Source organism: Haemorhous mexicanus, chromosome 2, assembly GCF_027477595.1.
Source record: "Haemorhous mexicanus isolate bHaeMex1 chromosome 2, bHaeMex1.pri, whole genome shotgun sequence".
NCBI classification, from domain to species: domain Eukaryota; kingdom Metazoa; phylum Chordata; class Aves; order Passeriformes; family Fringillidae; genus Haemorhous; species Haemorhous mexicanus.
In genome coordinates this window covers 51189465-51333118 of record NC_082342.1, presented here as the reverse complement: position 1 = coordinate 51333118, position 143654 = coordinate 51189465, and the positions used below count along the sequence as shown (strand labels likewise).

The 143654-nt window shown below is 43.3% G+C and overlaps 3 protein-coding genes across 5 annotated transcripts; 1 reads left to right on the top strand and 2 right to left on the bottom strand.

Annotated features, from left to right (window-relative positions):
• Nucleotides 1–3438: 3438 nt before the first annotated feature.
• On the bottom strand, nt 3439–4632 carry GSX1 (GS homeobox 1). The gene is made up of 2 exons (XM_059840370.1): nt 4245–4632; nt 3439–3794 (listed from the first exon to the last, which is right to left on the bottom strand). Exons 1-2 carry the CDS (start codon nt 4630–4632, stop codon nt 3439–3441), a joined length of 744 nt encoding a protein of 247 aa, XP_059696353.1.
• Nucleotides 4633–42300: 37668 nt separating this feature from the next.
• On the bottom strand, nt 42301–59796 carry POLR1D (RNA polymerase I and III subunit D). Of its 2 annotated transcripts, none has more exons than XM_059838798.1 (3): nt 59639–59796; nt 51631–51705; nt 42301–43659 (listed from the first exon to the last, which is right to left on the bottom strand). In XM_059838798.1, exons 1-3 carry the CDS (start codon nt 59662–59664, stop codon nt 43374–43376), a joined length of 387 nt encoding a protein of 128 aa, XP_059694781.1. In that variant the 5' UTR covers nt 59665–59796; the 3' UTR covers nt 42301–43373. The 2 variants fall into 2 exon arrangements, with proteins under 2 accessions (XP_059694781.1, XP_059694782.1); XM_059838799.1 differs by having other exon boundaries at nt 51631–51701; nt 59639–59776.
• A 458-nt stretch (nt 59797–60254) lies between these two features.
• On the top strand, nt 60255–119800 carry LNX2 (ligand of numb-protein X 2). 2 transcript variants are annotated; one of them, XM_059838797.1, is made up of 10 exons: nt 60255–60445; nt 92950–93474; nt 101266–101504; nt 102539–102738; nt 106291–106662; nt 108174–108320; nt 110521–110698; nt 112416–112647; nt 114394–114552; nt 117400–119800. In XM_059838797.1, the coding sequence occupies exons 2-10, from the start codon at nt 93074–93076 to the stop codon at nt 117533–117535; spliced, it is 2064 nt and encodes a 687-aa protein (XP_059694780.1). In that variant the 5' UTR covers nt 60255–60445; nt 92950–93073; the 3' UTR covers nt 117536–119800. The 2 variants fall into 2 exon arrangements, with proteins under 2 accessions (XP_059694780.1, XP_059694779.1); XM_059838796.1 differs by having other exon boundaries at nt 92941–93474.
• The last annotated feature ends 23854 nt before the right edge of the window (nt 119801–143654 follow it).

Sequence of the window (143654 nt, the reverse complement as noted above, 5' to 3'; positions counted from 1 at the left end):
TCTCTGCATGTGGATGTGGCATAATGACTGTCAAGTGCACTGAGAGCCCCACTGGGCTTTGCAAGGTACACAGGGTCTGCAGCAGAGGCCAGCGTGCATCGGAGAATATTAATACTGTCTTGTTGGGGCCATCCATTGTGATACTCCACTGCTGTTCAGACAAAATTATACCATATGAGGGAATTCTCTTTGCTACTTTACATATATGAGGTACATTTTAGAGCTAAGGATTGTTCCAAATTGTCTGGCTGACAAACTCAGTCCATAAAGGATGCAGTCACGTGTGTGCCCACACTCTCTGTAATGCGTGCACCAGCATCACTACAAGATTCTTTCTTGCAGCCCACAGCTGCTGTGCCTGCAGTGAAGATGTGATAGTGAACTTGATTCTGCACACCCATAAAGTTTTGCAGCTGCTCCCTCGGATCCCACTAGCTCTGGTTCCTCAGGACAAAATGTGTTTGTCCACAAGGTACTGTTTGTCTGCCAGGCATGCTGCTGCCCAGGTTTCGCAGTGAGCAAGGAGCAAGCTCTGTGTGGGCAGTGTCACTGCCTCATCATCCCTACCACAGCAGTAAGAAACTCTCCCTATCTGCCTCTGCTCAGCCTCAAAACAGGGGTATGAGAAGGCACATTTTGTACATCAGAGCTTGTGGCGTGAAGAAACAAAGACATGGTGGGAATGTGCTGGCAGACAAGGATGTTAAGAGCTTCAGCGCCACCAAAATACCACTCCAGCAGCAGCACTCAAACACTCAGTGCTGGAGTTCCTTGCATGTCACTGCCAGCCAACTGGCTCAAACCCTTGCTGCTGAACAGGCACGAGGGGCACACACATGTGCCTCTATGGGTGCCCCTGACTTCCGTGCCAGTGCACTGTAAGAGGATGCCAGACTCCTTGCTAAACCTACATTAGGCTTTTTCTGCTTCTATTTTGCAATGACTTTTCAAAAGAAGCCTGGTAAACATGAGCAGGATGGCAGGTGAGTGTTGGAAAATCTACAGGGCCCTGCTGTGCAGATTAAGGTCCTCTGAGGGGTCTTTTCTGTTGAAACTGGTCCACTGGGGAAGAACGGGCATGCAGGGAGCATTATGGGGCCAAGCACCAGGCAAGACTGACTGACTGTTGTAACAAGGCCAGATTTTAGTCTCAAACCTGCCAAGTTCACCCCCAACAGTCAAGGGAAAAGGAGCCAGGAAGATGCTGCCCATGGGGTGTTGTAACTACAAGCTTGCCCTGCTACCCCATCTCAGCTGGGTAATGTGGCAAACCAGCAGAGGAGGAAGCCAAGACAAAGAGGTAAGAGGTCTAAGGGTCCCAGGAGTCAGTGGGTGAAGGAAGGCTACTAAGGAGCCTGAACATTTGTCCATGTGCCTCAATCTTGATAATGCAGCTACCTAGTGTCACCAAATCCTTGCAGCTTCCCGACGAGGGAACACAAATCAGGCCAGTCACAGCAGGGTGAGAGTACTGCCTTGTGCCTGTCCTGCACTATCATGTCTAATGCTTCCCCACCACTTCACATCATCCTGAGTTTCCTGAGAGGTCCACAGTGTGCTGTGGGCTGCAGGGTCACACTTTCCACTCATCCAGGGGGTGGAGCTGCCAGATCCATAGATCTCCCAGACCCACAGCTCTACAAGGTGTCTTGGGAAGGCTGGAGGGTGACATGTTTGTTTTATTGACAAGACTTGATGTTTTCCCAGCAGTGGGACTTTTACCTGCTCTGCCTTTACCCTGGTGCCCGGGGATCTCAAACCCACAGCTTCCCACACCAACTTCAGCCTGTGTGTGCAGCAGCATTGACCTTCTCCACAGGGATTTCTCATGAGGGACATCTCCCTGCCTCTTCCCGGTGCATGTTTTGGACATGGTCTGGGGTGAAATCTGGGTCCCATCCCGGTACAGGCAGGAACTTACGGTAGCCGAGGGACACAAGCACATTCCCTGGATCGCGGGGCATGAATCCCGCCGTGCCAGGCGGTGCAGCTCTACGGCCTCGCGGGGAGAATCGAGGCATCGGCTGCGGGTGCAGGAACGGCCCCTGCACCCACTGAAGATGGTCCCCGCGAGCCCGAACGGAGAGGGAGTCCCGGCACAAGGGGTTTTTCTCTGCACGAACGGCAGCCGGAGCTCCGGGCTCTGGGGGTCAGGCACCCGAGGAGATTGATGCCAGTCCAGCCCCGCGCCACCGCTTGTGGCACGCCCGGGGCTGCGGGACCTCTCGGCTGCTTCCGACGGGTTCCCCGCTAGCCACCGGGACGAGTTACCGCGCAAAGGGAAACAACGGCAAAGCGCTGCCGGGAGCAGGGCTGGCGGGACACGGTAACCCCCAGCAGGGTCGGTCCCGGCCCCGGCCCCAGCCCCGGAGGGTTAGCGGGAGGCTGGGATAGTCCTTCCTATCTGGCGGCTGAGGACACCGGGACGGAGGAGCCGAGTCGCGGCGGCAGCCAGGTGTTCATATTGCCCTACAGCCGTGGGCAGGCTTGGGGCTGGGATGGCAATGAAAGGTGCTCAACCTAGCCTCTCCCCGGCCAGATCTTGAGCTTCGCGGGGGAGGACCGAGAGAGCCCCAGGGGTTCTCTCAGAAGGCGGGGGTCCCATGCACTCCGTACCTTCAGCTCGACACGGAGAAAGGAGGACTTCCCGTCATCTGCGCTCGCCGGAGCGGGCGGGTCTCGGTGCCGAGCTGCAGCGGAGAGGGTTGGAGAGCGATGGTGCTCCCAGCGCACGCCCGCGGACGCCGAGTGGCTGCTTTCTACGCGAAGAGAATGAAATAAACCACCAACGAGCTTTTATTGTTATCATAATCATTATTATCATCGCCATCATCGTTTGTCTGCACATAAATAAATAAATAAATATCTCCCGCGGGGAGGGAGTGGGACGGAACGGTACAACCACAGTTGTGCGCCCGGCATGACGAAGTCAAAACAAACATTTAGCAAAGGAAAAAAAAAATAGGAAAGAAAACCAAAACGGGGGAAGATAGTAACCCAAACAGCCTTCAACCCTCCCCGTCTGTCCGCCCGCCTTTGGGCACCGCCGAGTTACGGGAGGGAGCCCGGGACAGCATCCCTCCAGGCGGGCTCACCGCCCGTGCCGCTCAGCATCCGCGCACTCTGCGCCCCTCTCGGTGCGCGGGGAGGTCTGCGAGGAGCTTCCCGGGCCCGGGGATGCGCCTGCGGGGAGACAAGTGAGAGAGCACTATGGGAGGACACCTGGAGTCCTAGGGAGGAGTTTATTTACACCAGGGTGCCGGGACATCAGTCCCCGTGGGCCGGGGGTCTAGAAAGGCGAGAAAGTCCTTCGTAAATTACACAAATTATACAAAACAGTATAAAATCCTTCGGCTGCATGTCAGCACCGGGGCAGGCAAGACTCCCTTCCCTGCTTTCGCCACAGTTCCTGCGGAGCCGAGGTGGGTGTGCGGGTGGTTAGGGGGTGACTGCGAGACCTCTGTCGTCCTTCCCCGAGGAGGACGGAGACATGCGCAAGTCCTCGTCGTCCTCCGAGCACTTAGTGGTGGAAAGGGACGAGCATTTGCAGCTGTGGCCGCCCCCCCCGCCCCGGTGGGAGCTACTTTTGCCTTCTTTCTTGTGCTTGACCCGTCGGTTCTGGAACCAGATCTTCACCTGCTTCTCGGAGAGGTTCAGGTAGGTGGCGATCTCGATTCGCCGCAGTCGGGAGAGGTACATGTTAGAGGCGAACTCCCTCTCCAGCTCCAGGAGCTGCGTGCTGGTGAATGCGGTGCGCATCCGCTTGCTGCTGGGCAGCTGGCTGGACGTGCTGTCTGGGAAAGGAGAGGGGCGCACCGTCAGGACCGGCCGGACCCTCCGCCGCCCACCCCGCAAGGTCGGGCACTCGCCATTCCCTGCTGAGCCCTCCTTGCAGCCCACCCTGCGGGGCCGCAGCTCTTCCTCGTCCCCGGGGGGCCTGAGACCCAGCAAGCTGCTGCCAGACTGGAGTCCGAGCCCACAAGCGTACCGCGGCCGCCTCTCCCTCCCCGTCCGCGCAGCCGGGTCGGAGGCTTGGCGGGCAGCAGGGGGCTTCCCCAGCGCGTCGTCCGGGGCACCGGCAGAGAGAGGTGCCGGGACTCCCCGTCAAGCCTCCATGCGCTGGGCAGGCACCCCCCTCCCCAGGGCCTTCGGCAGGGTCCCCGGGGATCCCCATCACCTCCCCGCAGCGCCCACCGCTGTCATGCAGGCATGCACCCCCCGCTCGCCGCCCCTGCCCGCCTTACCCACGGAGATGCAGTGGAACTGCCGGGGGTCGGGCAGTGGGTAGGCGCCCTGGTAGAGCGCCGGTGCGTGCCCGACGCTGACGGCGGAGACGGAGTGCTGCTGGCGGGCCAGGGGCGAGTGGCAGTACTGGGAGCCGAAGGGAGGGAAGGAAGCCTTGATGAGGGGGATAGCGGGCGGCGGCGGGTGCAGCTGGGAGGCGGTGACACAGAGCGGGCAGACGCAGAGCAGCCCGGCCTTGCGAGCGTGGCAGGCTCCTGCCGGCAGCCCAGGCAGCGGGTGTGAGGGGTGCACGGCGTAGGGGAAGAGCGGCGGCGGAGGACTGCCCTCCCCCTTCTTCTCGCCAGCCTCCCGCAGCACCAGCGAGTCCACCAGGAAGGAGCGCGGCATTGCCCCGCGCAGCCCCCGCGCAGCGCCCCGCGCAGCGCCCGCCCGGCGCCGCTGGCCAGCCCGAGTGGTGCTGAACGGCGCCCGCCGCCCGCTTTAAATAGCGCCCGCGCCATGTGATGGCGGCGCCGGGCGCTCAATGGGCTTTCTGTGGCTCTTCTCTTGGCATTCACGCCGCACGCTCCCTCATTATTTCCCTTGTTAACTAAATGAACTGCATAATGTACTCTATTCTTGTCGACCCCACCCACGCCGTAGCAGGCGGCCTCTCCCCTCCTCTCCCTTTGGCGGGGTTATTTTCTCATTCTCTCGCGATTTAATATTCTTTTCTTTCTCTTTATCACTCTCCTTCGCTTTCAGCCCAGCTTTCAGCCCGCTCCCACTTGTTTATTTTGCCGGCTGCAGCCGCGGTCTCCGCCGGCGCAGCTTCCCTGCCAGCCCCCCGGTGCCTTTCCCACCTGTGGCACTAGGTCGGCCCCCCGGTGCCGACGGCGTCTCTCTCTCCCCTCTCCTCCGGGATGTCTCGTCCCCACTGCCTGGCCCGCCGCCTTCCCCAGCCCCGCGTCTTTGTTCCCAGCCTGGGTCCGGGACCCTCCGCTTATCGCTCTCGCCGCCGTCGGGCGAAGCCCCCGGCCGCAGAGATGTGCCAGCCGGTGCTCCACGGGCAAGGACATCCACCGAGCCTCTGCGTGGGCGTGTGCGCCCGGGCACAGCTAACGGGTGCGGAGAGCCACAAGCATCCCTGCTGCGCTGGTGCGGGTACAGAAAACCCGACACGCAGATACCGCTCCGTGCCGGCGGCTCCCGCAGAGGGAGAAGAAGCGCTCGGCACATTCCGCGTGTCTTTACACCTGTCCCAGCGGTAACACCTGCCATCGCACCATGGCATCGTGGCACCCACGTGCGGCGGCCCCGACCCCGGCCACTACCAAACCGTGCCCGCCCGGCCTCGCATCTCCGCGCACAAGCGCGCCGGGGAGTACCCGGGTCTGTGGGGGCGACAGGGAAACGGCTAATTTTTCCCGAAGGATGAGATTTAACTTAAACACCGCGGCGGTGTCTGGATGTCGCAACACAGGGACCTGCTAAGTTCACAGCGGTCCCCAAAGCGAGCGCGCGTTCCCCGGAGCTAAGGTGCATCGGCGCTGCCCCGTGCAGCCGCTCCCAGCGGCGCTCTCCTCGGAGCTCGTTGATTTACTAGGTGAATAAGGAATGCTAACAAATAAGAAAAAGAAATAATTCGTGGGGATATATATTCTACCCCGGTTTTCCCGTTTAAGACGGGCAATAAAAAGACAAACGCACCCTCCCACCACGGTCAAAACGAGGGGAGATTGGTCCCTACAGCAACCTGCCCGCCTCGAAACCAAACGGGCTTTTTGAAAAGGAGGGGAAAAAAGGGGGAAAGGAAGAAAAAGCATTGAAAGTGGTGTACTCTGTGTCCCAGGGCTGTGCAGAAGTTGTTTTGCCTGTGGTCACAATTCTTATAGCAATCCACGGGAGTTTTGCCGAGAGACTATTGATGCCCGAGCCTAAAAATGCACTGATGTGCACAAATGAACGGCGAAAATTACAGAGCGAACAAAAACGAATGTTAATAACACCTCGTTCCCGCGATTATACAGAAAGGATTCCCAAGTGTCCTTTTCCCGAAAGTGTTAATAGGGTTTGGATTTTTCTTTTTGATTTTTGAGGAAAAGGTATTATAAAACATTTTCCGCCGGAGCCGGGTCCCGGGAAGGGGCATTTTTCCCCGCTGAGAAGTGGCTCGCCACCAGGGGTGGTGGATTCAGCCTTATTCCGAGGGATTCCCGCTGCCCAGGGGCTGAACCCCGGGGCTCCGAGCCGCAGGGAGGCAAAGGGTTAACAGCTTCTGAATGCACACCAAGCCCAAAGCTACTGGGAAAGAATATCCAAAAAAATAACCAGTTTTTTTTTCCAGCCGCTGGACCTTATTGAATGTCATTGAAGAAAGTTTTGAATGCCAGATAAAGAGAGGCGAATTAAAGTGTGTGACAGCAGAGGATAAGCAAACACAAAGAGAACTCTGTCACACTTTGGGCAAAATCCGTGGGCTTTTTACCAAGCCTCTTCGCTATGATTGAATTAAGTAATAGGAAAACATTTTCTTTCAGTTTAGAGCCATTAGACAAAAACTTCAAAGCGAATAACACTTTTTAATGTGCAGCTCAACAATGGAATCTGTTTTGTGCTGAAATGTTTAAATGGTTTGTTGTGCAACTGTGGGCTGAAATAACCTAGACTGCAGCAAAATAGCATCCTTCAATCCGTTTTATGAGCGCTTGAAACTAGCACAGACCTTTAATCCCAGCACTTTAAACTAGCTCCCCTCTCCGTCTTTTTGCGCCTCCCTCTTTTTTGGGGTTTTGTTTTGTTTTTAATAGAGGAAATTCTCCTCGTATATTTGCTATCGCGAAATGATCGCCGCTGAACGAAAAGGGCTCCGAGAGAGGGGGAAAGAGATCCGCCGGCTGGCTACGCGCTGCAGGCAGCTCGGGGGGCGCGGGGGGAGCCCCTCCCGGAGCTGCCGCTGCTGCCTGGGGCGGGCGGCCCCGGCCCGGGGGGGTCCTGCCGGGACAGGGTCCCCGGCGGCAGCGGGAAGTGCCGGCGCTTGGGCTCCGCACGGAGAGAATCGCCGGGGGTAGCTGCTCCCCCCGCGCAGTCAGACCCCCTGGGGAAGGGCATGGGGACAGGGAAGCATCAGGGTGAGCATCAGCTGGGGGACCCTTAGAGAGGGGAACGTCAGGGATCACTGTGGGGAATGCAGGAGGGAGAGGGCAACAGCGCGGGCACTGACTGAGCCGTGCCTGCCCCCCTGGGGCTGGGTGACCTGCGGCGCGGCTGCCGGCGAGGGGACAAGGTGTCACACTGCCGCTGCCTGGGGGCGGCTGTGCCGACAGCGGCTGAAAGGAGCTCCCTCTTCGTTTTGAGGGACCAGCCATCATCGCCTTTTGTGATGAGGCCCTCGCCGTCCGCGGTGCTCGCCGCTTCTCTCCGAGGGTAGGAGGTGCCACGCACCATCAATCCCTAAGTACGGCATGGAGAGGTGCGTTAGTTTGGGAGCTGTGGGGACGTGAGGATGAAATCCCGCTCTAATGGGAAGGAATCGCTATTTCCACGTCCTTGATAGCTGAGCAGGGCTGACGATTTGTGAGTGACTGTAATATTCCCCAGCCTATCCCAAGTAATATTTTCCAATGTAATTATTTTCCAATTTTCCAATATTTACCAAAATGTAAATCAAAGCCAATACTGAGCCACAAGGCACACGCCATGTGAAGGATTGTCCAAGGAATGTTTTTATACACTGGACAAACACACCCAGGAGCAAACCTGTGAGATACCTGTGAATCCCTTCAATTAACCTGATCACTGAATGATTCTGAGTTTGAGTAACCTGTAACAGTTTTTGGTTTACTTTGTTTACTTCTGGCCTCCAGTGATCCACAATAACAGGGATTCCAGAAACATAAGCTATGTTTGTGTTTAATTTCAGTTTTTCCAAAATAAAGGCTAAACCACAAGGGGTTTTGTCATGTGAGTTTTTCTTTATCACTTGTCTGTTCATTCAACTCCTCTCAAATGTATAATTATATAATTTTTGTAGCCTATCAGCAATGGTTTTAAAGGGGGTTTTTAAAAAGGAGAGACTATTTACAAGGACAAATATTGCTAGCACAAAGGAGAATGGGTTTAAACTGGAAGTGGAGAGATTTAGAATAGTTTTAGGAAAAAATTCAGAGGGTAGTGAGACACTGGAACAGGTTGTCCAGGGAAGTTGTGGATGTCCCATCCCTGAAAGTGCTCAAGGCCAGGCTGTAATGGGACCCTGAGAACCTGGGTGTTGTTCCATGTTGCTATGACCCAGCCCTGCTACATTTCCATGTGTTTCATGCAGTTTCATCTGTTTTCCATCACAATTTATCAGGACAATAGCTTATCTTGCCAGTAAAATCTGTGCCACAGGACCAAATCAAAGCTGCTGGTTTCTGCAACCTTTATTTTCTCTTTCCACAGCAGATACCTAGGGTAGAGATTTGCCATTTAGATCTTCTTCAGTCCCACTGGTTCCTAACAGGGCTGGTTTATAAGGGAATCTTGTACTCATCTCCTAAGAAGACAATTTGTTGATTTGACCTCTCACTGAGGAGGCCATTCCAAAGATGTAGCTGGACATAAATAACAACAAAATAACAAGAAAAGTGGGAATATGCAAACCCAAACAATTTAAACCTTTTGCTTTTATAGTGAGACCACATTTTAAATTGCTGGTGACCTTGTGGGACAAAAGTACTCAAAGGATGGAGAAGTGCTTGAGGGTAATGAAGACAAGGAATTGCAAAAGAGTTGGATATTAGGTCTGCAGATGTTGTTAAAATATAAAATTGTTAGAAATACCATCCTTCAACCTCAGAATCCACCTTATTTCCCAGCCCTTTTTTATTGCCATCTTCTCCTTTCTCCAAACTTCTCACCTTTATGTATTTCAAGTCCTCTACAAACTGAAAGCTTCAGAGGTTGTCAGACTGCTCTTTGAGAACATCCAAGGGGAAATTCTGTCATCTTGTACAGTAAGAAGCTGTATCACATCTGCTGTTTATATGAAGCATTTGAACAGTTTCCTGTAGCTGATGTACTCCTTTTTAATCGCATTAATGTGGACGGCATCATCAAACCATATTGATCTGCAGCGTGGGTGCTTGAGGTTGTGGGTACACTGGTATCAGTGCTGGCTTCTTGTTCCCTTGCTGGCAGATTTGGAGGGTCTTGCAGTGGAGGTAGTTACTGCTAAATGAGACATCTGGTTAGTACATTCTGTAACGGAAGAGAGAGAACTAAATGTCTGTTAGATTCACTGATAAAGAACTTTCTTCGGTTTCCAAGTAAAGTTCTACAGGAAGCCAACAGAAAAAAAAAAAAACAGGTTTTCCCTTTTCTATAGTTTAAAAGAGAATATCAGAGAGCTGAAGATACTAGAGCCAATAAAGCCACTGCAGAACAAGCTCCCAGGTGGAGGTCCCCAACACACAGAAGGCATTTCCTGGATGCTTTTGCAGTGCTGCTACACAGGCACGCGCAGAAATGCATCACCAGTGCTGCCAAAGGAGGAGTCTGGAAAATGGGGCAGGGTGTCTGCTCTGGATCAGGTGCTGGTAGGCTGCAGCTGGTGAGTGGCAAGGGTTGTGAGCAAAGAGCGAGGCTTGCTTACCTGCCCCGGGGTTTTCTGGCCACTGCTAAGGACATGGTGACAGAGCCTGAAAGTTGCAGAACTGTGTAGCTTGGTTCCTTCTCTGATGCTGACAAATACATGTTCCTCAAGTGTTTATCATGCATGAACATGAAAGGATTATTCTAAATGTTTGTTCAGGTTGTGTAAAGCAGACCTCACCAAGGTATGTTAATTCCTTTAACTTGCCAGTCCTGGCAGTAGACTGAGAAAATGAGCACTCTGAACTGACAAAGTAATTTTCTTATTTTTGTTACATTTTTGAGGACTTTAACACCTCTTTTGAACACAGTAGAGTATCCAGAACATATTAGGTTACTTGTGCTTGTGTCTGCATATCTGGACATGAACTTGAATTATCTATGTTTATGTTTATGTTTATGTACATTTATAGATAGACATATCGAGTGTGTATGATGGATGTTTATAGCCCTACAACCATACTGTGGCAATTATATGAGAAATCATTTCCTGGAAACAGAGCCATTTGTTGACCTCCTCATATTTGCATGCTAATCTTCTAGTTTACAGCAGGTTGTTTTTTAGAGACGCAAAACAACCACTGGTTAACAAAAATAGCATCAGGGATATTTAAGCCAGTACATGACAAACATATGTGATGGCACTGCCTTTTTTTTGGTATTTCAAATGCAAGTAAAGCCTGTGATTTTCTTTCTTCTGCTTATTTGTTTTGGTTAGCATTGACACTATGCTAACACTTAACAAAGTTTGGATTTGTAGTTGTTACAGGCTGTCCTGGATTAGTAACAGACTTGGGAAGTTTCCTAATTGAAATGTGAATGTCACAAATCTGACTTCAGGCCCTTTTGCTGCTAAATCTTCATCTTCCACATTTGTAGAGTGGTGTCAAAGACTCTCCCGTCCTGTGTCCCTGTGTACCTGGTGTGCAGAATCACAGCTGAGCTACTGCTGGGGATGTGCATGAGCAAACAGGCTCAAGGTTTCTCTTGAAAGAGCTCAATTTTTATCTTTAGTCCCTCCCACCACGGGCTAAGGTGGTTCCTTCCACTGTGGTCCAGCAATACTGTCCACCACATCATCCCAAGCAGAGCAGTCTTATATTTTGGGAAAATAGCCCAAAGCTGCATGCTTTGATAAGAAAAAGATGATCCCAAAATATGGGCCTTATACCACTGAAGTTCAATAGGAAGGCAGCATACGCCAAAATACAAGCTGGATTTCCTGGACTTCTGGAATCCCTCAGGCTTGTCAGACCCTTCAACTTCAACACTTGAAGTCTGTGAGAAATACTTAATCATGAAAGGATAAGTTCATGGCTATATAAATGCTGATTACCAGCCATTGAAATTATTCTTTCTCCACTGTAAGAAACAAAAGAATCTTAGCCAAATTTTATTCTTTATGTAGTTGTGCAGCGGCTACATAAACTCTCCTCAGTGTGTTACCTGCCACTGCACCTGTTACAGACATACAGGAAGTGCACAGTTTTGAGAAGAGGGAGACCACAGAAGAGCTGGTCATTGTTGGCTCCCTTTGTATTCAGTGGGAAGAAACGTGTACCTGCACAGAGGGATTCATTTGACTTATTGCAGAAACCCCCAAAGTTAAAAAAATACAAATATCCCACCAGAAATGCTCACCCAGTGCTATAAAGGATCCCTGAATGCCTACCCCAAATGCATTTGTGAGGTGAGGGCTATGGGTGCTGTGTGTCTGTCCTGCTCTGCCTCAGCTGTTGCCTTCTCTCATGGATGCAGGCTGTGACTCTTTGGAGCACTGAACCCTCCAGAAGGCATGGAGCTGCACAGTGTGAGCTGTGTGGAGCCCCTCTACTCCCACTTCTGAATCACTGAATCTGACAATGAATCATTGTTTTTCTGACACCTCTTGCAGCTTGTATAGATGAGGTCAGAGCCGTTTAACTCCACTTCTGTCCCAGAGTATGGAAACTAATTAGAACCCTGTGTGGGTTTGGTGTTCCTGTCCCGGGAGACCAGATTGATCCATTAGATTTTAGGCAGCCATTCCCCATTACTCTGTATCTTCTAACTTTTCACTCCAGTTTTTCAACTTCACCCCTTTCTTGGATGCTGTCCTTACTTTTCCTTCTCTTCTTTAGAGTGTCTGTAATTTTTTCTATCACCATCTTGCCTCGTTGTCTCTCTTTTCTTCTCTTCAGCCAGATCAGTCTCTCAGTAAATGGAACAAGTCTTCTAATAGCTTTTCATCCAAAAGTGTGAGAGAAAGATTTTGAGTCTGAAGTCTTCCAATTATCTCCTCCAAAAGATAAAACCAGAAGGGTTGATAGAGTCTTCTCCAAATTTTTCACATTGCCCAGATACAGGGCAAGGAAAAGAAAAAAAAAAACAAAAAAATCCAAACCAACAAAACCCCTAACAGATGAAGAGACTCTGCTGTCTTAGTCACAGGCACATAAAAAAAGGCAGTAGGTTAAGCTTGCCAGAAAGAACAGGCTGGGGGAAAGGGAATGTGGCAATCAGGAAAGATAAACTCAGAAATTTCAGTAGATGTCAGGAGAATAATTGTTTTCAGAGGTGAGTAAATATTTAGATCCAATCTTCAGCACCAACTGGAAAAGCTCAGCAATTGCACAAATTGTCTGTTCTTCTCAAGAGATTTTAACCAAACTTCCACTCGTTCTCTTTTGACAGATAAGATGTTCTACACCAAGAAAAAACAGACTGAGGTGTGCCTGCCATGATTTTCCATCTCACTTGTCCTATGGACACTCTCTGTCTTTTATTTCATCAAATCCCTTCCAGCAGTATAACCAGCCTCACATCAGGGAAACTCCTTCACCCTTCAGAAAGGAATGTTCTTTTTTATCACTGGTGGTCTCAAAACTACACCTTCCTTTCTGGAGCTGAGGCAGAGAAGGAAGGCTCCTGCTTCTGTGTAGCTGCATGCATCAGCAAGGCTTCTCTGCTTCTTTATAGAGCAACATGATTTAGATCAATGGTAAAAGTCTCCCTTTTGAGGGAGGAGACCTTCAGAGGGAATTACTGTAGTGGTTGCATGGGATAGGCAAAAAGAGCACCAGAGTACATGTGTGTGTTGTGCCTGCCTATTCAGGAGCTGTCTGTAGCTGAGATGCCCCTTTGAGACATGTGTTTGCAGTCTAAGTTAGATGCCAAAAATACTTTGCAGATATGACAAAAAATCTCATGTAAAACCTGCCCAGAATTATACTACAGAGTCAAAATCATGACAAGTGTTTTCCACTCTCTGAAAACCAAAGAAATAACAATGATGCCAGTAAAACCTTTAAAAAATGATTATCCAAACCACAAATACACACACATAGTTCCAGTCCCAAGTCTGAAAATCACCACTGTGGCCTCCATGAAGCCTACCAGCACGCAGAATTTGATTCAGCTGTTTGTAAGCTCAGGTTATTTGTCAGGGATCAAAACAACACTGTAATGCTCTTCTGAGACCAGCTCATCCTGCAGACCCTGGGTCACTCCGGTGTGTATCATCATAGGTCCTGTCACATCTCTGTCACAGCTTGGAAACGCTGTGTGAGGGTTAAAGAATACTTTCTTGTATGTTAGGTTCATATTTCACCTGGTTATAGGGGCTTGTTCAACCCAGGCAGTGTGGGCAAAGCAGTACAAGTCCAACATTCCTTGTACATGTCCCTTTGGTGGCCCCTTCCATTATGCTTGGAAGTGAGAAATGGGGAAAGTCATCTCTGCTGCAGCTCCCATGAGATGGGGGGAAGGCAGCCAAGATGTGGAAGTGCACAAGGGGTAGAGCTCTACCACCTCCAGCTCCAACAAATATAATTTTTACTGTTTGTAGTTTTATGCTAAACATGAGGAAAAAATCAATAATTAAATGATAATGGATAAAATGTTATGATAAAAATGAGGGAATAATCAAGAAAAATTTTCCCCTAGTTGTGGAAAAATGTCCCCAGCAGAGTCTCACAGAATAGCTCAGGAGAGAGAGGCACATATTCCATTAGAATTAAAAACTAAAAAAGGACAACAACAAAAAAACCAGCCCCTTCATTTAACATCTTTTTTAAATGTTTCCATTTAGGATGCATATCCCATTTGCTTTTTATTTATTGGATCAGCATATCATACCTGCTCTGTCACTCTTCCCCTCTGTTGTTTCACATCCTCTCCTGTGCAGCTGGGCATGGTTCATGGCTCCTGACCTTTAGCCACCTCTCAGCATCCTAACAGGACCAGTGCTGAGAGACTGCGGGCCCTTACAAGTGAAAAACTACTACATCTATCCTTTCTTGCCGCAAATTAAACTTTATTTCTTAAGTATTATTATATCTTCAGGTCCCTGGTCAGGTATGTTTTGAAGTCAGTGGAAGAGCTGCCATTGCTTCCAATGAATACCTATCACCTTGCAGTACTTTCCAGGGGTTTGTTGTTGTCCTCTCTTCTAGGAACTTGTTTTGTGCTATTCTTCACACCAGCTGAGTAAAAATGCTCAGCAGTCTCTGATCCTCCTTGCAATTCATGGTGCATCTTCACAAACCTCTATTTCCCATTCTGACACCAGGGAGCACAGTCCAGCCACCCTCTTCACATCTCACAAGTGCCAAGAGCAGCAGCAAAAGTTACTGAGCTGTGCTCAAACTTCAGGGGGGCCTTCAAGAGTAGATACATCCTGTGTGATTAAATCCGAGGTAGGAGCTAATGTCAGGCAATACATCTTGCTTATTTTTGTGTTTATGTAAGTGTTTTTATAGGGAGCAATATTTCAATTATCTTGGAGCAACCCCCTGGCCATCTCCTCATATCATACTCAGGCTTGGTTGACTGAATGGTTTAAGTACATGTGAGTCGGGTGCCTTCTGGAAAAGAACAAAAAGGGAAGCTTTGCCCAAGAGGGACATGAAGTGGGTACAACCCATAAATGTGGCCATGAGGACCTGAACCAGCTATTGGGCTCTCAAGAGCAGCAAAGCAGAGGCACAGTGGATGCATTGGCTCCAAATCATGCTCAGAAGATAGCCCCTTATCTGAAAACTAACGTAGAAGAAGGTGTTGCAGAGACTTCAGGCTACACACCTGCCCCTACTATGCTGCATTGCTGCTGGGGTGGGTGCAGCCCCAGAAGACAAATGTCACCCATCCATGGGGACAAGCACATTCTCTCCGTAGCCACACCTTCCAAATTCACCATGCTGAGCCTGTGACTGTTTCTAAATTACTGAGTGGATAGAAAGCTCAGCTGCAATGGAAAAGCAATACATCTAAAACCTAAATACTGTTTATTCTACTCCAAATAACTGTCTCTGTTTTGACCACTTTGCTGTAAAGATAACAAGGATCTGGGTCTCTAAACCCATCTTTGTCTGCTAGAACATCACTGGCAGCCATGGATGAGACTTGCACAGTGCTTATTTCAGTCCTGGAACAGAGGAAGCCACAATCAGTGTATGGCCTGTCCCCATCTACCTGCACAGTTGTGTTTATCTCCTGGCAGCTCACTTGTATGAAGATTGATGTCCAAAAAAGAGTGTAAAGCAGAGTACACCCAGCTCACTACACATGCTTTGGATTCTCTGGGAGGACAATTGCCCTGCACAATGCAGCATTTCTGCCAGCACAGGAGGCTAAGCCCCAAGGAGGGAATAATAAGGTGCCTGAGTCATGTTTGTTAACTCCTCATGCATTAGAGAACTGTGTACTCAGAAGTAGGAAAGCCCTAAAGAACAAAGGTGTTAGAGCCCAGAAACCAGCACAATCTCATTTTCACCTTATGCAGTACAATACAGCTACCCTAAACCACAGACCTGATGATGAAAACAGTGGGATTTTATTTAGTGCTTTGGTAGCACCAGGAGCAGGACAAGGCTCTGAATTTACAGGTTTTACATTGGCTGATATTTTACAGGCTTTTTAATTAGTATCATTAGAACAGAATAAACTTGTGGCAGATAAGGGCATAAGTGCAATACAAAGGATTAATATAACTAATAAAAGGACTGTTGTCTTTCTATGGCAGAAGATGAAAACTAGACGCAAACATATTCTCGAACTTCTTTTCTGTATATGTATCAAAGGTCCCTTTGTCCACTTTCTAGATTGCTCACAGAAATGCCTTTCTCAAGCAGTGACTATTCATGGTTTCACAAAGGACATGAAGGTCACTATTGGAATCAAAAAATTAAAACCTCCAAATTTTTCTTTTGCCATTAACTTCTAATATGGGACAAAAAAAGGCTTTATTTCCTTCAATAATAGATAAGGGTCAAAGGCTACACATTAAAATCCCCTCCATTAGGCACAGTCAATTGAATTTTGAAGTTGGGTTCTTTATTCTGGAGTCTTGGTTGGGAGCTAAATATAAGAAGAAGTCACATTTCCTGGAAAAAAAAAAAAAAGCCTGAGGACAAAGGGACCTGCTGATGAGTGTTCACACAATTCCAGGCTATGGCAGCACTGCAGACCAGGTTCTGGCTCTCAGCTCTCAGGAGGCAGTGATGGATGATGGCCCAGTGTGAAGGCTGAGCAGTGATAAATGAGGCAGCCACGCTGAGCACACTCAGGGTAGCAGGGTAGTTTTACAACACATCATAAAACAACACTGGCTGCTGCTTTGATGGACAAAACTCATGGAGACTGGAGAGGAAATATCAGCTGTCTGTGACAAGCTGGGAAGGTCTGGCTGGCAAGCGAATGCAAACAAGAGCACCTTTGATGGTGCTTCTGCTGGGAGAGCCAGAGCAGCCATTCTGCAGGAACAGACAGATCATTTTCTCTGTGGATTGCCATCCAGAGGGGCTGTAGGTCAAGATTGCTGAGCAGCACAGGAGACAAAACCTCTGAGGTATTTTGAGCCTTGCTTTCAGGTACATAGGTACGGTGGGACATTTGGGACCTTGCTCCTGGATTTTGGAAAGAGACAGATGCCAAAACTTGGTGGTAAAATTTCAAAGAGGTTAACTGAGTAAGTTCACGGTTTTATCAGTCCTTTGAGTGGACTTTCCTCATTGAAGATAGATGCCCTCAACCCTGGGAGAGAAGAGGATGGCCAGCTGGTGCATCTACAGTCAGAGGGGACCTGTCTCTGTGACCTGCAGCTCTGCAAGAACTCCAGCCAAACTCATTTCCCTGAGGCCCCATCCCAAAACTCTGTCAGCCACCGGTCAGTCACACTCTGCCCCTGAGCAGTGACTGATACCACACTGCAGTTTCATTACCCCAAGGCTGAAAACTGTCCTGCACATGCCTGAGTCTCCACCCGTGAGCACCTGCTGTTAAGAACACTTGTGACTCAGTCATGTCTGGGGACTCACTCTGATGCATTTGAGGAGGAGAAGCAGCTGGAGAATGGACTGGGCTAGGGTCAGGCAGGAAGGGATGGCTGGGAGGAGTGCACTGAGCCAGCAGTGTTGCCAGGGCAGGACTGCTCATGTGATGGAGATGTGAGGACTGTGGTCTGGCACAGGAGATAGCCCGGGCACCTCAAGAATCTGGTCAGGGAATGGGACTGTGAAGAAACCTGTGACAGAAATATCATCACTGGCCTGTGAGAATAGCTGAAAAGAGGTACAAAAAGAGAAAAAAATGGGGGAAAATGGCTGAAGTAGAAATTGTGGTGCTAAGGAGATAATGGGATGAGGATGGTCAGAAGGATTCAGATGGGGGCAGGAGACTATTAACATCACACCACAGAATGGAATTTCTGCCCCTTCATTGTGCTTAGGAGCAGAGAGATGGCCAAAGATGCCACAAGCTTTGACCTTGGCTTAATACCCTGGGCTCTCATGCACATCCTGCAGAGCATTCTCTGGGCAAAGCAAGGGAGAAAGAAGCACTTCAGACCCATGAACTGCTAAATTGCAATTCAGTGCAAATGTTGCCCTGCGGCTGCCAAAGCTGAATGCAGAGGAATAAGAAACTTGGATTCAATCCCAGGCAAGGCACGTTTGGTCTGATGCAAACAAACATGTTTGTATTGATGTGGACCTCAAAACAAAACCAGTCCCCAAGCAGGAGCGGACTGTCATCCCACAGGATTCAGACCAAGATGTAAGAAGTGTCAATGGGGCATTTACAGTGGCAGCTCTGCAAGGCAATGGGATCCCTGCACCCTGCTCTGCACCCATCCTGCTGCAGTCCTCTTGACCTGCTCCTCTGCTCAACTCTGCAGTGTCCCACATCAGGCTGGATATTTTCCCCTGGAATCTTTACAGAGGATTTGGCTTTGAGGTTTTCCTTTCTTTTTAACTTGTGTTTGGAGAGGCATTACAGTCTTCTGTTGTACGATGCCTTTTGATCTGTGCTGCTGCAGTGAAGTTTGTACCTGCAAACTCCTTTCTTTGTGTTCTGGGGAATTAGTTCAAATTTCCTGACAAGACAGTGTCTTTGCAGGTTCAGGATCCTGTTCAGGTTCAGAATAAGGATGGACATCACTTCTGGATCTCATCTCAAAGATAAGCAATATGGACAGCTCCATATCTCAGAGAAGAATGTGGTTGTAAAAATAAATCTCAATTTGCCTTCTTTGTTTCTGGTGTTTCCTACCCAATAGCAGCCACCTTTTCAAACTCTCTTCTGCATTTTGGACAACATGCAATATGGTGCTATGGCTGCTTCTTAGCCCAAGCTGAAAACTTCATGTAACCCAGAACTGTACAGTCAGGACTGAGAAAAAATGGAAATCAAGAGATCTATGGCACTGTATCTGCCAAACATGGTAGGTGATAAAGCTCACTGGTTTTTTGCTGCTGTCCCATTTGCTGTGCTGATCTGGCACAAAGTAACCCAGGTGAGCACTTTCTGTCACACTGCAGATTCCCTACACGGAACTATTTTCCTGCCTCTGTGTCCCCAAGTCTTTTCCCTGCCTGTTCCTTTCCATGTGGTCCCTCCTTTCCGTTACTTCGGACACAAGGTGTGTATTTGTAGCTGCTCTGTTTTTCAGCTGCAGGAAAAGTCCAATCTCCAACTATCATTCAGCCTCTGAATTAAGCTTACTTTTTTCCCCACTTCCCTGTCTTTACCCTTTACTTTCTCTTCCCTAATCTAGTCTAAAACATAGAAAAAGTTATATTTGGCTTTTGTTACATAAACAAATACATGACACATTAAAGAAAAAAGTACAACTATCACGACTTTCACCTTCTCAAGTGAAGCAGCTCCCAAGTCCAATATTCTACTGAATGGTTATTGAGTCTGGATGGAAACTCCTGAAGATAATTTTCTGTCATATAGACATCTTTGTCAAAACCAAAATGAGTCCAAGGAAGATAGCAAGCAAGAAAAAATTTCATTTAGAACTTGCAGTGTGTCATCCTGTTTTTATTGTTCCTCAGTAAGGAATAATGGGTGTTGTAAAATATTCCATTTTGACAAGGTCAGAACATAATGACTTGACACTTCTATTCATTATGGTGTTACTATAGCACATGTTTTATCATTACCTAACTTTTTATTACAATGCTTTCTCTTTATTAAAGTAAAATGAATGGTTAGATGAAAAGATACTGAACTACCAAAGCAAAATATTTTTGCTGAAACTTTCCTGATAAAACACCAAAGTGTTTGAACTCATCTACTTTCACCAAGGCCTTGTGCAGTGATGACACTCTCACTACAGCTTAAGGTTTTGGTTTAGATTTAATGATAATAATTCCTCATTAAATTTTGTTGAAATTCGACGTACATTTAAAGCAAAAAAGGGCGCTCATGACTAAATGTATTTAAGCTCCTGATTTCAGGCAAGCCTTAGCTGTGTTCTGCCACAGATGAGGCTGAACTGATACGTAGAAAGGAGATGTTTCCAGGATCTTGCAAAGCTGAGACACAAGTGGCTGAAACACATCATTCTCCCTCTGCTCTTCCACATGTTCCTGTTCCTGGCTTTCAAGTAAAAGCCTGTAGAGTAAAATCCTTGTTTACATGCCCCTGAGCAAAGAGCCTGCTTGTACAATACATCTGAGGGAGAATGCATTTGAGTGTTTTTCATTTCTCCTGCAAACAGTTACCTGGACTGACAGGAAAGCCAAGCATGGAGGTGCTTGCTGGGTTGGTGTCTACCACCTCACATGGAGTGGTGGAATAGTGGTAACAATTCACTAAGCCAGGCTATCAAAGAATAGAATCAAAACTCTATGGAAAACAATAGAACATTTCTGATTTCAGTAGGATTGTGAGAAAATATCCAAAATTTTATTTTGATGATCATAACAGTTTGGAGCTCAGTGGGAAGACATCAATGTACTCTCAGCTTTAAAAAACTAATTTCCCTGCCCGTTGTGAAGCATTGTGTATTGCTTCTCAGATCAAGACAACATTTGTACAAGTCTGACTGTGAAGCATTGTGTATTGCTTCTCAGATCAAGACAACATTTGTACAAGTCTGACTGTGTCAAGCAAAGTGAACTCATTAGCTGATGGGATGGAAAATCTAGGGAGGAGCCAGAGGTAAATTACTCTTGAATTTCTTTTTCGTGGGATAATCAAACAGAGATCACTTTTCAATATTCTCTGCTCCATGTGGCTTTTGAATGGAGTAGAGATGATGTAAGATTTTCCCTTTTTTTTCCTCACAGCCAGTGATGCTTTATTCACTGACTTCACCTTTTAGCCCTGCACAGGTATAAATTATTTGATGAGATGCTCACAGATCTGTAACCTCTTCTTCTGACTTCATGCAGAGTGTTGATCTCTGTCTCTCCTACATTTGCTTACCTGTATCTGCCTCAGCACAGAGGAAGCCAAAAAAGCTGGTTACAATACCAAAAAAAAAAAAAAAAAAACAAACCCCACATCTTCTTATTTCCACAGCAATCATAAAGTATCTCATGAGAGACTTGGCAGTTGTCTTGTGAAAATTCCACTGTTCACTTTTTCAGATACCACAAGCAGAAATTATTAAAACTGAAACCCTCACTCTAGAGGTGCATTGGTGTCAGGGCTGGACCCTCCCCAGCTCCTGTTCATACTCTGGGAGCCTGTAAAAGAGCTTTTAGTCTTTACTGTGCATTCCCTGTAGACTCAAACTGTAGGGAGAGCATGAGCATTTGGCTATTCCTTTCCAAAAACCTGTAGTAGCTTCTACTCCCTTCCATACCTCCTAGAAACAGTCTATCCACCTTAGTTACAGCCTGGCCCTCAAACTTTACTGCAGAGAAGATGCACTGCCCACCAGAGCTGTCCACCCAGGAGCTTTAGCAGCAGTGCCTGTGCTCTGTGACTGCTGTCCTTCAGCAGGGATGCTAGTTGTGGCACTGAAGGGAAAGGTGAAAGGATCATAACCATCACTATTCTCATTTCCACCAGACTTTGGTTTCACTTTCTTTAGTATAGGGTTGTGGCACGACGTGAAACACTGGACAGATGGAAGGTGTATTTCTCTCCGTTGTCCAGCTGTGACTCTCAGAGCACTATAAATTGCTGAAGATGTTGCCTTCATGAATCTTACGTTCTTCCCCTTGCTGATGGATGTGAGGATATGTATAATACCCCATTGTCTGCCATCCTACATGGTACAGGCACTTGCTCTCTACTGTACTTTGGCTGGTTTGTCTCCTCATGTGTGAGTGTATTATACACACTGTCACCACCAGGATGAGACTTGTCTATACTCTCTACATTTTTAACTACAAAATTGTTAAAATGTTTGGGGCTCATTTTTTTGGTGTTTTTTATTGGAACTTAAACTTGTGAATCTAGCATTTTTGGAGAAAGCTCAGATTGTTAAGGAATCAGCAGGACACATCACCAAGCTACAATAGGTTCACTTTCATGTGGATGCTGTAGCAGGCAAGCCTTCATGGAAAAACTCTGAATGTGAATTTAGCTAGTTTTGGATAAAGACGCCTTTCAGCGTCAATAAACACCATGAATGCAGCCACGGTAGAGTTACAACTTAATGAGATGAGGGGAAGTGCACAGGGTCAGGCCTCATCTCCCGGCCTCTGTCATGCTAATCAGCTGGGCAGCCTGCAGCTGAAAAACTGCTGGAATTTTTATTTGCATTTCATTTAGTTGGAAGGAAATTGACCCAGATGGTCCACAAAGGCAATAGAAGGCTGGCAAGCAGTCTAGTGCTGCACACTTTTCCGAGGGGCTGCACTTGTCCGCCCGTCCCTCTTGGAGCCCAAAACATAAAAGATTAAAACAGCGTAAGGGAATTGATTTCATGATTTTTAGATAATTTCCCTAAGATTTCAGAAAAGACCTAAAAAACCTAATTTAATCAGCCAGGAGCTCAATAGTAATTAAAGGGAAGAAAAGCTGAGATAATGAAAGAGGTGGTGGGGATTTTTGCTGTTGCTGGTGGGAACCTTTCTTAATTAGAAAAAGTCTAAAATCTAAATGATGTTAATGACGACAAGCATGAACATTTATTGCAAAGACACCGTATTCTTGGTCAGTTCAGATGATTGATTGCCAAATCTGATAAACTTCCTTAGAAAAAGCTAAAATAATTTGCTACGCATTTGCGCAAGCCGAGCATTTCCATGTGTTTGCTCAAATGAAGGGTGTTGGTTATTCCTTTGGCCAAAGCTTAGATATTTGCACAAGTGTTGTTTGATTCTACACCATCTGCTCTTGGTTTCACCTATTTTGCCTTGAAAGCTTAGGTAAAGCTCTGACAAAAATAGGGACTCTTCAGATTCCACTTACTTTTTCCCTGAATTTGTAGAGATTGCAACATTTCAGAGCAAGTGCAGCAACCTCATGGACCTGATGGCATATCCACTTCATTGGAAGATATGAAGCACAACTGTAATGGTATTATATAAAGCACTTCATAAAGGCACACCTTCAGAGAGGAATTGTCATGACCCCCCAGGAGTGCATGAAGCTGGAAGAAATGGCTGGGGATCCTTTATCTTCTAGTGAAGATAGCAGTGTACCAGTGAAGGTTCTGTCCTTCACCTCCACCCTTCCCTGGAAGGGGGGAACTGACCAATCTCCCATTTCTACCAGCATTACTCCAGTCCAGGTGAAGCTTCTGTCTTTGTGGATAGTTTGGTAGCCTCAGTCTGCAGCGTGGCAGCCCCTCTTGTCTGGATAGTTATTGAAGATGAGTAAACAAGTCTTCCCAGTGCAAGTCCTGGGGTACACCACCAAGGTGACCCAAACATACCACCTGCTTCCTGCTGCAGGGAGACAGAGACCTGGCTTTTGTCTTCCAAGGAATCAGTGACTCAGCCAGGAGTTGTCTCGAGGACTGCTGCTTCCCATGGTTAAAAGAGTCACACTTCAGCTTTGATTTTATAAAGCTTACACAAAGAACTTGTCCTGGGTCCTCTATGCAAAGCAGATTGGGATAATTTAATTTCCAGCACAATCAGCAGTCCCAAACTGCTACTAATGTCCCCGTTAACATTCCAGTAGCTAAGAAACAATGGAAAAATGATAGGACGTCATTAGCTCCCTTCCCTGATCTGGTAGTGGTCCCTCTAGTAACCTAGGGCAATTTATAGGGCAAATATTTATAAGGGAGATAAGATTTATGTGGTTCTGAGAATCAAATAACCAAGATGGAATACCCTGAAATCATACCTAAGAGCCATAAGGCAGCATGCGCAGCCACTGTCCACACTGAAAGAGTTTCAGGCACTGCAAGACCTTAAATTATCTCTGAGGAGATCAGTACTTTCCATGTGGCTTTCAACACCCCAGCTTGCCCTCCACTGTAGAAGGGAAGGATTCTGACTTTTGGGAGTGTCTCAGGGATTGAGCATACTGCACAGGAGTGGTATTGACTTGCTTGGAAGAATAAGCCTGTTAACACTTTTATTTGCACACATCCTCCTATCCACTTAGGAGCTGGGAGGTAATAGGACTTGATAGAAAATGTGGAGGCCTGAAGTATTCAGATGATGCACACTAAACCTTGAAGCACAAGAGAAGCTTCTTAAAAATACTCAGAACAGCTCTTCCCAATGAGGGTGGCAGTGGCTTCACCGCAGGATGCTCCCCTGGAAGTAGCAGTGGGCACAGCAATGCTGCAAAGTGAAAGACTTGGGAAGGTCAGGACAGACATTCAACATCACTTGGACAAACTTACTGATATTGCTGCTTCTGCCTGCTCAGGAGCCTTCTCAGTGCAGAAATCCAACTTTGCAAACGTGTAGGGAGTCAGTGCTAGAACTGAGTGGGGCAAGCCCTGGTGCACAAGCTACATTTTGACTGGTGCCTGAAACCTAGATGTAAAACCAAAATTGCCTTCTTTTCATACCAGCAAGGCAGGAGAAAAAAAGTCTGAGGTAAAGGCAGAGCTTATAAATTGTAACTATGCCACTGCTGACCCAGAGCTGTCCCATCTGCAGCATGTGTGACATGCTCACCACTGCGCTGCCGTTCCAGGTTTCAGCGGTGCAGGAAACCATCACTCACATGGACTGAGCTCACTGCACCACACGTGAGGCCAGTGGCAGGCTGGGCTTCAGGAGCCACACTCAGAGCCCTGAAGGATGCCCACAGGCCAGACGGTTGAGCTTGTTCTCTGCCCCATCTTGCTCATGAAGCTCGTGCTGAAGGAGTTTGGATGAGCACAGTAGAAATGAAAGTTAAACTAAAAAAAGGAAAAAAACCAACCAAACAAAAAACCATCCGTGAAAAACTGCAATTTTTAAAGAAATCATTCATTATGGTTAAAGAGCCTTCCTATCCCCTCGGCACATGTTTCAGCAGCTATCACTAAAAAGGGTTACCAGAACAGAAGCCATTGCTGCTGGAGAAAATGGAAAGATTCATTTCAATTAAGCTAAAAAAGAACTAAAAGCTATCACATAAACTGAACACAGTTCTGGGGTCGATGAATCTAGTTGTCTCTCACTGCAAGACTCTGAACCCTGCTGTTTCTAAGTAAGTTTCAAGGCATTTCAGTATCCTTACCACACTTTCCTTACAGATTGCAAAAGCAAATTTGTTGTTTCTGCTGGAGTCCTGAGAAGGTCTCTGGCAAAACAGGGAAATGTTTCCTCAAATATCTAGCAAGGAGAGCTACAGACTGAGCTGGGCTGTGACTAACACTCCCTCCCTGCTCAGCAGTGATTCACACTGCACCAGGGCTCAGCCTGGGGCCTGCACACCTCTGAAGGTACAGGTGAAATAGAGAGCCCAGAGAGGACAATAATAATGACAGCAAGTCCAGAAAGGTGATAGACAAGGAAAGAACTGGAGTTGCTCTATTGTATGTCTGGGATTTTCTGATAATATTTTTCAAGTATATAGTATGTAAGTATATAGTATATAAGTATACCTGCAGCAAAGGAGCAGAATGCTCTTGCTGCCTATACAGGACAAGAAATAACATACTCAGGTGCAGTGTAGGGGTTCCCATGAGACACTTGGGACACTTGCTAACAGCGTGAACAGTGAGGGACTGGAGCTGCCCTGGAGAGGTGTGTGCTGCCCAACAGCTTGTGGAATACCCCATCTTAGTTAAGGGTGATCGTGTCTTATGGTGACGGTTTGTACTAGAAGAGTCCTTGAAAACCCCTCCAGCCTTATTTTTGTAACCTTTCAGAGTGAATCTGCTTTGATGACTTCAGCTCTCTGGCTATCTTTGGCTTTATTCTGTAGAGTCACCTCACACCCCATGTAAGGGTGTCTGCAAGGATTCATCCCACTACAACCAAAATTGTGTCAAGTACAGGTCTCTGGTATGTGGGAACAACTCAGCTAAATGCATTAGGTTTGCAAATTCTTGTCCTAAGTCTGAATTTTATTTTTATGAACCCAATAGAAAAAGGTGTTATAGAATTGATAAAGGGAAATAATTTCAAAAAAGTGAAATTATTTTCATGGAAGAAAAATCACACTAAACAGCTCTGCAGTTACACTTAAAATTCAACAGAAAGTTGAATTTTTAAGTTAATTCATTAGTAAAGCCACTCAAGATTGATTAATAACAGTCTGAGCCAGGAAAACTAGTGATTTAAAGCAAAACCCTTAGCTGTGTGCATAACTTGATGCATATGATGCCAGCTGCAGAAATTGCCATTTCAAACCTCGCTCTGGGTTGGCACAATGGGAACAAATAGCTCTCAGCTGCAGGTGAAGCCTACCAGACCTTTCTCCTCAATCTTTGTATAGTGTCAGTTCTTCTTAAAAAACAGCCATTAAATTATCGCCATTGTCTTGGGGGAATGGTGATTGATGCCTCTTCCTTTATGCTAACTCAGCTTGTCTCTCTGCTCTAAATGGCCTTGTCTTTGCCATGGGTGTTGGTAGCACATCATTAGGTTTTGGTACTGGCTGGCAGCTCGGCAAACAAAGCTGTCAGATGAGGAGGATCTGCAGGATTAACACAGCTCTCCTCAGCTCTTCAGTGCAGAAGGCCACAGGCTCCCACCTGATGGGGCTCAGGCAGGCACTTTGCAGGGAATGTCCTTCCCCCTGTGAATGTTTAAGTGACAAGGTAAAACACCAAGGCTTGTGGTATCAATTGGGCGTCATCCCAGATGCCGCAGGTGGCCCGGGAGGATGCACACGGCAGAGTGGGAGCTGCGGGAACTCCCATGATGGCAGCGGAGACAAACCCAACCATTTGGGGTGTTTATGGTGGCATTCAAGTGCTGCTGCTCTGCAGCTGTGCTGGAAGTGTGAGCTGTTCCCAGGTGTGCTGGTGCCCTGCAGAGGATGGCTGTGCTGGTGCACAGCTGATGCTGCTTGTGAAAGTACAGCTGTACACCTGCAGAGAAGAGCTGGAAAGAGAAGTGAGAACAAGGAGAAAGAGAAAGCTCTCGAGGTCTGTTAGGACAAAAAGCCTGAAGTGCAAACACTGGTACAGGCCCCTTCAAACACAGAGGTACTGGTGGCTGTCCCTGTGACCAAGCACAGAGGTAGTGGTGGCTGTCCCTGTGACCCTGGGTGCTTTGTGCCATGCTGAATTCCCCAGGAAGCACGGCATGGTTCCAGAGGTGACCCTGACATTCCTGTGGGCAGAGCAGAGGTTGGCTGCCATGGTCAAGAGCAACGTCCCTGCCACACTCCTGTGCTGGGACTGGGACTGAGACTGAGCTGGGAGTCAGAGCTGCCAGCACTGCACATCTGCATGAAGAGAGTTTTCAGTCTGAGCTATGATTTCAGCTCAAGTAAGTTGTTTTGCTGTGTCTTCCTACAAAGCAAGAGTAACTGTGGTGTACTCACCCGTTGACTTCTGAGAAGAAATTTCTGTGGAGCTGTCTTGACAAGGAGATTAGGGGGGCAGGGAGGACAAAGGTAGGAGTGTTTGAGGATACTTTTATATTTCTTCTAAGACTATAAATCTTGCAATAAAAGAACCAGGCTTTACATCTCTCTGGTCCCACATGTAGCATCACCCTTCACTCACTGGTCCTGTTCCCCCTTTTCATCCCTTACCCATTTTGGTTGCAAGTTCTTCAAGCAGGGAAAGTTTCTTGCTACATATCTGAATCAGCATAATATGCCTCTAGTGCTGACTGCAGTTAATCAGAATAAAATGAGCCTTAAATGCTTTATGTTTTCCTTTCTGTTCCTCAAACAGCCATAGTTTGAATTAGCTGTAGTCTTCACAGTTCATAGGCTTCAAACTTCCAAGTAAAGACAGCAAGTAATAAAATAAAGAGGACACATCAAAATTGTTACTTAAACTGATAAAAAACCATAGCCTATCAGTTACACATCCTGCCTGGGACATGTGTGAGGCTTGCCCATGTTTCTGTTCTTCAGAGATGTGCAGCCTGAGCTCAGGGGTTGTTACCCGGACTCATACTTTTAAGCAGCCTGGCTCAGGAGGCAGCCTGTGTGTGCTGCAGCCACCAGAGCATCCAGTAGGTGTCACATGGACAAAATCTCTCCCACTGTGAACCTTGTTTGAGCCAAAGCTACCCACAGGACTAGTGAGACTAGGACTGCTACTAGTGAGATTACTATGGTGTTCAAGATATAAAACAACCCTCTACGCTGTGCATAACATAGTTTCCATTGATCTCATTTTGTATCCTTTTTGGTTTTCTTTTTAGGATGAAGAGAGATGGAAAGCCTTATTTCTCTCGTGCATTGGCTGTTGGGCACAGCTCAGGTCTCAGCATCACAAGAAGGATGTAGTAAAGTCAGAAGAGCAAAAAAGATGATGAAAATGACTCTGGGGTGAAGCAGCCAATTTAGGTGGAGACACTAAAGAGGCTCCTTGGTTTAGAGGGGAGAAGGCTGAGGGGTTATGTACAAAGTTCACCGAACCACAAATGTGATTGGTAAGGCGAACTTGGAACTGCTGTTCAGTAAATCCCTTAATCCCAGAGAGTGCTCAGGGAAATTTGAGGAGATCAGTTTAAAACAGAGATCAGTGCATGGCTGGTGGCAAATGTCTGGAAATCGTGTCCATGGGAGGCTGCAAAGCTGAGTAGTACCAGTAGGTTCCCAACTGGATTAGACACATCTGCAAACAGCAGGCTCTTCAGCTGGGATTCAGGATCTGTGCAGGTACCTCCCGCTAACATCCCATCACCTCTGGGGCTGGGGGCTAAACAAGTGATAAACATCCTGTGCTCTCCCTCACAGGAGCTCCTACTGCCCACAACAAAGGAGGAGGGGATGGGTCCTCTGCCCTGACCCACTAGGGTGTGTCTCAAGTTCACCTTCTGCAGTTTTCTTCCCCAAAGGACTCTTGCTTCCCCCAGAGCCCAAGGAAAGCTCTCACTGCAAAGGGGACCACCTTGGACTGGCAGGAAAGGGGAGCATGCCATGGACTAGAAGGTTCTCACATCTCTCAATGTGGTCCTGGAGCTACTTTTATTCTCCTCTGGTGGTCAGAAACTGTATTCCTTTAATAGAAACATTGTTTTAGAGTGACCCTGTTTACAGTCAACTCCAAAAAGCTTTTTGCAAATGTTTTCCCGAATCTAAAATAATCAGACTTCTTTGGTGGCATTCAATTCCTTCTTCATCTCATTCCTTTCCAGAAATGTGAGGGCAATATGGTTTCTTAGGATATTCATGGACACAGAGCCTGGCAAACATGTTCCTCCATGAAGAGTCACAGTAGGAGGGATCATCTGGTAAATCTTCAAAGCTCCAGGAATTGCCCAACTGGACATGAGAAAATAGTGTCTCTAAGTTACCAGCTATGACCCAGTCACAAAACATTTTAAAAAAATCTTGGAAATGTGCAAAGCAATAGACAAGGAATCTGCAGACAATCCAGAGGCTGCCCAGTGCTGAGCAGAACACCACTATGGGGGAATAATTAAGGCAAACAAAATGCTTCTACAGATAATTTTGCAACAAGAAAATGTCAAATAAACCAGCTCTGTTCAGGACTCCTGTTCTAGATTTTGGAAACTGATTTTGTACAAAATCAGAATAATAGAAAATAATGGCTCAAAAGGCTGCTTTAGATTTGGTTTGGTGGGTTTTTTCCTTAAGTTTGCAATTGCTTCTTTTGAATGAACACCATGCCCTTGGAAGATTTCTGGGAACTACAGAATTCAATCAAAAGCTATAGAAACCTTCCTTCATACCTCCATTTTTCCAGCTAGCCTTTCTGTAAGATGATGTTCTGCCATTAGCCAACACCAAAAGCTTTCTGTGTGCTGTTTCTGCTTCTTCCTTTCATCTTTGAGGTGATGAGATAGGTAAAATCATAATTCTGTGAATTTAGGTATAGAAGCAGAGCCTACACTTTTACAGACCTACAGCTACATGAAGAGGATTTAGCCTGCTCCTGGACTTTCTGTTGAACACTTAAACTCATCAGCGATCCCATATAAGTTGCTGTGTTTACTGAGCTCATTCATTTCATGGACTAGAGCACTGGTTTTGCATCAGCTCGGGGCTGGATGCATTCTGCTGGAATCTCCTGAGAAGGCATTTTAACTTCTTCAAAGCTCCTGCGAGCTTTGCTTCTCCAAGGGGCCATGAAGAGCTAGCTGTGTTCAGAGGAAAAGAGGAAAAAGAGTGGGTGGCCAAACTTTGGCTGAGCAGGAATCCAAACACAGCACAGGCTAATGTCTCTCTGCGCTTTCCTTTTGCTGTCTTCCCCCTCTTCTCATACTCAGTCCCTCATCTCCAAAGGCACCAACCCCCTCAGCTTTTAAGGTGAGTGGGGACCCTCTCAGCTAGGAGCTGTTTTCCCCAGCCCATGGGCCTGGTGCCTTGTCTGTGAGAGCCCTGGGAAAGTCAGAACCTCCACCAGGTTATCTTGGTTTACTCCGATTGGATTATGGGGACTGCTGCCCTGTCATCACTGCTCCTCTGTTCTACTTTGTGTTCACAGGGCTGAGCCTTCAGTCACATAACCTAATACCTCTAGGCAGCTGAATCTCCCTCCTAATGCCAGTCACGAAAACAATTTGTTTCTGGAAGGTTGTGCCACCAACTACTTGGATCTTGCATGATAACTTTTATTGACATTATAAAACTGCAGATCTTCTCTAGGGCAAGTTGTTTTTGAAGATCTGTGTGGCCTGTAATTTGACTCAAGTTCACTCTCATGTTTGCAATTTATTTTTATTTCACTCCAGTCTTCCTGTTGTAAATAAACCATGAACCTCTGCCAGGCAAGCAAGGTGACCAGGTCGATCCAGACTCACACAATGGCATCCCAAGGGAAAGACTGGGACCTTGGCTTCTGCTCTCGACCCCATCCCCTGCCTCTGGACTGCCCCTGCCAGTTCACAGTCAGTCTCCCCTTCTCAAACCCACAACACCAACAGGGTCAGCCACATGCAGAAACATCTCTGGGTCCTTCTTACTAGGGCTGAGTGAGCCCCCAGGTTTCCAGCTCTTTGACGTCTGAGTCCATGTTGAAGCCTAAACTGAGACTTAGACCTATGCTTATTCTCTAAAGGCCTTAAGTTTTATGCTGTGTTTCCAGGCAGACCAAACACGAGCTGCAAAACCTGATCTCCAAATGCAGAAGGTTTATTTCCTGATACAGTGAAAGCTGATCACTTCTTTCTCCCCAGTAGTGCGGCTGACCCTGAGCATGTCAAGAGTCTAATGTGAAGCAACAAATCTCATCCCCGCCTGTCTGTGTGCTAAAGAGATTTAAATATTATTTATCTGCCCCTGAACTTTGCTATGCCCTGTTGAACAGATGACTCGGGGCAAGAAAAAATGGCCAGTGGGACTGTCTGCAAGCTTCAACTTTTTTTGTCCTTATTTAAGAGAGGGAAAGCTCTGATGAATTCCATCAAAGCTCTTGAAAAAACTGGACAAAACTGCCACTCCAGCTATAGCCCACACTTCAAATGGCCGTGAGATGGCCTTTTCTGTATGTTACATAGTTCAAGGAGGCACTGAAGTGCTCAGTGGAAGATTTTGTATGGGAACTTTAACTTCCCATTCCATTTGACTTTTGGTCTTTAAAATACAGGTCAAATCAATGAATTTAATGAAGGCCGTGGAACACAAAGGCTTTGCCTTGCATTTTGACCTAGATAAAGGAGAGTCAGTCCAGGTCAAAAGGCTTTAGCAGCACTTTAAGTGGTTAGTACACAAATGTGACAGAGTGTTTAGACTCTCGGAGACTTGCAAGACCCAGTGACAAGCCGTTAAAAGTATTTGAAATAGCTGCTTGAATGAACTTTGATAAGGTACTGCTATTGTCTTCCATTGTCTCTTTCTTTTCATACCAAAACACCCCCAAAAGAACAAGAGTCAATGAATGTATAATGCAGGCCCACTTTTACTGGATTTGGGGCTTCTTTTGGCCCTTTGGACTTTTTTTGTGAACGGTTTATGCCATTTTCATTCATTTCCTCACATTAAGCCTTTCTCAGAAGCCAGTGATTAATGTGACTTGTCAGTAAGAGCTTTTAAAGTGCAATGATACTTTCAGAAGCTATAACATGTCAATCCAATCTAAGATTAAGAACAAATTAAGAATAAATTTACTCTCAGTGAACCTTCTTGAGGGATGGAGCTACCCTGCGGGAAGATGGTGGTGGCACTTTCCAGCTCTTACCTCTCGGATCCAGACATCTGAGGCACAGCTAGCTCAGAGAAGCAGAGATGTATGTTAAATTCTGGATTCATACCATCCCCCTTTTTGTTGGGACTAAACAACTTGGTGAGACCATCAGGCACATAACACACGTTCACACACTCTGTGCCAGCATCTAAGTTAGGTGTTTGAAATCAGCTTGTTGGTAAAGTTAAGTTTCCATCATCAAAAATAAGTATATTTCAATGGTGGAAAGTGGACTGACAGAAAGCACGGGATCTGCCAGATCTGCCAGAAAGCAAATCTCCATTTAAATATGTAATTATTCTTCATTACCAGAAAGCATTTGTCCAAAGAAAACTGGTAAAATGTGTAACAGTTCATTATGCAGGACCAAATTTGTCTGGAAAGACCAAAATCCTAGTTAATTTGTGCAAGGCAGAAAGGTTCAGTTTTGTTTTGCTTTTCAATTTTGTTGTAAAAAGTCTGCTTCTTGAAAGCTTTCCAGGCCAGAGATCAGGTTCCCCCTTTATAATAGGAGCTATTAATGCCTGAAATGGGCCACTCTAAAGAACCACATGTCCGTTTCACATGGTTTGATAGCTCCAAGATTTTGCTCACTGTGCTTTTGGGACTTTTCTCAGTATTCTCTATAGTGAGATTTTTATTGTATTTTACTCTTTTGTCTGGTTTTTGTGTTTGAAATTTTTCCCTTATTCATTGACCAGCAACTTTCTGTCACCCATCTTTGACTTTTCTTCTTACATCTGCATTAAAGCTGTCATTTACTTATGCTTTTTCCCCTCTCTCCATATTTGGCAGCAAAAGCCTTCATCAGCTTTTATCCCTTTTTGTTCACATTATGACATAACCTGCACAAAGTGGCACAGCTCCCCAATTCTTGTATATAAAATTTGCAACATTTTTTGAGACGGGTCAATGCCCATTTTTGGGATCCTTTTCTTTATCTGAGTACCGTGTTAAAACTTTTTGCAGATGTGAGCTATTCAGGAGCAGCCTGCGGCTGCATGCAGAGATGGGGAAAAGAAGAAAAGGCCTTCCTATTTTGTGATTGCCATAGTAACTCAAACATTGCCAGGGTGTTTGTCCGTTTGGTAGGGCACAGCCAGGGAATTTTATTTCCTGTGCAATCAAGCCCTCTACTGGAGATCATGGCTTGTATGACACAGGGTTACAGAGAGGACAGTGGGCTTGTTAGGCCTGGGATTAAGCATTTCACTTTAAAATAATACCCATTTGTATCCATTTTGTTCAACATAACAACAGCTGCTGGCCTCGGGATGACAGGCTTGCCTTTTTAACCAAAGTCTCATATGACATTTATGAATGAGACAGACTCCATTCATTTTCACTTTGGATTCACACTGGTTATTTTTGGTATTTTTGATTCTTCCTTTCTTTAGCCATGTGGTCATAGTCAACATTGTTCCTGCAATTACATTTGTGGTTTATGAGAGGGCAAAATCTAGCCTTATTCAGGGTGTCAAACTGTCACTTTCATCTGGGGAAAAACAGGTTAAAAAAGAAAGGAGAAAGTAGTGAAAAAAGCATTTTGTGTCAGTATACTGGAAGCTTTTTATTAAACCAATGATACAGATGAAGAAAGAAACCTTCAGGTGTAGGAGATTTGCTTCAGATCTGTCCAGGAACCGCAGACTGCAGGCAGAAAAGGTTTCTGTCTCTTTTCTGGCTCAGCAGAAGGACTTGTTGCTCCAAGAACTTCCCAAGCCCTTTCCAGACTGTGACAGTCACCACTACTCCCTGCATGCTGCACTTTGCATGCACCTGCCCATGCCACTCTTTACACCATATCAGATAATCAAAAAATCTCTTGCCCTCCTCCCTTCCTTCCCTCCCTCCCCTCCCTCTTACTCCCTCCCTTCCCTTCCTCCCCTTTTCCCTCTCTCCCCTTCTCCCTCCCTCCCCCATAGTGAGGTTCAAATTTTTTATTCCTGAATCATAAGAGAGGTTCTAAACTAGGTAAGACCACAAAGCTTCCTTCAGTGCTGGTGACTGAGGGAACAAAGAGGAAAAACCACTTTGATGACACCAGAGGGGCTACAGTCTGACTTAGATTAAGTACTTGCTTGAGCTGATGTAGAATGAATAACAAAGAAAAGAGTGTACATTAGGATGATGGAGTGGCTGATCTCCTTTAGCCTCTATTTTCCATGAACTACCTGCTTTCAGATTGAAAAGTTGAAGATTATTATTCAGCTTTTCCCCTGAAGCAAACAGGATTGTAGACCATTGCTACTTCTTTAAATACACTTAAAAACCTGGATCCAGATCACTCAGTGCGCAGTACCTTAGAAGCCTGAACATGCACATTACCCATTAACCCACAGAAAACCTTCCTCAAGGCCAGCTTCCCTCTGCATCAGCCCTCTCCACTTTCTGCTCTGAGGTGGCAAAGCTAACATGGGGACTCCTGAAGGGGCTGCCCAACATGTGCACCCCTTCTGACGTGCTGCCCACCTGGTGGGTGGGCTGGATGGGGCTGCAGTCCATGACCTGCCCTCTGAGTGCCCACGGCTGCACAGACCAATCCTGTAACCACCTGTAACTAATCACACACAATAAGGCAGAACATCTGGAAATGCCACCTCTTCTGAGAGCAAGATCCATCTATACTACAACTCCAATTCTGCCCTGACATCAATCCAGTGATCTCAAAAAGGCTCATATGCATATCTTCCTTCCCAGAGAAAGACTTTCTTCATTAGCATAAAGCTGTCTGCATTCTGTGCTCTTGTGGCCTCTCTATTTTGCCAATAAATCAAATTTCCCATTTCATCTCTTTCTTCCTCCAAGCCAAAGAAACAATCCCACTGGGAGAGCCACCATCAGTAAAACAAACACCTTTATGCTAGCATAATTGCTGATCGTAGTATTCTTGAAGTATTTTCCCATTTCCACTACCAGGAATTCTTCCTGTCCCATTACAGCAGGTACAAAATATTAGGGAGTTGGCATGCTTTTATGTTGTCCATTATCTGCAATAGTGAAATCAGTCACACTGTTGCCAGTAAGCAGCTGAACCAATAACAAATCATCACAGTGTGATGCTTGATACTCATAACTCCTTGGAGATATTCAGAAGTCTTCTAGACATGGTCCTGGTCAATGAGCTTTAGGTGGCCCTGCTTGAGCAGGTGGTTTGGACCAAGTGATCTCCAGGGATACCTTCCAATTTCACCTCCTCTGTGATGCTAGGTTGAATGCTGAGTGTCATAATAATGCTAAAAACTCTTTATGATATTGATAAACTAATGTAAACAGCCTTCAGAAAGGAAAAGTAGCAAAAATCAGCAACGGATATTGAACTTTAAGGATAAAATAGACTACAAAACAGCTTCACTTCAAACTTGCACCAGCATAAATTCATAGTAACGCTTTGGTTTATGGATTTGCACAGACATAAAAAAGGAATCCAGACCAAGTCCTGTAGTTCTGAAATAGGGTGTCTTAAAGATAAGTTAAGTACAACAATGCATAGAAAACCATTGCTGTGGAAAACTTCACTTGGAAGCCATTTCACACCTTGCCTACTTACATTATTTGCAGAAGAATTTAACTGCTTTCTTTTTCCCCAAAAGACACTTAATTTATAAGCTTTTACAATCAACTCAGAATATTGTATCTTTATTCAGCTGTTGCCATCATGGTCAGACCTATAAACACAGCTCTGGTTTGGCTGGATCATGGTCTTTCTTGCAAGTGAGTTGTGACTCACTGGGAAGAAACTTTGCCCTTCTTACAGCATAGGATTTAGGATGGTAGAGGTATACATTTGCCTTTAGGTTAGAAATATTAAACTTCAGGGAGTGGTGACCTCTGAAATCGAGAGGTTGTATGCCTTTTATATGAATTCCTGAATTTACTCTCCCAGATTTACTCTCCCAAATTTACTTACATAAAATACCTACTCAATTCCAGAACTAAATGATAGGAAAAGCTTACTGAAATAGCAGAACACATGCTGTAATCTGGTTCTAGGGAGAGCACTGATGTGTCTCAGAGCTTATTTGCAAGGTGTGCACATCTTTCTCACTACAGTTGTCACATTAGATTGTTATGTAACAGCTAAAATGTACTTCTGAACTGGGAAAATTAGTAGACTGCCATTGTAGCTCAGATATTTTGAACTTGGCAGAGCTTAGAAGCTACTTCCATATTTTCATCCTTTGCAGAGAGAAGCTTGCTGTGGGATTTAACTAAACCTCAGTACAATTCTTCTCTGTGTTATTGCTTCGCCAGGTACTTTAACATGATATAAGCACAGTGAAAGCCAAATAAAACCTGCAGCCAACTCCTCCTCAGCAAGGTACACAGTGTACAACTCCGTTGCCGCTGCTGTTGGAAAAGGATGCACAGAACAGATGCCTAATGGCACAGGAGAGAGGAAAAGAGCCTGTGCTAGCCATGGCACGGCTGTAGTTGGGTCTGGCCCTGGAAGGGTTAAATGCTTTGTGGTGAGGTAGGACAAACTTCACTTAAACTCAATTCTGTGGCCAGTCTGATTGTTTTGACACCTGCACTATGTGAGGGATGGCATGGTCTCCTTTGTGGTGCATAATGACACATCTTCATTATTGTTCTAATACTCTGAAAAAAAAAATCCCTAATCTTTCTGTGGTGCCAGTGACTGTAACAATGCTGGGACGTTTTATTTTCCTCCTTGCTCTCTCTTTCCCTTAACCCACTATTGTTGCCATAGCCACGATGGTGCAGTACTGCTGGTTCGGGGAAGTTTCTGTACTGTACCGCCCTGAGCTTATTGTTTAAATCTGTATTATTCAACTGTTCTGAAGATTTACATTTTTAATGGCTCATTTATGTAATCCCATAAATAAAGTAGCAGAAAAGCATCCCACACAAATGAGTGAATTGGGGTTTGAAAAAAGCTGCTGAAGCAGGTCACTCAGGGTCTCAGCTGCGGGGCCTTGATTGGTATCAGCGATATAACCACTGTGGCAATGGACTTAAGACCACCCAGTCAGCCCCAAAATGGTGCATTACCAGGGAATAGTGGAATAGTGCTATAGTTCAATCTCCCCTATTTAACAGGGAGCAGAGTTCTGCTGCAAAAACCATTTCAGCCTCAGGCTCATTTACCTTATAGCTTTGACAGCTGCACCTCTCCCGCCTTAAAGTTTAGATGATTAGCTTTTCCCTCCTTGCAGCTGATGGCGATACGGTTTTTTTTCTTAGCCAGTATATTCCTGGAGGCTGATAAATTCCCTCTGAAGAGCCTGTGAATTCAAGCACCTGTCTGAAGAATTTGTTTTACAAACTGAGCACTGAGAGGGAGACACATTCTAACAATTCTAAGCTTCTGTCCAGCGCTTCCCTTGCTGGCTCCCTCCCCACACACAAATCCTTCATGAACTGTAAACCCTATGAGAAGGGCAAATCTATTTAATTAGTTGTGCTAATAAAAAGATGGGGAAGATATTTTGTTTCTGGTCTGTTCTCAGCCTTGAGAGCTGATTTTTGGTTGTTAACTCATAGAGCAGCCTTGGGGCTGCTGGACATTTGGGGTACTCTGCCTCGGTGCATCCACTGCAGTTCCAGAAGCATCCTGCTCTCCAGGACGGGTATCAGCAGCCGGCTGTGTGGCTGGCACCTCGCACCTTTATGCTACTCGGCTGAGTCTGCAGGAGAAACCCTCCTAATCCCAGGCTTGTGACCCTGGCACAGCTTTGGGTGCACCAGCAAGCCCCACTGCAGAGGGTGCCAGGCTCAGTGTGGGCAGCTTGCCTGGGGCTGCCCCATTTAGGGTGCTGCAGCCAGGCAGGTGTGAGGCAGCATTCCTAGAGCTGAAGGATGAACTGATGTCATTGTGCAGAGCTGGTCCTCAGCCATGTCCTCATCACCGGGACAGCCTGGGCTTCAGGGGAGCTCACATCACACCAAGATTGGGTAGCTGGGACAGGGGGACAAGCCCGACAAATGGACATAGGACTGGCACTCCTTATCACCCCAAGAGCTCTCCTGGGGGATCCCAGTTGGCACAAAACTTTTAGAGAACAGTTTGTTCTCCTGTCCCCTCCAGGTGGACACCCCTGCAGCTGCAGAGGGAAGCTTGGCAGAGGCACGAGCTGAGACCCTGCCACAGGAAGCACCTGCCCCTAGGGCCTGCCACTGCCCACCTCCCAAATGGTACCAACAGGTAACAGTGGGCACCATTTCCCCCGGCAGCCAGGCCCCGTCCTCACTGTGCTGCTCCCACACATTCCCTCCTCCAGGAGAGCTGTGGGAGCGCACGGCTGTGAACACAATGCCATCCATCCTCCTGGCTCTTCCCAGGGCATTCAGGACAAGCGCCAGCGAAGGCACCGGCTGGAGGACAGACAAGCACCACACAGAGCTGGAGTGACGTGACCTTGTGTCCAGCACCCCACCTGCAATACCTGGCCTGCTGAGACACACCAACGCTTCCCTCCAAAGCACAAGCATTTCACATGCAAAGAACAAGGTGTTTTCCCTAATTCCACAGCAAAGCAGCTCTTCACAGAGGTGTATGCCTGCAGGAAGCTCTGCTGGCAGATAAACTGCAGCTATCCACAGGCGAGGGGCAGACAGACAATAGCCCTTCCTCAGTTTACCTGCTGGATCTTGTTCTGCCTGGCTGCATGGAGCAGAGTCAAAGGAAGCTGCTCAGAGGCAGGGAGCAGGCAGCAACACAAAGGCAGGGAGAATACCAGCCGGCCCAAAGGAACAGTGGGGAAGCTGGTAATTGGGCCATGTGTGTTTGGCTTTCGCCAGGCTAGCAGGTTTGTTTTTCCCAGGCTGGAGCCTAGACTGAAAGAGACACGAAATTATTAAAGAACTCAACCTAGAAAGGATAAAAAAAAGGAGAAAATGTTAGCAGCAACGGCTGGAGGTGCATCTCAAGTAACGGGAGTGTGGTGGGGGCTCACCATTCCTTTCCTAGGGCATAGATACCTGGGAAAATATTTTCAATGGGCAAAGAAAAGTGTAGTTTAGATAAAATTTATTCCAGTTGAATTTTATTGCTAGTTTAACTCACTTCTTAGCTGGGAGCTTGGGCAGGATGCAATAGGTCTTGCTACAGAAAGGTAGAGCTGTGCCTTCCTGGTCCCTTTCTTGTCACAAGAAATTTCCTGCAGAGATCCAAGTCTAAATGACACCTGTTGATGAGGCAGATGCAGAGGCACTCTCAGGGATTCTCCCACAGCAGGGCTGATCTTCAGTCCTTTTGCCAGGCAGACATTGCAAGGAGCTGTACATCTACCTGCAGGTCTGCAGCACTTCTGGCAGGCAGGACATGTGCAGCAGAACTCCCCTGATTCACACCAGCTGCGGGTTTACTCATTGAGACAGTACCAGCCACTTCCCTAGGAGCCTGGGCTTTCGCACAGAGATTTATTTAACTAGACTGACTCAGGTACTTGCCATGAAGGAGGTCTTTCCAGTAGCCATGCCCCACACAGCATCTTGCTGGAGTCCTCAGGGAGGGAGGTGGAGAGCCAAAACATGGGAAACTTCACCTGCCTCTCCTTGGGGCATCCCCCAACTTCGTAAATGGACACTAGGAGAGACAGAAGGGGGCAACACTCAAACTTTTCTAGACAAAGCATATTCTGTTCTCCAGGGACTTAGCAAGTGCCTTCTCTGCATGGAGGGGTTCAGAGAGGTACTGACCATGAAGCAGCACTGCCTAAAGGAGCAATGGCAGGTAGAAAAAACTGCATTTGAATACACAGAATCAAGATAAGGTAACAGCTCATTTAGGGCCTTGGTTTTCCTTCATGTGTTATACTCCTTTCTTAATACTACTATTATTTAACTTAAACAACAGTTCATTACCAGCAACTGTCAGTTGTTGCTGGTCTTGAAGGATTAGTTGCTTGCTGACATTTTTCTTTGAGAAATTTTAAATGACAAGCATTAGGCAAACTTTCATTCCTCATGTGGTCCTTTAAAAGGCACAGGCAATTCTTTACCAGGAAAAGCTGGAGAATTCAGAAGACAGAGTCTCAAGCCGAGCAGAATGCCCACTCAAGTTTCCCAAAACCAGACTTTGGTGGTAGTTACACAGTTGATATTGAGATGAGCGGTCATATTGCTGCTGTAGCACCTTCTGCAGGCAAAATTTTTAAGGTTTTCATTTAATTGAAGCTATGTGCTCTTTAACATTTACTCTTGATTATTTCCTATTGACAGTCACTAAAACAAAGAGTATATTAATGCAGACAGGAGTTTCATTCATAGATATTGAGCTACAAACAGGATTATTTGCAAGTGCAAAGATCACTCACATGAATAAAGATTTGGTGGATCAGTGACTCCACTGGTAAAATGACTAAAATCCTTCTTCAAACACAATCCAGATATGTTTTCTTGCTACTTATCCAAACAAGTCTGCTTTTGTGTTGTTCCAGCTTAATTAACTGAAAGCACATAATTATTAGTGAGAGCTTCGACAGGACAGGAGAGGAAACATGCTTCTTGGTGATCAACTTGCAGCCACAACAAAAAAAACCCAAACCAGCTCTGTGCAGGAAAAGCAACCCCCTCCTGCTACATTATTCCATTGATCTACAAACATTTACATCTCCTTTGTTAACTAGTTTTCTGTAGAAATTTCATGATCACTAAGAAACACTCTTTCAACTGCACCTCAAGAAACTTCTGGTTTAGAGTGATCCAGTCTAAAAAAGAGGCTGTGTTTTTGCCCTTAAGTTGTGTTATACATGAAATCTGTCGGGCTTTTCTTGAACGTTCAAGATTCATTGTAAATAATTCAAACTGGATTTACAAAAGAGAGGAGGCTGTACAATGAATGCAAGAACTGCATGTTACTATCTCTCTGACAGTCAAAACTAACAAAAGCATTTCATGAAGGCTACATAAAATGTTTTCTCCTCTTTCACATTGTTTTGTGATCTACATTCAGTACCAGATTGACGAAAGTGAACATTTGGAAGATTTCTATCTAACATAATAAAAAAGTCTAAAGAACAAATTGTTCTGGCTATGGCAAGAGAATAGTCTCACCTGAATAAACTTTATCCACATGATGTGCACTGAAACTAAATAGACATCACTGGTAGCTCACAGATTAACAAGGAACATCTGTGAAGTACTGCTGCAGCAACACTAAGGTAAGGTGCATTCCCTTCCCATGGGAGTAATTAGGGGAGCTGAGACCAAGAACATACAATTTATTTACATATTTATTTAAGGACAAGGCACTTTTACAAGTAACAAGTGCACAGCAGTTAGGAAAAGTCATGTACAAGCCTTAATTTTCAGGGTTAAATCCTATCTTAGGTTCCCTTATAAACATGATGCTGGGGATACACAATATGAGCAACTGCAGACAAAATACAAAACTGGCTTTGTGCACCCAAGTTCTTATTAAAAAAATCACTGCGCTCCCTTCCAAGTTTACCCATTCAGTGATTCTATAAAGAGTTGCCTTAAGAACAGTTAATGAGCAGTGAAGGATTTTGTTTTTATTAAGTACATTTACAAAACCATTAAATGATGGACTTAACCAATGCAAGATAAATAATTTGTGCGTATTCTGTAAGTCAGAAAAATGTGGAATTGAATCTGAACCTACCACCACCACCACTGATGAAAAGCTTTCTCCAGTTATCAGTGCAGGTCATGTCAGATCCTTTAGCTGAGCATTTCCAGTATGCAAGCATTATCAGCAATCCAGACTAATTTTGAGAGCATGCTCTAATCAGTTTCCTTACCTGAAAGCCTGGCAAAAATTAATATAGCATCAACAGCCCTTATGCCAAAGTGGTGTTTGAAGGCCTGAGAGTTGAAATCTCTCAGGGTAGCATATATCAGCGCAAGCCAGACCAGCAAGAATTTTTTTCTGTGGAACAATCTCCAGGCCAAATTCTGACCAATTGTGAGACGAATTCTCTGCTTCAAAGTCACATCCATCCAGCACTGTCACTGCAGCAGAACTCAGCCCATGTTATAGCTGCTGTCCTTCCAAAATGGATTATTAAGGAGCGCACAACAGTGATTATCCTCAGCAAAATAAAGACTGAAAACACCATCTGTTTATTTACACTGAAGACAGTCCTTGTATTCTCCAAAGATACTATGTTTTCATCGATCCGACTTAAATGATTGTAAATTTTCTGAAAGGCTAAGAGCTCTATTTTAGTGCTGTGGGTCTTGCAGGGAAATAGAGGACCTGTACATAACTCCTCAGGGGAAATGTCGAAGTATCTCACTTCGTTGGATATGCCGACCCTGCCAGTCTCTAGTGGGCTCAGCGCCAGTATTTCTACCTTCCCGCTACTCAGAAGAGCAACTTCCAGTTCGTGCAGCAAAAGGCAGCCAGAGCAGCCCCCCGCTTTGTCCCTCCGGGGCGCAGCTCCAGGAGCTCTGGGGAGGCAGGTCCGTGCAGCGGCGAGGCGCTCACACGCCTATAGGTGGCACTCTTGCTCTGAGTCAAGGCGGACGGGCCCCGGTCCCCCCGTCCCGCACAGAGGCACATCTCAGGTAAGAAACCCATTAAAAGCATTAATTCCGCAGGGCACTTTCAATGAACGTTTTCGATTTTATTGTCAACACACTCAAAAACAAACCTACGTTGAAAACAATTATTTCTGAGAACAGTAAAATACAAAATATTTCACGTAGAAGTTTGTTAATGTAACACAAACAGAAGTGAGACATAGAAGATGCCAATGGGTATCATTTGTGCTCATGGTCACAAGTTTAAGAACTGTACCACTACAGAATTGTCACACAGGCTTGGAAAGTGAGCATTTGACAGTTTAAGCATCACCTCTGTATTTCTAGTATTACATATTTACTTGGAAACTTTCTAGCAGTAGACAGAAAAGATGAAAATTTTGTCTTCAGAGTTTGTTCTGAAAGCACCATGACAACAGACTGTTTCAACTACTTCCTTACAGAGGGAAGTCTAAAGAGAGACAATTATTGCAGTTGCAGCTTTTTAGGGGTAATGTTTATTGTTATCTATGATAGGTTTGTGAATATACATTAACAAGCAAAATCAGTATTTCCCGGCAGTCCTTCTTGGAAAGCAAAAGTAGCATTGCCCAATTGAAATTTGTTCTTTTTAATATTAAAGACAGAAATCTCTTATATTCTATACAAACTGCATATGCTTGGCCAGGCACTGACCAGCTTTCTCCTCTTCTAGATTCTAACCCAAATAAGCAAAACTACTTTATTGGTTAGCAGCAAAGAAGTTCTGCAAACTTCACACAATAAATAGAATTCTGCTTGATTTAAATTTATTTCCAAAAGAGTGACATGACTAAATGATTTGTATTAGACAGTGACACATGTATCACGCTCCATCACCAAGACCCTAGGCTTAGTCAGAAGGGGAGAGAGGAACAGAGTAAAGGAAATGTCTGTTCTAAAACAACTGAAAGTCTTATGCTGTAGTTTGCTTTTCTCTTAAAGGTCCCAAAGAAAAGTTTCTAAAGCTACCTCAAGGTTACTTCTCACACAGGCAACTTGGTTCAAAACTCAAGTTTGAACAACAACTCTTCTTGAAAAACTGAGACACGTCTGCTTTCCTATACTCAATGACATTCCTGACTCTTAACAACACGTACTTGTCACTCTCCTCTCCTCATCGCTTGCTTGATCGCTTTTCATGTTTATCCTTTGTGTGCTGGTTCCTGCTTTGGTGCCTTGGAGGAGAGTAGCTGACCCTCCTTCTGGATTGAAAGCTGGGTGTATATGGGTGAATTCTGCGTTTCTTTGGTTTTTCTTCTTTCCTGCTTTTGTTTGGCTCAGACTCCTTATCATCTTCCTTTTGCTCACGCTCTTGGTCTTGTTCTTTTTGAGATGGCAATGTGTTTTTGATGGTATTAATAAGGAATCTTTTATTTGTACCAGCAAGAGGACATTTCAACCTGTAAAGAAATGTAAAAGTCATCAAAAGAGAAGGTAAAAACATCCCAAAACAAGTCTGAGATTTTAACTTCAGTGACTTTAAGACAGGTTTGTGATTTTGGCTTTCCTTGCATGCCACCTAGTGTAAACTCTTAGTACAGAAAAATAAGTTCCAGATCATCACCATTCTTTTGCCTTACTCTTTATGGGAAGAAAATGATTTTACTTCAAAATCCACATAATTTTCTCCAGGTAGTGTGTGTAGGGGGAAGTAAAGGATGCCAATATATTTTAGGGTTGATGGTGCCTAACTTGGGTATTCAGAAATCAAACATTTAGTAACATACTCTAAGTCACATCAGAATGGCTTACAGAGATCATGATCTTCTAAAGTCAGCATTATCTAGTGAACTGCAATATTCAGAAAGTAAGATGCACATGCATGAAGAACCCAAATAGCTGTAGCATAAACATATTTGAGACATACCAATTTAAACTTATACTTAGCAACCACCAAAGTGTTTTATTTCTTAAACAGTAAAGAACTTATTCAACTATTTTCTGCTTTTACTTTCTCCTCTTGCGGCTTAACACTTTTGCACATAATTTATCAGCTTGTTTTAGGAAACAAGTATTGTAAATTTCATTTATCTTGTTGGTATCAGCTGAACTCTACTTTTTCCAAATTTATCATCTCTTAAAGAATGGAATAAGAAAAAAAAAGTTTAAATATGTTCCTACAGAAAGCAGAAATCACTCTGAAGACTTTGTTTATAGTTGGACTCACTGTGGTGTTTGTCTTCACAGTTTTGAGACAAGTTACAGGATTCCTTTTAAAAAATCAGAGCTGTTAGAGATCACAGCAACTTACTGAATCAGCCATAGTCATGGAATCCTAACACCACAATGTTAAAATCATCTATTCTACTTGAATATTTTGTGTAAATGTAGAAATGATACCCTAGCTACTCAAAAACCTTTGACATCTCTAAACCATCAGAACAAGCACACTACAACAAAGATCACATATGATTATTTAGCATATTTCATTACTTAACTGGACATGGAATTTACCATGGTGTTTTGCTTCAGGTCTACCTACTAAGCATTCCTGATAATTGTTCTTGTGCAAAATCCTTCAAGAACTTAGGAGAGCAATTTTAGAAGTATACAGCCACACTGTTTTATTTCCACGAGGTATTTTCTGATACGTTTCTACTGCATAGAATTTTACAATTTTCTAAACTTTCTTCATATAAATCTACACTATTTTTCTCAAATCCTGGTTTTAAATAAATAAGATTTTTTTATCTAGTATATCTCTTTTGTAAATTAGATAAATAAATTTTGTAAATTAGATAAATAAATGTCAGTAGAAGAGCGTTTCTATTTGAGGCTACACCACCAATGAACATGGTGCTGAACGAGTCATGGCACAGGTTACACTCAAGACATAACAGAAACCAGCCAACATTCAAGTCCTTTCTATGTCTTATGAGTGCATTAAACTATTGTACCTCAGCATTTCCTACCAAGGAAGGCAGCCTTCTTTAGGCTGCATCCAGGCAAAATCTATTTCACATTTGTTCTTCCTCTTGCTTTTTCTTAAGAGCTAATGCACTGATTTAAGTACTAATATATAGTGCTAGAATGAGACAGTCAATTTGCCCTAAATAAATCCATCTGGCTGAAGCTTTTATTTCTTTTTGACACTATGAGTGCTGCCTGAGATATACTAAGAGTGAAAATTGATGAGAAATGCTGGACTTGAGAGTCAGCTAAGAGATGCCATTAGTTTACCATCATACTGTGATTAAAGTGAGCCACCAGGCTTTCAAGGAGCAGCAGTAAGTCATGGCACTGAAGAAAAACATTAGTTCTTAGTTTTATTGACTTTAGACTTCAACAAAGTAAACACTACCTTTAAGTCTTAAAGCAAACAAGATGTACAGCAAGTGCTGTATTACAGGTCCACAGAGAGCACATGTTTACATATAGCCATGGTATACATGGAACTGTGAAGATTAAAAGTTAACTATATGAATCCACTAATGCCTTTGAGAGCATCTCTAATAGTGAGGAAATTGACAACTCCAAAGACCAGCCTTGGGTTTGCTGTAGGGTCTGATCCTGCAAACAGGTTTGCCCTCAGGTGAGTTCTGAAGGACTGGGAGGCAATCTCAGCCTGGGCATGGTGGAACACAATACTCCTGTGACCAGCAAACAGTGCCGCAGAACTGATGTGAGAAGCTTTGCCTTAAAACAAACCAACCAACCAAACAGCAAAAACCAAACAAGTTAAAAGAACATTGAAGTTCTGAATTGAAATGTGCCCCAAGCAGGGCTGCAGGTTTGTGTGAGGCAAGGACACAAACTGCAGTGCTAGAGCCTTCCTGTCTACCAGACTCCAGTTCTGTAGCAGAGCCTTCACCCACGGGAAGGTTCACTTTTTGCTCCGCATGCTCCAAAAGCTAGACCAAGCTATTCTCTCAGACAGAATCTTGTCTCCGCCTGTGAATAAATCTCACCCCTCACAATCTCTCCACTATGTAATAACCAAGACAATGCAACACACTGTGTTTTGACAATGATAAAAAATTTAAATCTGTCATTGTTAACGTAGGTCAAATATAAATCCAATTTTTGACCCTTTAAGTCAATTTCTGTGCAGTAACACAGAATTTCCAACCAGTGCTTGTCATCCAGTGCAGCAGTGCAGCTCAGAAATGTACTATACAAGTTCTTAACAGTATAAACATGCTGACACTATTTAAGACACAAGAGCACAATGCCATGTGCCAGTCTGGTCTCTGCTGAGTAACTGGGCACAGCAAACAGCATTGGCACAGTCAGCCTTATCATACAGAGTAAAATCCATCTTTCCAAGAAAAAAGTTCACTATGGATGAACTGACAAGTACATTTCTACCATTTCCAAACTGCCATAAAAAATATAATATTTCAATAGAAGAGTGACTGAAGGGGGAGGGGAAACAGCTAGAGGTTGTTTTGCCAAACCAAGTAATCTATGTTGTTACCCTGTTATGGGGAACCTTACTACAGAGGATGCCTAAGAGGACCCTGGAAGCTTTGAAATATGGTCTTGGCAGCCAGGTACAGCTGGTAGGACTTTGCAGGATCATAGAATCATCTGGTTTGGAAGGGACCTTAAGGATTATCAAGTTCCAACCCCACAGACAGTGACACCTTTCACTAGACCAGGTTACTGAGAGCTCCATCCAACCTGATCTTTAACACTTCCAGAGATGAGGCATCCAGAGCTACTCTGGGCAATCTGTTCCAGTGACAGCTTGACTTAGGATGTGCCCTTATTACAAGATTTTAACATATTTATTTTTCAATCTCTATCTGTACCCTGTTTCTCCTCCTCCTCCTCCTCATATTCAAATGAAAGCTGAGAGGAATCAATTGCAGTGTTCCTGTACACAACACCCATTCACAGACAAGATGCAATAGAGCACTTCACAGTTTCAGTATCATCATCATTTTGTATTCTGCTGTACTTTTAACAGATTTGGTATTGAACAGAAAGCTATCTACAGGAATGAAAGCTTTACAAAAAATAGAGTTAAAAATAATGTAATGCTTCCAAATTTTTTAATTGTAATTTCATCTGCTCTTACAATGCAGAGCTGAACAAACCATCCAAAAATACCAAGTTTTCCAGTTCTTACTTTACATAAGCTTTTCAAATAAGATGAGAAGCTACATTCGATTTAGCTTTAGCTGATGTTATCAGCATCTTTGAAGATCAGACCTACACATTAGGAAAAAAGGCTTCTAGAACATTTTTCACACAGTAACTTCTGTGGCATTTTAACTGCCTTTTTTAGTTAAAGCAGAACAACTGCTTAAACTGGGACCTAACTTCACTGCTATAAAGAAGCTCATGAATTATGTACATAGAACCAAGAGAAACACTTCAAAGAAGCTGAATGTTTGGCTTTATTTTAACTAAAACAATGGAAACCCCCAAATATCCTATTTCATCTATGTCCAACAGCCTCTGATGAAACAAATTTATCTAACCATTTCAAACGTTCTTAGACTATTTGTCCAAAACTTATCACCCTGGATACAATGGATCCTTCAAATGCTAGCTTCCAGACAACTGCTCTGCTGTCTTTTCTCACCTCAGAAGTTCCAGCATCACAGCATCATCACTAGGATTCAACCATAGATTCTGCTCTGTTCTGATTAACATTTCCAGGATTAAGACACCTTCAGAGGAAGGTTCCTCCTTAGCCTTATCTCCCACATTTCTTTATTTGTGATTAGCTGTACTTATGCTTGAGTCAGATACATTAGCAGCAGGATCTACATCACATGTTAACACATGGATTCAGGAGACCCCCCCCCCCCAACAAGAATCACCACGGCCACAGAGTACATGCAAAAGGAACACTGCAGGAACTAGAAATACTGCATTGCTGAATGAAATCTACAAATAGGAGTATCCAGCATTTATTGGATTCATTTACCATGGACCTACATACTGCCTATCTGAGCAGTCCTGAGAATATGGAGGCCAGTGAGCTGAGATTCTTAACCAGCTAAGAGATCATGCAGCCCTCCAGCAATACTGACAGTTGCTCCATGTCCAGAGAGTCTCAAATAATTTCCCTTCCCGAACAAACTCTTGGCCAATATCACTGCCAACCTCCCTGCTGGTTACTTGTGCCAAACAGGGACAAGCCTTTCTCCCACTAGCCTCTAAAGTTGCAGCACCTGCCCATGTCATCCACATTAAATTTGTAAGACAATGTAAAACCAGCAAAACATTCCCAAACTAGAAGAAATACTAACAATACTGCCCTGTATTTCAAGGCTCAGTCTTTGTATGAGAGACTGGGCTGCAGATTGATTGCTTTGTCCATTTTTTTTTTTTTTTTTTGTACCTGTCAGCTAAGCTGGTTTGGATACTTGCATTTTAGGCTCCAGCAACCATCATCTACCTCAAATGATGAGACAGCAAAAGGTTAGGCAGGGGTGCTTGGGGAACTTTTTCAAACGGTGTACCTGAGCTATGGAGAAGTAATCACTCTGGACAGTAACAGAGCAATGGCCTGAACCTGAGAGCAGTCCCAAAATAGTGTTGAAAGGCTTGGTGGCTAAGGTTTTGCTGCCATCAATATTCACCAGGAGACACCACTCCTTTGTAATGGTATGCACAACATAGTCACCCCACCCAGGAATGCCACTTCTCCATATACCTCCCTTTGACCAACTTCTGTCAAATGCCACTGACTCCAGAAATGTATTTCCCAGTATTCAACAGCTGCTGGAGAGCAGCATAAACTGGAATCAGTGAAGTATGAGCAGTAGTAGCCTCTGCTTCTTCTTACCCAAAGACAGATGGCAGAATAAATCTTTTCTTCATAGGCTGAGCTGCTTCAACTTTCCAGTGCCAATGCAGGACTGCTGGCCTTACACTAGATGTCTCCAGGGTGTGTGCACCTCTTCTCCAGGACTCCTCTGACAAAGGGCTGAGGAATCCCAGAAGTCCTCATGAAACACACCTGTAAGCATTTTGAGTTTGGCAAGAAAGGAAGGTTTTGTGTTTCACCTGTTAGCACTGTGCTTTTAGACAAGTTGGTGATGACCTTGTCTTTGCTTCTATCAGTTATGATTTCCTTGATCTGGTCTACTAATAATACATTTTCATGAACTAACTTTTCTGCTCATTTCATCTGCTATCCACAGAGCTCTAAGCAGAAGTTACTTTCTTCTCAGTAGTTTACACCTTGCAAGGTTACATGGCTGTAATCTCTGAAGCCCTTCAGGACCAGTAACACTTGACAGCATTTTGCTGGAGTGTGATACTCAAATGAGCATAGTTAAGTTTTCTTCCAAATATCTTACCCATTATATCTCCCATGTGTTTATGCAATACCTAGCTGCTGGGCCAGTTCAGAAGCACCAGAACAGCATAAGAGGGCATAAGAAATATTGAAGAGGTGACAGCAGTGGCAGCTTCTGTTTTGTCTATTGTGCCTGCAGGACTGGACAGCAAAGACTTATTGGGAGTTTGCCTTTGGGGGGTTTATACTTTCCTTACAGCCACACATGCCAGCCATACACTAGCTTATGCCAAACCCTACAGCAGTAGATTTGTCACAAAAGGGATTACTACCAGTCTCTCTGGATAAATTCAGTGGGGTAAAAATCCCTGGAGATGCACTACATACAAAGAAATCATCTCTAAGAGCATGATATCCTGAGCTGCAGAAGAAGTACCTTGAAAAAGGTACTACTGAGCATATTCAGAAAAAAAGATATTCGGCAAATCACTTCCTAGGCACTGGACATGGGGCCCTGATGGATACAGGGCACTGCAGGGATGGATCCTTTGTTTGACCCAGTACAGCTGCTCACATGTACCTCTGCAGTGGAAAGTACTTCAACAGCCTCAGTTCAGGATATCACCATGCCAATCCCTATATCATCTTCCTCTGCCTGAAGCTGTCTTGACAGTCCTTTCCTCCTAAAACTTTAACAGAACCCTGACCTAGACACACAACATTAATCTGCAGCCTTGCCTATCCCATTCCCAGGCAGGCCTTGGCCATCAGGTTTTAGCAAACTGCATTACGAGCTGATCATCACAGCCAGCTGAACAGGACCACTATCCTCTTACAAACAAGGAATAAGGAGGAGCCACATTCAGGAGCAGATGCCCATACACTCTCCTGGCAGGTATTCCAGACTGCACAAGTGACAGCAAAATTGTATAAGGGCACCTGATTATCTCCCTGCAGAAATCTTTAGTTTCCATATCTGGAATCAACTTGCAAATTCACAGTAACTGGATGCATACATCACTTCATTATGCTAATTATGCTAATTATGTGCACTGGGTTACCTGGCCACACGGCTAGGCTGACAGGGTCAAAGCATGGTGGATCAGTACAGCTACAGCCACTCTGAAGGACTAAACCAATTAAGCTATTTTAACTGAAAGGGTATGAACTGCATCCCTAGAAGAAATACTGAGCAAAACATACAGAAAATCCCAAACTTGTTTGAAAATATAAAGGAGTAACTTTTTTTTCAGCAGGACACTATTTTAATCTCTTCAGAGCTATTAAAACAAACAGACAACTGAGCTGAGACCTTAATGAACAGTGCAGGCTAATCTCTTACTACAGCTGATGGAGGAAGACAAACCTTATCTACAGGTGTGTTTAATGCAGGCAACTGGTGCACTACTTGTGTGAACATCCCTAGATCCAATGGTTTCTTATTAAAGTCATATACATTTTTTTATGATGAATGACCCTCCTCAGCTTGTTATTACTTCTCTAATTACAATTACATGCATTACATTCCATGTCAATCTAGCTAGTAAAATCTAGTAAAATCTGGAATACTATACTGAAGAATTAATGCTGTATTTCATTTAAGATTTAAATACTGTGGGGGTTTTTTTCCCCAGTTACTATACAAATTAGCCCCTGGGTTTTAGGTTTTTTTAGTGTTAAAAAGTAACCCTCTTCCAAAACTGGATTATATTTTTGAGTTCATTGAGTTAATTTTTGGCTACAATTTACATATGAATTGTCTAGTAAAGGATAGTTTGTTGTTTAATCAATATAAAGCTTTAGGTTTCTTTATCAGGTTATGAATTCTTTTCACTTAAAACAGAGTCTAACCCAGTAACATGTAGCCAGTATGTAAGTACATGCATGAAGACTCATGAGATTCCAACCCAAACTTTGCAATTCCATCTATTATAAGAACATATTCCTAATTTTCCAATTGCTTTGTCTTCAACACATTTGGACAAGCAATTTCACGCAGACAGAATTTACCTGAACTTCTTTCTTATTTAGACTGGAATTTTTGCCCAAATATGCGGATGAAGACAAATTATTTAAACATGAAACACATGAAAAGGTAGAGACTTCTGTCACACATTAAAGACAAGATTTATTTTGGCATCAGAATTCATTTCCTCCTGGCACAACTTACCAACCCATAGCTCCCATTGTTTCAGCTCTGGTTCTCCCACGTTTTGCCTCTTTAAGCAACTCTTCCACAGCCTTCCTAAGTAAGAGAAAAAGGAAAAGGTCACCACTTGTGGAACACAAGAACTTGCCACTTTATGTACTTAAGCAAATAAAACAGATAGCTTTATTCACTGTAGTGAATTAAGCAATAAAGAAGTTACCAAAATCACCTTGACTTTTAAGATAATTCAAATTCCTATGCACCAAGATTAAAAGAAACATTCTGAAATATTAAAACCAACTAAAGGTGCTGTAAATACAAAAACTGTAACACTGAATGAAGAGCAGGGCTTGGGGCACTTCAAATCATTTTTAAGCATACTTCCGCTTAAAACTTGAGTATCCCGTCATACATAGGCACTCATGGAAAAGGAGTATCTCCCAGTAAGCCATTATCTGTTGGAGATACCTTCTCCAAGATGCCAAGTTCAGCATCAGCAACCTCACCAGCTACTGCTGCCTTCCCAGAGAAGTGATGGGTGTGGGATGGCTACATGCAAGAAGACCAAAAAAAGGGTGCAAAACACAGGCTGTAGCACTGGAACATGAGAGATGTTGCATACACAGGTCTTCATGAAATTACAGCAAATTTTGTTTTTTCTCCAGACCCAGAATATGCTATCTGAGCATCCTGAGCTAGGTTATAGTGATCATGGTAGGAACACAAGGCTTTTATAGAAGCTTGCCCTGAGCCTTCAAACAGCAATGTCAGACAAAGGTGAGGAAAGAGGGGAAGAAAGTGTCTGACTTTTAATTACCAGTTACCAAACTTGGTGATTCTCTTTTTAAGAAACCTGACTGAAAGATTAAAAGCCTGTAATTATTATTGTACTATAAAATCTGTAACAATTTATAATTGAAATAAGAAACCAAATAATCTGAGCTAACAAAGCACTAATAAAGCCCACACATAGGTATTTTAAACAGCTATGATTCAGTTTTCGGGAAAACATCATATTAAATTAATATGGTGAGACCAATTCTATTAACTTGGGTAGGAATTACACACCTTTAAGTATCTGAGACTTTTTTTGTTATATCAAAGCTCAGACTGACTTGGCATCCACCTTAGCAGCCTTCTAGTTCCACACCTTCATTATCAACCATTGTTTCCTAATACTGTTCTTTCAACATCGCCCTTATTCACTGCAGCTTTACAAAGCCCTTTCAGCTTGCACAGACAAATGAAACGCAATGCCCATGTCCTCTCTGGAATAATGTTTCCACTCACTGAACCTATATCCTCCACACAAGTAAGCCAAAAGCTATGCAAACAGGTTTTTAAAATTTGCTTTTATAGGCCTCGTGGGACTCCACATTCCTCGCTCTCTTCATTTTTACAGCTTGGTTACAATACCAACAGTTCCATGGCTGCCAGCTTCAATTCTAAAGGCAGCAGCATGAGCAAAGGGAATGCAGCATGTAACTTTCACATGAGAACCATCCAAACACTGGGGGACTGATAGGAGGGAAAATTAGGGACAGGGCACATTTAAGAACTCTGTCATCATTCTGACATCTTTTATAGCAAGCACCACTTAAAACTTGCTGTGGCAATTATTTTTGGGCAATCAAGTTGCAGAATTACAGTAACATGAAGGTACAAGCAGTGATATTTTTATCTTCAAGAGTATGGTACAAGATCTATTTACGTTTCTGAGGGATTAGAGTTTTTCCTCTCTCTGTATTCCAAGGTTACCCGCAAAGCTCCCATTGAATATATCTTAATAACCAGTATCATAAATGCATGTGTCAAAATAATAGAAAAATTCCTAGTCAGGCAAAATGAGAAGTATTTTCTATTCCTCACTCAGGGAAAGAGCTTCATAATTTTTTTCCGAAAGGTCAAATGGATAGACAGAAAAAATGAATAATTGGTAATAAAGAGGTATGTCTGATAGTTACAGGCAATGAAAACACCATGTTATTACAGAGACCACCCATAGTTTGTGATTACAGATGACTGTCAGGAGAAGACAGATTATGCTGGATCTGACAGCTGAGAGGCCAGGCAGCCACAGCTCCATGTCCAGGTCCAACCAGTAGCAAGGCTGAAAACTAGCTCCCAGGAGGCAGATGTACACACCAGGCACTTACACCACTGGCCACATCCATCACAGACAGACACACAGTTTGCTCAGACCCACAGCCTTATCCTGCTCTTCTCTCCAGCTGGATGTGGGAGGCCCCAAAACTTCAGCCCAACTGCACTGCCAGTACAGACCATCACACAGGGCTGACTGGGACACCCTGGTCCCCAATATCCAACCCCACTTCAGTCTTGCCTGTAGAGACACACAGGCACACATTCACATCTCACAGTGACAGTCTAACAGTCTCTTCAGCAGCTGGCCAGGATGCCCTGGTGGCCCCAACAGCTAGCTCCTCCTGGCTCTTGGAGATACAAGCTCACGCTCCAGCTCTCTCCTTACCCACTAACCGGCTATTCCAGCTTGATCTTCACCAACAGCCACATGGTCCCTTATACACCCATACTTGCTCCAGTACTACAGCACAGATAAACACATGGGGCCCAATCCCATTTCAGGGGCTAACATTTGGTTTTACTCACTCCATGACATGTTCCCAGTTGCCAGTACCCAGGCCTCCAGCCCAAGCCCCAAGCCCAGCTGCTGCCATCCAAACCTTCACATGTTTCAGTAGCTGGCACCATGGACACATGGTCCCTCCGACCCACAGTCTGACTGTAGCTGCTAGCACTAGGATGTACATCCTCTCCCTGCAAACTGAGTCCTTCACCCAAGATAGAGTTAGAAAGGAATTTAACAGGAAGACAGGACAGACTGTGATGATTAGGCACAGGGCATGGCCAGACAAGAGTACCAACCAGCAGACTATACACACATGACCTGACCTTTTTATTCCCTTATTCCTTTATTTTCCCACTCTCACGTCTCCCCACATCACTAGAACTTCCTGTTTTCCCTCTCTTTGGTTTCTCCCCTACACATCCCATAATAAGCCACCTCTGAATCAACACAGACCAGTAACCAGGGTGACCACCAAGCCACAGCTGAAATGCAGAGTGTGGATTGCTTTCCTTACCTTGCTAACAAGGCCATGAAGCAGGGACACACAGGGACACAGGCTCCCTTAGGCTCAGCTCATCTGAGTGGCCAGGGGAGCCCACGGCTTGCCCCAGTTTATCAAAGGGCCTCGCACACCCACGGTTCATCACCTTGCTGTACTTTGTATCATCTCTGGGCTTTTGATGGCTCTCTCTCAGCAGGAGGCTCAAGCCTGTCTGTGAAAATGCCCTGTAAGTCTCTGATAACTTTATGTTATCGCTACTGCTCTGTCAAACCAGACAGAGTATAATCAGCAGTAGGCATAATATATGAAGTCTTCCCACACTGATAGTCTTAGTATTCCCAGCTGCAACACCACTTGAGCAAAACTACTGCCCCCTTGCCAAATCTTCCATTTTTGACCCTTTTCTCCCAACAAGCCATATGTGATCACAAAATGCTTTTCTTCTGCATCCCATAACCCCTCCCACAACTCTATGCAGCAATGCCTTTAAGTCCCAAAGATGCTCCAGGACTGACTCATCTTAATGGGTATCATGCCCGGAAGCCCAGGCTGTCTCTTGGGATGAGCCCTGGAGTGGGAGGGAGGCCCAAAGAAGACATGCATTTCTCTCTGACCTTACTGTTCCCACCTATAGTATGTGTCCCCATGCTCCTTTGGGCTCATGGAGATGGAGCTCTGATGGGCTGGTAATTCTTGGCATGAGGATGGCAGAAGCCAGGACTGGGTGATGTTCGGGTTCCCCCCATCCATCATGATCTCCCTCTAGTCCTCACTGGAAGCTTTTGGCACGTAACCTAAAAAAATTTGCCATCTCCGCCCACACTATCATCTCATTAAAAGTCCTGATGAGAGCTCTAATGAAAATATATGTACTGGAATTGCTTCACAGCACACAGTCAGCTACAGAAGGGCACAGACCTGGAGTAGGAGGGCAGTGTTCATATCCAACATCTCCCCGTCAGAGAAGGGACATCTTTAACAAACACATCCTCATGAAAGCACTAATAACTGTTGGCAGTCTATTGCACTACTATTAAAGCTCAAAGACCAAGCTTCTCCTCTACTACAACTGGCAAAAATCACACTTAAGCCTACTTCCTGAGGCACTCCAGGTCCTGACAGCAAGATGCAAGCTCAGGAAAAACAATTAGCAATTTTTAAAATCAATTTTCTCAAGGCAGTTTTATGCTAACTATACAACTTATTTTTAACTGTGCATGGGACTAGAAATAGAAGTGAATGTTGGTATTCCAATTACAGCTGAATAATGGACATCAAGACCTTCAGTCAAACAAGTAACTGAAGACACTGACAGTGTTATTTAAAATTAAATCTCATGAGCTGGTCCTATCTGCTAACCCTTACTAAGAAAACTGATGAAAATGAAAGTCAGGAATAAAACCTACGCCGCAACTACAAGAGGAAGAATAAAAAGAAGCACAATACGCCACAAGCTTCCTGACATTTGCTCAAAGACATCCCACACTGGGGATGTGAATGCTCTCAATCTTTGCTGATCAGGTTTTGTACCTATTTAAGTATTCTACTTGCCAAGTCTTGCGAGTGCTATTTGCAGCACATTACTGTGCTGATATTCTCACCAGCCTGAGCAGTAAACGTAGCACTCCATTTCAAACATCAATCTTAGCTTGCAGACCACTTTTTTTCTTTTTTTTTTTTTTTCACCAGGGGTAAGGAATACTGAATCCTGACACTTGACTTGAACTGTTAAAATCAATAGTAAGAACCATTAATTTTCTCCAAGGCACAAAGCTTGCTTGTTAAAAAGTGCAGCTGGGCTGCCCATGCAGCAAAAAAATTAGATTATTGATTCTCAACTCACCTACAGGCCTCTTGTTACAGAATTATAGCATTCTTTGTGATTCAGAGCAGCATCTCCTTAGGAAACAATCCCTAATAAATGATGCTCTAAATAAGCTTGGCAGGTACTTCTAATAAAGTATGATATCCAAGGTTGTGAAAAATTTGTAGGTATTGAAAGACACAATGGATTACGGAAGGATATGGACACACAGTATAACAAAGCCACTTCCTCTGTATTTGAACAGAAATGATGCATCTTCTGTGCTTCAAACACACAGAACCACAGTGACAATACTCTGGGAAGCAGAGGGGGAAGAAATATTTAATTTTTTAGATAGGAATGAAAATGGTGACCTCCATAATATCTCAATGTATATTTAGTTGAAACACACTAGGAAAATCACTTACAGGTGCTTGCAGAGGAAACAAACTGAACAGCTCCTACTAGCTGATTTACAACTTTTTCCACCTCCTTCTTGGCTCATAACTTCAAATACCATGAATCATATGTTAACATAATTTAGAATTTTCTTAAGAATCACATGGAACCTTAAGGCTCAGGGTCTTCACTGATGTACCAGCAAGTTCACAGGGGAAAATCTCAGTTCATACTTCCATCAAAGGTTATTGGGTAAGATGGAGCAGAAGAAGTAGTTCAGTAGAATGTAGCAAATATTACTGTTTTACATATCTGTATAATTTACAGCTTTTAGAGTTTTAAAATCCACAGAATGCAACAATCACACGGGAACTTAAAAGTTAGTATTCAGCTTCTAGGAAAACCTCATATCATATTAAAGTGAGGGAACATCAAAAGCAAGATCAAGTGAGAGTCAGACAAGGTAAAATTGAAAAATAATATCAGGAAATGTGGCAGTAAGGATAAAATAAAAGAAGCTAGATGAAGAGACTTCTCCTTAGATAGTAACAAAAATAGAGGGCAACTGACTTAACAGATCACTTTTTTGGAATACTGGGACACAAAATTTATTTCTGACCTGCAAAATGTACAAAAATACTACACTTCTTCTTCCCTCATGGTAAATTAAATAAAAACCACATGTATAAAAACCGTAAGTTTTTAGTTAAGACCTGTGCATTGCAAGACAAACCTGAATTCAGAGACAGACTACTCAAAATATTCCACATAAACCCATTTTTTTTAAACACTAAAAATCCACCTAAAGTAGTTAACACTGTGGCTGCAGAACAGAAACGCTATTTTTTGTATGTTAAACTCATATTATAAAACCCTGAAAAATTATAAGCCTAAACTACCATTGCTACACTACTGCCAGATGAATATGATCAATAAGTTATTGAATATGAATCTAAGGCATAATGTCTGTGACCCAAAGGACAAAGAAAGGTCTGTGTTAGACTGGAAGGGCTCCTTACTGAAGACTGAACAGGGAAGCACTATTTAGAGTGAGTAATGCCAAAGTACACCCTCTAAAAGCACAGAGCACAAGCTGAATTCAGAGTGCTACTACCAAATTGAGCTGGTATGAAAATTTAAGGTATGAAAAAGTAACTAATGATAGGTGATCCAGGACGGGATGAGCTAATTGTCAAGTGTACTTACTATATTGTAGTTATAACGTGTTTGCGGCCAACTAAACACCCTCTGAGGTGCACAGTGACATGGACTGGTGACACCAAACAGCTAAACCCTACTGTGTCACTTGGATAAGTGACACTGAGCTTCATCCTCATTATCTACCATGCTGCCACAGAACAGGAGTAGCAAATCCCAACTTGGACTGAACCTTCGAGGAAGGGTAAAACTTTGAATGTAGCTCCTGGGAAGAAGAGCATCAGTCAGCAGGTGACTGTGGAGCAGCTGGCTACAGCTGGTGAGGTCAGCTATGCCCTGAACTGCCCAAAGAACCCCAGGTCCCCAGCATGGCAACAGCAACCAGAAGTCAGCATGGAAGAACAGTGGCATAGTTTCAACTTGCCATGAATGAAAAAGATTTAAGTTTGGAATGGCACCAGTACAAATAACATTCATGCATACACAGAAAGAAGCTTTAATTATTAAACTGATGATCTGAGAGCAGAAGTAGCTCAGCAAGAATTAAAAGCTTCTTAGAAAGCATTAGGCTCTCTAGCCCTTCCACTGTGTCAGTACTACTGCTTTTGGCACATTTCAAATACCTGCTAGACATAAACAGAAAAAAAGTTATTTTCAGTAAGCATTCCCAGATACGGTTTCTTAAAAGTTAAAGGAGAGAGAGAGCAGTTCAGTAAGCCTCTGGTCATCCCTTCACCGCAACAGTTGTTTTAAACTGCCATAAGGAAAGTGAACAACCCAGAAATAAGCTTGGAAAAAAAAAGTTCCAACCACAAACAGGACTATTTTGCAAAACATTTCTGACATAAACACCAAAAGTCTATTCCTAAAACGAAAGCAAGAGAGGCCTACTTTGAGTATCCAAATATAGAAATCAATGTTTTATTCCTCAGTGTTTGCTTGGGAGCACGGCAACTCAAAACGTGCAGCAAAATGAATCCACTGGTCCCAACGAAATGCCAAGCAGAAAAAAAGTTTTATTTTTTGACAAAAAACTGCCAAGCATTTTGTATTTTTCTGATACAAGAACACAACAATTCTAACAACTGGTCAACGGGCACATATCCAGCACTGAAAATTGAAATTCCTACCAACATAAGGTGTTCCGAGATTTTTAAAATTTATTTTACCAAGTACACAACTGATCAAACTGTAACTAATGACGGGTGAACCACCAAAGTCCTTCCAATCTTGATTCTAAGCAACATCAGCACGCAGCCGAAGTTCTGTGCGGAAGACACGGCAGAAGCAGCTCCAGGCCGCGCCGCCCTCGGGGCGCACCGTGACCGCACACCCACAGCAGGGGCTGTCTGGGGACAGCGGGCAGAGCCCGGCGGAGCTCGGGGCCCGTTCTGCGGCGCGGCGCGGCCGGGCCGGGAGGAGCCGCCGCCGGCCCCAGCCCAGCGCTGCCCGGGCCTCGCGGCGCGGGAGGCGCTGCCGGGCCTGAGCGGCGCAGCAGCCCCGCAGAGGCCGCTCGCTCTCGGGACCGCTCCCCGCGCTGTCGCTCGTCTCTCACCTCTCCAGCTCCGGGTCCTCCTCCATGGCTGCCCCACTGTCCCCCGCTGCGGCTCCTCAGTGGCAGGCCGGCGCCATCATCCGCTGTCGGCCGGGCGGGGCGGGACAGCGGGGCGGGCGTAGGGGCCGGCGAGGACCCCGGCGGGAGGAGCCGGGGCGGTGCGAGCCGGGCCCTGCCACACCCCGCCGGGCACCTGCAGCACCGGTGGTCGCGCCCCCGCCACAAGGAGAGCGGGGGCGGTGGGCTCCCTAGCGGGCAGGACCCCCGTGCGCCTCCGACAGGGCGGGGGAAGCAGGCGCGGGGCGGTGACTGAGTGTGCAGAGGGCGGGAGCGCCGCTGGGGCTCTTAGTCACGGAGCCGCCCGGGGTTTGCTCCTCGGGCACGGCCGCAGGGCTCGGGCAGGCGGGGACAGGTTCGCGGGCGGTCCCGGGCGAGCAGCGCCCCACCCGGCCCCTCCTCCGCGCCAGCCCCGCCCGCACTCCCCACCGCTCCGGGCTCCGCACAGCCGATCAGGCGAGCGGCGGGGACACCCCGGCCCGGGGCTCCGCCGCGTCCCGCCCCGGCCCCGCTGCCATAGGCTGCGGTTCGCCCGGCCCCGCGCCCGGGGCCGCCGCCGGAGTGGCGGAGCGCCGCTGTCACTTGGGCCGCGCCGCTGCCCGCGGCGGGGGGCGGAGGCGGGAGCATCGACCCGGCCCAGCCCGGCGAGACACGTTCTCCAAGTGCTGCTGCCCGGAGTTTGCTTCCCATAAGGCGGAGCGGGCGCAGCCGGCGTGGCTGAGGAGGAGAGCGCGGCGCGGAGCCGGCGCGGTGAGTAACTTCCCTGCCCCGCGCGGTGCCGGGCGGCTCAGCCCAGCTCAGCCTCCCTCAGTGGCAGCGGCGCCGGGGTCCCCGCGGGGGCGGCGGCGCTGGGCTGAGCCGCTCTGCGCAGGCAACAAGTACGGGAGTGGGGCCGGGCCCCGGAGCCGCCGTGCGGGGCTGAGGTGGCAGCCTGGGAGCAGCGTCCCCGCCCTGGAGCCCCCGGCTCGCCGGCGGGGCTGAGCTCGGCGGCGCCTGCCCCTGCAGCGCGTCTCTGCGAGGCTGAGCTGTGGGCTCCGGTTCTGGAGACCCACTCGGAAAGCGCTTGGTTCTGGGTCCCCCGATACACCTATGCTGCTCTCGTGTGGCTTCATTAAAGAAGCTCTTTTCTGGAAAGGAGTCAGATTACTGCGTGCGGGGGAGGCAGAGGAACAGCTGCGAGCGAACCCCTGCTGCAGGAGCGGGTTTCAGGTTGTGTGTTTTACAGCTGCGCCAGAGGAACTCGGGGCTCGCTGCGAAATACCGCTGGAGTCTGTGTGGTTGGCAGCTATTTCCAAACGTTCAGTCTAGCCCTCGGAGCTCTGACCCACGCTCCCTGGTTTCTCCCATCAATTGTTAGCTCTTAGCCATGAAAATGTACTTAGAAAACTTTTAGCCTTTTATACTCCTAACAAGGCGTACTTCAAAATTGTCATTGCTCTTGACGAAATCGTAGTACTTGGTCAACTAACGGAGAAAACCGTTGCTGGAGCTCTGGCAGGAATCAATCTGGTAGTCTCTGGTGACTTTTCTTATCGTGTTCGTAATGCATAGTGCTGATTGCTTACTTCTCTAGAAATCTATTAAGTACTTCTGAGCTTCCTTTAATTCCTCTTTTAATTACATGATTTAAGGGTTTGGTTTTTGTTTGTGTGCAGAGTAAAAAATGTCTGTGAGGGATTAGCTTTGGACTACATTTGATAGTCTCTGGAAATAAATTTCCAATCTTAAATACTTTCGAAATTCTGTTCAAAATAGGAACTGGTCTGAGCTGCACTCTCAATAAATAAACACTTTGAATTCCTGATTTTATTTTTTTATTCCTCTACCTGCTTCTTTGGGCTTTGTAAAGCTTTATTCTAAGCTGCAATCCAGCAGCAGATCAAGGAGGCTTAGGAAGAAACATCAGATGGTTTTGGTTAGTGTCCGTACCACTTGGAAAATAACCACATTAGTACCATATGCTGCCCCGACTTTATTAAAACAAATTTCCTCAAAGTGGAAACAAGTTATGTCAGTGTACTTGCTAGAACCGTAAGACTTAATAGGAGTCCTTTATAATTACTCTTTTTTTTTTTTTTTACTATCACATCACTGAGTAAGAAATCCTCTCCCCTGAACACAGTACAATGTAAAATTATTAACTCCAGAGTCAGCAGGCTGTAAAGAACACCATTGTGGTCAAGTAGATTTTTTTTTTTTAAATAAAAAAAGGTTTTGATATTATGTTTTAAAGTGCTTGTACTGTTGCAATTCTAAAATGTATGGATATTAAAACTCAGAATTTTGCTATGAGTTTTCAGTACTGAATTTCTGACTGTACTCACCCTTTACTTTGCTTGGTGACTTCAGCAAGAGGGAGCCCAGGGCCTTGGACTCAGGTCTGAGATTTGCAAAGGTGGTATCTTTTCCTAACACCGCACCTGAATTTTCTCTGTTACCAGAACAGCAAAACTTGTGACAGTTTAGGGACAAAACTTTGCAAGAGGAATGTAAACTGGTGATTGGGTGGAAAAATACTGTTCTTTTGAGATGAGTTTAAAAAATAAGCTTACTAAAACCTGTCCTGCCAAAAACAGTGCCTTTGACATTGCAACATTTGGCATTTGTTTGTTGTACGCTCTCACTGAAGCACTGATCTCCTCAGTGAAAGTTTCTTTTTTTGTAAGCCTTTACCCATACTGAGCAGTCGCAATCTTGGTATATATATTTATGGGCCTGCATTACTGAAAAACAGCAGAAGTTTGTTAGCTACTAGTTAAAACTGTATATCTGAAAATATGCCAAAATATCCCCCTCTTCTTTCCATCTCCCTTTTCTGTACTTCTAAAAATTGTTAACATATTTGAAAGCAACTGGGAAGAAGTTATGCCAACAATATCAAAGTGAAATGTGTAAAAACATGATGTGTACTAGATAATTAATATAAATTATTGCCTTGCATCAGCAAAATGTTGCTTGTTTAAAGAGCTACTAGACATGAACAGCTGTAACTAATAAGAAAACAATATTCATTTGGTGTTAAAATGCTTTCTGATGTAAAAGGCCCCAGGGGAAGCTGTTTGGCTCTTTGACATGCCAGTGGCTTGTCTCTGATATTTGAAAATTCTTTTTTTGGTTGGCAAAAGCATTTTTATTTGTGACACCATTGCATTGCATGCTTTTTAATTGCTTTATTAGATCAGTGGAGTTTGTCCTTTAGAAATTGTAGTGCCTTTTGAAGATGAAAATGCTTTTAAATGTTAGCATTAAGTTATGTAATTGATAGGTCAAGGTTTCTATGGAGCAAAAAAAAAATTAATAATATTGTGGAGTGGTTTTTTTTAGTTCTAATTCTCTAGATATTTGTGCTTGCATATGCTTAATTTTAAACATCCGGGTATTTCTTTTGGAATGACAGGGTCTGCTCTTAGGCTTAATGATGAGCCTACATGTAAATGTTTTTGAGGTTGGGATTTATGTTTGCAAAATTCATGGGCTGAACCTGTCATGTGTTTTCATACTGACTGCTCTGTATTCTGCATGAGGTAGTGTAGGGGACTGCTGGGACTGGGCTGTGCCTTGGCACATGTGGAGATGCCCCCAGCCCTGCTGTTGTGTTACAGGGGATAACAGTGCTATACCCGAGCTGGCTTCATCCTTGCAATGTGCTCTGCAGTACCACAGGCGTGTCTTTTGTTTCTGAAGCGCTTTGGTGGTACCAGAGATGTCAGTTCTTTATATTCCCATAGATAGTTATTTCAACTGATGTCAGTTTAGCAAGTAATTTGCGGGCTGGAACAGGAGTGGAATCTCTTGTGGAGTCTTTCCTGCTGAGCTCTGTGTTAGGTGGTGAACACAAAGCCAAAGTATGCTGCTGTTTGATATAAAGCCAGATAACTTCTGAGCATACAAGATTTCAAATTGTTTTGCATTTTTTCTATCCAAATAGTGGGAACTATATTTGACATGGAAACTTGGGGTAACATAGCTCAATATTTTCAGTCTCATTTTTACTTCCAGTAAGCAAGTTAATATTGCTCTGGAGTTTTGGCATATTGTTAAGAATGTCTAGAATTTTTTTAGTGTCACCACAGTAAACCAGATTAAATAGGGTAGGAAAGTAATTATTAGATTATAAATGAGTCAGATCAATGTTATATGGAAGGTAATTTTACCCAGGAAGAGTTGGTTCACTTCGGGATGGAGTGATAGATGTTCTGTTTTGCCTGGCTGTGTTTCTTTTGTTCCGCAGAGAGGAATCACTGAGTCATCACAGAATGGTTTGAGTAGAAAGGAGCCTTACAGATCATCTAGTTTCAATCCCCCTAGGAAGGAACACCTGCCACTAGACCAGGTTGCTCAAAGCCTCATTTTGGAGGAGATGATATTTGAATATTAACCAGCTTTTTTGGGCTCCTCTTCTCTTGAGGACATTATCCCATGATGTTCAACCAAGCAGATCTCTGGAGAGGCCAGTCTGCTCTCCTGGAGCCCAGGGTGCTGAGCCTGCTGTGCTCCCTGCTCGCTGCCTTAAGGTCCTCAAACTCCTCCATTCCAAGGTCACTGCCACCAAGGCTCCCCCCTAGCTTCACGTTGCATACCAGACTCTCTTTGTTGGTGAGAACAAGGTTCAGCATATCACCTCTGTCATTTGGAAGAGGAAGTGGTTTTGTATTTAATTGGAGAGATTTGATACATTTAACCATTGCTTGATGGACTATACAGAATTTTTCAGAAGAACCCTTGTTTGTAGAACAAAATGCAATTTGCTCAAGTAGTATATCCAATATATGAACTAATCCAGTTTCAGAATGTTGTAAATGGTAGTGATAAGTAGTTCTAGATAATGAAACAGAAGGAACTATGACTTATTCATCCTTTTTCTAGCAATAGAGCACAATGAAAAGTGATCCATGTTATAGGAGAACCCGTAAGTGCCTGGGCAAAGGGAGGCACCCAGTACTTTCAGAAAGGCAGACCAGGACTTTTGGATTGTGTTGCCTGGAGTGGTGTAGTGCTGTCAGATATTATTCTGCACAGTGGGGAAAAATGAGCTACATGCTTCCTGCTTCTGCTTTGTACATTCCTTGCACTGGGAGTGATTTTGAAGTGCGATACAGGCTGTGTTCCCCAGCCTCCAAGATCACACTACCGCTGCGTGTTCCCATGACCTTCTCCAAAGAGGTTGCACAAGCCCAGTGGAACATGTCAGGATGCTTGTGTTATACATCCCCAGGGGCTGGCTCTTAAGAAGACAATTGGGAGAAGGAACAGTTTATTATTGGGTTCAAGTTAGCGTTCTTAAATGCTGACATTTTCATTGACTCTTGCAGTTGTACTTGTGTAGATTTTTGTTATGTTCTTCACATGCAATTTTTGCTTGAATCTGAGCTCTCTGCCGCAGACAACCCTCTCAGTGCAGTATCATTGTCAAAAACTGTGACCTCAAAAGACCAAAGAATACCAATGATGGACGATTTTAAGCTCTTACCTTCCTGTGGCCTTCTTTGTTCTTCAGATTGGTGCTAATCATTGTTTCAGAGTTCATAGATAGGAAGAAGAAAGCTGGTACAGCAGAGGTTTTTTGGCACAACAGAAGAAAATTGAAATTCAACCAAACCTGAGGGAGGCTGACTTGTGTACCAAAACCAGTTTGTGGGAAGTGATTTTCTGTGATTGATATCTTGTGCTTGGACAAACTGTCATGTTCTGCCACAGGAATGTTATGTTTGCTCTGAAAGGCTTTGAAAGGACCAACCCAGGAGGCTTTTATTATGATACAAAGCAACGCTTCAGAATCCAGGTGTTGTGATTTTTCTGGGCATTGAGTTTTGGTTGGCATTCCTGAACAAGATCTTAATTTAAAAAAGCAAACAAAAAAAGCTTGGCTGGTATCAGTTAGCCACCTTTGTTGGTGCATTTCATTTTGTCATGAAGTGAAAGTGCTTTTGTCTACATACGTCATAGTCCCCAGATGAAATGAGCTGTGTCATAGTGGCAGTAGAATGGAGCCTGTGGTGGGTGTTTCTGTGGCTATGGCCATGTCACCCAAATAATTCCTCTAATTGACCAGCAAAACCAAAATGCCAAAAAGAAAGCCAGTAACCCCTACAAGGCTTCTAAGCTGACCATGTCCTGACTTCAACACAGCTGATTCTTCCACTGCCATCAGTAGCAGCCTGCACAAAACAGCGCGTTCAAAGTCCATCTTAGGGCCAAGTAGCCTCCATCTAGAGCAAGTCACATTTCAGGGAGGATGCTGGAGACATTAATGTCTGCATGTGCCTCGTGGATAGTGCACTGAATATCTATGATAGATTAAATATTTAAGTGTGCATCTTATTAAGTTGCCTCTACATGTTTGGAAGTTAAAAGTTACAGAAAATACCCAGTTACTACTATCACTGTTTCATGTAGAGGAGGATTCCTTATTGTTACTTCCAAGTTCAAGCATTTATTTACCAATGGCCCACCCTTCTTTGTCTTCTTCCCTCTTCTTACTGGATCTATTGCCCTGGCACATGTAATTTTCTCTTGCATTGCTTTTTTTTAAATCGAGTTGTTTAACACTTGTTTATAATCAGAGTGAATTAACCATGAGTGAAAGCTGGTCGATGCATCACAAGACCACGTAGATCCTGATGTGTTGTGTAAGTGTTCTGATTGTGTTGGAGAGTTTGCCATGAGCGCTGTCCTGATCGAACAGCTCTGAGTACCCTTGGCACAGTGTGCGTGCACCATAGCTCTCCCTGGTGCTGGGAACTGCCCCAACCATGGAGGCTGCCCCAACTCTGAACTAAAGTAACTTGTTTTTTAAACTTCTCAAAAAACATTTTCAGTCAAGCTTCTTCCAGAGCAGGTTGATGAGGGTTTCCTTCTGTCTTGCCTCTTTTTCCTGTTTTTATGTCTTGTTTGTTCTAGACCAGTTTTTTCAGCCTTTTATTGTTATTGACAGAAGTTAATGAAGGCTCACCCAGTTCCTGCCTTTATGTTAATTAAAAATTAGTACCACTCAATTCCTGTTCTATTTTTGCAATTAGTCCATTGCTAAACTGTCATTTCTGCTTCAAATGAAGATTGAAGGTTTAAAATTCTCAGGGTTTCCTGCCTAGTATTAAACCAGTACTGAATGCCTTCAGATTTTGGGTTTGCTTCTTAACTATTTTAATCCCTTTGAGATGTTAAAGTTAAGGCTAAACTCATTCAGATTCGATTAGGCTAAAAATACTTGTGGATCTGCCATGCCTTTCATGCAAATATCTTAAAACTGTGCATAAGTTTGGTCTGTACATATGCATAAGAAAGCTTCATAAGAATTCAGTGACAGCTCCCAAATGTTACTTTATTTGAAGTCACCAATAAAAAAGGTATCTTTCTACTTTGTCTGGCAAAGTAACTACTCTTCATTCCTGTTATCAGGGGGTTTGCTCAGCATGTCTGTTCAGCACTGATACTTTTATATTCTGTAGCTGGAAGGGACACGAACTGAATTGGACTTCACCACATGCACAGCAGCAAATATACCGATCATAGTGTATTTATACAGTGTTGGAATGATCCTGCATAAATAATCTATAAGGATTTAGTTGTGAGGAGGGCTTTTTTCCCACTTTGAAATCCATTTTGACTGTAGCTGCTGACTTTCTATTGAATGTGGCTCTACTGCTTTTTTGCAGGGAAAATAACTTTGCGGTGAGGCAAAAGTGAAGGTGATTCAGTGGTGGTAAAAAGGAGAATCAGCAGCACAGCTTGTCTGAGCACTTGACCTGAGCTGTCTTGCCGTGTAAGCAGAAAAAGAGAATCTGTGGGAAAATTAACACTAAAGTGAGTGGTAACACAAGATTTTGGGTTACTGGAGTGTGAAATGAAAACTGTTAACAGTCCTTTCTTCTGCAGTAAGGGATGTTTGCCATTGACCAGAGAAACGCTGTAGAAGTGTAATGCTTTGCTAACTTATATTTTGAAAAGTTTGGAAAGCTGTGAAGGCAGGAAATGTTCTGAAGTGTTGTGCTGTTACGAAGTTGAAGATACTTGAGTAGGAAATTTTGGGTACAGCTTGATTTGCTTCTTTGCCTTCTACAGACAATCACATGTGAGTTTCACAACAGGTGAAGCCTTCAAGTAAGCTTCAAGTTCAGTGAAGGCAACTTATTTCACACAGTAGTGTCAACATTGTGCTGAGGTTTTTATTTTTGCCTCAGATTGTCCAAGAGGAGAGAGTTACGTCTTAGCTGATACTGACTTTGAGGATAAAGAGCATGGTTTGTTTTAAAGTGTTCCTATAGGCGGGTCTGTCTATACCCAAAAACTTGCTAAGCAAGTTAAGTTGATATGCAGGAGAGAAGGGACTTCACTACAATGCACCCATGTGTGTTAGGAGCAATTGCTATCCTGTCTATATAATTTTTCAGGTGATGTATCACATGTTGAGTCCTATTTTGCCATCCCTGTAGCTTGACCATACAATTGAATCCACAGCGGTGACTCCATAGGGCTCTTTATGGGCAAGAGAGTCTTTTTGCCTGCTTCTGCTCCTAAGGAAGTCACTGAATTCAGCACAGTTATGATGATATGATTGCAACTGAGCATCCCTGGTAGGCTTTCTTTGCTAAGGCTCAATCTAATCGCTGCTTGTGCAGATCTGGTTAGCATTCTGCTTGTCATTGAACTTTACGGGTGTGTGTGTGTATATAAAATTAATTTCTGTATGTGAAGAAGTAAAACAGCATAAAAAGGGAAAAAACAAACCCTTACTTTTCCCTTTCCCCTTCCCAGAACTTCCCTTCCCTTCTTAGAAGTCCTGCCAGATTTAGCTCTAACATTAAGTATTTTTATGGAAGAAAAGAAATACAAATTGATGCATGCAAAGCCATGACATAGGTGAAAGACATTATAGGAACATGATCTAGGATGTTTTTACTAATTTAATTATTGTTCAGTTCTGTAGTTTTTACTTTATAGTTGTGAAGTAAATAGTCTTCTGATGCTGTCAGCAGTCACAGCAGTGAGGAGCTTCAATCATGCACTGTTTAAATAGAAGAGCAGTACTGTTAATTGTCAACACTGATTATAGAAAATATCAGGAACAGTTTATGGGTTTCATTGTGGGGACTTTCATATAAATCACCACCCCAAAACTTCAGAACAGAGTAAATGGATGATGGAAAAAGAGTAACCTTTGTAAGATAAAAGGAGTTATTTTCTTAATCTTCCGGCTGATGAGTAAACATGAAAGGAAAGACACCAAATTGCTTTTGCAATCATGATATATTTTTCTTAGTCCACCTGTTGTTCTGTTCTTTTTTAATATTAAACTTAGTTTTTTGACATAAAATTATCCCGCTTCTCAAATTTGAAATAAATTGGAAGCAGTTAATAAGTGAGATAATCAAGCAGTCATTTAATCAGAGTTAAAACTGTATGTAAATATATTTACATATTTATCTATAAAATTGCATTTAAGTATAGTGATAAGTCTTTATTAGAAAAAGTGCTCTGATTTAACATGAATTGACAAGGATTAGGATTTAATAATGAACTAATTACTGTCTCCTGTTTGAGGGGGAATATATTTTCCCCAAAGATTCTGCTTTTAGTACTACATCTTTTTCCCCAGATGTTCTTGAATACATTCTGCATTGTTTTAAAACAACCTAATCTTTAATACGATTATCTGTACATTTCCTTTGTTTACTGAGGGATTTTTTCAGATTATTAAATCATTTTATATACAAATCCTCCTTTCATTGGTGCATACCGTAACTCTCCGTTGCACAGCCAAGGCAGTGCCCCAAATGAAACCAACTGACATCAATTATTGATGATTACTCTGCCTGCTGGGAAGTGAAATCAAGTCTCCAGTCTCAATTCAGGATTTGTTTCAAACACAGGGTAATGAGAGCAGGTGCAGGAGACACTGGAGTGTGTGCATTGATTTGCAGTGTAAGCATAGGCAGGTGACTTAGGAGTACACGGGATTGAGAAGAGGAAGTGGTTACAGCTAGAGTTGTCTTTGCTTCTGAAGAACTTGTCGTGTGTTTTCCTGTTACCAGCACACCAAAATGAGGAGCTTTTCTTTCTCATCATGGTGGTAATGTTGCATTACGCTGGGGCATGTGATAGCACTTAACAGGAGGGGAGAGCCCCTCTGTCCCTCTTCATCCCACCTAAATATGGCCTGATTTGATTTGCTCTGACTCCATCAGGCTTCACAAGCTGTAACTGTACTCCCTATTTCTCATGCACCAATAACTGTCTTGCAGTGGAGTTTCCTAAGTGTGAAATCAAGTAACTTAACAGTGGAAGTATGCTTAAGCATCCTTTATGCCACTCCCTTTTGTGTCTGTCCTTTGTGTGGGATTGAGTTGCAGGGGGCAAAAAGCTTCAGAACAGAAACCAGCAACTGAGTTAGAACATAGGTTCAGGAGAAGTGAGGGAAAATTGAAAGGCAGTGAATAAGCTAAAGCATGGCACTTGTTTCTTTTGTAAATTACCTCCATGTAACTGTAGGCATCGTTAACATGTAATTTTTGACATCGTCTTTTGAATGCAACAGTTGCAGCAACTACATCATTAGTAAAATCCTTATTGCTTGTGAGATTTAGAAGGAGCTGGAAATACTGCCTGAGCTACAAGACAGCTTAGAGACAGCTGAAAACTGTATTATCCTATAGGGGAAAATAAGTCTGCTTGATTTGTTTCTGGAGAACAAAGTAATGAGTGAGGATTTGGGTCCAGACAGATTTCCCCTAGTGATACTTCTTTCCAGTGCTGGCAGCCCTTTATGGACCTGCCTGGGTTCCCCTGTAAAGCATTCACTTTTGCATGTTGTTTTGGTAAGCTGTTTTCAGTCTTTCGGAACAGATGAAGGGAAATAGACATTGTTTACAAAACTCAGAGTGGAATTTCTTGGGACAGAGCAAGCTGTGCAGAAACATAAGCATTTTTCATGTTTGAGGTTGTCAGAATCTGTTGTAGGAAAAAAGGTCAGATATCAATTCAAGAGTCTGATATTTCTCCATCAGGTCTGCTCCTCCATTTTCTAGATTCAGGAGTTCCAGCTCCAAATGTTAGGCAGGAGTAAGAAGTAAGCGAAAAAGGATGCATCTTCGAAGGACAAAGCAGTGCAGTGAGAGCTTCCCTTGTTGGCAAAAGCCTGAGTAAGCAGGTGGGGCTGGCAGCGTGCCCTGAAGGTTAATGCAGTCGGTCACCAAACTGGAGGGGAAGGTGAAGCCCTTACTTCTGCCCAGCTTCTCAAGAAAGGTCCTCTGAGCGGTCTTCTGGCTGCTGCCTCTCATTTCACCTTGGGTGCTGGGAGAAAGAAATGGTAGCTAGGGCTGAGACAGTGCAATGCTAAAAAAAGCCCACCCAAAAATCAATGTATATAGTATTGATGGCATTTAGAACCGTGTTGGTTTCTTTCTTTGGTGAGCTCCAAGCAGCAGCAGGGCCAGCGTTTCCTTTCTGCTGCAGCTGAGCTGCCCCAGTGGGCTCAGAGGCTGCTGTCTGCCCACCCAACCACTCCAGCTGCCTGTTGTGCTGGCTGGGGTTTTATGGTGCCCCTGAGGCTATTCCTGGATCACAAGTCTGTATTAGAGAAATATTTTTTTTAGTGCTAATGCGGGAGCAGTCTAGCTGAGCACAGACAGCGGTATTGTTAATTTTCCAGGCTGTTGCCATCTTACTCTCAGCCGTCCCTAGACATCCTCACCATTTTATGTTTCCTCTCTAATGGCATGAGCCAGGATGTCATAATATTCAAAATCAAATGTAGCAGAAAATATAATAAATTAGAGTTGGGCTAGCAGAGTAATTGAAGAATAAACTGAATTTAAACTGAACAGGATTGTGTTATGAACTGATTGCTATTCACAAAATGCACCAGAGGAGTGTGACTTCATGTAGATTTACTATTGATGGCAGCATTTCCTAGATGGCTATTGGCAATAAAGAAATGAAAATGGTGTGAACTTTTGGGTTAGTACCAAAACATAATAATGCAGTAAAGGAAAAGTACTGTTCTTGTTACACTGCAAAGTGAGTCTGGAAGAAAAATTTTCCTGTGTTTTATTTATTTATTTATTTAAGATATTTATGTGTATTTAGAAATCCTTGAGTTTATAAAAAGGGAATACAGGCCTTGGCATGGAAATAACTGATTTTTCCCCCCCAACTCTTAATGTAATTCTTTGGTAAGAAACTACTTAGGAAATGTAGCAGTAGAGTGGATTTCTGTCAATTCTGAAAATTGAGTTTAAGGATATTTGATGTCCTTAAGGAATTTTCAAGTTGTTTGCCCAGACACTTTTACAGCAGATAGTCTGGGTATTTTTCTTTGAGTAGAATTTTCTGTTTTCTATTTCACTAAAACCAGGTAATGTACATAAGACATTTTAAAAAAAACCCTTTAAAAAATAAGACATTTTAAAAATAACCCTTCGTTTGTGATGCCAGTAGAGGTGTAGGGAGATGGCATAAGATCTGGATTTGTGAGCTACAAGTTACCTGAGCTGAGCCCTGTGTTTTTCTGTTCTCTTGAAATGTGAAATGAGATAGAGCTAGTGAAAGGCACCCTGAGGGTTGCTTGTACAGCCAGAAGCCATGGGAGAGCCTGTGCAAGTGGAAGCAGTCAGCAGCAGGTACTTGCTAAAACATAGCAAGTGCTGTCTGAGCTGCTGGGTCGAGGAATCTGCGTGGGTTGTGCGAGAGCCAGCCCTGTGCTGAGCAGGCCTGTTGATGTTGAGGTAGTCAAACTGCTGGTGTGCAGAGAAACTGAAAAAACATGCTGGACGATACTTTATTTTCTATTTATTCTTATTTTGAGAATGCAAAAGAAATCTTGCAAGGACGAGATTTTTGGGGGCAATGATCCAAGCTCAAGACAAGACTCATCTGCTTTCAGAATTATGTGCGGAGGTGGAATACCAGCAAGTGGAAGGGCTGTTCAGTGGTAGAAATGGAACAAGCCTTTGGTGGCAGAGGGGACAGATGGGAAAAAAGCAATATTACTGCACCAAGAAAATTAATTTTGTAATAATAAGCAATATGATTTGTTTAATTGAGCTCTTATAAGTTTAAAGGTTTAAGTTGTGTTTAAATGGGAAATGATATTGTTTATTTTCATTATTCTTGTAAAATTTAAATAAGGTCTCTACCTGGAATGGTAATGAAATCCATTTGATTTTTACACTAATGCTACAGAATGGTAAAAAAAAAAAAAAGCAGCTCTTGTGAGTAAATACTTGAATATATACAGTATGGTTTAGCATTATTAAACTAATTCAAAATGCTGTTAAATCCCTTGATTTAAATTACTTCACTGTGCCATGACCTGATGGAATTAGAAATTAATCTAGAAGATGCAATTAATAGACTACTTATATCTCTCATGTAATACTTAAAATTAATTATTTTTCTGTGTGTATTTTGATCACTTAATAACTTATTTCCTTGCATCCGTCCCATATCCCGTAGAAGTAGGCTAAGGGATCACCCCAGGAGGGAGGACGGACAGCTACTGTCTGTCCTTCTGAACTGACTGGGGAGATAGTGAGGGCCAGTTTCATAAACAAGGTGCCAACAACCTTGGCTCTCTCTTCAAACTTGTGTAGGAGAGAACTTGGGAGAATGCTGTTATAAAGGAAAATATAATCTTCCTAACAGTAGGGGGGAAATTGGCAGCATTTAACCCACTTAAAAAGAAACAGGCAGTACAAGAATTCCTACAGGAAGGTTTTGAGGAAGGTAGCCGTCAAGATCTGGTATTTCTGCTTGCTGCAATGGGAAGTTCTGATATTTTGTGAAAAATTAAGAGCTCTTTTGTGTTAGTGAGGACTCCCTGTTACTTTTCATCTGTCTTGCATGCCAGGTGACTTTTGGTGAGTTAACAAAACACTGCTTATCTTTGAGAGCTTTCCCCAGTGGAGCACAACACTTGTAACAAGTGTTGTCTGATAAAGGTTTTTTCTACATGTGGTCAGTCTCTTTCCTAATGCTTCTTACCTTGTTAACTTAGCACATGGAATCTGTGTACTATGGGTGGGCTCTTACTGCAGGTAAGACCACTGGAGAAATTTTGAGTGCAGTTGTTAGGGAGAAATATGATAGGTAAATGGAGTTCTTTCAGAGACTTGTGGAGCTTGATTTTTCTTTCAAAATATGCTGGTGGGATGGAAGAAGGTAATTATTTCTGATCAAGTTCATTTCAGTAGTAAACATTAGAAGCAACTCAGTTTGAGCAGTCCAGATTGTTTTGGAAGCTGCAGGCAGTTGAATGATGTACTAAATTTAAGCAGTATATTTTCTGTAACATTTAGAAGCAGAAAATCTAAACCATTTTCACAGGGCAAATGCATCCTGGAAACACGCTGCAGTTACCATGATTAACCATTGGAAAACACTGTTGTGCTCAATCCTGTAGAGATGTGCCCAAAAGTCCTTTGAGAGCCAAAAGGAATAGTAACAAGGAACCCAAAAGTGCTGTTGCTGGAGTGTGGGGCACAGGCAGTACCTGGGGCCTACCAGTTTTGATATGAATGCTTTCAGTTAACATGTGAAAGCTGGAAGGACTTTGAAAAGAAAAAAGTTTAGAAAAAAATATTAGAGGATGCTTTATGGTATTTATTCAAGAACTCTTCTTTCCTCATCTCGTTGGTAAGTAAACCATAGTGCATAAATGTAATGGAAGCTTTCATCATTTAAAAAAGATGTTTATATATCTGGTGGCATCACTGATGGGCAGCTAATCCAGTTAGATACGGCTGGTGACGGTTTGCTACAGACTGAGTAAATATCATAAATACCTAATGATGGGAAATTCAGGAGCAGTCAACATGACCGGCTAATACCACTAGGTCAAGATTTCACTCTTGGATCCAGAATTGCAGAAGTGTGTATCTAATGTGTACACGTGAACTAATCGCTTCAGGTAGTTCCATTGTGCAGTGATGCTGTTGGGATCAACATTTAATGGTGCAATTTCTGTTGAGGAGTGCTTTTTCTGTATTAGGTGTGCAGGGAGACAGTGTTATGTAAAGTCATTGATGTCATTGCATGGTGGCTGATAAAGTGGACAGGTGGGATGAGAGATCTGAGACTGATGTGCAAGACATCCATCCTTGTCCACTCTGCTGCTGGGGTGGTGTTGGACTGCTGAGGATCATTGTGTGGAATGTTGTTGAATCCTTTAGGGAAAGCCTTTTAAAAATCTGGCAAGTCAGCTTTGCCATGGAGACTTTTATACCTGAAGAATCTTTTCAGTCTGTTATTTTAAATTATGCATGCCCCAAAGCAAGTATAAGTCATAAAATCAGAAAATACCAGGGTGAAAGGGACCTCAAGGATCATCTGGTCCAGCCTTTCTCAACAAAAGCACAGGCTAGACAAGATGGTGCAGCACCCTCTCCAGATGCATCTTGAAAATGTCCAGCATTTGGGAATCCACCATTTCCCTCGGGACATTATTCCAGTGGCTGATTGTTCTCATCGTGGAAAACATTCCTTTTATGTCCAATCACAATATCCACAGAGATAACTTGTACCCATAAGCCCTCATATTTTCCATGTGTCTCCTTGTAGAATAGGAGTCTCCAGCTTCTTTGTAGCCACCCTCTAAATACTGGAACATGTTCATAAAGTCTCCCCTAAGCTTTTCCTCAAGGCTGAACAAACCCAGTTCTCTCAGCCTTTCCTCATATGGCAGACTTTTCACTCCTTTGATCATCTTTTCCCCTCTCTAGGCCTTCTCCAGTTTCTCCACATCTCTTTTGAGCGCTTCTAAGTGTTTCCATTAGATAGGGAGATGAGCAGCTCATAAATTCAGATGTTGCTCTGTTTCATGTTCAGTCAAATAGACTTTGATGGTTTTAATGTAGCAGCACAAAGGCATTTTGAGATTTGTGAATGTGAAAAGGAATATTAATTCCAGCTTTATCCGTGAAAAGTTCAATGAAAAAACCAGGGAAGAGCCTTTCACATGTTTTGCTATGTTCTTTTCCTACCTTGGTAAGAGCTGCTTCTCTTTTTCCTTTACAAAGGATATAGTAGCTGAAAGGAAACTTTCTTCATGTGAAAGAAAAGAAAGAAAATGAGAAAATGAGTTTAGAACATCATCAGCAGAAATATTTCGTGGGGCTCACAGAGGGTCTTTTTGTACAAAAATGGGAGAACTACAGATACTAAGTCCCTGAATGATGCAATAGTTTGTTTGAAGTGGCATACCAGTAAAATTCTTTTTTTTTTCCTCTCAGCTCTTCCACATTTCTGAAGAGGGCATAGAAAAAGCCCATCAGAAAAGTTCATAAAGGTTAAAACCTTTATGATTGTCAGTGACTTAGAGGTTATTGGGTAAAGGCATTAAATAAGTGAAGTATACAGTGACTGTATTGTGGGCAGTATGTTGTTCTGTTACACCTTACAAAGTTAAAATGTCATGAGTTGAAAATGTGTTTCCTCATATTTATGCACAACATAGACCAGCACAATTGCTCAGCTAAATAAACAGGACATTTTCAATTATAAGGTGCCATTACCTTTGTGTGTTCTTGTCATTTATGAAATCAGTGGGTGGTTAATTAAATTGCTCCTTTGGACTCTCCTGAAGGCTGCGTATTAATTATATTTTAGTGGTGGTGTGCACATTTCTCAACTTTTTAATGAGAGTAAAAGTTGTTTACCTCTTCCTTTGTGAATGCTTTTTTTTTTTTTTTTGGGTTGGTATAATATGGGGTTTCGTGGTAGGTTTTTCTTTCTTTCCTGTAAATCTCATTATTCAGCTGCTCTTTGCAATCATGTGGCGTGCCTTAGTTTAAATGAAATCTTAAAATGTTAAATTTTGTGTTGCAAAGTGCTACTGAAGCTGCAGAGTCTGTGTGTTAAACTCCACGTTGTTGGAGAGAACAGGTTCAACACTCAGGAGAACAGGCTTCATTCAGCCACTCAGGTCTTTTGAAGACATGGCTTCTGAAAGCAGTTCTGGGGCTCACACCCAGAATTCTTGTTCAGCATGTTGGCTGAGCAGGCAGATTTTGGCTGTCTTCCTACTTTCCTCCATAGAAGGAGCAGCACTGATGCTTGTGGGTTCAGAGGGAGGCTAGTGGCAGCAGCTTTTGTGTGGCAGGGTGAGGGCTGTGCTTACACCCCCTTCCTTTGCTGTGTGGTGTTTCACCATGCTGTTCCATACAGCTGAGATCCTCGTGGTAAAAATCATGTTGTCTTAGCAAATGCCATTTCCAGCTATGACTTCAATTAATGACACATGTGCTGAAGGAAGCCTGTGTAGGTGTAGTACTGGTGTGCTCACAGAGGAATACAGTAGCTGGGATTGGTTTGTGTTGTTTCTTCAGCTGAAATGGGGCATTACAAGTAGGTGTAAAAACCCAAAGAAAATGCTGCTAGCCTAGCATAACTATCATTGATATTGTTATTTTAATGCTGTTGGAAATGTCTCTAGCAGAGGTCAAAAGTTTTCTTAGTGCTATGTCTTTGAAATACCATCACAGGTTTTATCTCATGGGAAGGAGCAGAATGGGCCTCGCTTCTGACTGGGCAATTTATTTAGCTGGTCTGATCATCTCACCAGGGATGATATCTTCTCATCTAGGCCATGCAGCTCTTCCGTGAAGCAGAATGACATCAGTCCTCTTCATTATGCTGTTTATCCAAGCCTGTTTGTTTAAAGCCATACCAAGCCAAGAAGAAGCTGGAAAAACAGATTTGTTGCTTTTTCATAGGGATGATTTACTTTGGATCTTATTTTCTCAAGTGGAGGATATTATAAAGGCCACCCTGAAGTCTTCTGAGCTATCCACTGAGACCTCAGACTGAACCCTTGGCTGCTGGAGAACCCTCTTCTACTGCTCATTTATCATGGTGTTTCTAGATTTGGGTGGTTTTTTTCATTCACTTCATGGAACTAAGTGAAAGAAGAGGACAGTCTTGAGGGATATGGTGGTTATCACATTTAGCTGGTCGTCGACTCTCCTGTATGTAATTTGTGTAATGTCCAGTATAAGGGAAAAATAATATTAAAGTATTCAATTTGCAAGTGGAGCTACTAGACTTTATAAAAGCTGCTGTGGAAGATAGTTGTAGTTTGTGAGTCTGCAAATAAGCATGATTTTATAGTATTCAAAAAGCCAGAAACTTAGTTAATTTGAAAGAAAACCATAATAATAGTTCCCCTCCTTTTTTAATCAACAAATGTAAAGCAATTTTGGGATATAAAACAGACTTTCTGCGTTGAATACACCTCTAGTATTGAGATACTGAATTATAAAACTATACAGAAATTTAGACTTTTATAGAAAGTATAAATTTATAGAAAGTATAAATTTAAATTTATAATTTGAGAACAGTTTCAATGTTCCACTTTAATTTTTTTCTTTAAAAAAGCAAGAATTTTCTGAAATAGAGATGTGGAAGAAAGAAAAAGAATGTTACATAATCCACTTTGTTGTTTTTCTTGCAAACATTGTGTTGCTTTACATAATATTTATCGCATATAGCACGACAGGGGCTCGAAATGTCCCATCTGTGTTGTAAAGCCACTGTACACATGGAGTTACTGTTAGGATTCCTGTGCAGGTCATCCCTGCGTTCTGTGGGGTGTGCTTCCAAAACTAGGTAGCAAGGTTTCATTGTGCATTTATGAGAAATGGCTGGCAACATTTTAGCCTGAAGTTAATTTTAATGTTGAGTTTAGGTTTTGAAAAGGACACGGTGTAAGAGAGTGCCTGCAGATTTTCTACACTGGTTCCTGCTCAGGTTAGTATTTGCTGAGCCACAGCTGTTAGGGCTTCACTCATATTTGTGTGAGGTTAGGTGATTAATTTACTGCTTTAAGGAAATCAAACCCTTAGAGCTGCTTAGTGGCTTTAGGAGGAACTGGTCCTGTTTCAGTTATCCATTGGTGAATTAATTTGTGTGTACCAGCATGCCGACAGCCTTTTTTCCTTGGAGTTCCCTGTTACCATGTGATATCCCCTCCTCCAAGAGTTCAACAGTATATTCTCCTTTTCCTGTTGGGCAGGTATTCTGTGTTGCCTCCAGTGGGATGGAAGGCTAAGAAATGTAGACTGAAAAGGTGAGGAAAGGAAGGGGCTGTCATGCTCTGTGTTGCAGGTTTTGTAACAGATCCCGGGTTCCGGCTGCCAAGGAATCGTACCGGGGTGTTTCCAGGGCTCTGCTCGACATTTTAAGGATGCTCCTCTTCAGAGGCTGGGCACCGAGTCCTTACTGCAGGTTAGACCCTGTGATGAGAATGACAAGAAATGAGGGGGATGCTTTTGATTCAGCTTGTTTCAAATGCATAGGCTGTTCATACATGAAGTGGAAAGCCTGTCTTTTTTAAATTAGCTGGTTTGTGCTTTTTATTTTTTTTAAATTTCTTTTTCTTAGGCTTTTCCCTAAATTACGTGGTTCTCTGGTATGCTGGGTTTTTTTAACAGGCTGGTGCTTTGCAAAATGTTGTGGTCAGGAATCTAGATTTCACTTGACTAAATACAAAGACTCTTTCTGGTATGTTTGTGTGTGAATTTTTAAAGATTAAAAAAATTTAGCTATACACAGTTGTGAAATTCAATTTTAAAAACACATTTCATGCATTACCTGAGATATTACAAAGATACAGAGTATCTTTGTAGTTAGAATGTGAGGAGAAGCGAAATAAAATGAAACGTTTATGCAGATACAAGCTGAGGTCTGTGTACCTTCTGCCTGAAATTAAACCAACGTCCTCCTTTCTCATGGCTATTTGTATTATTTATAATTGCATGAGATGTGTATCAAGAGGGTGGCTGGGAAATAAGCTCTTAAATGTGAAAGCTCTTTTGGTCTCCTAGGATACCTATGTAGTAATAGTTGTACAGTTATCCATAAGGTTTTCCATTGGGCATACTAGAAACCCTGTGAACTTCGAGGTAGCCTTTATTAACCACCTTGCAAAAAAAAATTGCTCATTTTGCTAGGCACCATGCAGAGCATGCAAACTTTAAATAACACAAGCCCTTTGATTAAGACTTTTCAAAAATTAGGAAGGGATTACATGCTTCTGAAAAACAGGATGAGAAACTAAAGATCATTCAGGCATTTGCTCCTTCTATTTTCACTAAATCTGTTTGCCTTCAGGATTTGTTGATACATGTGAATTTTGAAAAAACTTCTCTTAATGTTTCCAAGTGGAAATGTTTGTCTGAAAGAATAATTCCCATGTTGCTGTTTTTCCAGGGTTTGAGGAGGGGCAGGAAGGGAAGAGAAAAATGGGGGAGCAAGTAGGGTGTCAGCTCTGGCTGTCAAGCATTGTTTTTTCTTAATTGAAGGCTGGAAATTGTTGGAGAGGTTCGGTCATTTTGTTGGTGATTTTTCTTACCCCAGGCATGCTGTGTATCAATGTTTAACCTAATTATTTGGGGTAGTTTTATAGCAACTTCATTGCACACTTTGACCCCCAGTTTTCCACTAACTAGGAATCTCTAAGCCAAAGCACCCCCTTGGCTGCATTTGAAAGTTTGAAAGGAGTCAGGAGGCCAGTGGAAAACAGGGTCACCAGCCAGCCAGAGCCTTAGCAGATGTGCTGTTCTCCAAATCTATCATCTAGAAAAAAACCACACCTGTTATTATATATGGGAAAGCTGCAGTGATTTATTTTCAAGTACTCAGTGGAAACAAAAGGAGTCTTTGTAAACCCTTTCTGTTTTAGATTCCATCTAGTAATAAGGTTTGGCTGAAGCTAAAGCAGCAGAACATGCTTTAACAGCAAAGTATCGGTTCAGAATTTAACTTTATTGAAACTTAATATTCAGTTAAACTGGTCTGTGTGGACAAGCACTAAATCTGAGTTTATACATTTCTACTCCTGAAGTTTACAAAGGGAAATGTATGCAAATTACTCCCTTCAGCCAAAATATGGTATATTATTGTAGTAGCTTTCCAGTGTAACTTCTTGGTTCCATGAGCAGTTTTGTCTTTTCATCTTAAAATTCTTCAGCTAGCATAGCCTTTTCACAACTCTGTCATCCCTATATCTTTTATTTTACAGTGTCATGTTGCCTGGGTTATTAGCTATTGTTTCTGTGTTCTTATCCCATATGAATTATATTAAAAGGCAGTGTTGCTTGTAGTTGAGTCTCCTGCTCTTAAAGCAAGTTGTCTCCTTTGAATGAAACTCTCATCATGTTCTTGCCTGGACTTCTGGTTTTCAGATTGCACACAGAAAGGACAGGATAAAGGCTTTTAATTACTGCATTTACCTTCCTCTTGGTTCATTAAATTGGAATTACTAGCTTTTTCACTCTGAAAATCAGTGGAAATCAAGGCTGTTCTTTTACTGCAGTGTTAAGCAGTTCTTCACTGATATGTGAAAAGTTGGGTTTCTGACCCAAATGTCTGTGTCTAGGTGGAAACTGGTAACTATAGAGAAAACTATTGTTTGCTATACGCTAGACCCCGTTCCTCTGAGTCACTGCACTACTCTGAACTTGATGGTAAGTTTGAGTTACTTCTTAAAAGCTCTGGATTTTACAACCAGGAAGTTTGCAGATGAACTTCTGAGTAACTCATTGAATCCTTGTTGCTGCTGATGGGAGCAAAAAAGCTTAGAAGTCTGCTATTTCCAAGTAATCCATTGCATGCTAGGTCTGTTGTGTGAAGATATCCTGGCCTTATGAACGCAACAGCTACTGCTGCCACTTCTGTACAAAGGGTAGGCAGGAATCTACAGCTCCTCTGGTGCTTGTGTTGTATTTCTGGCATCCCACAGTCTTTGTGCACAGCACTGCTCCCTTTTTGAGGAAAATAAATACGTCTCATGGGAATATGCATCCTTATCTTGGAGACACCGTAATACTTTGGGATTGGTTGCACAGCTCCCAATGGAGCAGGAGTGTTGTCTGGGGTGGTTTGTGGTTTCCAGCTTTTGGACAATGTAGCAATGAAAAAGAAAAAGTTATAAAGTTTTAAAAAATGTTTCATGTTAGTATTTGGCTGTGAAAGTGTTTAGTATGAGTTGGGAGTTAAAAAAAAGTATGGAAATAAAAGGTGGTTTGAATTTTTTATGTCTGTGAACCTAGCCTAACTTGTTGAGAAGTGCTTGGTTTGGGAAAATGAGAATTGTGGTTAGGGAGTGCAAAGAAGATGGATACTCCAGAGGGTGAGTCGTCTGCCTTTTAAAGACCTTTTTCCAAAAGCACTGCTAATGAAGTAATATCCTTCAAAGCAAGACTGGTATTTTAAAAGCTAGCTCTTAAGGGTTGAATACATAGAATAAATGAGGAAGCAAAAATTGTATCATCCCCCACAGATGCAAAATTTCAGCCTGCTGAGAAGAGATTGGACAGGGAGGAGGAGGAGAAGGTTGGCTTCTTCCCCATGTAGCATGTTTTTGTCAGCCTCTGTTGCTGCAACCATTTTGACTGTGGATACAGAAAAGTGGTGCCTGAAGTTAGGAATCTGAGCTGGAAGGGCTCTTCAGCACACCGCTCCTTTACCACTGTCTTCCCAAAACGTGGTGAATTGGAATTCCTTGCTGATGTGAGTAAATGGCTTGTCTATATTTTACAAATTCATTGTTAACTATTTTAAATGTTAAGTGAAATGCATTTTTCTTTCATAATTTCATGCCTGTGGTTTTTTTAACAACTTGGGGTTTGTTTGCCAGATGAGTGTAGCATTTGGAGTCCTGATGCCTCCCCACCCTAGCAAACTTCTGAGCTTTCCCCCTGTTTGCTTGTAGCCTCTGTGAGGACTTAACTCTCTTTTATTGAGCAATTTTATTCTAGTTTATTTCTTGATTTATAGTTCTATTAATGTATCTCTTCTGTATAATTTCTGCATATGGCTGTCAGTTTGATGTTTTACATAGATGCTGCCACTTACCTGTTTTTAGTGTAATTTTTTTCCTTTAGTTTGAATTTTTGCTACTCAGAAGGTAATGATTTTAATTTTTTGCCTTTCTTTAGGAATATTACCTTTTCTTAAAGAGAACAAGACTACAGAGGAAAGTGGACAGAAATGCTGTAACAGCAGTTCAGCTTTCCCTCTTCCACATTATTTGTTCTGCAGAGGGGAATTAGGAGATGGCTGCTTAACATTTAGCCCCTGTCACTCGTGTGAGAATACATGGCAGGGCCTGCTGTGTGTGTGCACTACTGCGCAGCTTGGCTAACGTTTCTCACTTGAATCTTAAAGAACTGTTTTTCAATAGTGTTACCACAGAGGTAGTTTATTTCTGAGGACACTAACAGGAGTCAGAGAACATGCTAAAGCAGCCAGTCTTTGCACCTCAGGCAGGTAAAGAGCTGCACCATAGAAGCTTCCCTATGTAATAGCTAGTGAAATTCTATTTTTTAACATGTGTGTGTGTGTATATATATACCTTGCAATCAGCCAAGCTAACAGGGAATGTGAAATAAAAAGCTGGCAAACATGGTTAGGGGATAGAGAATTGTTTTTAGAAAAAATGTCTGTGTTTTTTCATTCAATAACTGTTCTTTCTACTCTTTCTTGGTGGCTGTGTAATTACAAGGGCTGAAGTGGAGAATATATGATTCCTACAGCAGGACTGAAAACAAATGCAGTTTTTGCTTCCGTATTATTTGTGTCTGTCAAATACGTATAACCAGACTGGATTTTACATAGTCAACTCAATGTCCACTTCCTTTTCTCAATCCTGTCTGGAGGCCTCAGATCAAGCACTAGTCTACTGTGTATGTAAAGACCTGTTTACATACAAAGTATTTAAATGGGCTTTATTTAAGATAATATTTGTATATATTAAGACTACATTTTCTAGATCTAACATGTTCTTATTATGTAAATTTTGCTGATGTGTGGAGCCATTTATTTTCAGTATCTGTACAGAGTACATCTGTTTCAGTATGACAGGTAGCCTAATTGGAAGGTCTCAGTGTAAAGGTTTTAATTTCTGAAAAGCATCCTACAAAATAATATGAGGGTATTTTGCACAAGTAATATTCTGCCTTTTTTGTGTTCCCAAAGCTGAGTCAGGCAGCTGGCTCTGAAAAGAATCTTTTGACACATATCAGAAGGAAAGTTTCTCATGGAAATTAACTGGAAATCAAGTGGTGTACAACAACAAAGTGAAATGCCTTCAGCAGACTTTAGGATGATGGCTATGCCTCTCCCTATTAAGTGTTGAGAATCAAAGAACTTATCTTTATTGTGGAGTTACTTCAAGTGTCGGCTAGTGCATGGCATCCTAACATAATTCCCAGGCATGTGTAGAGACTGCTCAGCCATGGCAGTGAATGAGTCACCTGCTTGCTGAGGGGTGGCCAGAGTCAGTCCAGCTTTTCCTGATCCCTGGTTGTGCTGGGCTGCAAACCAAGTGGGGCAGTTGTGGTGGTGAGTCGGTCACTCTGCAGGCAATACCCCTGCTCATGGGCGAGTTGTAATTAGGTCTGCATGTAGGTAACCTGAGTTAAATACTCTTGACTGTGGCTCAATAAGGCTCTTATTTTCCTCTTTTCTTTGAGAGTTCTGAGTGGTGATACTTGTTTTATTTCATTAGGGAGAAAAAAAGCAGTCTTTAGGCAGGGCAGACCGGTTTAAGGGGTTGCCTTAGCTCACCAAGTGATGTTCCTTAGCTGCTGGGGTTTTGCAGGTTGAGGCTGAAAATTGAAGCTGCAAGCTCCAGACCAAGTCTAGACCATTCTCTGTGCTCTTTCTGCTGTACTTTGAAGTTTCTTTCTCTGGCCATGGGTTGTCATGGGTTCCTTGCCACAGGCAAGGAAAAACCACGTTTGCCAGTGAGGCCACAGGCACTCACTCCTGCAGAGGACTCTGCCTCCTTTCCTGCAGGAAGAGGACAGTGTGTAGCTTATCATTTATCTGAGGTGTCTCTAAACCACGTCCTCTTGACTGTGTCTTGCACAGATCTTAGAAATGCTTGTTTTCGAAGAGATTGGAGGGTTTTGTTAGCTTAGGAGGTAACTTCACTTTTTCACCCTATGTCTAAGCTAAAAAACTGCTTAGTAACAGCATAGTTTACCTTTGAAAATAGCTTTCCCCATCACTCAAGTTGTGATTGATGGGGGAAACCAGCTGTAACAAGTTACGCAAGGTGGCATATGCCTGAAGGAAGAGATGGGATGGTTTTTCTCTCTGAAAATAGTTAAGTCCTACAATTTAACTATTCAGAAAGTTCTTTTATCCTTTCTACCCCTCCACCCCCAGCTTCTCTCTGTCATCAAAGCCATCTCATGATTAATCCCAGTGCTGTCTCCCTGAATTTCCTCCATGCACACCCATAGGGGTGCGGGCTGGTTATAAAGAAGTGCGGGAAAAGGGAACACAGCTCTTCGATTCCTTTATTTTCTTTGAATCTCTGCTGCTCCTTAAAATTTGAATTAATCAAATAAAATTTTCTCTGTACATATCCAGGAATGGGCTACGTTTAATCTAGTTAAGTGTATTCTGTTCATCCACGAAAGTCCCTGCTTCAGGGCAAAGTGCATAGGGGAGGGCTTTCCAGAAGGTTTAGCATCTTGATGGACAGCTTTCTGCTGCCTTCATCTCTCCCAGCAGAAAGGGTGGCACATATGGCAAGGGCTGGTGGACAGATTGCGCGGCAGAAAATATCCATGGCGGATAAGCAAATGTTTTACTCTTTCTTGCTCTTCTCCTCTGCTCCATCAGCAAGAAGAAAGCCTCACTAATTGTCTCCTTGTCTTTTTGACTGTTGGGGTACTTTTTTCACTTCCACTCGATATAAAAGCCCACCTGTTACAGCAGCAGTAATTAAATACTGCTTTCCTTATTCTTTTTGTGCAAGGAAGGAAATTTGTCTTCAGGTCTCCTGGCAGGTAAGTCTGTGGTTTTTCACTTCTATTTAATTATGTTTCTTTCTGTTTACTTTTTCACTGTTGCAAAAATCCAGAAACAAGTTTAGGTACTTGTAGGTTTCTTCTAGGTATTTTTAATACACTTAGGCCTAAAAGTTGCAAACCTGCTCTATTGTTGAGAGTCCTGGGAGCATCTTGAACTCCCCAGGTGCTTGTCCTGTGTTGTTCCTAGCATGGGGTGATTTCTGACACAAAGCAGGGTTAGCCCCCAAAAACAGGCACTTCACTTTCCTCTTAACAGAAAATTTAGTGTACCTACAAATCTTGTAAATTGTAAAGGGAGCTCTTACCTGTCTTATGAAACGTGATGGCAGGGAAAGGCAAATACTTAATTAATGCTTTTAGAGGGTAAGTAGCAGTGCCTGCTGAAGAGACAGTGCAAGTTCAAGTTCTTTCATGGGGTTTGGGCTCCCTGCAGGCAAGGACTGGCCATCCAAACCTGGGTGGCTCTAATCTAGCTTGGCTTGTGTGTCACATTTCCTCTTTTTTCAGCGTTACTCTTGTTCAGTAAAAATATGCAAAATTTAGTCTGTAGACGTGTAGCTGTATCTTTGTTAGCGATTCATACTTGTCTCCTTTTCTTCTATGCCGAGATGATTTATTTGCTATAGCTCTGTATTTGCTATAAAGAATGGGTATTTCATTATAGGAATCTCTGTACAGTCACAGTCCTTATCTTTCCTGTCTCATTTGAGACCAGTTTGACTAAAGTAAAGCTATTTTAATCTCCTGGTCCCAAAATAGAAGCCGTTCCATTTGTGCCATAGAAGATGGCTGCAGCAGGATTTTTGCCTGTTCAAGCAAACCCTTCTGCCCACTTGTTTTATCTCTAGGCACCGAGTCCCTCTTTCCTCCTGTCATCCCCTGATGTCGAGCATCCCTGGCTTTGGGGTTGTGGTTTTGGGAGGTATGCATCATCTATCATCTCTCCTAAGGATGGTCAGTCTTGTGCTGCCCCTCGGTTTCCCCATTCCAGACATCCCTTTGCTCTCTGGGGTGGCGGTAGCTCAGATCCCCTGGACCTCTGCAGGCGGCTGTGGGGCAGAGAGGGGAGGGCGGGCAGTGCTCCTGTCGTTCCCCTGCCTGGCAGCGTCTCAGCCCCTGTGCAGAGGGACCCTTAACGTTGTGATGGTAATTAAAGCCCGTAGCCCCCAGTTGCCACGGAAACGCAGCACTCCACAAATACAAAACACAACTTACGGTCCTGTTAATTTTCCCAAACGTCCTTATTTGTCAGATTTAAGCAAGGTTTCATGTTGCGTCCTTGAAAAATGCTGGACTGTGAAACTGCCCGGCAAGGGAGTGCATGTGCACTTTTATTTTTTGAAGAATTGCATATAAAAACCTTCACCCCTGGGGCAGGGAAGGACAGTTGTCACCTGTGACCTGTTGCCTTTGCAGTGATTGTGCCACATCAACACCTGGTGTAAGGCTGACTCCTTGTCTGTGAGGGCGTTCCTTTGATGGAACAAAAAGACTAGCACAGAGGCAAAAAATAATCTCTGGAGAGATGGTTTTACTGCAAGCCCAACGTTGCCTGGTTGTGGTTCAGTGGAACAAAGTCACCATTCAGGCTCAATATTATTTAGTTTGAATATAAAAATTCCAGTCATTCTGCAGAACAACTTAAAAACATGGAAGAGGTTGCTCATCAGCACAAAAAGTAGGTGTGTTGGGTAATTTGCATGTGGGGCTGGAGCGATAGCAGAAAGTGTCCCAGGCTAATTGCTGTGCCCTGTCCATCTCTTGTAGATTTTTGACTTGGAGCTGCCAGGTACCATGTTTTGTCAAAACTTTAATTTGTTTGCATTTTCAAAAGAGGAGGAGTCTAGCAGGATTATTGCCTCATAAACTTGGACAGGGATTGAATCGGGGTTTGGTGTTTCAAGGCAGTGCAGCCTTTGGAAATCAATATAATTTACATGGATATTATAAAGTCAATACATGTTGCTACTACTGCTTCACTTGTTTGCTATATGGCTTTAATATTAAAGCAGAGATTGTATCTAATGAGCTAGGTCATGCTTATTGGGAGATGAGAAGTAACACTTTTCCTCTATGGTAATGTTTGCTAGCTATTTATTCTCATTATGTTTTTTATTAATTTTGTCTGTCTTTTATTCTTCCACTTAAGCTAGGGTCTGCTTTGAGAACAGTTACAAGTCATCAGCCTGGTGCTGTAATTCTGTGAACAATAGTGGACTGGGAACTAAGAACTAATGTTTAATTAATGTTATGATGTGGTTTTAAGCATTGGGTTTAACCACTGTCTAGTTTTTCTTTCCTGGGGCTTATGTCAAACACTCCTGACTGCTCAGAGATCCTGTTCACAGCCGTGGCATTTGAATAAAGCAGGGGAATTTGAGAATTATGAGACACTTCCTAGCTAGCTTAGGCAATCAGGGACTATTGTCCTTGGAGAACAGATTGTGGAAATCCTGTGACATTTTAAAATTAAGCCAACCTTTCCTGAAATCCAGGGTGACGACTGTGTGCTGTTGTTCAGAGTTATTGATTAGTGTGTGTTATTTATTACCCCTCAAGGTCAAATCTGCCAGGCTAGGACAGGACTGCCTGAATCTAGGGTACCATGAAATCTTCTCCATAGCTGTTACAATTTTTTCCATATGCTCCCTTGCCACACTGGAGAGGAATAATGAAGGGTTTTACTAAGGTGTTCCTGTGATGCCAGCTGGCAGCAAAAATTTGGGATCTCATCTCCTCTGGGATGAAGAGAAGAAGCAACCAATACCCCGTGGCCTTTATTCAAAGGGAAAATACAGGTGGACAGTTTTTCACTTGCAACTGGTTTAAACTTCACAGAAGAAATTAATCATTGATTCAGTGGTCAGATAGATCTCAGTGCAAATGCATCTCCCTGGCTATAGAGTTCTTAGGTGCAGAACTGAGATTTGCATCCCAGCCATTTTGGGATACAGAGACAATGGAGTCCACCAAAGGAACAGGGGTGTGATTCATCTCAGGATGTTCTTTTGACATTAGCTTTTGCTTGAGAAAATTGCATAGACAGTTGTAAACAAAATAAAAAATTGGGGTATATTAAAGGTAATTTTAAAAGAGATTAGTTGTTAAGATGGATATTTTGCATAGTTTATTTCTGGGGTATAGTTGGATTTTTTGTAAAATTTTGAACAGTCAGTTAATGGGCTGTAAATCTCTAGGATTTTAATAGGATAATTTAGAAATAGATTGCTTAAATCTCTGAGAGCATTAATTGCAAAATACATGTTTCCATTAACTTCAAACTGGAACTAGTGTTAACTATTTGTGGCTTATGTAAAGACAACTATAGTTAAAACTTACTGCTACAGTTCCAGTTTGCTTGTGGTTTTCTTTTTTTTTTTTTAATAGCACCCATTCAGACAGAAGGAATAAATATTATGAAATCTGATGTAGGTTTAAAGCCTGACATCTAATGCTTTTGTAAAAATGTTTTGAGCTTCTCCAGAGAATGTTCATTGCATCAATAAATCAGAACTAGAGGAGACCTAAGGATAAGGCTGTCTTTTTTAGTCTAAAATCACTCTTGTGTGCACTCCACTTAAAAAACTAAAATAAAAATTTGCACATAAAATTTGCAGTTGGGTGTCCAGTCTTGCCCAGTTCCCAAATGGATTGTAATTTAAAAACTGAAAGCAGGGCACCACCTTCGCTATTTGACTGTTTTAACGAAGTCCTGGGAAAATTATTTTCTAGGGAATTATATGACTTGAATAACAGGCCTGGCTGGCTCTTTTACCCACTTCATATTTTTTATAATTCTGGTTATTTTTGCTGTTTGCAGCTTTCCTGGGCTGTTATCATCCTGTGGAGCTGGTGATCTGCTGTGATAGGAGACAGAGAAAATAATATAAGGGATGCAGAAAGAGGGTTGAAGTAGGGTATTATAAATGGCAGTGCTGTGGTATCGTGGATTCCAGGCATATAATACTTTACATCAGGGAAATTTAGACCTGACCTGTCATCCCAGCTGTTGCTCGGACCACAAACTCTGTATCTGTGAACTTTGTAAATAAACTGACATTTTGCACTGGGAACAGATGGTAAAATGTCTTGAGATCAATAAGTAGGCAGCCACAGTGTATGATCAATAAAAATCGTGGTGATTGTTTCCTTGGTCATGGAATGGGCTTGCCCCAAGTACAGCGCAGCAGTGTGAAAGTAAAGAAATCTTGATTTTTTTAATTTCTTTTTCTTTTTGGGTGGTGATGGTGTCATTATTTATTTATTTATGTTGGTTTAGGGTTTTCTTTGTGGTGGCTGTGAGATTTTTCTTTTCTTCTGAATCTTCTTTCTGTAATGCACTATCTCTTTCTTCCACAGCTCTGCTGGCAGAGAGGTGGTGGAAGGGTGGTCACTTTAGCTGCAGAAGAGGTGGTGGGCGTAGTTTATATGGCATTTATTGATGATTTAAGTTACCAGGGCAGGGGCAGCACTGAGGCAATGTCTGCTGCCACCGGGAACAGCCTGTCTCTGGCCCTCTGCAGCAAAGCACAGCCCAGGGTTTGTCCCTGCACCAGCAGCATTCAGACCCTGGGATGGGTCAGCTGTAGGAACAGGTGTGTCTGCTCACCTCCTGCAGTGGTGGCAATAAAGTGACTGCCTGTGTCAAGGTCAAGCTCCTGTGATTACAGTGAATAGAGCCTGTCTCTGGGTATACCTTTGCTAAAAGAGAAGGCTTGTGATTATAATTTTTTACATGGCAGTGAATGCCTAGTTGCTCTTCTCTGGTTTTACATTTTGTTCAAAATTTAAAGGAACTCGTTAAAATTTTTAACACAAAAAAGGATTAATTACAACCTCCTAAAAGAGAGGTGCAGATTTCTTTGACCATAGCCAGTTATAGATGTCAAACTATCTCATGCGTATATTTACTGTATGACACTGACTCATGCTCTGTCACAGACTGCCGTGTGAGTTACATGGACTTCAAGGGATAGAAATTCTAGCAGCCTTCAAGGAGGTCAATCTGGGATGGTCACACTCAGGAGTCCTGACTGGATCTTCATTACAGTAGTGCACAGAATGATGTTGGGTTTTTCCATAGCCTCACTGATGGTCTTCAACATGCTTATGGTGGGAAGTGGAGGGGCAAGTACCAATATCCACACTCCTCATGGCCAGTGACAGGGCTCAAGGAGACAGCATGAAGCGGAGGCAGGGGATGTTTAGGTTGGATATCAGGAAAAGGTTTCTCACCCAGAGGATGGTTGAGCACTAGAATGGTATCCCCAGGGAAGTGATCACATCACCAAGGCTTACAGAGTTCAAGAAGGCTTTGGACGAATGCTCTCAGGCACATGGTGCGACTCTTGGGGTGTCCTGTGCAGGGCCAGGAGTTGAACCAGGTGATAGTGATGGCTCCCTTCCAATTCAGAATGTTTTATGATTCTGCATATCAGGACTCGGTTCTTTCTTGGGTTTTTGGTTGCTTGGAGAAGGAGGAAGAGTCCTGGTTGTAGTCAGTAGTAGGAACAGGTCTACAGTTTGGGCAGCACACGTACAGCGGTTTTTGCTGTGTGTTCTGTGTGTCACTTTGCTCTGCAGGACTTGTTGCTGTTGCAGGTACCCCCAAGTACAATACAACTCATGTCGTATATTCCTCCCCTGCCTTGACTGACAAAATAATTTGGTAAAGTCACAATTCAGTGCTGTGTTTTTCTAGAATATTTATCTGGTTTATTTTGCATTACATAAAGGCCAGCCATTAGATGGGTCTCATCCCTTCTGCATTAATCCAGCAGCATGAATGCAGCGTGAGAGAGCTGTGGTTTGAGCACAAGGGCCCCGTGCACTGCTCTCCTTATCTGCTCTCCAATCTTTGATCTCTTACATAATATGTTTAAGACTGTTTTTTGACTAATCTCTTTTGGGGTCTCATTTTGCATTCTTAGTCTCCAGCAACAAAGAACTGCTATGCTCTTCCTTTGTGAAATCCTTTCCAGAAGGTGCACATTATCTACTACAAGACAGGGCAATGATGAGCATCAATTTCCATGGCGGAATAGAAGCCTGGATTACAAATTACTATTTAATCCTTTTTACGTCAAAGGATGTAATAATCCTTGTAAAATGTGCTCTAAGTCTTGTGCTTGGCTGTGTGAGGTTAAGGGGCAAAAATCAAAATAGGGAATCTTGTAAAAAGTAAGACATGAGGAATTGTATGTGTTCCACATGAACTTCAGAATATATGTTCAGAACTACATTTCAGCAGTCAGAAATAATGATGATGGGCTGATACCTAGACGACTACTAGTTTTCATTTCTCGCTGTCTTTTCTACTACTCTGCTAGAAAACAGTCTCTGTCATGAGTGTTGCTTGCTGAATTGTAGTAAAGAATTTAGGTACAAAGTAAGCATTGTTCTAATTTGATTTTTTATCCCCCCACCAGTAAGAACATGTACCAAAACTAACAAATATGGAGATGCCTTAAGACAGTGAGAAAATCTGTTTTATATTCTAAATCATCGTGCTATATGCATCAAGCAGTGTGATTCTGTAAGGGAGAGAAGAGTAAATAAGGTTGGGAGGGATAAGGATCTGGTGTTTGAAATTGCAGACTTACGGCTGGACAACTTCCTGCCCAAGCAGCTATTTTAAGAGGGACAAAGTTTAATAACATAAAAAGTTTAGAAAATAAATCCCATGGTGACAGACCTAGAGTCTTTTCTTGCCACACTGAGTGTGCTGTAACTTTGTTAGGTAAAAAGCACAACAAGTAAGTTGTTTGAAACCAGTAGTTCCATGTGGTTAGTTTATTCCATATTTTTGTTACTGGCCTCTGTACTAAATCAGATGGGGCATACTGGGTAGAATCTGTCCTTCATACTGTGCAGCAATCCACAGAGGAAACCTAGAAGTAAGGTTTGCAATATTTGCAATATTACTAATGGAATGAAGTGGGCTAAGCTGTTTGCTGTTATTTTCAGTGCAGTGTATTTAGAACATTACTAATAACCTAATATTCTGTATAGTCAAAATCCGAAAAACAGAATTTAGGACCAGATTAAAATTGTTATCTCGTATTAAAGAACACAATCATTTGATCATATAACCATCATTCCACAATAGGGTATTTTTGTGCCAAATGCTAATTGCATGCTTCTAGTGTGACATTGCATTATGTGGTGTCCTTGCTGTGACAAAATGGTCATCTTGCAGGTGAAGACACTGCGCTGCACCAGCCCTTATGAAGCCATAAAATGGTTGTGTTATGAAAGGATTTGTATTTGTAGATTTTTTTGTTGTTCTTTTCTTTGACAAACTTACTGAAAACAGGAATGTTCCCCTGATCTATCTTGGTGTTGTATTTTGGTAAATCCAGAAGTCAAATGTTTTGAAGACAACTTCCATATTTCCTGCAAAATGAATCATTTCTATTTCTTTAGTTGTTGCAGAAAATGACTGAAGAGCATATATAAGTCACCCTGGAAGAAGCTGCTTCACTGTGAGCTTTACATGAGCATCCCCATCCTATGAGAAAGAAGAGGAGAAGGATCTGTCAGCCTTCTTAGCTGTAAAATGGGGACTGCAGGTGATGACATGGCTGCAGTGGAGCAGAATGCCTCTTTGAACCCTCTGTGCTTTGAGTGTGGCCAGCAGCACTGGACAAGGGAGAACCATCTCTACAACTACCAGAATGAAGTGGATGATGACTTGGTCTGCCACATTTGCCTTCAGCCCTTGTTGCAGCCGTTGGACACTCCCTGTGGACACACTTTCTGCTACAAGTGCCTAAGGAACTTTCTGCAGGAGAAGGATTTCTGCCCACTGGATCGAAAAAGACTCCATTTTAAACTCTGCAAAAAATCCAGCATCCTTGTTCATAAACTGTTAGACAAGCTCTTTGTTTTGTGCCCCTTCTCTTCTGTGTGTCAGGAGGTGATGCAGCGATGTGACCTGGCGGCACATCTTAAAAACAGGTGAGCGCTGCAGGTGCTTGTGTTGCATTTTCTCTACACACTTGTTTGTGGCCAGTTTTTGTAGCAGTAGAAATTGTGGGCAGGAGAAGGGGAGAGAGTTGGTGGTGGCTTTTAAATTCACAGCAGAAGACCCTAGGAAATGGTCAGTCTGTAGCTGTGCACGGGCAATGCATTGAATTACCCTTTTTTTGTTCATCACACCAGAAAATAGTGAAGACTGCTTGGTGATAGCCATAGTGAGAATGACGTGGATCATTAGAGGTCTGAAGAAAATTATTTATCAAAAAAATAAAATACAGTGGTGGTTGATTACAGTAGGGGGAAAAAGGCCAAGGGAGTGGGAAAATTAGAGATGTACAAACTCTGTCTGCAGAGAGGAGAGCACTGGTGCAGTAGGAACAAAGAAGGTCGAGTTCAGATTTTAGGGGAAAAAGCTTTATAATGGTCAGGCACTGGCATAGCTTGGTTAGGTAGTAGTTGTCCATTCCCCATTTTCAGAAGTGTTTATGAACACATTAAACAAACTTTCATCAGGAATTGTTACATCAGAATTGATTCTGCTTTGAGGTAGGCAGATGGACATGGTATCTTTCAGGACTGATAGGTTTTCTCTGCCTGCCTTCAGTCCAGTCCAGGGACACTGGTGACCACCCAGACAGGTTCATTTGAGAGGTGCATGGACCTACTCCATGGACTTGTTTCCAAGTCTTGGTCTTTGTCCCTTTGTCCCTTTGGGTGGAGAGTGGTGTTGCAGAGGAGATTGGGAGCGTGTGTGTGGTGCAGGTGTGCCTGCAGGCAAGTGCTCTGCCAAGAAGGGGAAAAGGACAGAGACCACCTGCCTTGGAAACTGTTTGTTCACATTCATATTTCCAGTGTGCCCTCTTCCTTTTTCCACAAATCCTGAAGGCTTCTGGGGATTCAGAGGTTGGGAGGACCCTGGGTATGCAGAACATGCCACAGCCTTGTGGACTGTGGTGAGCGTGGTGCTGCCTGGCTATTTTTGATTGTGATAGTATGGTGTCCATGTCAGGAGGGTACACTGGCTAATTAGGAGCCTTTCTCTCTAGGTTTTTATCTTCTTTATTTTTTTAAATTTTCCACATGGCTTCTATGTTAGTTTAAGCACTTGCTTGTTTACTTATGGCAAGTAGATTCTGATCTATATGATGACTTGGGGCTGGTGAGGAGGCCTAACTATTTAATGATTCTGTTTTAATAAAAGGCAAAATTTAACTGATTCAATTTTAATAAAAGGCAAAATGCTAGCAAGACTACTGCTAAATATTTGATTCACCTTCTGTTTTCCCACTGTCATATCCCTCACCTCTTCAGTCCTTTTTCCTTGGTTGACATAGTTTTGAATAATATTAGAGCCAGGTCACATAATTTATTTGTACATAGAACACTATGTATGCACTCTTTAAGTATACATGAAATATCCATTTACTTCATGCACAAGATTATCATGGAATCCAAGTGAGCTGAGTCACAAGCTTTTCCTGTTTGTCGGCTGGAAAAAGCTTTCAGTTGCAGAAGGCTGCTCATTTTCAATTCCTTCTGTTGTCTTGGTTATCTTGGCTGATACACATTTTGAGTATGTGGTGATTTACAGTTTTCAATTAAGTTTATTTGCAAACATCTGAACCACCTATAAATTACCATTGCTGCCATAAACGATGGCAGCAACTGCATAGTTTGAATTTAATTCTATATGAATTAGTGAATCCAGTAAACTTCTACTACTGATCATTATATTTAGGAAAAAAAATACAAAATTCAGTATTGTTGTAATTGTCGGCGTTGATTAATATAAGCCAGTCTCAACAAGCCTCACCTCTTTACATGAGGTGGTTTGTGTTTCTGAAGAAAGCAGTATGGTTGGTTAATTTTCACTGTCTAAAAACCTTCACACTAGGGTTTTCCAGTGGTTTTTTATTGGCTTCATTCGAGCATAAAAGCTGGAAGAAAATGTTGTTGTATCCACCAGGTGCGTTAGAGTGTAAGGAGCATTACTGTAAGATGTTCCCACAAGGAGATGAGAGGCATCAGACACAAACCTGATTACTTCACAGTCACTAATTGCACTCCATGATACCTCATTGCACAAAGAAAATATTCTTGATTTCTCAAACTCTTGAGTTTCATTACATTCCCTTGCAAACTTGGTTTTTAAAGTTAAACACAGTGCATGTAATATGATTTAAAGGGAAGAACCATATGAGTCATGTACTGTTTTTCAGTCACTTGGTATAGAAAATTAGTTAGTGTTTGGTAAAGTAAGTGTCAGTTTCATTCCCTGGAGTTGTTTAAGGAAAGACTGGATGTGGCACTCTATGCCGTGGTCTAGTTGACATGGTGATGTTTTGTCATGGATTAGATTCTATGGTCTCAAAGGTTTCTTCCAGCCTAGTTAATGCTGTGTTTCTGTGATTTCCAAATATCAAAGATATGTTTATGAGAAGAAAATCTGACAAAAGTTTCTGTGTATGATTTTAATTGAGTTAATTCTTCTGGGTTGTTCAGAAGTCAAAGAAGTCTATTGTATTGTAATGAGAGGGTTGAGTATTGTATTTATTGCTTTTTACTTGGGCTTTAGCTGTCGCCTCCTGTATTTCCCTATGGTAGCTTAAGTTACCAATTTGGATGAAGACATTTTTCCAACTGGGTAACGTTGCAGATAATTTTATGACAAATTAAGTTTGGCCTTTATATAGGATTGCACTTTTTCGGAATTGAAGAAACAATTGAGCTATTCACTGGGTGTCGCTCAGCATGCTTAATATATGGATTTAGAGTAATAAAATCCATGGGAAGACAAGTTGTAAATATTATACAGAGCTTCATCATTCAAAATCATGGCAATCCCAGTTATTTTGGTGTTTGACAGTGCTGGTGACACCTGTTCTTCCCACCCTCTCCCATATTAGCTGCAGGCACTGTCCCTGCCTGGCACTTAGGAGCACCAGAAGTGAAGAGGATCTATGGGATTTAACCCTCTTTTGAATAAGTGGATAGGCAACAGATTCATAATTTTTACTTGCCATGTGGACTCTAGCCATTGCTGGAAAGGTAAACAATCTCTCTCTGGTTGTTCTCTGCTCTGAAGCTGCTTGACTCCTTGTAAGCTTTTCACATTGTTGGGTGGGAGCGAGTAGTATGCAACAAAACCACTCTTATTTTTCCTTAGTCTTCTCTGATACTGAAACCAAGATAACTCCTGGTGCCTCATTTTCCCCACTTTCTTTTTTTTTTTTCCTTTCTTTTTTTTTTTTTTCCTGTCAAAAGAGAAACTAAGACCCAGACACTTAACTTTCCAAAGCCACACTGGGTTTTACTTCGAATTGCAGCTGTAAATCTCCCCAGAATTACTGCTTAAGGTCACTTTGTTGGCAAAGTTTTATGAGCAATAGCAAAGGCACTTGGGTTGCTTCTTTGCTTAAATACAGCTCCTGCTTGGGAAATGATTTAGTGCAGCTGGTTTGAGGTTATTTAGTGTGTTTGCTTTTATCAAACCTCTAGACTGGGCAGAAGCTGATGGCGTAGGTTACAATGAATTCTTTCTTTTCAGTAGTCAGTGAGCAAATGTGTTTTTCAAGCTCCTACTGTTATTTTGCTGAAATACCCTGTAAACTACATCTTAATTTTGTATGAAAGCTCTTTTTATCAGCAGAGAGGGATTGCTGCTAGTGTTCCAAGAAGTCAGCTTTTAAATGAGAAATCCAGCAGACTTGGCTGTTAAAAAAATACAACAAAAACCCACCAAACAAAAAGACCCATTTTTCTTCTCTTTCTGATATGAATTAAGAGAAATTGAAGGTAAAAGCTGTACTTTGTCACCATCCAGAACTGAGCAGAAGCTGGTACTGAAGAGGGTAGAGGGAAGAAGCTGAATATAAGCAGAAGCTGATTTCACATCCCTAGAATAACTGCCTTTCAATCTTCCCATTAAGTAACATCACTCTGTTGCTTCAGCTGGGTAGTTTTACTATCACAGAATAGTTTGAGTTGGAATCTTACTCCCGGGCATCGTGATTCATGAAAGAAATTAAAGAATTTCTAAAAATTCTTAAAACAGTCCTCACTTTGTTTTTGCTCCTAGACAAGATGTTCTGGCTTGTAGGTCTGAAATACCTTTTCTCTAAGTTTGAATTCAACCCTTATTTATGCAATTTGTTTTATGAGACTGTTTTTATGAGTGAAGGAATCCAATCTTCAAGGCTTGTTTCAATCACGAGGTGCCCATCTTTGTCCATAACATGTTACAGGGTTTAGTCCAAAATGCTCTTTATCCCAGATATTTGGTGTTAGTGAAAGTGTGCACCTCTGGAGATTTATTGGCACTTAACTGTTACAACTGCGGTATATTTTTGCTCTTTGTGAATAATACATTCTTACTCCCAACAAAAATATTTTTATGTTGCAAGTGGAAAGAAAAGATCTCCGTATAGATGTGCTTGAATACCAATACAGGGCTTTGCTGCTTGGTAGGTGGCATGCTGTGTTTAAAGACCTAGGAACTGGCATCCCATGAATTAATGTCTCCACTAGACTGCTACTTTCCTGGCAATGCAGTTGCACTGTACTAGACTGAAATTCAGTGTCTTTTACAATTACTGGTTAATTTGGGGGAAAATCTGTGAGTTTTGCCCTTTTTTGCCTCATACAGTGCTGCACAAAAGGGATTCCACTGAACTGAGTAGGTGTGCTCAGGAGGCTGTTTAGATTTCTTGGTACTAGCTTTTGAAATGATAATTAAACATCATTGGCCAAAATAAACCTCAAATCTATTTATATTTTGTGTGATGACTTTCATCAGCTGCCAGGTAATGATGGGAGAATGTGCTGTGTGAGGGAGGGTGGAGGAGGACCTGGCTGTGGTTTAGGAGGCTTTGACAGAAATAGGACACTTCCAGGGATGAGTTTCAAGCTGTCCTGGTTTGACACAGCTTTAAAAACCCCAAAACTCTTAAGGTGTGCTTTTCCACCTCGAGCAGGTCCTTTGGGCTCCTCAGGCCTTGTGAGATGGCTGAGTCAGAGTCAACAACAGTGCAGTGGTTTGTAGGCAGTACCTAAGGAAGTGTCTGGCTCACAGAAGTCCAGTAAGGCTGGACTCTGCTGTCAGGCTCAGAGGGATTGATGCGTGGTTCTCTGACGGTGTTGGTTTTGAGCTGTTCATTTACCTCTTTGCTGAGAAAGCACCACTTCTATAGCACAGCAGTTCAGGGACAGCAAGGACACACAGCTTGGGGTGGTTTTGTCCTGAATTCTGGTGAATCACTGTGGGAGAGCATGTCTGTCAGAGCTCCCAGCAGACAAAAGGTTTTCTCTGCAAGAGCATTTACCCCTTGCTGTGTTGCTGCAGAAGTGAGTGATGATGGAGATTGTTCCTTTTTTTCCCCTCTGTTGCCAGTTAAGATTTGAGGGACCATGAGGCTAACCCATCAAGTTAAAGTATGCTAGAAATACTGAGGGAAATGATAGCATCTTTCCTTTTCTTGATCTCATGTGGCTGTTGTTTTGAGGCTTGCATTGTGAAATGATCAATGATAGAAATTTCCTGCTGATTTTCACGTGTAATTGTGTGTCTCTGGCCACCAGGTATATTGACTGATCTATCCCACTATACCAGTGGTTTTCTGTAGTAAATACTGGCTGGGCAAAGCCAAGAAATAGGGTTATGTTCCATCATTAAAATAAGAGAAACAAAGCAAAGCCTTTAAAAATTTTTTCACCTTTCCTGCTTACGCTTTCTTAACTTTGAAGAAAATGACCAAGATTTGCTTTGGGAAAAGCCCCAAGGAATTATTTCTGAAATGCATCATGTCATAATATGAACTGTCTCTAATGTATCTTTTTGTGCATATTTCAAAGCATATTTGGGTTACCTTTTTCTACTCTTCTAAACATGGAGGACACAAAGGGAGACATGAGACAAGGGGAGAACACTTGGAGAACTCCTCTGGGGAAGCCTTATAGCCTTCAGATACCTTTCAGTATCTGAAAGGGATAGAAGGGCTGGAGAGGGATTTTTTTGTAAGGGCATGTAGTGATAGGTTAAGGGAATGGCTTTAAATAGAAAAAGGGTAGATTTAGGTTAAATAATAGGATGAAATTCTGTACCGTAAGGGTGGTGAGGCACTGGAAGAAGTTTCCTGGAAAAGCTGTGGATGCCCCATCACTAAAAGTGTTCAAGGCCAGGCAGGATGGGGCCCTGAACAACCTGGTCTAGTAGAAGGTGTTCCCTGCCCATGGCATGGAGGTTTAAAATAGATGATCTCTTAAGATCCCTTCTAAACACAGCCACTCTATCATTCTATGTATATCATTAAAAAAAAAGGTATTTTCATATATATATATATATATATATATATATATATATAAAATGTTATGTATGTATAACATGGCTGGGGGTCACAAAAGCTTTGTCAGCATTCTTTGGATGTGAAAACTTTGTAACAGGTTATCTTCAAAATCCATGCTGAAACAGTCTAACCATATAATTACCAAATCAGTTTTACAGAATGTCAGAACAGAATCGTGATTCTCAAAACATTCTGCTTTAATAAGTTAGGATGTCATTAGGCTTCTGCTGTCTTTTACTCTGTTAACACATTTCTTCTCTTGCAAGAATAAATAATTTCTTCTTTTGTTATAACAGTCTGCGAAGTTCCCAAATGCTGAATCCTTTCCAGAATGTGGTTCCTTTTTTTCTGACACTACTACAGTGTGAGCATTTTTGGGTGGTCAGCAGCTTCAGAAGCAGGAACTTTAAGTACATCAAATACTGTAAGAAGTGATTTATCAGACATTGGCAAAACTGTCACAGAGGCAGATGTAAGATTGATGTCCATGTCTAATTATGTGCACATAAGTGCAAGGCAATTCAATAAATGAAGGCTTTCCATAAATTTGCAACATTGTGGCCCTTTTTTTGCAATGAACTATTGTAGGCTTTTAAACATAAGCAAAAAAATACAGCATCAAGAGTAATGGAAACTTAAAAAACTGAGTTTGTAATGAAAAGCATCAAATACTGTTGCATAAGGGAAACAAAAATTGCACCTCCTATATGAAGTCAGAAAGAAAAAACAGGAGACAGGAGGGAGATGAGAACAACTTCTATTGGCCCAAGAAACAAGTGATGAACAGAGCTGTTACTTTTGCTAAACCTCTCATACAGATTCCTAGAGAAGCAGAATTTTATTTCAGTATTGTAACACTTATATTGCAATATAAGGGAAATTTTCATCTCCTTCTTTGAATAAGGCCAGGAAAATATGATGCTTACTTCTTTTGGCTTACTAAGGTGAAAGGAGATGGTTTTAGTAGGTCTCCAGTCACATCTTGGAACGGGGCTTCTCTTATGTAGATTTTTTTTTACCATCTTTCCAGCAGGTTATCTTCCAGAAACTAAAATGTACAGAATCCACCTTCTAGTGGAAGTTGTCCCTGTCCATGGCAGAGGGCTTGGAACTGGATGATCTTTAAGGTCCTTTCCAACACAAACCATTCTGTGATAACAAAAGAAGTCCACATTCAGAAGGTGTTACAGCACATTGAGTTCATGGCCAAAAAACTACCTGGTAGAAGTTTTGTGAAGAAAGCGGTATTGGGGTTTTGTCCACTAAAACATATTTTGGCTTTAAAATTCAGTGTGTTAATATTTTTTTAATGCTGTATTTCAGGCTATGGCTTTGAAGAAGACTGGTTTAACTCAATGAAGTACTTGGGCATTTTTTGCTACAAACAGGGCTGCAGGCTTGAAGCATGATATGAGTGTTGTCTTTACAGGTGTCCTGGGGCTTCTCATCGGAGACTTGCTCTGGAGAGAAGGAAAACGAGCAAGGTGCAAGCAGAAGCAGAGGGCGAGAGTGGTCTGGGTGGGCCGGAGCAGCCCAGCAGTTTATCTCCGGATGCTGATCAGGGAATAGTGCCAGCTGAGCCAAGCTTTACCTCGCCTGCCCTGCCCGCCTGGACAGACGAGCCCGGCATCGACAATCCGCCTTTTGAGGAGAACACAGTAGCAGACAGTATGTCATCACTTATCTTCTCCAGTCTCTTTTATCAGATGTGGAAACATTTGTGGTGTCAGAGCTTGTCTTTTACCAACTGTGAATGTGCATCTTTGTCTTTGGCTCTTTTCTTTTGCAATTTCTGGAGAAATATCAGTGTATTTGGATTATGTACAAGTTTACAACTGAGATAAAGTCACAGGAAGGAAAGAAATATCTCTGAGTGTGTGCCAGCTACTGTGGTGCTGTATCATCATTTATTGTGTCAGGGTGCAGTAGTTCATGTTAATCTGCTAGTGGGATTGGCCTCACAAATGAGATGGAAGGAGTGTAGTTTCTGTGAAATTACAAAAGTTTTCTAAGATGAGATTTCTTTTTCCTCCCAACTGGATCAGCAGCCTTTTCACACACAGAGTGCTGTCATGCTCGAGGAAAAAGGCAGCTGAGTTATTCCTGCATTCATCTGCACTGAATGAGCAGTAACACCTCTAGCATCTGGGATTTTAGAGTGGAAGTGCTGAGCTTTACCACAGAGAAAGGTGGTCCTGTCCCCTTTCTTCTCCTCTCTAATTGCCATCCTTTAGCATTCTCCTTTTTCCTCTTGAGTTGTCTCCATGTTTGCTTCAGAAATGGGCTCCTTCAGTTGACCCAGTAACTCAATAGCAGCTCCTCATGCAATTACAAGACAAAGGTTATCGTGGGCTAACCCCTAAAATACATTTTTATCATCATCACCAAATGCAAATCCCCAGGTGACCCAATGAAGGATATGAAGTTGAATTTAAAGGCTGGAATCCAGAGGGTTCAGAGTATTCTGTTCAATCCAAATGACCCCATTTCAGGAAGCATGGATGCTACTATGTCACTAGCTGCTTTCTAACCAGCTAGGGGTTTCAGCTAGTAGTGGAACTGATCCATTTGCACTGGTTTAGTTTTTTTGTTAAACTGCTGCTTTATGGCCTGTCTACATCATCTTATGGTGATTTATTTTGTTGGAAGTGAATGAAGTAGAAAAGATATTAATTGTCTTTCTTTTTAAAAATAATTGGCAGCAAATCAACAGCCACCTACCTTGCCTGAAGGAGAGATCACTACTATTGAAATTCATCGGTCCAATCCTTATATTGAATTAGGAATTAGCATAGTGGGTGGCAATGAAACACCTTTGATCAACATTGTCATTCAAGAGGTTTATCGAGATGGGATCATTGCCAGAGATGGAAGACTTCTTGCTGGAGACCAAATACTTCAAGTATGGAACCTAATTACATATTCTGTTTGCTTGCTTTCTGTTCACTCCTTGCAGAATTGTTGTTAAAATGAGATGGAAGATTTTCCTTGTCAGACTATGTTGTGTCAATGTTAGCTTTGCAATTATCAGTTGGAAAGCAAATTAATATTCAGAGTAGAGCCTGTTGTTCTAGCACTTTTGGCTGTCGTGCTTTATGTTGTTTGTCGGACCTGTCCCTGGAATTATCTTTCCTCCCTAGCATCTGTTGTCAACATTTAAAATACAAGTTTATTTTTCTGTTTTTAAATGTTGTGGGACCTGGTCCTTATTTCAACTTTACTCATGCATTCCAAAGGAGCCCAAGGTTATTTCTGGCTAGCAAGTTGGCGTAACTTGTCCTATGTAAGAAGAAATTTGTGGGTTGTAAGGCTGGCTTCATCTAAACTGTTATTAAAATACGGCTTCACTGTTGTCTTCCAAAAGCTGAGGCAGTTGACCAGCATCTTTCAATATGTATAAAAGACTTAGTGTTAGGCTTCAGTGGAAGGATTTAAAGCAAGATGCTCTAAGCATTTAAAGAAAAAAACCAAACCAACAAAATGTAAGTTGGTTTTGAGTGTGTATTTTTGTTTTGGTTTTAAGTAATTAACCACAGGCAATAGAAAAAGATCAAGTTCTATTAATTTTGAAGTTTTAGTTTTTATGTTAGGAAAAGGGATTGTTTATACAATACTAAAGTAGCTGAGTGCTACATAAACAGAACGTCACCCAGCTTCTATTTGTAATTGTTCCACCCGAAACAAATATATTATCGTCAATTCAAAGTTATTTCAGTAGGAATGTTTGCTTTTGATCTGGCAGCCTAAGATCAGCCCAAATGTAGTTGTAAGTCTTCTTCATTTCACTGTTTTGAAATCAAGCCAATAGAAGTTACTTAAATACAGTAGTTACCCTTGGAATAAAATTAGTTTGCACTTCAGAAAATAAAGTCCCTTTTGAGAAATGTGCCTTTTTCCGCTCTTGGAGTGTAAGCATAGTGGCTGGCCAAGAAAACAACCCAAGAGGTTTCCAAGATGTTTCCTTTTCAACAAGTAATTGCAGACGCTGATTGAATGCTGCCTCATTTATTTTTATACTAAGGGCTCTACTTGTTTGACAGAATAGAGAGCTTGAGTTCCAGTGAAGCTTTGGAAATTCTTTCTGTTTGGGCAGGTGTCAGTTACAGTTTCCAAAGCCATAAATGGCAGTGAATTGACTGTAAATAGGAATTTACTAGCTGCAGTGAGTCTTCCCTATCAACAGCCTGGCAGTGGGGCTGTCAGATGCTAAGTGGGTGTCCATGAGAGTCCTTCTCTCATGCCAAGGGAGAGTTACAGAGGGTAAAACCTAAATTTTGAGGGGAGATAGAATATCTTTGTTTCTTTGAATTTGCCTGTGCAGGTGCTGGGCTGTTGTATTAAAATGATCAGATTCAATCTCTGCCATCTGTAATTAGGTGCACTTAGGTGCAGCTCAGCATGCACACTTTGGTTGGATATTTCTGAAAATGTCTTCCAGGGCTTTTATGAGCTGTAAAGGTTTAAAAGAAAGAGTCAGAAAGGACTGTGAGATGAAACTCAGCATTTTCTTGCCCAGTCAGACAAGAAGTATTACCCTTTTAAGAGCTGTGGGAACAGCATTTAGTAACAGCTACATAAAAGCTTGTGTTGTCTGCAAGGTGCAGATAGGTGCCTAACAATTTCAAAGTGCTCTACAAATTGTGTCTTTTTTGTGCTGGACTGTGACTGTAATTCATGTGAAGCATGTCCTAATGAGAATCTCTTTCCCCAAGAAGTGCCTAGGCTGTTTTGTTCTGAAATTTTAAACTGCCTTATAGAAAGAAGAATTACATTTTATTGCATATATTCTTCTGTGCCTTTTGAGTGCTCACATATTTTATGTATTTACTTTAGCCAGCTACAGTTAAAAATAAAAATGGATTTAATTTAAGGGCTCTGATGGATGGGCCCTAGTGGTTTTTGTGGGAGGCAGCTCTAAGTGTTATTTCTCCTAGCTATGCCTCTTTTCCCTCTGCCCAAGGTTACAGCCTGTCTCAGGGCAGTAGCAGAGCAGGACACCACCGTGGTTCTGTCTGAGCTCATGGTGCTGCAAGAAGCAGTGGCTTTGTGCTGGGTTTTGGGCTGGAGGTGTCTCAGGGCGGGTGCAGTCCTCCTTTACCGTCAGAAACCACCACAACCAAGAGGTTCAGCACAGGTTTCTGGGAGCCCCTCGGCTCAGATGTGTGATGTGAATGTGGCAGCTGTTGTACATAGATTGCTTTGAATATTTTTATCATTTTAATGTTGCTATTAGCTGGTGAGAAGCTGCATCTTTGGTTTTACTTACTTAGGTTGCAATGGGGACTATTGAAAGACTAAGGAAGGCACATAATTTAGTATAGACTGTTTGGTGTTAGCTTCTGTCTGGGGCAGGCGTTCCTCCACCAAGGCTAAGGATGAAATTTTAATGTTAACTTTGAATCCTTTCTTACAAAACAAGGCAAACACAGCTTTCATGCTGAATTTTTGTCATACTCCTCTTTTCTACCAAATCTCATTGTGCTGTCAGCTCTTATTTTTACAGTGCAAAGAAATGACTGAAGATTACTGATCTTTGTATCAGTGGGCTGTATAACAAACACAGTTCTTAGTTTTAGGTAGAGAAAGTTTAATCTGTTTTTCATTTACAACTAAATTTTGATACAGGTTATAAGTCTAAAGTTCTGGCCTACTTGAAATCTGTGGAAAATCTAAGTTCATGCTAAGACTTTAGAATTAGTACAACTACCTTTTTTCTACTGTCTTAATGAACCAATTTCATTATTCTTGACTTCAGTTATTTTAAAATGTTTTTTCACATTATGAAAGTACTCCATATTTTAAGACACAAGCTTGCTTCAGAGATTTGGATCCATTCTTTTTATAGCTATTGTTTTGCAGTTTTAAGTGATGCTGGGCTTGACACTGAAAGCACGTGCCATGATGTTGTCCTGGAGAACAAACAATGTAAAGATCTAAGGAAGACAAGTGGAGGAGACAAGGACAGCAAAAACCTTGGCCTGTGATGGCAGAGGGTGTTCACTTTTGGGGACGTGTTGTCATCTTTGTGGGAAAAGGCCTAAAATAGTGCGAGGGGCAGCTTAGATTAGATATTAGGAAAAATTTCTTCACAAATGGGTTGTTAAGCATTGGAACAGGCTGCCCAGGGAAGTGGTGGAGTCACCATCCCTGGAGATGTTTAAAAGACATGTAGATACGGAACTTGAAGATACGGTTTAGTGGTGGAGTTGGCAGTGCTGGGTTAACACTTGGACTTGATGATGTTGAGGATCTTTTCTAACCTAAAAATAAGTTTGTAGATTGAACATCAGATGCAAGTTTGCAGGAAAGAATGGAAGGACAAGAGAGGAAGCCTAGTAAATTCAGACATGTAGATTGCTCCAAGGCTGGTTTTGCAGCGAGTGAATTTACTTTGGAAAGGACTTAACTAAACATACGAAAACATCATTGTGACTTCTTTTGCTGTCGTTTGCAGGTGAATAGCTTCGACATAAGCAACGTGTCCCACAACCACGCCCGAGCCGTGCTGTCGCAGCCGTGCTCGGTGCTGCAGCTGACGGTGCTGCGGGAGCGGCGGTTCGGCAGCCGCACGCACGGCCACGCCGACGCGCCGGGCTCCGCGCGCGAGGACAGCTTCCAGGTGACCCTGCACAAGCGCGACTCCAGCGAGCAGCTGGGCATCAAGCTGGTGCGCAGAACGGACGAGCCGGGGGTTTTTATCCTCGACCTCCTGGAAGGGGGCTTGGCTGCTCAGGACGGCAGGCTCTGCAGTAATGACCGCGTGCTGGCCATTAACGGGCACGACCTGAAGCACGGCACGCCGGAGCTCGCTGCTCAGGTTATACAGGTAATTCGCTTTCCCTACCTGAGCCATTAGCTTGGCTTTATTTCTAGAGTCTGTTCCCAGACAGAACAGCTTGTGTGAGGCCTAAAAGCCTGTGTCAATGTAATTTACAGTGATTTATGTTTTGAAAATAAGAGTGAAGAACAGGATCTGCTTTGGCACCTACCAGATGAACTTCACCTACTCAGAAGTGAAAAATGCATTAGTCTTCCCTGGAATGCAGCCTGAAGGTTAGAAGACAGCTCATGTAGCAAGGAGAGTAGCCTATTGTAGCATACTGCTTAGCAGGGAAGAAGGAAAAAAAAGAGGATTATTATTATTGTATTTATGTATGTATTGTATTGTTTTTTAATCTCCCAGTAAGCTCTATAGAAGTGGGCTTTGTTCTTTATTGATTTGCCTGTGCATGGAATTGAGTTAAAACAAGAAAGTAATTTGTCAGATGTTAGAGTCAACAGGTAGCAGCTGGGAAGTCAAATAGAGGTTTTCCGTGAGTTCTGCACGGTACAAATCATTTTCTGAGTGTTCAGAAAAGGGCTGTTTCCAATGTCTGGTTATGTCCTGGACACAAATACTACCCAAAGCTTGTTGCAGTGTGACATATGACCCATCTGTGTCGCCACAGGGAAACCTTTACTCCATGTCTTTCTCCCAGTCTGTAAGGAAACAGATGCAGCACTTTGCTATTTCCTGCTGATGGGAGGTTGGTGAAAATAGCTTTGTTTTTAGGAAAGTTGGAATATACCAGTAGTATGTTCCTGCAGTCTAGTGCAGTCATTTTTACTTAAAGCACCACATAGACAACTCTGATACAAAGGTGTAGTAAATACTTGTTTCAGGGATCATTTCAAGAGTTTTCCTTGCAGTAAAATTAAAATAACAACAATCTTGGGAATTGTAATTTCAGTTTCTCAATTTTTGTATACAGTGATTGGAATTTAGCACTAGGTAACTTTTACCTTTTGAGGTGTGGCTTTGCAGCAATAAAAAGAGTTGATGTTTTATTAACATCCAATAACTGGATCTCCCAATATTCCCCAAAATCCAGAATACTATGGTATGCGCATGCGTAACATCTTTCTCGCAAGTATCTTTGGGAAGTACCAGAGGTACTCACAGCTTTTGATCAAAAGCTGCAGATCTTGGAGCTATCACATAGGCATTTCTTCCATTTATTGCTATGTGTTGCTGGAGTTCACAGAGGCTGCAAATGGAATGGGGTGAATTTTAATGTTTGGAGCTTTGTAACACAAAGTGAGAAACAGTCCCTTTGGCAAAGGATTTTTAGCTGATGTAAAGGCAACATCAGAGGTGAAAGAGGAATGTTAATTTCCCTTCCATTTTGGAGGGAATTACAAAAAGAAGCAAGTAAAGGAGTGTGCAGTCTAAAAAGGAACTAGAAAACAAGGTCTGCTGTTGTCTTGTTTCATGTTCTGTCCTATGTTTCCCTCCCTTTCTAATAATCAATATCCTCTCACACTTGATGACATTTGATGACCTAATGTATTCAACAGGCCAGCGGGGAGAGAGTGAACTTGATCATCTCTAGACCCCTGAAGTCACAGACAGTCAGCGTTATCCGAGACACCGGGACTCATAACAGCAACTCACACCAACACCAGTCCCAGCAGCTGTTTCACAGCAGACCTAACTCACATAAGGTTGGTGCTTCTCCTTCTGAAAGGAAAAAATACTGGTTTACTCATATGCTGGTGTGGGTAGCAAGGCAAAGCTAGAAAGAAGGGTTATATTATTTTTTTTATTGAATTAATAAAAAAAATTATGATAGCTTCCAAGTTCTCAAGTCCTGCATCACATGTGGAGTAGGAACAAAAGATACACAACAGGTTTTCAATATGTTTTTGGATTTGCTGACTACAGTGAAAGAAGCAAGTTCTGTGAGTTCATACAGCTGTAGTTGTTAAACCTTGTCTAGGACAGTGGCTGGTACTCCTGCATGGAAGGGCTGTCATTCAAGACTCTTATACTTTTTGTTGCTCTGTGCTGGCTGCAGCCAGAAAAGACGTGAGGTGTCCACCATCCAGCTTATAAAGAGCATGTTGGAGGGATGTGTCATCTCCTTCATGAGTCAACAGTCCTGGCTGCGAGGCTGCTGAGTCTCAAGCTGGGAGAGAAAGGCAAAATGAAGAGGTTTTCATGAAGCTGGTATTATTTGGAAGACATGCTAAAATAGAGCCTGTGCTTGTAATTAGAAAAATGCAACTTCTCACTCTTAAGAAGTTGACTTTGTGAAATAATTGTGATGTTGACCATGTCAACAAATCCACCTTTTTACTTGTCCACTCCATTTCCTTTACTATGTAGCGTCATATTCTTCTGTTGGGATAACTAACATGCATTGATAGTATTTTCTTTTAAAAGTGGGGATCATTTCAGAAGAGAACAAATGAGGCTCTAGGAAGGTTGTTTTCCTCCTGAGGGATAAAGGTGAGGCTCCTGAATACCATGGCTACAGCACTGGGCCATACCCACGCAGTGATTAGTTTGTTGATGTCAGAGCTTGAGGCAAGTTTGCATGTGCCAGCATGAGCTGTGCTCTTACCACAGTTGATCCAAAGTTGGTTGAGTGGATTTTCCTCACAGATCAATGCCATCTGTGGGCTCTTTTTAAAATTGAAAGTCTCATGTAAAAGCAAGTGAACGTATCCTCATAATATTTCTCGTATTTTGTATCATTTATCTTTCTCTCATTAACCTGCAGTTGGCTTTGAAGCCTTGTGGCTTAAAATATGTTTATATTGTGTGGCAGCAGCCAGTCCTGAAGCCTGAAGCCTTAGAAATGAACTGTCTTTATAAGCTGTGATGTGTTTACATATAGCTACTTCCATGATTAATGTGTATGTGAGGTGCAGAGTCAGTCAGGAGCACATGGCATTGGAGGTCAAAGAAGACAATGTTGTCATTTTCCAAGAGAAGGCAGGAGTGTATACATAGACACACATTTTGAAGACTATCCCAGGTTATTTCTTTCATTATTTTGGATTCCTTGCAAGTATTCTGTCAATTTAAGATGCTACTACAGGTGTATGTGCAGTGTTTTGAATCTTTTACTTAATAACCTGAGGGAAAGGCTTCAGCAAATAATACTTACTTTGATTTAGATTTAGATCTTTTTTTATTGAGCAGAGCTAAATACAGGCTGAACTTCATCATTCAGTTGTTGGAAAATTTAATATAGGATCTCTTCTTGTTTCAAGCTTGAGTCTTCATTATAACCATTAGGGAGGCTGCCCAAGGTACCCATTACAAGCCATTAGCATCAATTGGCCTTAGCTTGTGCTCTGGGAGGTTCTACATACCAGCTGCAAAAGAGAACATGATGCATAAGGGCTTTAAAGAGTCTCTTACTGTCATCATGAAAACACACGTTTTCATTTCTTAAGAGTTCTTTGTAATTCTGGGGCATATTCTATTGATAAATGAAGTAATGTTGATGTTCACCAAGACTTTAAAAGATGTTTATCTGGTTTGTCTGCAAACTTTTGACCATATGGTTTTGTAGTGCAGTCTTAAAATTTAGTCTCTTCCAGTGCAGGATGTAAAGAAAAACTAGACTGAGATTTCAAGATAGGCCTTTTTAAGTTTTCTATCCATGCTTAAGTATCTACATTCAGGGGGTTTTTGTTGGTGATTTGGGGGTTTTTTTGGAAGGGGTAGGGATCTGACTTAGAAGAAATCCAGCCAAAGCTTGTTTCCATTACTTAGTCCTTTTAAATTGTTCTGTTAAAGTGCCAAAGTGTGGCTTTGGGGTGTATTTAGTTGGTTTGTTCTGGTTTTCAGTTTTGGTTTACTTGGTTTTTTTCCTTAGTTTTAACAATGTTATTTATCCTTATTAAACAGGATCTCTCCCAGTGTGTTACATGCCAAGAAAAGCACATTACTGTGAAAAAAGAGCCGCACGAATCTCTGGGAATGACAGTGGCAGGAGGCAGAGGCAGCAAAAGTGGCGAACTGCCCATCTTTGTGACAAGTGTGCAGCCTCACGGGTGCTTGGCAAGAGACGGCAGGATTAAACGAGGTGGGGTTTGGCTTCCCTGGGCCATGGCTGCCTCCGGTTGCTTTTTGATCTCTATGTTTTCTGGAATCAGATGGTGTCAAAAACTCTTCTCACAGATGTAGGAAAATGCTTATGGATGCTTTTATTCGTGATTTAATGATGGAAATACAGTGTTAAGTGTTGCACTTTCACCTTTTATGGGAAGGGGATGTTTACAGTGTGATAGCAGGGGAAGTGGATAAGATCAAAAAATGTATGGTTAAATTCTTTAAAGCTGATGGTAATCCCCTGAGCTGAGGGTCTGCTGTGATGTAGACACATCCTGTTTTCATGTGTGATTTAGTGGGTTGTACCACATCTCTGTCCAAGGAATCTCTGCTCCCTGGTATAATACCTGAACAGCAGAGAAGCTCTGATGACAGGCTACAGCTCACCTGCACAAAATTTGCCTCAGAAGCTACATCAGTGTTAATCCTGGTTCCCAAAAGCTTTCTTATCCTCTGGGACATCATGAGTTTGCTGGTCTTTGGGGGTGCTGCAACACCTGTCCTTGTTCCCTGGCTTTGTAAAAGAGAATGAGGAGGCAGAGATTAGGCTCAGCATAGATGAAGGCAGTCCTGCATAATGGATAGCAAAGCATTTGAAATTAAAACGTATTAAAATGTATTATGTGAATCAGAGACTGCCTATGGGATCGCTGTGATTCACAGTTCACAGAATTACAGAATGTTTCAGGAAAGAAATTTAGGGAAAAAACTTCAGAGATTGTACATTTAAAAGAACAGTGTGGGAGCATCCTTCTTCTATGTTTCTGAGAAAGGGAGATTTACACCCACACACCAGCAGGTATCCTTTCTTTTTCTGTACTACTATGAAAAACACACTTGATAGAGCAATCACTATTGTTCTTTCATTGTGTAACATTAAAGTAGCCACAGAAGCTACTGGGAGGAAAAACCTTTCAAAAACTGAGTCTCATACCAAATGTGATCCAGGTGTTTGCACTTTTGCTCTGCTTTTTCTGGCTTTAGTTGGTGAGACATTGTGTGAAAAAGTAGCCTGCCACTGGATAGTTAATAACATTCTTGTTTACACCCTGGGGCTTTTTAAAAAACATAAAACTAAAATTGTGGAAATCTTTTTCTGGCTTTGATATTTTCTAGATTAGCTTTGTAGAGATGTTTCTTTTCTTTCTTTGAATTAATTGAGTTTTGTACCAAACTTTCCAGTAGTTTTTGAACTCCATTTTCTTCTCCAAAGTAACAAATTATTAAAACCAGATGAATTAAAGCACTCTGTGGAACCTCACCTGTCTACAATAATTGGTTACCTTGAGGTGTCTGCAATGTTCCTGCCATCATTCTCCCTTCACTTTTAAAGTTAGGGTGAACCCAAACTCCTCATCTGGAAACAGTTGTGTCATGGCATCTGCAGTAGCAGTTGCAGCCAAGCTGGTAAGGCACTTAAGTAGTTTCTATTTCAGATTTTCAGGGCATTATACATAGGAGTCACAGTATTTGGTGTGTATGTGGAAATAAATTACACTGATCCAATTGGATAGAAGCTCAATACATTAAAGTTTCAAACTGACAATAAAAAGTCTTCAGAACTATTAGTCTGTTAGTTGAGACTGTCTCAGGTCCAAAGACTGCAGTATGGAATGAGACCCTGGCGTGGGAGGTGCTGTGGGTGGGCAGGACTGTCAGACTGATGTGCTCTGCCTCCTGGCTTTGTACAGGTGATGTGCTGCTGAACATCAACGGGATTGATCTCACCAACCTGAGTCACAGCGAGGCCGTGGCCATGCTGAAGGCTAGTGCTGCCTCTTCAGTAGTTGCCCTGAAAGCCCTGGAAGTCCAGATTGTAGAGGAACAGCCCCAGGCTGATGAAGAACAATTGAGTACCATCAGTGAAAATGAGTATGATGCCAGCTGGTCACCGTCCTGGGTCATGTGGCTGGGACTTCCAAGGTATGGAATTAATCGATTAAGTACTTACTCAGCTGCTTTAAGCTAAGTCCTGCAAGAGACATAAAGAAGCAGAGACCTGCACAGTTGCAGCACATCTGCCCTTATTTCTGTCTGGCCATCTTGACTGTATTCAGCTGGCAGTGTACTTAGAAAGTGGGCTGTGAACAGGAGCAATGTTTCCTTAGGAAACTCAAAGATGAATAAGACTGTTTTATCCCTTCACAAACCATAGTAACTACCCATGTGGAGTCTTCTGTTCAGACACAATTAATCTTTTTTGTTGTTTTTTGTACTGTAACTTTCTATAGAATATCTAAAATCAGAGAAATTACTAATAAAACCACCAAGTATATATCCATCTGTCTCTTTGCTAATTTGCTACCTAATTTTATGAGGCCAAATACTTAACTTCAGAATATTGCATCAGATTTTGGCAATTCTGACAGACTCTTGACATGTCCTGTGCCAAAACTGTAGCTGTGTAACTACAGGCTCCCATTGGTTGGTTGGTTGTTTTTTTTTTTCAAGAATCCACTACCATCTCTTCCAAACACAAAAACTCTTAGAGATTTGCAGCAAGCTCCCTCCTCTTAACTACTCTGCAGTCTGCTGGACATCACTTCATTTGTATTCCTCACTCTCTCAAGGCTGCAGCTGTAATCTCATTCTGGCATCACTTGTTATCAAGAAGAGCTCCTACAGCAGCTAGTAGAGTTGTTAACTTTAGTCAGGGCATGCAGGTTAATTCCTTTCCCTCTGATGGATTTACCAGGTCTGTACTTAAAGTGTAAAATCACAACACGAACCAAACAGAGTGGGAGCAGAGTGCAGCTGAAGATAACACAGCCATGCATTGGCCCTCCAGAGGTTTCACTTTTTCCTGAGTTTAACTGTCAATTAATCTATCTTCTAATTAAGTAGTAATGAGTAATCTCAATAAATGGCTCTCAATTTTGGTAAATATACTTCCTTTTCATGCTTTAGCAGCAGTTTATTTCCTATCTAGTGGTTTATTTCTTCTGTGCTACAGATGCCATGTGTGGCTCCTAACAGTATGCTATGCATTGTGCTTTAAAGCACTGCCAAACAACCGTAAAGAACTTGGTAACTTCTTACTGAAAAGTTATTTTCTATGCCTGTTTATTTTTAAAATTACAGTCATTGCCAACTTCACTGGCGAGAAATAATTTTCACTAGAGCTGATAACATATAGTTAGTGAAGTGTGATCTGAATTATTTACATTCTGTGTAATAAAATGGTTAGTCATTTAGATTTTCATTACTGGTGATGAATCAGTACAGAGGTAATGAAGATGGTGCATGGATTTTAAATTTTTACTTAAGAGTAGTAAAAGCTTAAACTAGCTCAGGGTGGAAGACAAATGCTCTGCATTTTTGACTTGCAGACTGAACACATCAGGTATTGATTTTCCACCCACATTGTTTCCACCTGTGGAATCCCTAAAATGCAGTTCTAGTACTGTCAGTTTGGAGAGTTAACTGTGTTAAAGTAATTATTCTAGCACTGCATTACTTCTTTTAAAACACTTTTCTGTCTCAGTTTTGGGGTTTTTTGGTAATTGATTTGAATACTGCAAAATTACTTTGGAAACAGAGGTCTAATCACCATCCCTCCCCTTCTCTGCCACACTTAGCACAGTGATAATGATGAGATAGCAGATGCTGTGCCTACTGTAGAACCATACATGGCTTTTTCTCTTGTTGTCCTGTGCTTCCATTCCCCAGCTGCCTCCATAGCTGCCATGACGTGGTGCTGCGGCGGAGCAATTTGGGGAGCTGGGGCTTCAGCATCGTCGGTGGCTACGAGGAGAACCACACAAACCAGCCCTTCTTCATTAAAACCATTGTTCTTGGAACTCCTGCCTACTTTGATGGGAGATTAAAGTAAGCCAAAGTAGCAATGGGAGAAATAATAAAGACAGTAATAAAAGCAACAATAATGAACCACTTTTAAATAGTTATGTGCAACTAATTGCTTAAGGAAATGCACTTGTAGCATCTTGGGCTGCTGGACCGTGCCGCCTTGTAGTGCATTTGCCTCCCTGATGAGTGGGATGCAGGGGAGTAACAGGGTGTTTCTCTTGGGGAAGGGGCATCTCAGAGCAGATGGCATCTCCTGTGATCTTCCCCAGCTGTGCTGCTGATGTCACCTGCTGTCTTCCTGTTGAACTCCACTTTAGGCCAAGAGACAATGTGCACTGTATATGTGCAAAGCTAGCTAGCTTTTGTCATCCTATAAAACAGCTAAAAGTTAGAACTTCACTTCTGCAAAGTGGCCAAAACTGCTTTATGCTTTCACATCGCCTTCTGAAGCCACTGGAAACTGATGCTGAAGATGGGTGCTGCTGCTTTAATGGAAGGGCAAGAAAGTAGATGATAAAGATTTCTGAAAAGATTAAGGACCCAAGTCCCCATGGCATTACCCTGTCATTAGTTGGCAGGAAAGTCATTGATAAATGAAGGAAGTTCAGCAGAAGCCCCTGAGATGGTGGAGCTGGAGCACTTGCCCCACAAGGAGAAGGCTTCCGGGGCAGCCAGCAGCCCCTTCCAGTACTTACCTGGAGATTGCCAAGGAGACAGAGCCCAGTGGTGCAGGGTGAGAGGATGAGTGACAGCGGGCACAAATTGAACTAAAGAGCTTGAGATTGGTTATGAGGAGAAACTCTTTCCCATGAGGATGGTCAGGCAATGGCATAAGTTGCATGGTCTCTTCCCTTGGAGGTTTCTGTGACTACTGGGTAAAGCCCTGAGAGTCCTGGTCAGAGCTTACAGCTGACCTTGCCTGCAGTAGGAGGTTGGGCTATAGAGCTCCTGAGGTCCCTTCTGACCTTAAAGATTGTATGATTTTACTTACACGTTACATTTGGACGCAGCCCCCAGGTTTCGTATCCAGATATACATTTTAGCCTTGTGTAGGATTAGTTCAGAACTAGGACTTAAAATTCCCATTAAGGGTTGTTCTCTTGTTCATAAACTTGATTTTTTGTGAAGGTGGTAGTCAAGAATATACAACTTGAAGTTTCATGGCATGATTTTTACATGCAGATTTTCTTACAAAGTGACTTAAGAAAAGAATGTACTTATGCCTAGAGCCTTGACAGTAATTGATTTTTCAGTTCAGTGACTAAATAAATAAATGAAAAAATAACTTGGCTGAACATAAAATTACTTTTTTTTTAACTGTGGAACAGTTTGGATTAAGTTAAAGATCTCAGTTCAACTCAACTCAAATTAAATAATTTCAGATTAGGGACTTAATAACTAGAAGTCTTTACACAAATGGAAATTCAAGCATCATTCCTAAGAAAAGTGGAAGAATCATCATGGTCACATTTACCCCCTTGTAACCTATGGAAAATATGCTCCTGTGTGATAATGTGATGTAGTGCTCTCTTTTCAAATATACTGTTCCACTGAAAATACGGACTTAAAAATGGGCCATCTACAAGGGAGAGCCCCTTAGAACTTGCACCTGGAGTTATTGTGGGGCAGGTCTCTTCCAAAGCTGTTCTGTTTTGTTTAAATTATCTAAATGTTAGGCTGGAGAGGAAGGGAATAAATAACTTCACAGTTCAGTAGTTTAGACAGTTTTCTGTTTACATTATCTGCCTGGTGTGATTTTATAGAAGGTAGAATGGCTTCCTCAGAAAGGCTGTGGGAGTGAGATGTCATTCAGTGAACTGTAGCACTTTGGTTTGGGTGATGGGGTTCCTTGGTTCAGGAGAGAAGGACATTTGAGTGCACATTTGACTGGTGTTGGCAACTGCTCCCTCTTCCTCTGCTCTGCCCTAGGGAAAGCTCAGGAGAGCATCTTTTTGCCACCCATTTTGGTGCCTTCAATACTGGAGAGGATCAGTTTCAGGAAAAGTCTTGTTTGATCTCCAAGCCACATTTGACTACTTTGGGGAATGTCACACACTCAAGCTGCAAAGCAGAGGTGTCTAGAGAAGGAACATGCTTGATACAGAAAGAAATTAGGTGCATTTTTGAAGTTTCTCTTGAGGTTTTAAAAGCCAGAACTTAACCCTTTGAGGTCATTTTTCTCAGGGCCATCAAATGGCACCCTCGCAAATTCTGTTACCCAATCCAAAATGCAGAGATGCTGCAATTGAACCATCTGCTGAGGGACATTTCAAGCCAAATGGTTATATTTGACAAAATCATAAGCCACTGAAAACAAGGTTCTTAGTTGGAATGTGGTTGGTTGGTAACCATAATATCTTTACTTACACCTCCTACAGTAAAGGCATGTTTGGTGTAAATGTGTTATAATCCACACAAACAAACAGAAATGCTTCTGTCATGCACATGCGATCTCATCTTCTCTTGACTCCGTTAGGTCTTCCCAAATGTCTCTTCTCATGTTTCTATACAGGTCAGTTCTTAATGCAGAACTATACTGGTATTAGAATAGAAATAGAGTGATTTGGGAATTTCCCAGATGAGTTTCAGATTAATCCTAGAATAGTTGGAAGTTGGAAGAGACCTTTTAAAAGTTATCTTGTCCAGCACTCCTGCAATGAGCAGGGGCATCTTTCAGTAGTAGGACAGACTTCAAATTGAACTGCTTTGGGAATGTTAGTGACACTTTCCAGCCTGATGCAAAGGGGGAAAGTACCTACCTCCTACCACCCCAGCAGTGAAGTGCTGTTTGTTGGTGTGTGCTAATTGCTACAGAGCAGGTCTCATAATGTGTTCTTTTTGTTCTTCTTCTCTTCTTGTGTTTTTTAGGTGTGGTGATATGATTGTTGCTGTAAACGGACTGTCCACGGTTGGAATGAGTCATTCTGCACTCGTTCCCATGCTGAAGGAGCAGAGGAACAAAGTGACTTTAACCGTGATTTGCTGGCCTGGAAGCCTCATATAGAGTTGTGGATCACTTTGGTTCAAGCAGCATCTTTTTCTAGATAGCTGGCACAAAAATCTCCTCTATCTTTTTTTCCCTATTGGTACAGCTGGTTAAAAGCAGGGCCAAAACTGCTATGTGTTCCTTTTTTACAGGCCTTTCAGACTTACTCTACCTTGTTCTGCTATCCTGAAAAAGCTGTTTCTGTTTGCTATGTCTATTGCTGACACAAGTGCAGATATATTTGAGCTCACAGAGAAACCCCCACTCCACCATGGCTGTCACTGAGCTTTTCTCATCAGGCTTGTAGGGTCTGCAGAAGAACTTAGCGGTTCTTTGGGTTTCTCTGCAAAGTCCTCAAGTTGTATTGTGATAGATAAATGTAACATTCATGTGCCCTCTCTTCCTGGCAAAGAGAACGTGTCAGTACCAGAATGACACATCTGTCTGCTGCTGTGAACCAAAACCTGTTTCCAAAGGTTACATCTCTTCATTTCGTAAACCTTTCTGGTTTGGTCCCGTACTTTGGACCGATTCAAGTATTCCATCTTACCCATCACAAATTACTTGGTCCCCCAAATTTTTCTTACAGGGCATCAATGTTCATAGAAAAGTAGGAAAAAAGCCTGATATTCCTAGAATTTTTATAAAGTGCAATAATTGGACTCTTTGTTAGGAAACTTTAATATATTACAGAGTTTGTACCCTATACCAGAAATACGGAAGTAATTCCCGTTGCAATGCTGGCAAGGATTCATGTGCCCAAGGTCGCCTTTGAGTGAATGGCTTGCAGTGTTAGACTTTACTTTACAAAGGAATGTTTTGCTATGTCAGAGAATTTTGATGAACATTTTTATGAGGATCATTTTTACTGTTTCTATTGTGGTTGTCAGCTCTCTTTATTCAAGTGTGGAAACAATACTTTGACTAGTACTTTCTAAATGAGAGAATTATTTCCAGGGAAAAAAGCAAGCTATTAAGGAACCATATGTTATGGTTTACAGGTGAGCAGGCTAGAAAGAAAGCTCTTTGATTTCAAGTCCAACTGCAAAGTAAGCTGCAAAGTTCACTCTTACTGTCACCTTCTGACAAATGTGCAAATGCCTTGATATCAAATGCTGAAAAGAGCTCTTTTGCATTTCAGGTTATTTTTTTTTCCTTTAGAGAGCACCTGCTATTAAGTTGTCAGTAATACTGTTTGTCTTGGATTGTATTTAATATTTTTACAAACCAACCTGTAACTTCTAGACTTTGCCTTTCCATGATATTTGCAGGCTAAGCACCCATTTGTTGAAGAAAAGAGGGGTGGAGCACAGAAAGAAATGTGCTGACCTGGAGCTAACCCTGTGTGTTGTCAGTGTTCTCAATATTTGAAAAGAGCTTCATTTATAAACCAGGTTCCCAACCTGAATTGATTTTATGAATGACCTCTGTATTGTATTATTAATTACCAGAGAATGTATTTGAGAGTCACAGCATATTTCAATTGTGAAGCATGAACTTTCTTTTCAAACGTAGCTGGTGTAATATCAGGGCATATTATCGCATGTCATCAATTCCAGCAGCTTTGTTTTCAAAAGAAATAAAGTTAGTCTTTTGCAAAAAAAAAAAAAAAAAAAAAAAGAAGAGAAAAAAAGTTTAAAATCTCATATGAATGGTTTTATTCCTCTCTGTAATGTATACTATTGGTTTAATTTCATAATATTAAAATACAAAAGAATGTCCTCTCCAGTATATATTACTGTAGTAAGAATCCTTGTTTCTGAAGCAAACACCAAATTTATTTGATATTCTAACTGATTAAGAACCAGTTTTCTCCCATCCCCAGATGGTGTTTAACTGTATGCTTTGCCCTTAATGCAGACTTTTTTGTGAAGTACATCTTAGTGTGTAGGCTTTAGGGAAGTTTTTAACATATGTACTAGATTTAGTGGTTTTTATTTTAAAAATTACACTTTTCATTCAAAATCCTGAAAAAAATATTTTTAGATTTTTTTTCCTTTTATATGTTAAATGTAGCAAAAGCATGGGTTAGCTTAAACTGTGCGGTTTTGTTTCTGTGTGCTGTAGCTTTTGATCAGAATATCTAAGCGATAAAAATTCTGAATAAATTCACTTCCTGAATCATCTTTCCCCTTTCTCTTGTAGCAGCATAGTTGGGTTTGGTTTTCTGTGCCTTCTGTTTTAAATTATTTCAATATTTTTTTTTCCAAATATTGCTATGTAATTGTATGGTATTAATGAAGGATGAATGAAAATAAAAGTTCATTCTACACATTGTAATAACTCAGAAGTGTCGTCTCACTCTTTGCAGGAGATATGGGGAGCTTGGTGCAGACTTGGTTTAAAGATACTTTTTTTTCTCCTGTGATTTATCATAAATTACAGTTAGTGAATGTACCATAAGGGTCTGAGGTATGCTCATCCTGTCAGGGTGACATACCAGCTGTTTAACCATTAATCCCAGCACTGAGAAGCGTTTCTGAAGTGGAGGTATGATCTGGGCATTATGATACTTTGCCACAAGTAGTGTTTCCTCTTTCCGCCTCCAAGCCAGCTGGTACTGATCAGCTGGAGGATGTTTTCACAGCAGAGACTTGATGCAAGGAGACAGTCTTGCTGGAAACATCAGTTTTACAGCTGAAACTTGAGCCTCCTGGTTATCAGTTCCCATCTCCCTCTCCTGCAGGCAAGGATGCTCTATCCTTAAATGTCTGCAATGCTAGAATGAGTCTAAAAACAATTTCTCAGTGATTTGCAGTAAAGTTGCCCAGACTCTGTATTACTGCTCCTTGCAGTAGTTATGGATAGTTGAGCTCCTTTAAAAGAGAACCATGTCTATGTACAGAAATGCAAAAGAAACCTGCCACATCTGCCAGTAGGTTATGGGGGTCTGGTGTTTCTTGTAAGGTAGGAGCCAGACCATCAGAGTTTTGGCTTACAGACAGATGATTGAGTTCATTGCTGCAGGGGGAGGTGCACAGAGCTTGTGTAAGGTGGTGCACTTGGTCATCTGTGTGCTGGCACTTCATGGGAGGAACAGCTTTTCCAAACAACCCTGGGGATCTCCAGTTAAGAATGTAAAAGAGCTTATTCTGTATCACAGCATGCCAATAAAATGAAAATTAGAAAGTTTGTTTGCCACACTAAACTTTCTCCTTAACAGTCATGAACAACTGAAGGGAAGATCAATGTCACAGAAGAATTCAAAATATATATTAAGAATATGTTTCCAAATTCTGTAATAGATCTGGGGTGGATATGATGAAAATCTGAGCTTGGTTCTCAGAATGTAACCCAGACAACATCAGAAGCAAGGCAGATTCCTTTTTTTAAAAAAGAACTTTGATTATTTACTTCTGAGGCAATTTTAATGGATCATAAGCATTGATTAACAAACTAAGGTAGGAGATCCTGATGACTGAAAAGGTTTGTGTATGCCAGGCAGGACAGCAGCGATGGCAGGCTCTGAGTTAAGGCAGTACATGCCACATGGCCCAAGGAAAAAGTGCTGTAATGCCAAGGAAGGTCAGTGAACATCCTCATCCCAGTTTTCTCAGGCAACTACCAGGTGAGCTTATGAGACCTTGTCACACCTGAAATAAATCTGTCTTGCTAGTGAAGAACAATTCTTAAATTACATATTCCTCAGAGGATGAGAAGGTTTTAGACTTTTCACCTCTGGGACAATTCAAATAACATTATATTGATAAGAACCTTACTCTTAACTAAATGTTGATGTTGTCCTCTTTGTTGCAATACCTCACATGGATGAGTCTCCTGAATATCAGCAGAGTATGGATGCAACACCCATGTCAGTGATGCATTGCAGCTGATACAGTGATGATGAAATCCCTTCTGAAGAGTCCCACAGGAAACTCAGAAATCAAATTAGCTCAAGAGTCTGGTTACAGACAGCCTGCTCAGTATCAGCTGTAGCATCCACTGGACCTGAAGCTGATTAGAAGGAGAGAGAATCTGGTTGGGTTTGGAGGTTGTTTTTGTTGTTGAGCTATGCTGGTAAAGGCTGGCTGGGGGAGTCTGTGGGTTGTAAGCACAGCCAAACAAACAGCATGCTCCTCGGTGGAGAAAGCCAAGTTTGTTTGCACGAGGAGGGATGAGGGCCAAGAACTCCCATCACAGGCTGGGGAGGAATTGGGCATGAAATAGAAGGGCAGAGCCTGCCTCTGTGACTAAAGGGCAAATACCACATCTAGGAGGGGCTGCCCCTCTTTGCTCTCCTTCACAAGTAGTAGCCTTGACTTCCAAACCTTTCGTACCCTGGCTTAGCCACAGAAACCAGGTGTAGAGACCATGGCTGATGTTTAGAGAGAAGAGGGAACAGGTTTGAGGGCACTTTGCATCCCACAGCAGCCTGCCATGGTGGCGAATGCCAGCTTCACCTCCATGGGAGCTGGTGGTCCTAGTGGTGACTCAGTTTTGGGGGGTCTTAGAGGGAGGTGCTCTGCAGAACAACCACCCCCTACTTCTAAGGTGCAGGGGGTGATACAAATACATCAGGAGCACTCTCTAACTCGGGTCTTGGAGCTGTGCTTGCTAACGCTATGGATCCATAGCACACAGAATAACCTCTGCTGAGTAGGGGGCTCATCTGCCAAATCTCTTTTTACCTCAAAGCATAGTGCATGGTGATGCAAAACTACCAGGCAGCAACACCAAAAATGCCTTTTTTCTGCCCATCAACAAGCAGCTATTGAGCCTTAGGGCAAGCCTGGGCATCTGGTTCCACAGCCCTTTCTCAGTGAACAGCTCCCCTGTTCAGCCAAACAAGCCAGGTTTGCAGTTTGGACCCAGCTTTGTAGGGTAAGGAATTAAGTACACAGTTAAGGAATCAATTTGGTATTTTCTTTGAACTGGGACAAACCAAAGTGCTGGTTGCTTTGCTCCCAGGTTTTGCTATAAAGTGATTGTGGAAAGCTACAGAAGAGAAGCCTTTTAATCAGATTAGAATAGATAAAGAGTATAACCCCTTGGTTATACAATTGAGCTTTCTAATCATATTAAACTTTAATTCCGGCATCAATGCCATATTGGAACAACAATAGCAAAAAGCTGTAAGCATAAAATATTACAGATCCTTAAACATATTACAAAATGTCATCCACTAAAGTTAAAAAATGTTATTGTGTTTGGGGAAATGTGCCAGCTGAAAAAAAAACAACACCCGCAAGGCTGAAGTCCTATGTACATGTGCAGATTAAATGCAGCACAGCAGAGGCAAGGCTTGACCTTTTTGTTTCTTACATTTCTATTAATTAAATTGCTTCCCAAGCAGCTACTTCTGTCGTGGCTATTACCCACCTTAGCCCTCATCTACCCAGGTTCTAAGTACACTTAACTCTTTTTGCAATCAGTTAAAGTGTCCCCTGTTGCAGGATGCAGCAAGAGGTGGCTCCTCTTTACTGGTGAAACCCCTGGGAAGAAACATCTTCAGCTCTCTTGCCCCTCCACTGCTGCAGCCAGTGCTCAGCAACCAGCAGAGCTTAAAGCCAGAGAGGACTGAAGCCAAGAGCCAAAGGAAAGAGATGTTAATGCATTTCAAATGCCTGATTTAAGTGGGTTGATTTTCTGGCATCTCTGTGTTCCTACAGACCTGAATTTCCTCTGCGAGTCAGGTTTGTGAGTACAAAGGACCCTGCTTGGAGTCACGGTCTTGCACTGAACCTCTGCCCGTGGCTGCGAGTCCTGCCAGGACGCCTCCGGGCTGCAGCCACCTTGAATCCTAGCAGATGATTGTGGCTGTGCCTCTTTGAGCAAAACAGCCAAGCAATAATTCAAAACTGAAGGTTTTCCTTTCTTCTTCCCTCCAGCTGGAGGGGCCTTTTCCCCCAGGCATGCCGGAGGGGCTGTGTGGTTTGTTTTGATTGAGCAGAGTCAGGGTTCCACAGACCTCAAATTTCAACCCTTCTGGCAGCAGTGTGAGTGTGGCTGGCAGGGCTGGCAGCTTGGCACGGGGGTGATGGCTGAGAGGGCAGCCAGGACAGGCCAGGAGCCACCATGCCACTGCAGCCCTCATCCCATCCTGTGGAGCTGGGTTAGCTCTCCAGATGCAGCAGGTTTTCCTCCTGTTTTCACTCCAGGGTGAAAACCGCACCAATCCATCTATGGTTTTCACCTTGGGGTGAAATTTTATTCTGCTGAATATTTTGCACCTCACGGAGTCTTTCTCATCCTTAAACCAAATAGCATTTAGCTTCAGATATTTCTTCCCAAGCTTTCCACCATTTTTTCTGGCCCTTTTGCGTATTTCCTGACCGCTGTCCCTCTGCAGTTCCTACAACTGCTGCTTCCCTTCAACATCCCCTGACTGCTTCTCCACAACTGCCTCAAGTGCTGTTTTTTCCAAGGCATCTTCCAGCCCACTAATGCCTCCTCCAGGCTCCCAGGGTATCTCTGCCTCATCCTCTGACACGTAGCACACAGGGAGGTGTAAAGGCTACTTTGAGCTGGGGGTTCAGGGTGCCACCAAGACAGCTGCTGGATTTTCTGTTCCCCATCCGGGGCAAGAGTGGGACCCACCACAGCTGGTTCTTGGAGAGGTCCCCCACCTCTGGTGCCCACCCCGGCACCCCACACACCGGTGGGCACAGGCTGGCGGGCGGGGCCCACTCTCTAACAGCCTGGGAAGTTTGGCTCTTTGTGTTTCTTTGTCACTGGCGCCCTGGTAATTATGCACCTCATGAAGATATCCGATGTAATCATACCCTTCTAAAAATGCCTCGGATTAAAAGCTTTTCCTGGGTCTTTAGGTGATGGGCCTGCAATTACAGAAAATGAACTGCATTTTAGCGTTCCATTGAAATTAATAACAGTGGTTCTCCAGTTGACTCTGTGAGTAGTTAATGGAACAAACGGGATGCTCCACTACAATGAGGGTTTTAAAGCTATTTGAGAGAGATTCTGTGTTTCAAATAGGAAAATAATTCTCACGATGCAAAATCATTTTGTGTTTGCATCTTTGAGAAATAATGGCTCTGTGTAGCTTGGAGATGCAACTATTTATCAATAATTGTTTCGATGTGCTCTTCCATCCTTTGCTACACTGGAAAAGAATGACCTGCAGAGAACTCTGGAAAAAGAAAAACAAGTCAAGGAATTAATGATGCAGAAAGAAGCTCCAGCCTGGGCTGAGCTCCGTGAGGGGGTTTTACCATAAACCTTGAAAAATAGATTTGTGTGAGTTCGTGCAAGGCGGAACAACAAATATTCTGAGACTTGCTGAATTTCAGTTACTCCGTCTCCAACTCGCTCAGCTAAACTCAGCCTCTGAGAGCTGGCAAATTTTGGAGTGCTGCTGGTAAGTTGCAGCCCACAGCAGGGAGAGAGGAGCCAGCCCCTCCTACATCCCAGTTAACCTGCCCCATAGGCAGGGACAAAATAGCTCACACATCTTCTGCTGCATCAGCTTCCTTTCACAGATTCTTGCCGACAGAGGAGAGGCGTCTTTAGTGCATCATTCTCCCGGGGAGTGGAAAAGCAAGTGATCCCTCTGTCCCCAGTGCCTTTTTCATATGAACTGGGTGGAGGATGGACCAGGATCCAGCTCTGCACCTCTCACGATGAAACCAGTCCCAGAGATCCTCTGCCCTGGGGATACAGGAGTTCCAGAGCAGGTTCAGACATTCTTCCCATGGAACAGATGTACTGCAGAGCCACTCCATCTCTACAGACACAATTTCAGTGTCCCCAGATTTATCTCCCATCCACTGAACACCTTTGCACCGTGATCCTGCAGCAGAAAAGGCACTGAGTGGCACGAACAGTTCCCTGGGATTGACACCAGGGCTGGCTCCCTGATCCTGGTTCATTTGGCAAGGCAAGAAGAGCCCTGAGCCTTCCCACCTCCTGCCCAAGCAGCCCTTCCCTTGGGCTGTTCTCCCAGGATGCAGGCTTGGTCCTTGCTCCCACATGCTAAATCCTGCCAGGAGCTGCTCATCTGTCAGTAGTGCCAGTTTTACTGCCTTTTCCCTGGATGAAGGCATCACCTATGTAAGTTTTACTGCCTTCCCTGACATCAAAAATAGTTCTGTTTTCAGGGCAAGTGTCTCAGCTGTCCAAAGCAACCCGAACTGCAATCTAAAACTCTGTTTTGCATGGAGTTATGGAGTTCCTTGAATGAAACATTCACCTTTTTTTTTTTCCTCTCTCCTAAAGTATCTGCAGAAATCCAGTAATTTACCTGCCTCCTCTGGAAGGAAGAGAGGCACCAATTTCCAGCAACAACCCAAAATCTCTGGCCTGGGCCCAGAACCACTTAGAACAGCAGTTCTTGCACAAGAACAGGTTTTGGCAATGTTTTGCTTCCCAGCCAGGCTGGATGTGATCACGAGTGAGTGTGTGTAACCCACCAAAACCTCAGGACATGAGACTGTAGGTAGTTTTCTAGCAAATTTATAGATAATATATTTCCATGGCCTATATATTACTTATTACCCATATATTATAATTACCCATGTAACTAACTAAAACCACCTATATAGTAGAGGTTACATATGATATAGGATAATTACCTAAAGGTTTGCAGCTTGTGGGTGGCCAGCTGGGCAAGACTGAGCTTTGCTTGTTTGCTCTCCTTCCAGACCTGCAGCTCCTCAAGGCACAGCTCTGCTTCCTTACACAGCTGTAAATCAGCCTAAGCTAGGTTAAAAAAACCACCCACAGAAAGCTTTCCTTCTTTTCCTTCTCTCCTAATTCACCTTTCCCTCACTGTTTACACAGCCTACCTTTTCCAGAGGACCAAGATCTGGGAAGGTCAGACCCCACCACCCTGGACCAGAACTGCTGCCGTGAGTACAGCCAGGACAGGCAGTGCAACCCCAGCACAGGCTTTGAAGGCATCCAGCAGCAATGCTTCTGTCTACACTTATTTGATTTTACGTCTGTGTCTCATTATTTTTGTTGGCAAGGAAGGCACAGGGAGGTTTTTCATCAGGAGTGGAGTCAATCAAGAAGCACCACAGAAACATCTTTTGGCAGCTGCTGCTGCTGCAATCCCATCTTCCAGGAGGCAGAGGAAATCTTGCCTAATCTAATGAAGTCTGGCGTGTTTGCTTTTAGAAAATCCTTCCTTTATTGCTGTGATTGGTTAATTCTGTTAGCAAATACATCAACTACACCCCCAGCTTCGTGTGTGTGTCCCAGTCTCGTGTGCCACACAACCATGCTGCACCTGGGTTATCAGCAGGAGGTCTCTGTGATGACTGTGCCTTAACTTGTGCTCTGCCAGCACAAGAAGCCACAGCTCCTCAGCTACTGCTGGTGGTCATAGCTGGGGCACTCAAATGCCTGTTATTGGAGATATAATTACACAAAACACTCACTCCCTAAACAAACTCCTCTGTGCAGAGCTCCAAAGCAAATCAACTTTTACACACACGTGCTAAAGTCCTGGAAGAGGAAGTTTGAGTGGCAATGCTGCCAGCCCCCTGCTCAGGGCCACTGTGATGGCCTCACAGCCATGAGCCTGCCCAATGCTGGTGGCCTTGTCATGGCCATTGGCTGCCCCAGGCTGGCAGGGTCTTCCTGGGCACCAGCCACAGCTCCTTCTCAGGGACTCCAGGGAGTCAGTCGGGGTGAATGAGAGGTGGGGCTCAGGTTCATCCTTTGGTTGTTATTTTCCAAATGGGCAGGCAAATGGACATCTTCCTTGGATTAGGGTAAATGCCTTGTCAGCCCTACCCTCCAGATGCTGCATTGCTTTCCCTCTGTCTCCCATTCCCAGGAGATGCTCACCTGGGCTTAAGAGTGTTTGATTACCAACCCTATGGGTTCTGATGCTGGAAATGGGAAACCTATCCACTTTATCTTGGGGTGGAAGGCTGAGCACAGAGATGCATCTTTGTGATGCAAATTTCCCCTTTGTTTAGAGTTCTTTTTCACTGTGGAACAGATAAAAGCTAAGCAGGGAGCAAGGAGCAAACCTGGCATGTTGTGACAGGCACTTGCAAACAACAGACAAAATGTGCCAATTCCAGCTTCAGCCAGGTGTGTCTGACTGTCACTCTGTGAGTCTTTGGAAGATTTGAGTAGCAGATATTTTAATTATAAATGCTCAGCCAAGTCAATACATTTCTCAGCACAGAAGCAGTGACAGACAAAAAAAATGGATTTTCTTCAAATTCAGCATGCACAGCAACATCTGCAAAATTTAAAAATAAGATAAGCACATCTTAAAAAAGAAAGTAAATTAAAACTCATATATAAATACCAGGAAGAGCAATATACAGCTATGGGGAGACTCCAGGTAAGCTTCAGCCCAGACTTGGAAAGATACATGAGCCTTGGAAGCCTGGAAAAACTTGCCATTATCTAATTATGCTGTACTCCCACACCTAGGAGTAAAACACAGCTGTGCAATCTTTGGGCTACCCAGAACCTTCATGATGGGGAAGAGCTGCAGCAGATGAACATCTCTCCTACCCTCAGTCTGGGAGTGAGGCACAAGGACAGAGCTGCTTTGCCCAGGCACAGGTGTCTGTCACGCTGATACCTAACGTTTATACCAGGGAGCTGGGCTCCCTTTCTCCTTCATGAAGAGGAACTGGCACTTTGAGGTGCTGTTCATCTCATCCCAGTGTGGCTGTCTAAAAGAAATCAGATGACTCACACTGTGGGCACAGCTTCTCTTCTCCCCTCCCTTGAAAGGGAGCGAGGATGAGCAGAGCAGCATTGGCACAAGAGTGTCTAAAGCTCAGTGAGAGGAATCCTGCCACAGACAGCAGGGGGTTTTCCAAGTTAGTCAGATGTAAAGCCCCTGAGAAGGGCTGCTTTGGGAGCAGCCAGGAAAGCGTGCCCTCTGACTGATGAGGGGCTTAGCTGAGCCCCAAACCCTGAGGAGCGGGGCCATCGTCACACGGTCACAACCAGGCAGCAGTGCTGGGATGTGGGCTTAGGGGGCAGACATTTACATCAGGCAGAAGCAGAGCGATTTTAAACACAAAAATAACGCATTGGTTTGACTATTGTGGTAATTCATGGTTTCTCAGGGCCACATGTTGCCTGCTGTACCTAAACTGCAGAAATGTCAACTCCCACCTTGAAGATATTCAAAGCTGGCTGGACGTGGCCCTAGAGAACTGGCTTGAGGTGCTGGACTAAATTACCTCCAGAGGTCCTTTCCTACCTCAAACCTTCTGTGATCCTATGAAATAAAATAATTTCATTATTAAAAACAATACAGAAATTAAGATTGTTCTCAATCAAGCTTTTCCTGAAAGACAGCTGAGGTTTTCAAAAACATTTCCATCACTCAGGAGCACTTTGTGTTTGAGATTTCATGAAATTACACTTTCATGGAAGCCTGCCAAGATCCATAGCTCACTGAGCACTTTCCAGCCGAAAGGATCATCCTCCTCCCACCTGGCTGGACAGGGGTTCATCACCACCACTGCTCAGCAGGGAGGCAGCTCCAGGGCGTGATCCTCTCCTGCCCTCCCGGCCTGGCCCTGCTCCTGGCACATGATGGGGCCGTGGCCGTGGTGCCAGGCATCCCTGCAGGACCACCCCAGGGCAGCCAGGCTCCGGCTCACTCCTCCTGGTCACACACACCACGGACACACCGTGAGATATGCACGGCCAAACCTCTTCCCTTCCTCTCCTTCCACGGCTCTGCACCTGCAGGGGAAGGGGACACTGATGTTGTTTACAGACAAAGGTACAAAGCAAGGAAAAGGAATAGGAGGCAAAATAATTCTTCCCCGATGGAAAGCTCTTCTGTTTGTTCAGATCATTACCGTATCAGCAAACCCACATAAAAGTACTGTTAATTTTAATACTTTCCCAAGACTAATTAGGTTTAAATTAGGTAGAAAATATTGTGCAAATAACTAGCCATGCATAAAATCCTCGGTGAAGTTTAATCAGGAGGAGTAGAAAACAGGGAAAATAGTTTTTATTAATGCATTTACACCATCTTAGAATTTCCCTGAATTGTGTTTTACCTTGGCTATAAAAATGAAAACATTTAAATTTCTTTAAAATTACATTTGACTTAATTACAGCCAATCCCTAATACCAGCAAACAACCCATTTTGCCTACTTTTCAGCATAAATAGCCACCAGCCTCATCATTTCATAAAGAGTTGTTTTCCTACATGATGTTCTCTATGTGCAGAATGTTAATAGCTACTATAGCTGAATATGAATAGGCTTTGCAGCTCCACTTGAAATATAGAAAAATGGCCCAGACATTAAAAAAGATAAAAGGGAAAAGGGCAGTAATGAATTTAGAGGAAAATGAACATTAATGGTACTAGCATTACCTCATGTTCCACATAACAAATTATTGGAAATCTGTCAAGCACACCAAATTATCTACTCCTCTGCTGTTGTGGGGCCCTTTGGAGCCATCCAAAACCAGCAAAAGCAAGACAATTTAAGCTAATTTTACTATTTATAACAATAGAACAGACCATTAAGATAAATTAATGTCATTATCAAGTTTCTATGAAAATGACAAATACCGCTATTTCAAGCAGCTTTAGAAGCTGTTGACTATAATGAAATCTGCTGTACAGGTACTAAAAAGAAACACTCCAAGTAATTATTTTCTAGTAGCTTGTTTGTTTCCTTCACATTCATTTACTTTCACCACAATTAGTTCTGTACACAATATATGGTAACTAAACAGTCAACACTACGCAGCATTAGGACTAATTAGACAATTATGATGCAGTTTTCAGCCTTTTAGGTCCTAAAGAGAGCCAGGAGTAAACATTTTAGAGGCAAAAATAGCGGCACCGCTTCGATTTGCGGGCTCGGAGTTTGAAGGAATACAAAGCAATGCGAGAAATAAAGCCAGGTAAAATGCTTTACACAAAGCAGCCTGAATTGAGATGGTTATTAAATGATCTAATTGCTGAGGCTCCCAGCACGAGGCTGGACATGGCCAACAGGGACCAGCCGGGATTAGGATGCTGGAGCAGGCTGGCTCTGGAGCTTGGGGTGACAGCAGTGCCAGGTCAGTGCTGGCAGCTGACCAACAGCAGTGGGACACCAGCTGTGGATGGTGGGTGGGAAAAATGCACATCCTGGGAAGATTTACATGTATTCTTTCAAAACTTCCTCCGTGTGGTAACTCCAGGTGTTTCACACGTCCCGCCCCATCCCTTCAAACCTCCGGCAGCACTGCGCTGGACAGAGAGTCCTGCAGAAAGAATGTATTTTCTTACAGCCAGTCCTGACTGTCTGCTTCAGAGGAGAAAGAAAACAGAAGCTCATGGTGCCTCCTTCTCTACCAGTCAGGATTTCCTGGGCAAGGCTAGGAAGGATCCATATGTAGTGCAAACACAGCACAGATGCCACTTGGTACACGAACATATTCCAGCCAAAGTATCCATGTTCAGCTGGATATTATTGTCAGCATTAACCAAGCACACTGCAGGTAGCCATGGAGGGCTAGGTGGAGATGTCATGCTTTCCCTGGCCAGCCTTGACTCTTTTTCCCCACCTCACTCACTCACACAGAGGGCAAAAATAGGACGAGGAAGCTTAGCATCCCTCTTTGAACTCCTTTTCACTTTCCCCATTTCTGTAGCTGCCAAGCTTTTATCTGCTCTGTGTGTGCCACTTCATGCCAGCGACATAATGAAATAATTTGCATATTTGCACATCATTTCCAGGGAGCCACCTCCAACTTTGAAGCCCCTGTATGGCTGGGTTGGGGGGCCAGTGTGAGTTGCAGGGATTGCTTCCCTGGTGTGATGCCTGGGCAACAAAGCTTTGCCTTCATCCCTCCCTGGGGACAAGCAAGTTGGGCCAGGAGCCTCCTTCTTGCTCCAAACACGGCGAGGGGTTGGGCTGGGCCTCCCCAGACTGCTGTGGTGCAAGCCACAGTCCCTGCTGCAAGGGTAATGCTCCACAGGGCAGACCACACGTGGGGCAAGCTGTGCCCGAGAACTCCCGAGTGCCTGAGGACAGGGCTCCCTGCTCCCAGGGCCACAATGTCATCTCCAGCCCAGGAACTGGTGAGGAAGGCACCAAAACTGGCTGCTGACAAGAAGACCCCCTCCTTTCTCCTTTTCCTCCTGGCTGTTCCCTGTCCTGCATCTGGCAACGCCACCATGACTCTGAGATATCTTAGTCTGGGTGCTTATCAGTTCTGTGCTAATGATAATGAAAGGTAATTAGTCTATAAAAGCATTATCACAACATTCATTGTTATTTATTATATTTTATTAGTACTATCAGGCAGGGACTTTATGAAGCAGAGGTTTTATTTTTCCTTAATTAGACATTTATGAGAGAATATCAAATCTGACAGTCCATTTAGGAATTTATTACAGAATAAAGAGACTCCAGCTGAAAGCCAGCTTTGGTTTATATAACCGGTTTTGCACTGGATTTAACAGAAGCTGCATCTATCTGCAAATTTGACTCAATGTCCCTGTGATGGACTATGCATCCGTCAGTTTAGGGAAGGCTGAACCATCCACCCTGCTCAAAGCTGTTTCTGAAGGCTGGAGATGCTTAGGTTGTGTGGGCACGCCAGAGCAAAGGTCCTGGGAGCTCCTGCAACAGGATATTTTCTGATGCTTTTTTGTACAGTAACAGCCTACATGAGAGCTTTAAAAAAGTGCTTAAAACCTTCCTAAAGCTCTCCCAGGAGCAGCTGGAGCCCAGCAGCCATCACACAGCAGGGGCTCAGTGAGCTCAGTCACTCAGAAGGATGCCTGAGCCCCTGGGACCTTCACTTTGGTTTCTGTCTTGTTACAGTCTTTGGCCCTTGTCCTTTGCCCTGCATTTTTCATCACCTGGACAGATACTTGCATTGCTCCACCTCAGAAAGATGCTGAAAGGAATTAAAATCAGGCACCTGAAAGGGGTGGTGACCTGGCTGCTGGTCCCTCATGCAGCAGCTGTCAGCAGCACCAGGACACTCAGGGGCCGGGTGCAGGCTGGGGTGGCTTCGACAGGAGACAGCAGGGACCGGCAGTCCCTCTGGTGACCAGGAGAGCAGCACCTTTCCAAGGGGCTCAGGAGCAGCTGCAAGGCACAGGACAGCCAAGCTGGACTTCTCAGTCTGCCAAGCCCTACAAAGAAATGGCTTTTGAAGCCTGGAACTAGATGCAGAGCAGTAGGGAAGGGGGCAGGACAACAAGACTGTGTCCAAGCAGGGATGAGGAATTCAGGGAAAAACAAGAAACCATGTCACTTGTGTGCCTAAATGATCTCTGCATATCCAGAGGAGCTGAAAGGGGTATTTTAACTCTGCACATTGAGCGCTGTAACCACTTCTCACCTCTGCAATTCTGGAAGTTGCTCAATATTTAAGAAGTTACAGTAACAAACAAAACAAAACAAAAAAACCTAAACATTTCCAGACTTGGAGAAAATACCACTGTGAAAAACATTAAGGGCTTGTAAAGGATAGTGGGAGCTGACCTTGCTACAATTTGTATGAACTTTTGTTCAGGGAGAAAATAGCAGTTGTGGAGGAGCAGATAGAGAGGAGAAAGCCACAGCAAAAACAGAGGAATGAAGCTGCAGCCACACAAATTCAGCCTGGAAGTGGAGTGCAAGCCTCCACCAGCCAGGGTGCTTAACCATCAGTGCCAAAGGCAATAGCTCTTGCCAGCTCAGGGCTGGATGCCTGTACTCCCACACAAGTCACCAGACAGAGGTGAGCCAACGCAGTGTAACAGCCTGTGATAGACAGGCAGCCTGCCCAAGCGATTCGAGGTTCCTTTTTCCCCTAAACACTGCGGGTTTGTGAGAAGCATCTGCAGGCTGAAGAGCTGGGTCAGCAAGGAGCCCACCTGGGCACTCCCTGAAAATACACACCAGAAAGGGCTGCGATGGAAACACCACATCAGTCACACGTTTGCCGATTTTTCCAGAATTTCAGCTCTGTAAATCAAATACACCCTGGGAAGTTTCTGAGAAAGCAGGATTTTTCTTTTGTGGGGTCCTCTGCAAGCGCAGGATTGTGGTGGAGGCAGGAAGGGAGAGATTAACCGCAGGAGCCGGTTCCCTGCTTGAATACCAGCTCTCCTCGTTCCACTACAAACAGATGGAGCCCCACAGACACCCACACTCATCCTCACCTCCGACAAAGGCGGCGGGAGGTCAGCGCGGCTTTGGCAGCCTCGGATGCTGCGCCTGCCGCCGGTGCCGAGCAGCAGCCGCAGCCAGAAAGCGTCAGATGCCCGACAGGCCACCAGCCCCACGTCTCGCACCTCGGCTGCGCTGCCAGGCGCCTGGGGCTGCTCTCTCCTCATGGAGGATGCTCCGCATTCTCTTCGTGCAACGGTAATAAAAATTAACACTTTTTCCGCAGCCACAGACCCAAGTAGGGAAATGAATATTCTTCTCCAATTCTTCTTCATCCTGCCTCTTGCCAAAAGTGCTTTTATCTGTGTATGTGTGTAAAGGAAAGGGACACAGAGAGACGATGGAAAAAGCTGCAGGAGCACTGGTGAGGATACAGGGAAAGACAGAACAGAGCTTTTCCCCCTTTCTCCACGCTTTGGCAGGAGATGCAGGACACCATGGCTGGCTTCTCCCTCCTGCCCCTGCCTTTGCTTGTGCAAAATCCAGAAAGTCCCAGCTCACCTTGCAAGTCCCTCTGCCATGACATAAAGTGCAGAAAATTATCAGCAGATTTCCTATCCATCAAGCTGAGATTTTGCAACAGATCCAGCCTGAATAACCCAGAAAACCATGGGGACCCTGGTTTATGTTGTTCTGGACTTTTCTGAGTTTGCATTTAAGCTTTCCCTCTACACCCCAGAAGCACAGCCTGGATAGAGACAAAGAAATCTCCTCCTCTCACTACCACAAGTATTTTTTCTTTCCCCTGCTTATAGCTGATGCAAGCATGCCAAGATCAAGGGGATGAGATGGTGTCAAAGTCTGCAGGCAGCCTGGCACAAGCCACTCCAAGGCATGGGCTAGCATGGTATTTTAAGCAGCAGTGAAGTAAAATCCAAAGTCATCAACGTGCACCTCACTGAAAATGGAAGTTTGTGAGCACAGAGACAATACAGGAGTGTACTAGCAAACCAAGGAACATCAAACTGGTCTTACTGCATAGTTACAGTCAGGGGAGTTTCATCAGAACTCTCCATTTTAAGAAGCAGATGGATCTCAAGGACTTTTCCATTCAAAGAGAGCAGGCAGCAGGAACCTGGTGCAGAGCTGACAACCAGCTCACCACGGTGCTCAGCAACCTGCAGACATGATGCTAATAGCTGCTTATTACATCTTTCTCCAGGCTGGATGCAGACACTCAGCCTCTTTTGCAGGAAAATGATCCATAGTACAGGCTGTACTAAAGGAAAAGCTGTAGTCTCCTTAATTGTCTCTAAGCATCTCTCCATCTTCCAGGAGAAATTAACCACCATTCTGTTCTGAAGATGGACAAAAGTGTGTTCCCTTCCATAAAATCAACAAAAGATTACAACTACTGAACACAGTTTCTCCCCAGATGAATGGATCACCTGGCAGTAATTGCTGTCCCTGCACCGATGGAGCTTTTACATTCCTGCTCCGCCCAGAGAAGCCTCCTGAGAAGGCTGCAGAGCTGGGTCTAGAGGCTGCAGATCATATTTGCTGCCCCTGTAAGCAGGTGACCTCCGAAAGCTTTGCCATGGAGTGTATTTTATGCCCAGTGGATGACAGTGGATTGCCTTTTCCTTCACAGCCTCTGCATGCAGGGAGTGCCAGGCTGTCCAAGACTCTCTCTGGTGCCCTGCTACCATCAGGAGCTTCTGTGCCTTTGATGGCCAAGCCAGGGATGTCCCAGCACTTCACCCACATTAGATGCCACTGGACTCTGTTGCCCTCAGAACTGGAAATGCTCTCAGAAGGATCCACCTGGGTGTTCTTGGCCTGAGAGGGATTTGGGGGACAACACAGCCTGTGTGATTTATAGCCAGCTTGGAACAAACTAGTTTAAACTGAAAAATTATTTGGTCCAAGAGGGTTTTGGAGCAATGTGGGGTGACACGGGGATTATTTGACTTGCTTCAGCAAGTTAAGGACAGGAACTGGCACAAGAGTTGTCTAGAGAAGCAGTTTTCTGATGTGCCTTCCTGTGGGGAGATGAGCAGCTCCTGCCATGCCTGAGGGGACCCAGACCTGCCTGCTTCAGGGCTGCAGGAGGGACCTGCCATCCCTACCCCTGCAGAGCTCTGCTGGCACACAGGGTACAAGCATCTTGCCAAGACACAGGGCTCAGGGGCACCCACGGGCTCTCAACTTCCACAGCTTATCCATGTGTGTGCCTGAGCTCATGGAGCACCGACTTACTCTGCCTGCATTAAGGAGAGGAAAGGCACACACACACGGAGAAAGCTGACATGGAAACTTGCTAAGCAGCCTTGTCTTGTGTCTTGTGTCCTGGAAATGGCTTCCAGCTGGAGAGCAGAGGGAAAGGCACGAGCATGACCACACCGGCATGTCACTGTGGTGTTTGAATTAAGCACTTTATCACACAGCAGCTGTGAGACTCCAGAACACGTGCACAAAGACTCTCAGTCATCAGGGGCAGCCTCTGATGCTCTGCCTGTGTGTCTGGGCTCCAGAATAGGGATGGGGGCACAAGAATACCCTGGAGGTATCACAAGTCCAAACATTCCTGATACCAGCCCTGTGTGGGGATTCAGGTGTCTCCATGTGAGACGTGGTAGGACCTTGGAAACGTGGGAAGCACAGAATATGATTCCTGGGCTGTACACATTTCAAATGTGTTTGTAATGTGTACATTTCTAATTGCCACTAACAAGACAGTCAACCCATATTTCCTCCCAAATCCATCTTCAGCGTTTGCTTCTGCTCCTGGTCTGCCCCCCAGTTGTGCCAGCATGGCCATTTGTGCAACACAGGGTGAACAGGAGCACTGCACTTACTTGGATGACAAATAACCCACCTTTTTGCAAAGTCATTTTTCAGAGGTTTGGCTCAGCAGTCATGAAGCTGCTTGTGCCAGGAGAGCACAGGTGGTAGCATGGTGGGTGGGCATGAAAGGGCAGGGAAAGGAGACCAGAGCAGTGGCTGATGAGAGCTGTCTCCACATGAGGCTGGAGCTTTGTGGAAAGCAGCAATGCATCTCTGCCCCCTCATTCCTTTGCCCACCTGGTACCCTGTTATATCATGGATCTGCAGCAACCATTTTGCAGCCACACTGTGAATTAAGTTGGTGCTTTTGGCCTTGCCTCTACAAAAAACTCTGCAAAATATTTATTTTTAAATGGGATCAGCTTTTTAGTCACGATTTCCAGCACAGACGTGGGTTTCCCACTCAATTCAATGGGTGGTGTGACACAGCCTGGGCTGGAAGGAGGGAAATGCAATTTACAGCAGCTGCTGAGACTGCTTCATAGAGTAACACCATTGAGCACTCCAAGTCAGGACCAAAGTGGGATGTGTGGGTCCACAAAAGACTTCACAACAATAATCACAACATTCTTCAACACCCCCACACCCCTTTAAGCTTAGTAAGTGCAATCTGCTGAATGGCTCATGATGTAGGGCTTCTAAAAGGAGTCTGTGTTTCTTTTAAGATTGGTGTGATAAAAACAAAGGAAGCAGGAGATGTACATTGTCACACTTCATGACGGGGACTGAAGAGATAAACATGGAATATAAATTATTTTGTGATGTTGTGGTCCCTGAACTTTATCTCAAAAATCAAGTCCTATAAATAATAAAGCTTAATAAATAAATTAATACAATAAATAAGGTTTAACAAATAAATCTTGCCAGCTCCAAGTTGGACCTGCTGCTGACCAGGGCTGAGCCCATTAGACATGGCAGTAACGCCTCCATGATAACATATTTAAGAAGGAAAATGTTGTTTTGCAGAAGCAATTGCAGCCAGAGAAGAGAAAAGTAAAAATATGTGAGAGAAACAGCTCTGCTGACACCAAGGTCAGTGAAGAAAGAGGGAGAGGAGCTGCTCCAGGTGCTGGCACTGAGATTTCCCTGCAGCCTGTGGTGCAGACCATGGTGAGGCAGCTGTGCCCTTGTGTCCGTGGAGAATCGGAGAAGAGCTGAAGCTCTTTCCTCGGTGAGCCTATCTGCTCACACTGCTGTGCCCTTTCAGTTAGGAAATAAATCCTCTTCTCCACTACCAGGTGTACCAGGGTGATGAACTGCCCCCTGGAGCCTCAGTCCCACCTGGGCAGCTCGCCGCACTCTCCAGATAGAGCATTTGGCACAGCACCTTTGCCACTGGCCTGAAGGACACAAGTCATGACTAAATCATGAAATGACAGCTCGAATTAAACATCAATTCTCTTTCTTAGAGCCCATTAATAGCCAGCCATCTCCAATTGCAATAATTTGTGGTAATAAATGACAATTAATATCAGATTTGACTAGGAGAAAGATAATTTTCTATCTAAAATGAGGGCCATGAAATTAATTATTATGCAGGTGCTGCTCAAAGACATGATTTGGGTTGCTCATGGGGACCATCACAGGCTAGGCCAATGCTATCTTCAGTCAGGACACTTATGGGAGATCTTGACAAATAAAATATTCAGATTTGCAACTGCTGTGGATAGAGCCTATAGACCTTGCACTGACTGCTGAAAAGTAATTTAAAACGTGGATCTTAGGGCTTTCTTCAGCCAGGGTCTGAAACTCTGCAAGGACTGAGATTTTCTGGCTGCCTGGGAGAACATCCTGTCTCCATGGAGCATCTTTACATCCAAAGAGTTGCCTTAGATATTTCATTCCCCACTTGCTTTCATCTTACCTCAGGTACAACAAGGCCAGAAGGAGCTTTGCTTCACCCACCTGCATAAGTACTTTTCCCTTCTGGGCACAAGGAACTTTGTGCTGTTACCTTTTTTTATTTTTTCCCTTCTTTTCTCCAAAGAGCTCCCACTCAGGTCTCTCATGAAGAATCTTAAAGAAGTGGGGCTGTCACAAAAGACCCTCCTATGAGGATTAATGACTAACCTAAAGTGGTTAAAAGATGTGAAACAAAAGGTGAAAAAGATGAGACAGTTTTTCACAGGGAAGGAGATAACCACTGGGGAGCCGTGCTGGCCAAGATTTTCATAAGTGATTTGGACAAGGGGTGAACAGCGAGGTGACAAAGTTTGCTGATGTTGCAAAATTGCCTGGGAGTAACAATGACAACTGGGTATGAAGAGCTGCAGATGGATTTTATGCTGTGCAGTGACTTTGAGGATAAAACAGGAGATGAAATCCAACACTGAAAAACGCCAAGTAATGTGCATGAGGGAAAACAATCCTAACCATGGATGCTCAGTGATGGGCTCTAAATTAGGTATTATCACCAGGGAAGAGATCTTTGAACAGCTCTCTGAAATAACAGCTCATTACTTAGTGGTGGTCAAGAAGGTAAATATGATATCAGGAGTCATCAGGAAGCAAAGAGACAGCAAAACAGAGAACACCATTATGCTCAGTATGGATGTACTCAGACCCTGGATATTCTATCAGCTCTGTCTCGCTGCCCTAAAAGCATGTGCTAGAGCTGAGAAATGATGAGATAAGGATATGAAAGCTATGGAATTACTTTTATGGGAAGTGACTACAAATATGAGAACACTGAAATGTAAAAAAGAAAGAAAAGAAAAGAAAACTGATATTGATACATTATTATTAAATTATTAATAAAACTATTAATAACATTGAGAAAACAAAATAGAATGGCTATTTGCTGCTTCTCAAAGAACAGGTTTTGAAAGGAACAGAAAAATACCTAAATTTGGCAATTGCCACAAGATATGAGATACATAAAGGCACAGATGAGTTGCAAAAGGGACAAAATACAAATAGAATATGAAAAAATCAAACTCTACTTAAAAAAAAAAAGAAGGCAATGCAATTTTTAGCTCAAGAAAATAGAAGTACACATTTCCATAAAGGGGAATGGGTATGTAAGTACAAACACGTATGTGAATGCACACAAACACAGATATTCCAAAGCCAAAAGGGTACAGCAAGGGGGAAACACCACGTACTGTCAGTACATCCTTCTGTAAACACCCACCCTGACCACTGTCAGGGGCCTCTCTCTCCCAGGACTCATTCCCATGTCCCTCCCGTTCCTTTCGGGATCACTGTCACAGATGTCAAGCACTGTTCTCTGCCCTCGGGTCTCTCACTGGAATTGAATCTTCACATCCTGTGACACTGGCAGCTGTCTTGAGCATTTAGCAAGAGAAGGTGCTTTTGTTTGTGACCATCTTTGTTCACAGAACAGCATCTGTGCATTAATAAGAAGGGTGCTGTAAAAAAGAAAAAAAATCCACAATTTATTGATTTGCTGATTACTCCTCTCAAAAGAAAACTAAATCGCAAAATCCTGAATTCTGCTGGGATCTGACAGGTAAGAACACTGCTTTTCTGTCCTCATTTGGAAACTTGTATGGCAAAATTAAGTCAATAAATACCATGCTTACAGAGGAGCTCAGAACAAAGGATCCAGCAAACACCTAGAGGAGGGTCCAAGTCTCCTCGGACCTGCAAGTGCAGGATTGATGCATGCAAACAAATGTTTTAGTGTATGTCACACTCTTGGCTTCTGTTCCAGCCAAAGGGAGCATCCTGTTGCTCTATTCCTTTTATGACACAAAATAAACCTTGTGACTGGGAGGTGCAGGCTGGCAGGAAAAACATGTGAGACTGCTCTAACGACACTGCATGTTCATTACTTCCTCATGATTCAATGGACAGGTCTGGAAAAGGTGAACCTTAAAAAGGACATCGCATTTCCATACTATTGAGAAATGAATAATGCATTGGAAAGCAAGTATAAGCATCATTTCTCTTCTAATCAGTATCTGGTGGTTTGACCCGGGCTGGGTGCCAGGTGTCCACCAAAGCTGCTCTGTCATCACCCTTCTCAGCTGGGAAGGGGAGAGAAAATATAACAAAAGACTTATGGGTCGAGATAAGGGCAGGGAGAGATCACTCACTAGTGACTGTCACAGGCAAAACAGGCTGAGCTAGAGGCAGCGGGGGGGAAATAATTTATCACCAATCAAGTCAGAATAGGATAATAAGAAATAAACATAAATCTTCAAAAACCTTCTCCTGATCCCTCCCTTCTTTATAGGCCTAACCTTAGTCCTGATATTCTCTACCTCCCCCCCGCCGGTGGCTCAGGGAGCTGGGGAATGGGGGCTGCCGTCAATTCACGTTGTCTCTGCTGCTGCTGCTTCCTCCTCAGCAGGAGTACTCCTCCAACTCTTCCCCTGCTCCAGCGTGGGATCCCTCCCACAGCAGACAGCTCTCCAGGAGCTCCTTCAATGTGAGTGCTTCCCACAAGCTGCAGTTCTTCACAAACTGCTCCTGCCTGGCTGCTTCCACAGGGTGCAATCCTTTGGGAACAGGCTGTTCCAGCGTGGGTCCTCTGTGGAGTCTTCCCAGCACTGACTTCCCACAGGTCACAGCCTTCTCTGGGACACCTGCTCGGGCGTGGGGCCCTCCATGGGCTGCAGGTGGATCTCTGCTCCGCAACAATCTTCACCAGTGGCTGCAGGGCAATCTTTTCTCTGGTGCCTGCAGCACTTTCTACCTTTCCTTCTTCACTGGCCTGGATGTCTGCAGAGCTGTTCCTCTTCTCTGGTTGCTCTTTCTTTCTGCCCAACATCTTTTTTCTCTCTTCTTAACTGTGTTATCCCAGAGGCACTGCTGCCATCCCTGATGGGATTCAGGTCTGCCTTGGAGCTGGCTGGCATGGGTTCTGATGGACATTGGAGAAGCTTCTGGCAGCTTCTCATAGATCACTCCTGTGGGCCCCCACTACCACAAGCTCACCGTGCAGACCCAACACAGTATCATGAAGCACACTACAAATTAACCACTTTCCCCAGACACTTGGTGAATTAAGTAGCTCTAGGCTGGGCCCCTGTCAGGGTGGGCCATGCCATCTGCATTTAGAAAATTGCCCATACATTTAGGAAAGTGAAATTCACCCATTAATTAGTCCTGTCAGCATTTTCCCTGGAAACTGTCATTAGCACACTGAGCTAATTACTACAACTAACAGCACTAGTGGGTGTGTGTATGTGCAGGGTGGGGAGGAGGAAAGGTTATTCTAACTAAATAATGGAAAGGACACCTCATTCTTACATTTACATTAAAATCTAAATTCAGAATAACATCGGAATGAGATAAACCTGCCATTTTATTTACCTTCCATACTGGAATCTTTGCTTGTAGGTGGAAAAAATATTCAAAGCATGGCAGAAATCTCCTGGAGATGACAAACCAGAAGGAACAAGAGTCTTCTAGTTATCCATTCCTACATAACTCTGTGATGTTAAGTGTATTTTGACCTAAGAAAAGGAAACTGAACTTGTGTAATACTACTTGTTTTGATACCACAGCAATGCTACTCAGATCCTTTTCTACAGATATGCTTGCTCAGGATATTTTCCTACTTGTCTGTGAGAAGACCCTGGCTGGATAGGAGGACTTGAATGTACCACAGAGCTATCTTGATCTGCCCAGTTCCTCCTGAGAGGTGAGCCAGGGGTATGTGGCCAGGGAATGTGGTAAGGTCTTGGTGTGACAGAACCAGTCAGCAGCATTAACATGAACCTTTTTCATCGAGGTGTGCATTAAAAGATTTTCCTTGTGTGTCCCACAGGTTAGGAGCAGCTGTGCAGTCAGGGAGCTGTGGCTCAGTTGATGGTCAGTCTTTTTTGATGCCACGGCAGCCGTGTATCCCCATGATGAAGGTCACTGTACAAACATCAAGTGAAGCACAGTGAAAACTCCTTGAGGAGCCTGCTGGCTAACCCAACAAGGCAACAGGTGAGAGGGGAAATGGCAATATAGAGAAATTAAATTACTTTTAGAGGTCTTGGGGTAAGAGGAGGCAAATACTAAATCCAGGAAGCTTAACTTCTCATTGAGTCAGTGTCATGGTTTTGTCAGGGACAGAGTTCATTTTCTTAGTAGCTGGTACAACCCTGTGTTTCAGATTCAGTGTGAGAATAATGTTGGTAACACAGTGATGTTTTGGTTGTTGCTAAGTAGTGCTCACCCTAAGTCAAGGATTTCTCAGTGTCACATGCTGTGCCACTGAAAAGCTGCACAAGAAGCCAGGGGAGAGAACGGCCAGGAGGAATGACCTGAACAGGCCAAAGAGCTACTCCATACCATGGAGCACCATATTCAGTATATTAACTGGGGAGTGTTGGCTGGGAGTGGGGTTGACTGCAGCTCAGGGACAGGCTGGGCATCAGCCAGTGCGTGGTGAGCAGTTGTGTTGTGCATCACTTGTGTTTCTTGGGTTTTATCACCCTCTCTCCCTCTCCTTTCTATTATAAATAGAATTAGCATTGTCATTATATTTTATTTTGTTTCAATTGTTAAACTGTCCTTATCTCAGCCCACGAGCACTATTTTCTTTTCTTTCCTCACTCCTCTCCCCATCCCACAGGTGAAGAGTGTGTGTGTGGGAAGGGGAGAGGGTGTGTGTGAAGCGAGCGAGCAGGTGCGTGGTGCTTAGCTGCCAGCTGGGGTTAAATCACAACAGCCACCTTGCCAGCACACACAGTTGCCCACCCTAAGCATCTCACAAATTTTTTCCTTTTTTAGAAATTCACCTTATGCTGCACGTGGATACAAAGGAAAAAGAATTTTAACAACTCCTCTCCATCAGACTCTTGTGGTGTAAATGCAAGTACAGCTGTAACTGCCTACAACTCTTCCACATAGACAGCCTTCCACCTGCAAAATGGGAGCAGTTGGGAGGGGAATGGCAATAGTCAGATCATTCACAGCAAAATCCAGCTGGCAGCTGGGCACATTATCCAGCTGACAGGCCCAGGACTCGCATAGAGACAACACCACAGCAGTACCCACACACATGGGCTTTCCAGAGTCACATAACAAAAGAGGGTGGGATCAGAAAGCATTTGGTAAAAGTGAATGTTTAGGGACCCAAATGTCAGAACTGATGTGTGTGCTGGAACTATGTCAAGCTCCACAGGCCTGCATCCTCGAGAGAGAGGAATAACTGCTGGTCATACTACCCATGGATTACACAAGTGTCAGAACTGAGGATCCTCTCTTCTCGAGACAGCAGAGCATAGCACACATTTGTAAGTGAGAGATGGTATAAGGTCACTGTAAAAAACATTCACCCCAATCAAACATCATTTGCTTTTACTAATTTCACTGT

Excerpts from the sequence above, each read along its gene's own strand:
- GSX1 (XM_059840370.1), bottom strand. The coding sequence starts at position 4,632 with ATGCCGCGCTCCTTCCTGGTGGACTCGCTGGTGCTGCGGGAGGCTGGC. Across the intron at positions 3,795-4,244 it reads GTTCCACTGCATCTCCGTGG|ACAGCACGTCCAGCCAGCTG; the intron begins GTAAGGCGGGCA and ends CTCCTTTCCCAG.
- POLR1D (XM_059838798.1), bottom strand. The coding sequence starts at position 59,664 with ATGGAGGAGGACCCGGAGCTGGAGAG. Across the intron at positions 51,706-59,638 it reads GAGGACCCGGAGCTGGAGAG|GAAGGCTGTGGAAGAGTTGC; the intron begins GTGAGAGACGAG and ends TCTCTTACTTAG. Across the intron at positions 43,660-51,630 it reads ACAATGGGAGCTATGGGTTG|GTTGAAATGTCCTCTTGCTG; the intron begins GTAAGTTGTGCC and ends ATTTCTTTACAG.
- LNX2 (XM_059838797.1), top strand. The coding sequence starts at position 93,074 with ATGGGGACTGCAGGTGATGACATGGCTGCAGTGGAGCAGAATGCCTCT. Across the intron at positions 102,739-106,290 it reads CTGGAGACCAAATACTTCAA|GTGAATAGCTTCGACATAAG; the intron begins GTATGGAACCTA and ends TGTCGTTTGCAG. Across the intron at positions 110,699-112,415 it reads AGACGGCAGGATTAAACGAG|GTGATGTGCTGCTGAACATC; the intron begins GTGGGGTTTGGC and ends GGCTTTGTACAG.